This window comes from Lissotriton helveticus, chromosome 2_2 (assembly GCF_964261635.1).
Source record: "Lissotriton helveticus chromosome 2_2, aLisHel1.1, whole genome shotgun sequence".
Classification (NCBI taxonomy): Eukaryota; Metazoa; Chordata; class Amphibia; order Caudata; family Salamandridae; genus Lissotriton; species Lissotriton helveticus.
The window spans coordinates 10,577,327-10,721,505 of record NC_136060.1 but is presented as its reverse complement, the minus strand read 5'-3'; positions in this window follow the sequence as shown (position 1 = coordinate 10,721,505).

Sequence of the window (144,179 nt, the reverse complement as noted above, 5' to 3'; positions counted from 1 at the left end):
ACACTGTTATTTTTCTGATGTGATTTATAGGCCCCACGCAAATTATATAAATGGCCCTTAAAATATATAAAAAACATTTTTACCTGTACAGTCCCTGTCACCACCTTGTGACCACTGTACTGAGTTAATAGTGTTCCTCCCCTCCCCTCTACTACTTTGTTTTCCCGTACTCCTTTGAAGTCCATCACAAAATGGCTGACAACAGTGAACCGTTCCCACCCAATAAAGAGCAAACTTGTACTTGGAACACTTTAGTCAATAAAATGTCATTTCAACAAAAGCGTGCTTTCTGGACCAAGACCTTTTCTCCCTATCAAATTTGGCGTAATTCCATTCAGCAATTTGACCTGTAGGCTTGTCTAAAGTTTCCTATGGAAATTGCATGAAGAAAATACATGTGGGGTCCCCCCTTTTTTTCTCGGCCCCCCCTTGACCAATCACCCCCAAAGTTAGGAGCTTATCTAAAAAGAGAAACTTTTTGGAAAATGTCTTAAAGATTCATCAAACAACGCCAAAGTTATAAGCACATCAAAAAATGCTTTTCCTATGGAAGCGTGGTTCTAACTATAACTACCTACTGGCGACCGGCAGTAGGTGATGTATATATATGTATATATATATATATATATATATATACATATATATATATATATATATATATAGCCAATGGAAAAAACATAGGTTTCAGGGACGTTATAGTTAGAATTTAGCATTTAAAAAACCTTAGAAATTCACGGACAAAACCACAGGTTTCAGGGACGTTATAGTTAGTTGGACATTTTACTCAAACAAAACCAGAGAAATTCGGGCTTTATAATTAGTTTAACTAACTATAACTCATGCCTCATGTCATTTGAGATATCATCAGTGATGTCATCAGTAATGTCACTGACCATGTCATGAGTGATGTAATATGTGATGTCATCAGCAGTGCATTGCGGGGGTGCAAGTTATAGTTAGCTGAACTAACTATAACAGCAGAAGGTGGACAGTGAGTCGCACAGTCCTTGCGAGGGTGTGATATCGTTGGTGTTAGCGCTGGGGTTGGAGAGTTCCTTCTTGATCCTGAAGAGCTCTTTGCAATCGTGCGCGTTGTTGTCCAGGCGGGCTTTGAAGGAGGATCTCTTGGTTGTTCTGATGAGTTGATGATGTGTGCGAATGGCGTTCTTGTGGGCTGTGTGGTTGTCTGATGTGCGGTCTTGGAGCCATTTCTTCTCTAGCATCCGGCATGTGTGTTTGGAGGTCTGGAGTTCTTTGGTGAACCAGGTGGCTTTCTTGCTGGAGTGGTTGATGGAGGGCTTCTTTAGCGGGGCGAGAGTGTTGGTGCAGTTTTCGATCCACTGTCTGAGGTTCTGGGCGGCGGTGTCTGGGCTGGTGGGGTCGGTTGGAGGGTTCAGGGCGAGGTCCTCGGTGATTTTGCCCCAGCAGCGGCGAGGCAGGTGTTGGGTGCGTTGGTGCGTGGTTGCTTTCTTGAATGTGAAGTGGATGCAGCGGTGGTCGGTCCAGTGGAGATCGGTGGTGTGGTTGAAGGAGACGTGGTTGCTTGTGGAGAAGATGGGGTCGAGCGTGTGGCTGGCGGCATGGGTGGGTTCGGCGACGAGTTGTCGGAAGCCTAGGTTGGCGAGGTTGGCGATCAGGGTGGCGGAGTTGGTGTCGTTGTTGTTCTCAAGGTGGTAGTTCAGGTCCCCGAGGAGGATGTAGTCCATGGAGGCGAATGCGTGGGTGCTGGCGAGGTCAGCGATGGAGTTGCTGAACAGGGCCGGGGGTCTGGGAGGTCTGTAGACGAGTGTTCTTCCGAGGGTGGTGTTGGGGTCGGTGTGGATCCAGAAGTGAAGGTATTTGGCGGGGTTGAGAGAGTCGCCTGTGAGGGTGTGGACCTGGAGTGAGGACTTGTGGACGATGGCTATTCCTCCTCCGATTCCGTAGGTGCGGTCTCTGCGGGATATCTTGCATCCGTCTGGGATGGCTATGGCGATGTCCGGTGCCGAGGAGTCGTTCCACCAGGTCTCGGTCAGGAATGCCACGTCTGGGGCTGTTGTGTCGAGTAGGTCCCAAAGCTCGACGGCGTGTTTGCGTGCAGAGCGGGTGTTGTGGAGTATGCAGTGGAGTTGGTTGGGTCCGGTCCTTGGAGGCTTGGTGGTTCTGTCACAAGAGAATCTGCAGGACTGGCAGTAGAAAGGTCCGTGGGTGCGTTTCGGGGCAGCCTGGAAGCAGCAGTTGTCCCGGCCAGTGTTGAGAGCGAGGAGGGTGTTGACTTCGTATCGGAGTCTGGTGTTGCGGTGGGCGCGGGGTCCAGGGGTTTTGGTGCTTGGCGTGGTCCAGGCGCGAACGGGCACAGACGGGCTTGCCTTTGTCGCACCTTCGGCGCACCCACGGTGCACCCGCTGCGCACATCCGCTGCGCTTCTGCGCGGCATCCTCCATAAAAGGCGAAGTGGGAGGGAGGAGCAGCTGGGAGGCGGGAGCGGGGCAGCCAATGGTCGTCGTCGAGGGACAGGACACGGACGGCAAAAGGGGGCGGGGCCGCAGGGGGGCAGCGGCAGGAAGCAGGGAGCATGGAGGTACAGAGAGCAACGGGTGCTTAAGCCAAAACAGAATACAAACCAGAAAATAATTAATAAAGCAACTGTCGATAAACCACAATGCAGTCAGCCTAGGAGCACACCAGCGGCGAACTCACAGCAGCGGCGGTAGCGGGGCAAGAGTCACGGGCGCACAGGAGGAGCCGTGCGGCGTGGGGAGCGACCTGACCTACGAGCAGGGTCAAGGGTCACACTCACTGCCGCGCGGCATCCTCCATAAAAGGCCAAGTGGGAGGGGGGAGCAGCTGGGAGGCGGTAGCGGGGCGGCCAAAGGGCGTCGTCGATGGACGGGACACAGAAGGCAAAAGGGGGCGGGCCGCAGGGGGGGCAGCGGCGGGGAGTGGGGGGGTACAGAGAGCAAGGTGTGATTAAGCCAAAACAGAATACAAACCAGAAAACAATGAATAAAGCAACTGTCGATAAACCACAATGCAGTCAGCACAAGAGCACACCAGCAGCGAACTCACGGCAGCGACGGCAGCAGGGCAAGAGTCACGGTCGCACAGGAGGAGCCGGGCGTCGTGGGGAGCGACTGTCGCGCTCCCCCTTACAGGAAACACACGGAGCCGGGAAGGTGAGTCTACACGTCTTTATTCACTCGTGTACACCTTCTAACTGACTAACTTCTCTTTCTCTCTCCTCCTCCCCACGCCCCTTCCTGTCCCGCCTGTCCTGTCGCAATCAGGGGTCAGGCAGTCACGTCACGACATCTCCCCCGTTTGTATAAAGTCTTACTGAGTCTTAGATCACTTCGATGAGACGTTCTGGCCGTCGAGTTTGTCGTCTGGGTCGATCAGCTCGTTCGGGTGTTCTGATCCGGGGATCCGTAGGGTGATCTCGTCTTGTCGGGCTGGATTGACTGTGGTCACTGCTCCTGGTTTGGCTTTCTGAGTCAGTGGACGATTCCCAGTGTCGACTGTCGTGTCTTCCTGGAGAGTTGCACTTCTTAAAGTGTGAGATGTTTCGGGTAATTGCGCCGTGATCATGGTTCCCTTTCGGCGACTGACTTTCAAGGGATGTGTGAGATAGCGGCTGTCTGCTTTCGTTCTTCTGTCACGCCGAACCATCACCTAATCACCTTCTTGAATATCTGTGGGTTTCGCATGCCTGCGTTGGTCGGCGTATATCTTCATTTTCAGTTTCTTCTCATGGTCAATGTCGACTAGTGTTTCATGATCAACGTTTGGAGCTCGGGCTTGGATCTTGTCGTCCAGAGCGGGTAGTCGAGTGCGCGGGATTCTTCCTAGCATCAGGGTGGCTGGACATTGATTGGTAGTGTTGTGAGGCGTGGTGCGATAGGCCCTCAGCACTTCATTTAAAGCCTGTTGGTTATCTCGGTGGGCTAATTCCGCTTGCTGCACTGCTTTCTTCAGGGTCCCCATGAATCGTTCCACCATGCCATTGGCTTGGGGCCATAGTGGTGTGATCTTTTGGTATTTGAAGTCAAGGTGTTTGGCGAAGTCTGCAAATTCATGGCCATTAAATGGGGGCCCGTTGTCTGACTTGACTCTCAGCGGGATACCCCATGCTGCGAATGTTTCATCGAGTATTGGGATTACCGCGGTGGCCTTGGTAGACGATATTAGGTGTGCAAATGGGAAGCGAGAGTATTCATCCATGATGACGATGATGTATTGGCTTGACTTCAGGGGTCCGAAAAAGTCGATGGCAACTTGTTGCCACACGCCTTCCGGTAGTTCCGGCATTTGTAGTGGAGCTGGTGGTTCGTCACAGCTTACTAGTTGGCACGAGATACAGTCTTTGAGAGTGGATTCGACCATCTGGTCTAGTGTCGGAAACCAGACACGTTCTCTGAGAGCTTTCTTGGTGGCACTTATCCCTCGGTGGCCTTCATGAGCGAGGTTGATCACTCCTTGTCTCAGTCTTTGGGGAATGACAATTCTCCCCCCTCTCAGAATGAGGCCGTCCTTGCTGATGGACAGTTCGTCATGAATGTGCTTGAATGCCATGATCTCCGTGGACTGCGGGTTGGAATCATCTTTCACGTGTCGCCAGGAATTGTTGCGAATGCGTTCTGCGACATCCTGGAGGACTTGATCTTGGATGGATGCTTCTTGAATAGCTTCAAGAGGAACGGTGGGAGGGCACGCCGTGTCAATAACAAAATGTATGTAATCCTCAGCCACAGAGTGTAAGTCCTTGGTGGAAACCTTTGGGTGTCGCGACATGTAGTCTGCTGGGTTTTCTGACTTCCCTGGTTTGTGGACAATGGTGTAAATGTAGTCCTGGAGGCGTAGACCCCAGCGCTCAATACGTGGAGGCATTTTGGCTTTGGGGTTGCCAAAAATGGTGATGAGCGCTTGGTGGTCGGTGATGATAGTGAAATGTTTCCCATAAACGAACAGATGGAAATGTTCGCAGGTCCAGACCACTGCCAGGCTCTCTTTCTCAGGTTGTGAATACCGTGTCTCCGTATCGGTGAGGCTGCGGCTGGCGTAAGCGATGATGTGGCGCTGGTCCTAGTCTTCTTGATATTGGGCCAAGATGGCGCCAAGGCCCACGGGGCTGGCGTCCACAGTGATTTCAGTTCGCTTTTTAGCGTCAAAGTAGGACAGGTTGATGGCGGAACTGACAGCATGCTTGATTTTGTGGAAGGACCGGCCGCATGCTTCTGTCCATGCAAAAGGTTGACCTTGACGAGTGAGCTCTCGAAGAGGATGGCTGATGGTGGCAAAGTCTGGAATGTAGCGAGCACAGTAGCTCGCCATGCCAAGAAAAGAGCGGAGGTCACTCACATCTTTCGGTGTTGGCGTGTCTGCAAGGGCCGAGACCTTATCGGGGTCAGGAGTCATGCCATCCTTCGAGAAAATGTGGCCGTAGAATTTCAAGGTCGATCTGTGAAACTCGCATTTGGCTGCGTTCAGAGTCAAGTTAGCGTTTAGTAAGGCATGACATACTCTGTCGAGGGCTGTGTCATGCTCAGTTTGATCTTTCCCAAACACCAGCAGGTCATCGCTATAGTTGAATGCATTCGGGATTCCTTGGATCACTCGTCTGATAGCTTCCTGAAAGATTTCGGCTGCAGATGATATGCCGAAATTTAGGCGCTTGAACCTAAAAAGTCCCTGGTGAGTCATGAAGGTGGTAATGTACCGGGATTTTTCATGGAGCTCTAGCTGGTGGTAGCCCTTGTTGAGGTCGAGTTTTGAGAAAACTGTGGCACCGTTGAGACGAGCGATCATGTCACTGATGTGTGGTCCGGGGTGGCGTTCTCTTTCAATCGCTACGTTGGGGGCGCGCATATCAACTCATAAGCGCACCTTGATGTTTTGCCCCTTTTTTTGGTACGACCACCACAGGCGATACCCACGGAGTTGGGCCGGACGTGCGCTCAATGATATCAGTTTTGAGCAACTCCTGGAGTTCATCATCTACGGCTTGCTGTAGATGAAACGGTACCTTTCTGTGATGTTGCGCCACTGGTGTTTCGCGCTTGTCGATGTGCAGCTTGACTTTGAAGTGGTTTAGCTTTCCTAGTCCCTTGAAGAGATTCGGGAATTTTGCAATGATGTCTGGAGCATCTTCAGTCATGTACAGAAGCTCCACGAGTCTCAGTCTTTCAGCTGTCGGCAGGCTGAGCAAACAATCAGCCACGTCCGGGCCCTCCACAACATGAATGTACGCTGGGATGTGACGGTCTTTGTAGGACAGCGTCGTACTGAAACGGCCTAGGCACGGCAGTGGCTTGCTGGACATCCACGTAAATATTCGCACAGCAGCTGGCTCCAATTTGGGACTTGGTTTCATGCTTTGGTATTCTAGCTCGCAGATGTAGTTCAGTGACGCTCCTGAATCCAAAACAAACTTCGCCGGATGGTCCCCTATCCGAATGTCTGGCTTTGGATATTTCTTTAAGCGATCTGGATCTGAGACCATACAGATGTATTCGTCACTGTCTTGTGACACCGGTGTGCGTGACGGGGATTCACTGGATGTTAATTTTTGTGATCGATGTGAACTGAAGGACCGGACACTTGACCAGGAAGAACTGGATGAGTGTCTTTCGCGCCCTGTCACTGCACGGGCGTGGTGCTGCTTGGAGTATCGGGATTTTGATGATCTTCGTCCTGAACGTTGGGTTTGGCAGACGGTTTCAAAATGGTTTCCCCTGCCACAGCGGTGGCATCGTTGTCCGATGGTGGGGCATTGCCCTGAGTGGGGATAGTCCTGGCCGCACCTGTAGCAAGCGGGCGCCGCTTTGTTGTGCTTGGTGTGTCGCGATTCACGCGATTCATACCGCGTAGTTGGCTTCCAAGAGGATGTGGAATGCGTCGACTTGCTGGATCTGTGGCGATCGGTCTGATGCTTCCTCTCTTTGTGTACTTGCATTCTGAAAGCTTGTTCTTTTCTATCAGTTTTGTTGATTTCCATTTTCTTTGCGTGGTCTTCTGCTTGGTCGTTTATGCGCGTCATTTCCTCAATCTCTTCGAGGGTATAATGCTTCTTCAGCAGCCGTCGACGTAGTGACTCAGAGTGGCACCCTTCAATTATGCGGAGCCGTAGCGCATCCTCTGTGTTAAAGTCATCGAAGTTGCAGTGACGGGCTAGTCGTTTGATGCGCACAATTAAATCACACATTCGCTCATCCTTCTCTTGAGTGGCTAAGTTGAACGTGTAGTGCTCGTAGTCTAGATTGTACTTGTGTAAAAATCTCCGATCGAGAGCTCCCTTCACGTCGTCGTACGAGGCGGTGGCCGCGTCGGGCAGTTCCTTAATGATCTGTGCACAATCTTTTCCCACCAGATTTCGTAGGGCTATTAGCTTCTGTTTGGGGTCTTGCACTTGCAACCCAGTCATGTAGTCTTCGAAATCTTCGGACCAGCTTTTCCACTTTGGTCCCATGCTGCTACCTGACGTCAGTTCCAGGGGTTCTGGGGGTCTCAAATATGGCACTCCCATGACTGTGGGGTGTGGTAGGGCAGCCACTGGTGGGTTGCCTGGAGCTGCTTGCGTTGCGGGTGCTCCTCCCGTCCCACTGGATGAGCTGGTAACTGACATTGTGCTTATTTGATTTATTCTGAGATGAATGTGCGTGAAAACTGCACCTTTGTCCAAATGCCTGACTTCAAAATGGCCGACACGAAATTATTATGGGAGGTCTATGGGCGATGCCTGACTTTAAAATGACCACCGTTCGGGACACGTGGCTCCTATAGAAGTCCGTGTTCTGCAATGCTTTTCTTTCTTTTACAACTGCTGCCGAGTGGCTGGCAATGTTTTGGAATATCGGCCGAGTGAGCAGGTTATTTCCTGGTTCTCGGGACTCACCCCTTCACTTTAGGTCGTTGTGGCCGACCGCCGGGTGCTCCTCAACTTTTGCGCCGTTTCTGCTTTTCCTTCCGCCGCACTTGGCAGTCTCCTGCTGGGCTTGTCTTTCCTCAGGCATGGGGCTGGTAATCGCCGGATGTTGTGTGGCAGCAGACGGGGCCCGAGCGCTTACTGTTTTCCACGCTCCCGCGCTCTGTCCCGGTATGTGCTGCAGGCTCTTCGTTTCTGGCCGCTTACAGGCGGCAGGGTTTTGAGCGGTGTAGGAAAGGGATTCACGATCCCACCCTCGTCGCCAGTGTCGCGCTCCCCCTTACAGGAAACACACGGAGCCGGGAAGGTGAGTCTACACGTCTTTATTCACTCGTGTACACCTTCTAACTGACTAACTTCCCTTTCTCTCTCCTCCTCCCCACGCCCCTTCCTGTCCTGCCTGTCCTGTCGCAGACAGAGGTCAGGCAGTCACGTCACAACAGCGACCTGACTTGCGAGCAGGGTCCCTGGCCTAGGCGTGGGCCAATCAAATGCACCCTTAATTGACTCAATAAATTGTGATGGAGTGTTTCTAGTACTAGACTCAAGTCAATTCACATCCTTCAAAGGAGATATCTGTCTTTCATCCCAGCAAACCCCAATGGACAAGTCACAACCTAGACTTCCATGTTTAAACTCTATACTTGAGTTGTTAGGTGGGCAGCTTCTGGCATCTAGTGCTACCAAATTGTCTCCAGTCCTCCCATTGCCTCAAGGACAGTTCTATAACATTGTAAAATGGGTTGGCCGCAGGACATCTCCGTGCAACAAGTACATCATCTCGAATGACAGAGCGACATCCACTGACGTGCCTGATCCAATGCATTACTTTGTTAATAAGTGAATCTTCCAATTCATACTTCCTATGAGAGGTGTGGTCTTTCAGAACACTTACTATATAAATTCTTTTCAGAGCTGAGTCATGTGCTTGTAGATTCTTTCTATTTAGGTTTAAACTTGACTTCTGCTCCACACCCCTACACCCCAACAGGTCACCATGGGCGCCCTATCATAAGAAGAATAGAGTAATGGCACGGCGAAACCTGGTTCAATGGAAATGGTGTAAGCAAACACCCAACAACAATAAGGCGACTAGGACCACTCTCACAACGTTTACGACCTGCAAGCACAGTATTGGGAGGGGATTGGTGATTGTGAACCGCAGGTTTACTAGCCGGGGGTAAGGATAATGATGGTGGTGGTACTAGCATCTGTCCAATGATCTGCACGAAAGTTACCCCTGGATTGACATGTTCAGACTACTAAAGTTCTCTAACTGTTTTTATCAACTATCTAATAATAGTTCACCCACCTCCATCTTAAGTTCCAATATCAATGAAATACAATCAGAAGAAGAAGTGACAATGGGGATAAGAGCAGGTGTTGGACTAGCAGCAGGAGGGATAAAAATAACTGTTGAACTAATGGATGGACTCCTAGTGTTAGGATTCTGTGAAGATACATTATCAGTTAATTCAAGTTGAGGTAGAAACTGTTTTTTACATGGAAAAACAAACATCACCAGATGGTACCTTTAACAAGGAATTAAGTCCTAAATCATCCATATTTGATTGTGCACCGCGGGAGAATTTTTAGATTTCAAAATCATAGTTGGAATTCGGGGGTTGACATCGATATACTCCACTGTATAGGAGATTCTCTTGTGGGTTCATCTACAGGGGGCTCAGTAGTAACACAATTCAGCAGCTGTTCACAGTCCCCCAAGAGGTCATCAATCCGATCTATAACACACTTTCCCTCCCACCTATTTTAGCTCATTTCTTTTGGCCTTCTTCATTTTTCCAGGGCCATTTGCACCCTCCCCAGCCTTCCTTTTACCCATGAAGCGGCCTTTGTATGTCATCCTGTTAACTCGCTGAATCCAATAGGTGCAGTTTAATGAAAATGTTGTGAAGTTTTGTCAAGCGGTGCCAAAGTTACATGATTTGTCACATGAATTTGGCCTCCAGGACCCATAACGGTGATCGTGTCACATAAAGTTACCTATATTGACAATGTAAGAAAAAAATGTTGAAAAAATAAAGAGCACCTAACAAATTTATTCTGTGAGAAACAATAAAACAACTATAATGTTTACGCTCTCTTATGCCGAGTGAAGAATTCAATCATGATAAGAATACGAGGACTTCCAGAGTAGAATTGGAAATTACTGCAGCACTATGGGAAATATATTTTTGAATATATTGTCACGTGATGTTGGATTTAAATAAGGCACACATGAGTGCACTTTGCAATCTCACTGTCCTTCTGTTAGCAAGGCAAAAGGCCGAAACGTTAGATAAAGGGAAAAGCATGCTGTGTGGTTTGGATGCCAAATAAATACTTCACTACCAGCAATGAGCCTCAAGTGTTGTGGTGTATGATGGATGGGCTGCTCCGTGCCCATTGTTATTGAGGCTGCTCTGAAGGGTCGGAGGATCCGGAACAGGAGAAATGCTTTTGGAATAGATATATATATACATATATATATATATATATCTATATATATATATATATATATATATATATATATATATATATATATATATATAGATATATATATATATATATCCATACTAATATTATAAAGAGAGAGTCCAAACCTTCGAGGCAGGTAATCTCAGTAACCACAACACCAATCACAACACCCGATACAGCGTTGGAAAGGGCAGTTGCAGCAGAAGGACATAGGCTTAGCAGACGGCCACCATATACATTTAAAAGGTAAAAGAACCGTGCCAGCAAAGTAGTCCCTTGTCGGCGTGTCTGCGTTCTGCTGTGGGCGTGTGCTGGGGGCGTGACAAACGCTTGGGCGTGTGGTACGTTCCGCCCTTCATGCCATGTGAGTCGTAATTGCACCGCATCAAGGGGCATGCTGGGGGCGTGACACACTGGGGCCATGACAAACGCTGTGGGCGTGTGTCTGCGCTGTGGGCGTGTGTCCGCCCTTCATGCCATGTGAAGCGCCAATTACGCAATTGCGCCGCATCAAGGGACACGCTGGGGGAGTGACAAACGCTGGGGGCATGTGCTACGTTCCGCACTTCATGCCATCTGGGTCGTACATTAATCAGATCATCTGCTGTGCCCGTGTGCTGGGGGCGTCACAAAGGCGTTCACCTTCGAAGCATGGTAAATAACCATTCGCAATTCTCCCTTGGGGGACTGCCCGTTGTCTCACACATACTGGGGGTGCCGAATTCAGTGTGTGCCTTGGCCTGGGTGCGTCTGAAAGGGGCGAAGGCAGTGTGTGGCTTGGCCTGGGTGCGTCTAAAATGCACTCGGGCCGAAGAGCGTCGCTGTGGGTCATAAAAAAATAAGAACAGCGGGAAACAATCATTCAAGACTCACACAATTCAAATTGTTAGACGGTCGCCGCTGGCCCTCAAGCGGTGGCACATGCGACTGAGCTTGTCTGCGCGGAAAACTACTGCGATACAGCGTTGGAAAGGGCAGTTGCAGCAGAAGGACATAGGCTTAGCAGACGGCCACCATATACATTTAAAAGGTAAAAGAACCGTGCCAGCAAAGTAGTCCCTTGTCGGCGTGTCTGCGTTCTGCTGTGGGCGTGTGCTGGGGGCGTGACAAACGCTTGGGCGTGTGGTACGTTCCGCCCTTCATGCCATGTGAGTCGTAATTGCACCGCATCAAGGGGCATGCTGGGGGCGTGACACACTGGGGCCATGACAAACGCTGTGGGCGTGTGTCTGCGCTGTGGGCGTGTGTCCGCCCTTCATGCCATGTGAAGCGCCAATTACGCAATTGCGCCGCATCAAGGGACACGCTGGGGGAGTGACAAACGCTGGGGGCATGTGCTACGTTCCGCACTTCATGCCATCTGGGTCGTACATTAATCAGATCGTCTGCTGTGCCCGTGTGCTGGGGGCGTCACAAAGGCGTTCACCTTCGAAGCATGGTAAATAACCATTCGCAATTCTCCCTTGGGGGACTGCCCGTTGTCTCACACATACTGGGGGTGCCGAATTCAGTGTGTGCCTTGGCCTGGGTGCGTCTGAAAGGGGCGAAGGCAGTGTGTGGCTTGGCCTGGGTGCGTCTAAAATGCACTCGGGCCGAAGAGCGTCGCTGTGGGTCATAAAAAAATAAGAACAGCGGGAAACAATCATTCAAGACTCACACAATTCAAATTGTTAGACGGTCGCCGCTGGCCCTCAAGCGGTGGCACATGCGACTGAGCTTGTCTGCGCGGAAAACTACTGCGGCCTCTCATGGGCGCTGTTACTGAACTATCACAATAAACCAAATTACACGCGCCTGCTAACATCAGCCAGGGTTGTAGCCGGGCTCAGGCGGTGGATCACTACACTAATTACATGCGCCGCCTAACATGAACCAGGGCTGCAGCTGGGCCTCAAGCGGGAGGACACGTGCCTGCTAACATCAACCAGGGCTGTACCTGGGCCTCAAGCGGGGGAACACGCGAATGATCGTATCTGAATACACACATTCTATTTCATACCCGGACAACGTCGGGACGGGCTGCTAGTATATATATGTGAACAAGGCTCCATTGAGCTGAAACGTCTTTGACTTTTCTCTGCAAATAAAATGAACAGCACCTAACTGGTCCGTGTCCGTGTACTGCTTGCCGGCTGGTGAGACTCCTGGGTGCATCGGGAAACGGAGTAAGGAATATATATATATATATATATATATATATATATATATATATATATATATATATATATATATATATATATATATTCACTGAAAAAACCATAGGTTATAGACCATATATAGTTAGGAATTAGCATTTAAAAAACCTTATTTTACTCACACAAAACCATTGAAATTCCATATATAGTTAGTTGCACTAACTATATATCGCGCACCCGCAATCCACTGCTGATCATGTCACATATTACATCATTCATGACATGGTCAGTGACATCACTGATGACATCACTGATGACATCTCAAATGACATCACTGATGACATCACTGATGACAACATCCAGTGACTGTATGTTTCTGTAAAGTTAAAATATGTCTTATATATTGAAGAATGAGTGGATGTATAAGTGTCTGGATGAAGGATTTAGTAGGTGCGTGACTGACTGTATGAGTGAGTGATTAAATGTGTCTCACTGAATGCATGGGTTAGTGACTAAACTGTCTTAATTTGTGCATCATTATGTCTGTTGTGATGTAAACTGCTGCATGTGTTGATCATTAGCTATACGAGAGGCTATATGTGTTATTAATTGGTTGCCCAAGTATTTCTATGGGAGATTGAGTTTGTGTGGGGGTGGCTGGAAGGTGTGTGACTCTGTGCATAGATGTGTGAGCAGTTTATTCACTATGTGTATGAGTTCAAGAGTGCATGTGGAAACAGCTACATGGGCAGTTGACTGTGTGCATGAGTGTATTGATGAGTGAATGGATATCTCAATGCTACATGTCATAGTAAGTACATATGTAAAACACAGTACATGTGAGAGTTGGCATATATAAATAACTGTGCATGAGAGCCACTGAATGAGTGAGTGGTTGTATCGATCATTGTGAACTTGTATCAGGGATTGTATAAGAGAGTAAATATGTGTTAGTATATGTTTCAATAAGTAAGGTGTGTATAACTGTATAGTTGAAGAAATGGAGGTGAGATTGTTTCTTTGCATGACTGACTGGGTGTGTGAGTAACTCCATGGATGAGTGGCAGTGTGTGAGTGTCTGTATACACTGAGTGTATCTAAGGTTATATTAGAGTCTGAAGAGGTTTATCGTATTAGCACAAGAATGATGTCAAATGAGACGTCATCAGTGATGTCATCAGTGATGTCATTTGAGATGTCATCAGTGATGTCATCAGTGATGTCACTGACCATGTCATGAATGATGTAATATGTGACATGATCAGCAGTGGATTGCGGGTGCGCGATATATAGTTAGTGCAACGAACTATATATGGAATTTCAATGGTTTTGTGTGAGTAAAATAAGGTTTTTTAAATGCTAATTCCTAACTATATATGGTCTATAACCTATGGTTTTTTCAGTGAATTTTCAAGGTTTTGTAAATGCTAATTCCTAACTATATATGGTCTATAACCTATGGTTTTTTCAGTGAATTTCAATGGTTTTTTAATAGCAAATATCATAAGCTGTCGAATGTCAAGTACGTGGTAAGTAAAAACATTTTCGTGTTTATGCACACTGATCTGCTTTGAATGCTGCCCCCCACCCCTCATTTCTATTAGGAGTACTCTCTCTTTGCAGATAGTGAAGGGTAGTTAACGCAGGCCTTTGCCCCCGTTGTAATCCGTCGTGCCTGCTTCTCTCTCCATTTGATTGATTGTTCTCTTTGGTTCATTCTCTATTTACAAACAAGCACAGAGTCGCAATACTCTGTTTAGTCTTTGCAGATAGCGAAAAATCGTGTAAAAAAACAAAAGGAATCGAGCAAAATCAGTAGGCCACTAATGGGATCTCTTTTTGACCTCCCTAAAATAGAAACATTAGGAACAACCTGTTGATAATACCAATGTGTATGTACATAAGCGGCGTTCATTTGTGTTCACAGTACCCCTTGTTGATTGTTTGAATCGAGCATTGAATTGTTCGAAGTTGGTTCTCTTAAGAATCTTCTCTGCCTGCAAACGAGGAAGAATAGGAATATTCTCTCTCCCTTTGCAGATAGTGAAGGGTAGGTAACGCAAACCTTTAACACGTCGTGCCTATTTCGTTCCTCATTGATTGATTGTTTCCCCAAACATTGACTGTTTGGGAATTGGTTCTTTTTGGAGGTATTCCCTGTTTGCAAATATACGTAGGAAAATCTTTGCAAATAGTGAAAGGGTACGTAATGCGGACCTTTCTCCCCCGTTGTAATCTGTCATGCCTATCTACTCCCCACTGATTGATGCACCTGTTTCACCCGGACTATTTACTAGAGATACGTCATCTGGCCCGACCAGAGAGCACCCCTAGTGAAAAGGACATATGCAATAATAACGAAGTGATCACTGTATCCTGTTAACAGAAACTTTAGCATGAAACAACCTGGAAAGAAAAGAATAGGAAAACGAAAATCAGTAGGCCACTGATGAACATGAACTTTTATTAAACAACGAACAAAGAAACGATAACATAACGTAATGATAAAACCTATTAATGTCCTAGAAACAAGAAAACGTTAGAAATATGCCAGTGGTGAGAGACCAGAAAAACAGTAAGAGAAACCAAATCACCCCTCGCTGTCCCACCGCCTGCCATGCCAAAAAAATCGATAGACTAGGGAAAATGCAAGTCAGTAGAACATCCGCCCCCACTCTGGAAACTTCCAAGGTGGGGCAGGGTTGCGGCTACGCCCAGCCGGGAGCAGCCCATATAAGGCGGGTCCTGCTGCCACGCCTCGGCCAGGAGATCCTAACATAGGGTGTAGCCGGAGGAGAGGCCGAGGCCAGCGGGACCCGGCCAGGGGATTGCCTTTACAACGCTGAAGAGTTGCAGGGGGGGGAATGTCTCCTCGACCCTCCCCTCTCTCTCCCAGTCCGGCCGCGGTGGCCCTTGAGAGTTTCAGGTAGTCCCGCCACATGCTCTTCCGGTCCGGCCACCAGCGGTCGGGGGGCCGAGGCCGACGGGATCCGGCTGCAGCCGATAAACCAAGGAACCCGTTCATGGGTCCAGAGTCAGGGACGTCCGGCCGACATCCACCGGAAGCCCGGCCCAAAGACGGACGGGACATTTTTTCTTTTCTCCTTCGTAATAGCAGCGGCAACACGCCAGGCACCACTTCTTTCTTCAAAAATGGCTTTGACAACACTGGGGGGGATGTCTTGCACATGCCTCCGACCCCCCCCCGTCCTCATCGCCACCGGCCATAACAAATGTCAAGCGGGGCGCCGTGGGGTGCACTGGGAGGGAGAGACGGTGCGAACAGGCCTCTCCCGCCTCCTCAGGTGAAGGCTTCCCAGCTGCACCCTCAGCGCTCCAGGCGCCCCGAAAAGGGTTCGTCCACTGTGGCGATGCTGCAACGTCTCGCCCGGCAGGGTGGAGCCCGTCCGCTCATGTGACCCCGCGATCGCCGGTAGCTGCCGAACTCTCAAAATGGCGATCGACCTGGCAAGAGCGGGCCCAGCATGAAGAAATGGCCCGGTCACTGGTTGACTCCACCACCGTAGTCCTCCACGACCTTGAAGATTCTAGAGGAGCCGCGGGAGTCTCCGACCCCCGATGGGGAATGACTGCCATGATCGCCCGTGGAGTGACGAAACTGTATCCGCGGGACGTCGGCGCTCCCATGCTGGCGCCAGCCTCACTTTGAATTACTAGAATCCTGCAGACCTCAGTTCCGGTGAAAGCACAGTGTGACCCGGTAGGAAAAATTGTTGGACCCCCTCCCCTTTTTGAGTGATAGTTCAAACCACCGATCCTTTCCTTTGCCCTTTTAACGGAACTTTGGACTGCCTCCCCCTCTTTTACATTTTCTAGAGAAAACAAAACATTAACCACTACATTACCATAGCAGTTGACACCAGAACTGTTTTCAAATTGAAAACCAACAACATCTTCAACAGAATCCTTTTTGTTTCTGCTGTGACCCTGCTACAGCACAGGCATTGTCCCCAGCAGTAATTCTGCAATGCCGGTAAGAATAGCTGTGGTGCCTACTGGACTCACTCACCCCCGCGGCGCCCCACGCCGTTATTTGCTGGGCGGCAACTTACTAGACATCACTTTCGTGCCATCTAGATTTCAGCGCGTTCTGCTGCCTTGGAACTATTCGCACAACAGACTGCTACTGACGACCCACCCCCAGGCAACATCTTCTGAATTTTCATAATTTGAAAGAACTAGTAACATCTCCTCATCAGGAATTCAAAAGAAATTGCCACGGTCTCTTCGTTGTTTAAATGTTTTTACTGTTTTTGTGTTGTTGTATATATTTATATGTTATTAAAGTTTTATATTCCTACTACTTTGTTGGAGTGCTATATATTTTTAATGTGACACATAATTGTAAAAACTTTGATGTACAAAGAGTCATTCCTAGAATCTTCCGCTTCAGGCTCGGTCCCCTCCCCAATCACAATACAGGATGGTTTTCAGATAGTAGGAACACGTGTGGTGTGACGGATCTCATCGGGTGTGGGCCTTGATCTACTATAACTCCTTTGAAGAGGGGTGATTCTTTACAGCTGGAGCCATAAACTACATCTGCAGGGCTAGCTGATAGCCTGGACAATCGGACACAGAGGAAGAGGAGTGTCAGAGGGTGCGGTAGTGAATAGGGAGAAAGGGAGGTGTCGGGCGGGCACAGAGTGTGATTCTCAGGGAAGAGCAGCGCAGATGGGGGGAGGTTTATTGCCCATGCATAAGACAGAGAGCGGGGGTGACCAGTGCCTGGGGAAGATGCTTGCGAGGGTGGGAAGCCATGCTACGAATCGACAGCGTGCAGAGAGTGGGTCTGGTCAAGGCATCTAAAATGGCTGCCGTGCACGACAAAAGTGTGGCATTTCAAAAAAGGCAAGATGGCGCAAACAATGTTTTTCAACACTTCCTCATTTCCTTCGAATCGAACGTTAACAGACGTTGGTGCATATTACCAAAGTTAAGCGATATTTATCGCTAACGATGCTTACCAACAAATTTTTTACCGCTAAGCATCGTCAGAAATTATCGAAGATAAACCTTGCTATTATCAAGGTTTATCGCAAATGCGATAAAAAACGGCCGCAATGCATGAATATCGCTAAAAAGTCAGCGATATTCATGCATTACCGAGCTAATGCTCTTAGCCATGTTATCCACCTCCCATTGGATAACATGGCTAAGAACTGCTCAGGGCAGGTGTTACTTTTTGGAGATATTCGCGCTTAGCGCGAATATCTCCAAAAGTTGGTAATAGGAGATATATATCTTGCATGTTGTAATGCAAATTATTGTGGTATATGGAACTCATATCATAATCTCTCAGGAAAGCAGAAACTGATCCTTTTGGGACCGCCTGAGAAGGCCTAGGGGGTGAGGGGTACTCTACTTTGCCCCCTTTTCACGTTCCGAACTATTTTATTTTACTCTCTTCTGTAATTACACAAAATAGCAGCGATAAGATGCATCAGAGACACACAGTGAGAGAAAGGAGGCCGGAGATGAAGAAGAGATGTCAAATACACATTGGAGATAATATAGTGGGAGAAGGGAAGTAAATATGAGTAAACTTACCATGTAACATAAAAATGTTGCACTCTATACTATAAGTCTCATTTTATACTACAATCACTTCGCTACAACCTCATAAATTAAAAATAAAAATGAATAATGTCTCAAACAATTTTTGATTTCTAAATATAAATTTATTCTTCAGAATTTTCTAAATTTGAAAGAACTAGTAACATGTCCTCATCAGCAATTTCCTCTTCAATCATCTCATCTGGAATCTCCTCATTAAAAGTCTGCAATGATGATTCTTGTAACTCTATGGTCTCCAAACATTCGATAAATTCGCCATCAACAGATTGATCAAAAAAATCATTCAAGTCATCTCCTCCTTGTGACAATATTTCATTATTGGTGCTGTCAATTTCAATCAATGTAGTGGAATCATTCAAGTCATCTCCTCCTTGTGACAATATTTCATTATTGGTGCTGTCAAATTCAATCAATGTAGTGGAATCATTCAAGTCATCTCCTCGTGACAATATTTCATTATTGGTGCTCTCAATTTCAATCAATGTAGTGGAATCATTCAAGTCATCTCCTCCTTGTGACAATATTTCATTATTGGTGCTGTCAATTTCAATCAATCTAATGAAATCATACAAGTCATCTCCTCCTTGTGACAATATTTCATTATTGGTGCTCTCAATTTCAATCAATGTAGTGGACAATGCAAAAGAAATTGCCACGGTCTCTTCATTGTGAGCCATTTTATTTTGAAATTGCTTGCTGTAAATTGCAGAAAAAAATAATCACTTTCATTTATCGTTTTTAGTAATACATAATATAAAACTAACTTTATCAAGTATTTAGTATAACAGAAGGACTGCAAATAAATAACAGAAAACATTTTTCAAATTATCTTCAAGTGTACAACATAGTTCCCCTTACAAATTAACAACTCACCTTTTTAAAAGTAGGAGAAGTGTTAGTACTGTGTAAATCAAACACCAGAAATTCACCACCAAAAATTCCTCACAAATGTACCTCAGACAGTAGTATCACAAAATGGCTGTGGTTTCCTCTCATTTGAGATATATACATAACCAATTAACTTTCATCACACACAAATACAAAACCAAAGTAACATTTTAATTGGTTCTAAATTTCAACACTTTCAAATGTGTTTTCCCCATGCAATTTTCCATAGGACATTTACATACGTCTACAGCCTGAATGGCTGAACGGAATTACACCAAACTTGGCAAAATGGTACATCAAACCTAAGAGGTCAGGAAGGATCTACTATGCCCCCTTATGGTCATTTGCCCCTTCGCTTTGGCCTCCTCTTGTCTCTCGATCCTACCGAGAGACAAGATGGCGGCCGCTACGGACTGTTTGTAATGTTGACAGACGCCGGAGAACCAATCAGCTTCGCAAAGCTCCGTAACGCGAAAAGTACGCGAAGCGGAGCGCTGTTACAGATATATATCTTTTTTTGAACGTTAATTTCTCAAAATCCACTGGAGCACATATATTGAGACCTAGCAAAGGCACATCGGGCTACCAGTTCCTAATATTTTGCCAAGTTTCGTGCAAATCCATTCAGCCGTTCGATTATTGACATTTAGATACGTCTACAGCCTGAATGGCTGAACGGAATTACACCAAACTTGGCAAAATGGTACATCAAACCTAAGAGGTCAGGGAGGATCTACTATGCCCCCTTATGGTCATTTGCCCCTTCGCTTTGGCCTCCTCTTGTCTCTTGATCCTACCGAGAGACAAGATGGCGGCCGCTACGGACTGTTTGGAATGTTTACAGACGCCGGAGAACCAATCAGCTTCGCTTCACAAAGCTCCGTTGCGCGAAAAGTACGCGAACTGGAGCGCTGCCCGGTCCGCTGTTACAGATATATATCTTTTTTTAAACGTTAATTTCTCAAAATCCACTGGAGCACATATATTGAGACCTACAAAAGGCACATCGGGCTACCAGTCCCTACAATTTTGCCAAGTTTCGTGCAAATCCATTCAGCCGTTCGGGCTAAAAGTGAGGCCAACCGCCCTATGGAAAACTCAATGTTAAAAACACGTTTTGGGACCCCCTTTTTTCTCGACCCCCCCTGGACGAACCCCCCCCCAATTTTCAGGGGCTGCTCAGAAACAAAATGTGCCATTTTCCTGAAAATTTCAGCCAATTCCGTCCACAAACGCCAAAGTTATTAGACATAGAATTTTCAAAAATCCCATAGAGAAAAAATCCTAACTATATATACCTACTGGCGACCGCCAGTAGGTAATATATATATATATATATATGCCACATTTCCCTTCCGCAAGAAAAGAGACGTATCCCAGAAGAGAGACTTTTCAGGAGCACTTTATTACACCATGGGCTCAGGCGGATGCATTTCGGCTATTACTGCCTTCCTCAGCGCCCCTCTCCAACTGCTCCTGGTGCTGCGAGGCGTCGTCCCATCACGCTGCTGTAGACAATCATCTGGCTTATCCCACTGGGTGTGGATCAGCTCTCAGGTGTAGTCCCGTGTGGTGGAACTACAACTCCCACAAGGCTAGTGTGATGCCTAGTGTGGACGTGAAAGTGCTGTGGGGAAATCACTATGGAGCCGGTATTCGTGATGGACGCAGCCTTCAGAGTTCATTGGGAGGTGAGGCCAAAGTGCAGTTCAGAGCCCCCTCGCGTCCCCCTTCTTGACCGCTGCAACCTCTCCGCCTGGTTACCTTTACGGGGGTTGGCACAGGAATCCCGGTCACCCATAAGAGGATAAAATACCCTCTGACCGCGTTGTGTCACCAAGCGTCCTGGTGGGTGCTGGACTCCATTGCTGACGCAATGCAAACAAAATTGCTCCGACGAGCTGGCCAGTAAGTCCAAACCACTTGTGCAGCGGGGGATCACGTACGTAGCGCTCTGGCAAGGCGCTCATTGTCTGCCACATGCCCCTTCCGCAAGAAAAGAGACGTATCCCAGAAGAGAGACTTTTCAGGAGCACTTTATTACACCATGGGCTCAGGCGGATGCATTTCGGCTATTACTGCCTTCCTCAGCGTCCCTCTCCAACTGCTCCTGGTGCTGCGAGGCGTCGTCCCATCACGCTGCTGTAGACAATCACCTGGCTCCTCCCACTGGGTGTGGATCAGCTCTCAGGTGTAGTCCCGTGTGGTGGAACTACAACTCCCACAAGGCTAGTGTGATGCCTCGTGTGGACGTGAAAGTGCTGTGGGGAAATCACTATGGAGCCGGTATTCGTGATGGACGCAGCCTTCAGAGTTCATTGGGAGGTGAGGCCAAAGTGCAGTTTACAGCCCCCTCGAGTCCCCCTTCTTGACCGCTGCAACCTCTCCGCCTGGTTACCTTTACGGGGGTTGGCACAGGAATCCCGGTCACCCATAAGAGGATAAAATACTCTCTGACCGCGTTGTGTCACCAAGCGTCCTGGTGGGTGCTGGACTCCATTGCTGACGCAATGCAAACAAAATTGCTCCGACGAGCTGGCCAGTAAGTCCAAACCACTTGTGCAGCGGGGGATCACGTACGTAGCGCTCTGGCAAGGCGCTCAATGTCTGCCACATTCCCCTTCCGCAAGAAAAGAGACGTATCCCAGAAGAGAGACTTTTCAGGAGCACTTTATTACACCATGGGCTCAGGCGGATGCATTTCGGCTATTACTGCCTTCCTCAGCGCCCCTCTCCAACTGCTCCTGGTGCTGCGAGGCGTCGTCCCATCACGCTGCTGTAGACAATCACCTGGCTCCTCCCACTGGGTGTGGATCAGCTCTCAGGTGTAGTCCCGTGTGGTGGAACTACAACTCCCACAAGGCTAGTGTGATGCCTCGTGTGGACGTGAAAGTGCTGTGGGGAAATCACTATGGAGCCGGTATTCGTGATGGACGCAGCCTTCAGAGTTCCTTGGGAGGTGAGGCCAAAGTGCAGTTCAGAGCCCCCTCGAGTCCCCCTTCTTGACCGCTGCAACCTCTCCGCCTGGTTACCTTTACGGGGGTTGGCACAGGAATCCCGGTCACCCATAAGAGGATAAAATACCCTCTGACCGCGTTGTGTCACCAAGCGTCCTGGTGGGTGCTGGACTCCATTGCTGACGCAATGCAAACAAAATTGCTCCAACGAGCTGGCCAGTAAGTCCAAACCACTTGTGCAGCGGGGGATCACGTACGTAGCGCTCTGGCAAGGCGCTCAATGTCTGCCACATTCCCCTTCCGCAAGAAAAGAGACGTATCCCAGAAGAGAGACTTTTCAGGAGCACTTTATTACACCATGGGCTCAGGCGGATGCATTTCGGCTATTACTGCCTTCCTCAGCGCCCCTCTCCAACTGCTCCTGGTGCTGCGAGGCGTCGTCCCATCACGCTGCTGTAGACAATACCTGGCTCCTCCCACTGGGTGTGGATCAGCTCTCAGGTGTAGTCCCGTGTGGTGGAACTACAACTCCCACAAGGCTAGTGTGATGCCTCGTGTGGACATGAAAGTGCTGTGGGGAAATCACTATGGAGCCGGTATTCGTGATGGACGCAGCCTTCAGAGTTCATTGGGAGGTGAGGCCAAAGTGCAGTTCAGAGCCCCCTCGAGTCCCCCTTCTTGACCGCTGCAACCTCTCCGCCTGGTTACCTTTACGGGGGTTGGCACAGGAATCCCGGTCACCCATAAGAGGATAAAATACCCTCTGACCGCGTTGTGTCACCAAGCGTCCTATTGGGTGCTGGACTCCATTGCTGACGCAATGCAAACAAAATTGCTCCGACGAGCTGGCCAGTAAGTCCAAACCACTTGTGCAGCGGGGGATCACGTACGTAGCGCTCTGGCAAGGCGCTCAATGTCTGCCACATTCCCCTTCCGCAAGAAAAGAGACGTATCCCTGAAGAGAGACTTTTCAGGAGCACTTTATTACACCATGGGCTCAGGCGGATGCATTTCGGCTATTACTGCCTTCCTCAGCGCCCCTCTCCAACTGCTCCTGGTGCTGCGAGGCGTCGTCCCATCACGCTGCTGTAGACAATCACCTGGCTCCTCCCACTGGGTGTGGATCAGCTCTCAGGTGTAGTCCCGTGTGGTGGAACTACAACTCCCACAAGGCTAGTGTGATGCCTCGTGTGGACGTGAAAGTGCTGTGGGGAAATCACTATATGTATATATACACTGAACTTGAGTTATTTTAACTCATTTTAACATAATAGTTGCCTGAGAGTGGAGATTATGTTAATTGTGGGTCTATTGCAATAGGAGGATTTCCTATTTATTGGATATCAGTTCCTCATTAAAACGTTGTTTTTCAACCTAATTTCCTAGCCGTTTTGCTGCTGCCTTATCTCTTCTTTCTGTCCCTTTTATCACCATACAGTCTTCCACTTTAAGTCCTTGTTAAGAATATTCCATTCATAAAGGCAACAATCACAATTAAAAAGCATATGCCCTCATGAAAAAGAAAAGAATACTTGAGTTTACATTCTCAATCCAGATAAGCTTGTTTTTTTTTTAAAATCCAATTTGATTTGCTTTTTGTTTTCATAATAGACTCTTAGAAGATTCAACAATCAAGGCAAAGCAGCCCTTCATTTGTTGCACTTACTGTAGCTAGAAATTTGGTACAGATAAATTATAATGACTGCTTTATTTATTGCTATCTCGTCTTCTTCAAAGTACACTTATTGGGTAAACATCATTGAAACATTGGCCGGGAAGCTAATAGGCTGGTGCCTTCTCGGATGCTTTTAGGGCTAAGGCGCCACCGCTGAAAGGCGAACGGTTCATCCTCTTCGCCTCCCCCTCGATTTTTCATTGTTCCGAAGCTGGGCCATGGAAATCTTCCCAGAATCCATAAATAACTCACAGTCTATTTGCGTCAGTTTGGGGTCTGTGCAAACTTTTCAAATGAACCTCGTCCTACAAGTCTGCAGAGAGGCTGCATCTGCCCCGCCCCCTTCTTGGAACGGACCCGCAGTGTTCGAAGCAGTGCGGCGTGCGCTACCCACAAGGTGGCACGAAGTTCATTTAGCTGCACTGTCATTGCATTCTAAGCACACGTAAAAGATCCCCACTTATCACTTTACTTAAGTCATTATACTGTCATTTTCCAGAAAAAAAGCTCTGAAATTGAGCATGGGAGCAGTAGTAAAAAGCAACTGGCTGTCAGCGGTGCGGTTTGTTATTGTTCGGAAGACAAAAGGCAGACTGTCACAATAAACAGCATTTATTTGTCGCAGATTTGTGGCTTGGGGCTGCAAAAGGGGAGGTGTCATTGGTGGTAATTGTAGAACACATAAATAATAACGGAAGCTTTCAAATCATAGATCAAAGGAAACACTACGAGCTGGCAGTGATGAAGGGAAGAAAATGGATGTTGCCTGCACAACCCAATTTAATGCCATTTTTAAAAATGTTTTTCTTCATAATGTTGAAAGGAGAGATTTCACATTGCCTTTTGTGTTCCAGGAATAGGAAGGGTACATGTCTAAATCAAACGCTCTGCCCAATAAATCATATGCAGTGTTTTGCTTTGATTCTTTATGACTGCGATTAATCTTGGCATTCAACTTGGTTTTATTAATTTTTATGACCTTCTTTTATGACTTAATTAGTTAATTCAAGTTGTGAGTAATTTAACATGAATGTTCATGGTACTCGCCACTGCTGTTTTTGGTGGAAGTCGAAAACCTTTGAAGTAGATAATTACAGAAAGATTTCACCAATGAGTGTCTTATGGGAGGCTTTCTTATATTAAGGAGGGGATTTGCATACATTTTTATAAGTAACCGGGCCTCATTAATGGGCTGCTGACAAGATGATTATCGTAAGAAAAGGAAACCGAGACGGTGGTCTGCCCCACTGCTCGTGCATGAATCGAGGATGAAACCAAGCGACAATTAATTTATGAAAACTGAGATGTCGGGGCATGGGTGACTTGGAGTTTCATAAGTAAAAACATTTTAATATTGTGCGAGAGCAGAATGCTACGCTTGGCTTAATTGCATTTTTGTATCACATTTGAGAATTATAAGTTTTACCTCTTGAAGGCTGGCTGGCTAGCTTCTGTGTTAGTTGGTAAATTTAGAGCAGTACTCCAATTCCCTCAGAAAGTATGGCTCATACCTTCAGCGTCATTCCTCTCATTCCTAAGTATTACGGAGGCATCTACATCATAAACACCGCAGAATATTTAAGATGGAACATCACACACACATCACACAAAGTTCACAAATATCAAAGTGTCCCTTCGCCAGAAAAACTTCATAGCCAAAAATACTACAAAATAATATCTGAAACTACTAGGAAATGGACATCCTATTGATTGCAGATATTCATAAACAAATGGTGGGGCATATTATCAAGGGGGTTTATCTCCGCTTTTTTGGCTTTAAAAGCCAAGAAAGCGGAGATAAAATTATCTCCCTATTACCTAGCTGTCGCTAACACCAGTTAGCGACAGCTAGTAGAAGATAGCGACCATCTTGGGCCCCACTTTGCATGTCAGTGATATTTATCACTAATGACATGCAAAGTGGGCGTGCCAAGATGTTAGCGACTGGAAACAGACGCTAACATCGCTATCTCCTATTACAAACTTTTGGAGATATTCGCGCTAAGCGTGAATATCTCCAAAAGCTAACACCTGCCCTGAGCAGTTCTTAGCCATGTTATCCAATGGGAGGTGGATAACATGGCTAAGAGCATTAGCTCGGTAATGCATGAATATCGCTGACTTCTCAGCGATATTCATGCATTGCGGCCGTTTTTTATCGCATTTGCGATAAACCTTGGTAATACCAAGGTTTATCTGCGATAAAAATCGCCGCAGCTCAGCGGTAAAATTTTGTCTCTAACCAAGCAATAGCGATATTTATCGCTATTGCTTGGTAATATGCCCCGGTAATCTTCAAACGCCATAAAAAAGCCAGTGCCCATTGCCTCCCAACCATCCAACATGACCACTTAGTCACCTTATGTTCTTGTACCCAATCTACAAATCACAACATAGACACTTCATAATCTTAAGGGGACCAGAACTGAATGCCATGAACACGTCATCATAAGGCATAAGGACTCTGGTCTGCAAAATCCTGGAGCAGATTGACCATCGCATTCCAAGCAGTTCATGAGTTACAAGGCTGTGGCATTGACAGATATTTGTTATACAAATGTTGGTAACACTCTATAACAGCCTGTGGCAACCTTAAATACAGCACCTATAATGACCATTTAAGGCTGCCACATTATGATTCTACTCTGTCATGCAACTGCTGGTCTACCAAGCCGTAGTGTTTCTTCAGTAGTGACTTTGCAAGGACCTGAGACAGTAAAGATCCATAAACTAAACAAACAGTAGCATAGACCAGCCGCGGCCGGCAATGGGAGTATCTGCAGGGCGGTGACGTGGTGAGGGGGAGGGGCAGGGTGGGGGGTAGTAATGTATGGATTACGGAGCTTCTCAGGTAAGTAAACATTTAAATAAATAAAACGAATTTCGTTGAGTGCACTGCATCCCCAATTGCGATACAGTGCGCGCAACAACATTTGTTTTATTTATTTCAATGTTTACTTACCTGTAAAACTCCGTAATCCATACATTACTACCCCCCACCCTGCCCCTCCCCCTCCCCAAGTCACCGCCCTGCAGGTACTCCCACTGCCGGCCGTGGCTGGCATAGACATGCAAAATGATGGTTTGGGTATTTTAGGAAAGGATTTAATATGCCTGCCATTGTGTTCCTCGGATTCTGGGGCATATTATCAAGCACAGCGTTAACATTATCGCCGCTTTAGCGGTAGAAAACTGCTGCTAAAGCGGCAGAAAACTGCAGCTAAAGCGGCGATTATGGGCTTGATAATACTCCGTAAAGAATTCCCATAGAAGCCCATGTTCACACCAGAACATGGCTTCTATGGGAATTCACAAGGGCATATTATAAAGCCCATTATCACCGCTTTAGCGGCAGTTTTCTGCCACTAAAGTGGCAATAATGTTAACGCCGTTTCTCGATAATAGGCTCCTTTATTCTTTGAGTCAAGGTTTATCTCCACTGCCCTGATTATTTGCCATAACATCAGGGTGAAGCCACAATGGCTACTCTCTTGAATAAGATAAGGGTCTTCCTTGGTTGCCCCCTTAGGACTTTTAGGAGGCAAAATACAGGGAAACTTATCTATCCACATTTCGTGAAGCATAAGAACTGCACAATGCATTGGCATGAACAGTCACATACTCTTACTTTAAAAAAATCAAAATGAAAGTTGAAAAAGAGAGCCGTAAAGATAGGAGAGAAGAAGTATTTCAATCTAAGGGTTCCAGCAGTACTTCAAGTAGAAGTGTTGGTCAGGGCAGGAAGAACAATGGGTCACTGGTTTACTATCATTACTCCTGTTTGGTAGAGGGGGACGTTTGAGTACTACTTCATTATAGTCTTTGACTAACAGCCAATGAAGTGATAATTGCACAGCATTGGCTCTTGGAAATAAATATTGCACTGTTCTGCTGACACCTGTTGTGATGTCAATGTTGCACAATGTGATTGAATAAAATAAATCTATATGCTGGCTGGTTACTGTTTGTTGGGTTGACTCCCATATAATGCTACTGTAGACATGGTCACTCCAACAATAGATTCAGCAGTTGCTGCTTTTTCGGTTCACAATTAAAAAAGAAAAGAAAAAGTAAACATGCAGCAGAGCTGAGCAAAAAATTCATAATGTTAGAATGCTCAAAGAAATTTTGTGATGAGGAAGAGAAATTTGAACTATCTCATGGGCTTAAAATAAAAAGCGGAGCTATATGCATAGCTATCTGTAGTGTCATGTGAGTTAGCAATGATGGAACCCTTTTGACTCCTGATGGACTCCATAGAACTGTGATGTAGGTGTTAGAGAATAGTGAAGTGAATGCAGGTTTAGAATGCTGAGTTGGCAGTTACACAAATGAATAAAGATGTGTAATACTAAGCTTTGTGTGTGGCATAGTCATTGGTGGGTACTCAGGGTGGGGAGGATGCTACAATTTGAGATGATATAGGGGATAATTAGCCCAAAGATCAACACTGCTCTCCCAGAACGTTTGTCGTAGTCCAGCAAACTGCTTGTTCGTGTGACGTGTGTCTCAGTTAAAATGCAGATTCGAAGTTTGGCATACCTGGAGTCAAAGCGCAACTCCAGCAAGAGTGAAGCATTTGAAGATAATGAAAGCTACACTGAGTAGTCTGCACATTGTTGGCCAAAAACCTGCTTGTAAGTCCGTAAAGAGAGGTACCACACTACTATGTAATCATTCAATTGATATGCAAATTCCACTTTGGAATTAAAGGTATTTCCAAAGTAGTAATCTACCTTATTTTTACATATAGGTCACCCTTAAGGTCTGCCCTAGGTGCTCTAAGTGTAGGGTGCAATGTTTAAATAAGCAGGGACATTATACAATATGTTTTATTTGCCCTGGTGAGGGGAAACTGCCAATTTCGTGTTTCTCCATTGTAGGACATTGACTCCGTAGGCTAACATGGGAATACTTTAATAAAGTATACCTACCGATAGGAGTAAGCTAAAACTATAATACAAAGTCTTTGACTGTCATCAGTCAGGTCACTTCAAGGGTGAACCCGTCTGTTCCAAGAAGGTGGTTAGAACAGGGCTATCCAGTGTAGCCATAGAAGAGGACTCCTCAGATGAAGAGGTCCTCATCGAATTGTGCTAGGAGACAGGCCATATGGTAAGCTGATGATCCCTGAGGGTGGGAGTAGGCACTTCCACTCCATTCAGGTGAATGGGATCCCTGTCATTGGCCTGTCAGACATATGTGCCAATCATACCTGAATGAGTGACTGGTTGGTGTCCACAAACCTGTATGTACCATGAGAGACAAAAAGAGCAAGGGTAGCCACAAGTGAGTTTACAACCAAGACAAAGGGCATAACATAACGTGTATTTTTAAAGTGCACGATTACCCGAGGGCATATTGCCGCTGAATAGCAGATGTTTATTGTTACCCAAATCAATAGTACTCATTTTATCTACCTTATGAGGATAAAAATCTGAGTGAACTCACTGGGATTTGAAACTGTGACCATGAGGTCAAATATAGGCCTCTACTGTGGACACATTAGTCCACTAAGACACCAGACCCGACATATGATGGGAGGAGCTCTGCAGTGGCGGAGTAAAAGGCAGGATGGGAATGGGGTAGCTAGACTGCTCTTCAAAGAAGGAATGACAGGACTGGACACAGGTTCACCCCATATCCTACACACCCAGCCAGATAGGAGCCCCACTAATTGAATTAGCACAGGGTCTGGAAGGGGTGTGTTAGGGACACGTAGTCACGCAAGTGGGTTGGCTTAGCCAGATCTTATCCTCCAGGAGAGAGTTTTTTCATTTTGTATTTTAAAGGAATAGTGCTTTCTGGTATAAAAACATGCCATACTTTGGAGGAAGTTGTCATACTTGATGGTTTCACCCTGCCCTCATTGGTCAGGGGTGCCTTCCTGCTTGTCACCCAAGACCACTGGATAAATATGGGAGAGTTGCCCAGCAACTCAGATCTGTGCCTTCAAACTACAAGAAGAAGAAAGACTGCCCTGCTAGACCCCTGGACTTCACAAGAGAGGACTGAATTCATAAGGATTGTTCCTGCTGCACACTTTGGTGTTCAGCCCAAAAAGGACTTTGCCTTGCTCTGATAGTTGAAGGAGTGAAAGCTCTGAGAGCCACAGGTTAAAAAAGCCCCACCTGCATCATGTCTACCGCAAAGAACTCAGCTGGATAGCGTTTGGTGGATTTTAAAGGGTTTGGCCAGGTGCATCATGGGCTTCGTAGTTCCAACTTCCCAAGGAGCAACTCAGAGGTTCTGGAAACTTGGATTGGTGGTGTAGACCCTCAAAGAACCAAAAGAAACATCTGAAGAAGAAGGACAGCCTGGCTGGACTATTGGACTGTACTCATAAAGAGTGCACCTGCTGCACTCACAAAGCTTAACAAAAAATCAACTTTGCCTGTCTTAAACGATAAGGCTTAGACACCCTGATCAGAAACAGGTAGAAAAGTGACAGAAGGGCTACCTGCAACATCAACAATGAGGACAACTCCAGCTGGCAAGCTTCACCTGGATTTTACTTGGTTTGACTAGGTGTATTGCGAGAGTGAAAGTTCCAGACCCATAGAGGCAAACCAGAGCTTCTGAACCCTTGGCTGGTGCTGTGGACCACTTTCTTGCATCAAGAAATACTTCTGAAAGTAAGTCTAAAAGAGTGTTTTCTGAACTCTTGACTTTGTCTCAGTACAGAGCAACCTTTTTTTAACCCTTTGAGCGCTATTTGCTTCTAAGCGCTAGTTTTTCACTTAAACTTTATTAATTCATAGCTCTGGTTCCCTAAATTCATTTTTTTTAACTTGGTGTCATTTATGTCATAAAAATATTTCCTATATGTATAAATTGATGTTAGATTTGGATTGTGTGCTGTGTCATACTTATTTAATGTATTATTGTTTTTAAATGTTTAACACACCTATCTCCTAAGTTAAGTTTGCCTGCTCGTAGCCAACTACCAAGGGTTGAGCAAGGGAATACTTTATTGAGACCCTGACTGGACCTTATATTGTGGTTGTGGCCTTATTACTAGTGGCAGTTTCATATTTACCCTGACTAATAAGCCACCTTCCAACAGTAACAATGCCGCCTTCTTTGTGAAACAACCATCACCATTTGATACCATCAAAAGCAAAATACTGGTGACAGATGGACTGCTTGGATAGAGACATTTGATGATTTCATTTGTGCGTTAGTTGAAACATATAAACACATAACAAGAAGATTATCAAATATCTTAAGAATCTTGCTGGTGAAGGTGTAAAAGAATTCATAAAGAAAATGCTGCAAGGTGACAAAATTGTGTACAGTCAAATAAAAGCAGATTTGAATCTCAATTTCAGTCAATGCTAAATGTGGATTACAAAGGTACATTTTCAGTCAAGATTGGCAAAAAGTTGGGGAAACCATTGATGAATGTGTTGAGAGATTGGGCACGCTCAAACACTGTAAGTTCAATGAAAATAATGAGTTATTAATGGTGTTAAAGTAGAAAATTTGCCTAAAAATGAATTTACGAGGGGTGTGGCCAAGATGGCGGCGGGATAGGACGTGTTTTACACAGCTCCTGTCCGCCGCCTCCCAGAACAGCACAGCATTGGCCTTTCGGGGCGCCTACCTGCTCGAGGGGGGGTTGGAATCCTCCACTGAATGACCCAAACTTGGTTTGGACCTGGCGGCTGATCAATGAAGGGCGCCTACCTGCACCAGACGGAGGACAGGCCAGTAGATGGCCCCGGCATCCCCGAAGCGGGAGGCCCCAATATTGCTGTGGTTCGCGGTGCGGACCACCGAGGCCTGCACCCAGTCTCCCGGCTTCCCTGAAGTGACCGGATTACCCGACAGCTTTCCGGCACTGGCGGTTGCCTGAGGGGTAGGTCCTCGGGCCGGGACCGCAGCCGGAGTTGGGTGCATCCCCTGAGTGATCCCCGGGATGGTGGCCGGTGGGAGGCCGCGAAGGGCCCCTGTGCACTTGTGAGGCTGCTACAGACTCCTTCCCGACGCTGCTACTGCTGTCAGGCGTGGGTCGAGTGCTGTTGCAGCCCGGTCCCCATGCCACCGGGCTGGGCCTTGCAGATCCCCGGCCAGCGGTGAAATAGGAGCCCGCTACGGAGACGAGCAACACGCCCCTGCCCAAGGCGAGTCCGCAGTGGGGAGGGGTGCGTCGATGGCCTGCAGCCACGTCTTTGTGCTGCCTCGCCGGACCCCCTACCCCTGCGCTGCCTCTGGACTATAGCCGGAGATAGAGGAAGCTGCTGTATGGCGTTGAGGTGGGGCCTTGCGGACCCGAGGCAGCGGGAGAGGGACAGCGGCGGGCCCACGTGGGGGGCCTACAGGTACTGTGGCAGTTGATGTGCTGTGGTGCGGGGAGCGCAGACTGGGTCACCAATTGCGGCCCTCCCCAGGCAAGCACACTAAAGGGGCTATTCGGACTGGTGACCGGCTGCGTTGACCCAGGCGGGGCAACTTCAATAGGTCGTAGCGGGACCTAGCCTGGGGCCTTCCATCATCCTCCATGAGCCGCCATCTTGGGCCTAGATGGGATCCGGGGACGTGCTCAGTGGTGAGCCGTGTGGAGGGGGTCCCGAGCGGTGGAAGGAGGAGGCTGACCCGAGGTGCCCCCGACACACTGGATGCTGGGAGTGTGGTGGTTGACACACCCGCAGGAGGTTCCCCGTGAGCCGTCCACAGATATTTGCCAGCCCAGGAGCACAGGGATTTGACTGCTCGGCGGACCGGAGGATCAAAGGCATAGCACTGGCGCCTGGGGGCTTATCATGAGGATCAGCGATGCCAACTTGGTGCCCGCATCCCGCCGGACCGGGGGTCCCCTGTTGTTGGGGTGAAGACCGGGTGTGGCAGTGGTGGGTTGGACAGGGGCTCGTCCTGCCCCCTCGGAACGGGGCGCTCTCGCCCCCTACAATCAGAGTTGTTTGGCGGCCGGGGGCCGTTGCACCCTTAGCACGTGGAGGCTGACGGGCCAGAGAGGGAGGATTTAACACCTCCATTCTGTTGCCACATTCGCGCTGCAGTTGACGGTGGGGATGCTCGTGTGATCAACTGCTCCTTAACGCTTCACGGCTGGATCGCTTCTCAACGTGTGGCTGGGGCGTGGGGTCTGCTTCCCTGACTAATGGAGGGTACATCTTGGCCCACCCGAGGGGGACGGGGGAGCATGTCCAGATCTAGAGGCACGAAACCGAAGAATCTCAAAGACATTTTTGGCCGGGCGCAGTCGACCCCCAATATAGCAGCCACAGCACTGACCGCCGAGCCGAAGGGACCCTCGGTGGCTCGAGGAGATGAGCCCATCACCAAAGCATTTTTGGAATCACTTTTTCTCACCCTCAGGGAAGATATTCAGTGGGTGAAAAACAAATTCACCGCTGAACTCAAAGAGATCCGGGTAGATGTCGACAATGTCGAGGAGCGGGTGGCCACGCAGATTGAAAAGAGCGAAGCCACGGTCTTGGACCTGACAACTCTCCAGCAGGAGGGAATTAGGCTACAAGACCAGAATATAGACATGCAGCTCCACCTGGAGGACATTGAGAATCGCTCTCACAGACACAACATTAGAATCCGGGGGGGGTCAAGGCTTCAGACGATACCCGGGACCTGTTTGCCTTTGCCGCCGGTCTTTTCCGACACATACTCGGCGAATCAGCGGGATCAGACATTATACTGGACAGGGCGCACAGGGTGGACCCACCCCGCGGCACCAACGCTCCGCCGGCGGACATACTGGGGTGTGTTCAGGACTTTAAAACCAAAGAAGCTATTCTTGCGAAGGCGAGGGCTGCCCACCCTATCTCATTCCAAGGTCACTCCCCTGTGCTGTTTCAGGACCTGGCTTTCACCACACTGCAACGGCGCCGGCAGTTCCGGCCTGTGACGGAGCATCTTTGAGGGATGGGAATCTCTAACTCCTGGGGCCATCCCTTCCGCCTGATATTCCACCACGGCAGCAAATCGCACCAAATCTGCTCATTGCAAGATGCCTGCAGACTGTTGGGACTGGCGCCACCCGGCGAGGAGGATGACTCTGGCGGCTCGGGCTTGGGGCCTGAGATCTCACCATCGGGTTGGCAGCAACAGCGCAGGAGACGGGGCTCGTGGAGGCTGGCGGCCTCGGACATAGCTCGTGGTCAGCAAGAGGCTCTGGCTGTCATGGCAGAGGCACTATCAGGGGAGGATTCCACCATCAAGTGATGGCTTTACGAGGAGGTTCTGTTTTCTCTTCCTCTTTAAGCATCCTTGCCACACCCGCCACTGGGGGATGGAGGGGGTGAGAATGTCCTAGTTGAATGTACCACGGACCCCCGATTGACAGTGTTACCAGTTGTCCTGGGATGGCGGACTTTCTTCTTAGACTACTTATTGTTCAAATGTTCTTGGGGTGTTTTGTGTTTGGGTTCCATCATCCACCTTCCCTGGTTTCCCCTTGGAGACATCGCCTTCAGTGACCTAAAAGCCTGGGCCCTTCCCTCTTGTTGCACACGTCAGCTAATTGCGCATCTTCTGCTACATTCCAATATCAACCCTTTGATGCAATGTGACCCCATCCAGGTTCTCACGATCAATGTAAGGGGCCTAAACAATCCAATTAAGCATAGGGCCGTTCTCCACTTTCTGGAGCATTCCAAGGCAGACATCTGTCTCCTACAGGAGACTCACCTTCTTGCGAAGGACCACCACCGACTGAGGTCCAGGGCGTTCCCCACACAGCTATTCTCTTCTAACGCCACAAAGTCAGCAGGGGTGGCCATATTAATATCTCGTACCTTCCCCGGTAGGGTCTTGAAGAAAGAGGCAGAGATCAAGGGACGTCTACTCACCTACCGACTTTTGCTTGGGAATTTAAACTTTGTGGTGGCTTCCATATATGCTCCTAACGAAGGGCAAAACAAGTTTCTCCTCAAGGCCCTCAGTGAAGCTGCCGCAACATCGGACAGGCACTTATAGTTGGGGGGACCTTAATATTGTCTTTGACAATGTAGTGGACCGCTCCTGCCAAAGAACGACACAGGTAGGTGTGCTGACACCCACGGGGCGGGTTCACCTTCGCGATCTGGGCTCTTGGATTTGTGGCACCACTTGCACCCACACTCAAGCAGTTACACTTTCTACTCAGGTGCCCATAGACACACGCATGCCTGGAATATTTCCTCTGCTCCACAGCACTGCAGAGATTCTAACGGCTTCTCTCTCTGATAATTGCCCTCTCCTAGCCACCTTTCAGCTGCCCCGCTCCCCGCGCCCTCTCAGACATTGGCGCCTACGCGACACTCTGCTGCACCAACCCATCGGAGGTCGACCAAATTCGGAAGGCCATTACTAATTTTGCTGCCCTGAATGCTAACACCGACACTTCCTTAGCGCCACAATGGACAGCATTGAAGGCAGTCCTTCGTGGTGAGTTTATAGCTATATCCCCCGCTCAAAACCGGGAGCAGAGCCGCAAGCGAGCGGAGATCACTCAGAGAGTGGCGGAGCTTGAACATCTGCACCAACGAACGGGTGCCTCCAGGGCCTGGCGACAGCTCTGCGGGAAGCGAAAGCAGTTGGCGGCCCTGAACCAGGACAGGGCAGAGTATGCAGCACTCAGGCTTCAGCATTCTTATACACCAGAAGGGACAGGTTTGGCCGCCTACTTGCGAACACGCTGAGGGAGGCCCGACTACGCCAGGGGGTCCAGAGTATCCGGTCTCCTGAGGGTGAATCCTTATCTGAGGATGCGTAGATAGCAGAAACGTTCCGCGAATTCCATGCCGTTCTCTATACTGGGGATACACTGGATAACCACCACAGCGAGAGCTACATCGCTGCAGCGCGCATGCCTTCCCTGTCCCAGGCGCAGGCGGACTACTCAAACAGAGCGATCCAGATGGAAGAAGTGATCTCAGCGATCTCCCGCCTTAAGCTAGACAAATCACCCAGCCTTGACGGCTACACCGCTGTCATTTACAAATCATTTTGCTCTCAATTAGCTCCCATCCTGACAGCCCTTTTCAATACATTTGAGCAGTCTGGTGCTATCCCAGGGGAAATGCTTGAGGCGCCAATAGTTGTTATCCCAAAGCCGGGGAAAGATAGGATTGAGTGCAGCACTTATAGGCCCATATCGCTCCTAAACGTGACATTAAGTTGTACACTAGCATTTTGGCGGCCCGTTTGGCACCATACATGACCCAACTGGTGGAGCCTGATCAGGCTGGTTTCATCCCACAGAGGCAGACCAACGACAACACCAAACGCATCTTGCACTTCATAGAGAAGGCGTCCCGCACCCAGGGCGAGTACATGCTTCTGGCCCTCGATGCAGAGAAGGCCTTCGATCGGGTGGACTGGCCCAATCTGGGGATGGTCTTGATGTCTACTGGTCTCGGTGAGAAATTCCGTAACCGGATTCTGAATTGCTATCGCTCTCTCATGGCTACAGCTCGGGTCAATGGCCACACCTCTTCCCGCTTTCCTATCGGAAGGGGTACCCGGCAAGGATGCCCCCTATCACCCCTACTCTTTGCGCTTCATATGGAGCCCTTGGCACTCAGGGTACGACAGCAGCCTCTCATAACCGGGATTAAGTTTGGGGGACACACGCACACCATCAGCCTCTATGCCGACGATATTCTCCTCTCCCTATCGTATCCGGTCACATCTATGTGCTCCCTCTTTATAGAACTAGACAGCTTTGCGCGGGGCTCGGGCTTCAAAATCAATATGGGTAAATCCATGGTTCTTAACGTCTCCCTCTCCCCACAGACCCTTGCTTCCCTTCAAGAGGAACACCCGGTTCAATGGACCGCCTCCGCAATTCCCTACCTAGGTATTCAGCTAGCTTCCACTATTCAGGCTACTGTTGATGTCAATTATGCCACCATCCGCACTCGCGTTCGCTCAGAATTGAATAGGTGGAAACATGGCACGAGTTCTTGGTTGGGTAGAATTGCAGCTACCAAGATGACCATCCTCCCCCAGATTCTCTATCTCTTTCAGACAATTCCCCTTAAGCCTCCGTTGGGCTGGATTCAACAGACTCAAAGCGACTTATCGCTCTTTATCTGGCACGGTCGCAAGCCCCGCTTCCGACACCAGGTACCAATTCTTCCACCTGAAAAGGGAGGAGTTGGGGTGCCAGACCTCCAATTATACTTCCACGCTGCCCAGCTTAGATACCTTGTGGAGGGGCAGCGGCTGGAATCAGAGAAACATTGGCTGTTCCAGGATCAGGCGGTGGCAGGCAGACCACTACAGGGCGTTCCCTTTCTGCGCAAACACCACCGCCCGTCCAATCTATACGCCTCATTCATAACAAGCACTGTTATGGACTCTTGGGACAGTACTAATGTTGCCGCCCAACTGACCACTTTCCTGTCACCCCTTACACCTATTTTCGATAATCCAGATTTTCAGCCCGGCACTGACATTTCAGGCCTGGCGCGCTTCACCCTGTCGGTCCCTGGGCCATCTCTTTGACCTGGATGGCTGGACGGTATCATTGCTTTCCCAGACCTCAGGGAACATTATGGTCTCTCAGAAAGGGAACGTCTACCATATCTCCAGATCCAGCACTGGGCTCTACACCCACAAATCAAGCCGCACGCACAGCGCTTACTGACCCCATACAAGAAATGGCTAGTGACACACACTTCCGACAAGAAAATCATTTTCGATCTCTATAAATTGCTACTGGCCAATACCACATTTACATATATTGTGGGCCGCACACGGTAGGAGCGGGACCTGGGGAGGTCGTTGAGCCACAAGGAATGGGAAGGCATATACCACAGGGCCAGACACTCAGCCTATCATATGGGACTCACGGAGACCTTGACCAAGGTTGCCCCGTACTGGTATACCCCGGAGCGATTGCACCGGTTTGCCCCCCGGTGCCGCGATCTCTGTTGGCGGGAGTGCGGTGAGGTGGGCAGCCTGGAACACATACTCAGGAGCTAGCCCTGTCTTCAACCATACTGGTCCCAATTCCTTGACGAAATAGATCTACACCTCGAGACACAGCTCCCGCGCTTCCCTTCCTACATCCTACTGGGGTTACCCAACCTATTGACGTATCCACTTAAATCCAGGAGGGGTCGGCTGATTGCGATTGCTCTAGGGGCTGCTATACAGAACGTCTTGATCCACTGGCGAACGACTCAGCTCCCTAACCATACTGGCTGGCTCCAGAGACTTTGGCTGGTGTTAGGCATGGAGAAGCTCACTCTTACACTGGCAGGCAGAGGGTCAGAGTTTCCTGAACTGTGGCAATCCTTCCTTACGCTACTGGTGTCTGAATTCCGGGAGTTGACGTGTCCCCGATACCTACGTCTGCTCTGCCTTCCAGACACACAGATTCCAGACGGCGACTCCACAAAAACCCATAAGCGGAGAATTCGAATGCCGGGCCATTCCCCTTCCCCCACTTCCCTTTTTTCTCCCTTTCCTTCCCCTTCTTCCTTTTGGTTTCTTTTTCCCTGTTAGTTCACGGTGGAGGAGGGGAGGGTGGGTGCGGGGTATGGAAAGGGGGTTGGTGGGGTGGGGGGTCTTTCATATTGTTCCTTTTTTGATTCTCGTATCAGCCCACTCCATGCTGCTTACCCTTGGTAATGTTAAGTAACGCAACTTCATTGTCTCATGTGCATAGTTCTCCGGGAACCGAGGGTCTTGTTTTTCTGTATGTTCATGAAAACATTCAATTAAAAGTTTAAACCATAAAAATGAATTAACAACAATGATAACTTGCCTTAGGTATAACTTTCATTTTTTTACTGCATTTTTGAATGACACATAGTAAAAATTTGCAAAATGCACCAGGCATTCATTGTCACTGGTAGGCATCAGCTAGACTTCTCCTTTAATAAATAGATCCTTTTTTAAGAAATGCTCAACCATGCACAAATGTATTTGATAACTTGACCTTAATGGGCCTTGCATAGATTTTGTCAAATCAGCAGAATGTGCTGAGTTTATCAAATGTATTCCTTTCTTAAGCTACATATTCTTGATAGTAAGCAGGAACTTCCTATTTATCTCATGTTCACATAATAATGAATCACACTTTTAACAATAACATATACTTATAAGAAATAGCAATGCCATTACATAACTAGAAATCTGCATGTACATATTCCTGCCTTTAGTGTAGTTCACTGTTTCTCATTGAAACATTGAAATAATGATGGTATAGACACTGCAATAGACCCACCTGGGAACCACAGGTAGACGTTTCCAGTTATACAAATGTTTAATAATACCTGCTACATGTGTGATAGTGAACTGTGAACTCCGTGTGTTTGCCGTGGAAAAGGAAGAACAAAGCTTCTCACAATTGAAACATGTCTTTCCATTGGACCAGAGTGACCAGACCCGCAAACATTGTTAGTAGCATGTTTTCATGTCTTTCATATATGTGTGTGTTTCTAGTTAGCTAGCGTCCTTAGTTCCTACACTTTGACGTTTCTGCTTCTTCATGGAGAACCTTGCTTGCCCTTATGTCCAGAGCTATTTGCTGTAAGCTACTGCAACTGGTGATTGCTGTTGCCTGACACTTTGTAGGTGATAATGTATTCATCCTTTTACCCTGATCGGCATAGCTACTGCTGCATCTATTTCCCTGGTTCCTGATTAAGATTTATATTGGTTCAGTTTGCTACTGCTGCTGAGTTTCATGAACTACGCTTTACTCCGCCTTACATTTTTCCAGAACTCTTCATTAGTACATAAAAAAACACCATTCATCCAATTATAAATTAATCAATTAATAAAAATTAATTAGCAATGAAAAATGAATGAACAATACATTAATAATCAATAACAATAAATGAAAAAATATTAATTAATTAATTTAATTTAATTACTTCCCACCCTATTCCCCTATAAACCCAGAACCTGATACACATTAAAAAATCACATAATTAATGTAATTATCAATTAATTAATTAATACAAAGTAATTACCAATTAATAATTAATTAACAATACATCAATTCAGCGACCAGGCAAGATGGCCGCAGAGTAACTGAGCTCCGTGTCAGACGGGGCCTTCCCACATAAATCCGATCACTTATCCTGCATAAAATCCAGTGTTGTCCCAAGGTAATTACATAAGGAACCTCCCGACGCCGACTGAGCTGATCCGAGCCCCCGGAGCTCACAGGAACATGAAGATCTGCGGCGAAGGATGTTGCGGCCTAGACACACGTTGCCGCCGGGACCTCAATTAGATGCCCACCCCGGAACGAGGTAGGCGGCGCTGACTGTGGCGATACCGGGCGCAGAGGTTTTGGAGTAGCGCCGTTTCGCCGCGCTGTGCCACACTTCATTTAAGCAATGCACTGGCACCTAGGGGCACAGACAGAGGAGCGCGACCCAGGTGGGCAGGATCTGGCGGTGGACGCTGAGGACTCGTCGGTGCAACCGCAGTGGCCTCAACGCAAATGGGCAGAACCGAAGGCAGCGAGATATGTGCGGCGTGGTCCGGCCTGCACCCCCCCTGAGTCAACAGCTTTTGTAAGGTACCACTAAGGGGTCCGAGGCCTAGGCCGTTTTGAAGCCGGGGCCTTGAGTAAGGACTGGCCCCGATCTCGGAAGGAGTTGGGCAGAACGGAGGAGGAGGCCATCAGCGAGGGCAGTTCTGGATGCAAGAATTGAGAGATGTAGCCCCGCCACGCAATATCAGGACACAATCCGTCACCAGGGCCGGACTGGCTACCGGGCAGTTTGGAATGCTGCCGAGCTGCTGCCTGATTTTACTGCAGTGGGGCCTGATTTCGTCCATGGAGACTTGCGTGCGCTTCGAAATACTGAAAGCAAAACGAATTTCGTTTAGCTCACGCAGGTCTCCATTAACGAAATCAGCCTCCAGCTCAGCAGCATTCCTAACTGCCCGGTAGCCAGTCCGGCCCTGTCCGTCACAGACCCCTCAGCCAGTGGTAACAAACAACGGGGCACACATTGGCAAGGGCAACAGCAAGAAGTTACTTGGACTCGGTGCGGTGGGAGACATGTTCCACCGATCCGACTAACCCTGCATTTATTCGGTAAGGAGAACAAGACACTGTGGTAGACAGCCAGCGCTAGCGCAGAAGCATACCGTTCACAGCACAGCAACAGGAGCACCAATAGTGTCCAGGAGTTTTCAGCTCTAATCTGGAAGTGGGAGCCTGAGAGGCCAGACGGTGGGGTGCACTGGGCACGCCATCACAACACGGCGCCGGGAGAGGCGAGGTAACGTGTAGATACAGATACCGGACCCATAATCCTCGGCTGGGATACACCTGAAGACACTGGGTGGTAAACCTACAAAAGTCGCAAATCGACCGCAGGGATGATTGGAAGAGGACCAAAGGTACAGCAGACCCCCAGACTGGATAAATATGCCTACATAAAAGACTCCTCTGGAGCGCAGACCAGTACCCGACCTCCAGACACGCCAGAGGCCGCAGAGGAGGTGACCCTCCAGGATGTGATGGCGGCTCTGCGAACAATGCAGTCCTCGATGGGCACGATCTCCACGGATATAGCTATAATCATTTTAGCAGACTTTGCTAAAATGACGGACCGACTGGTGGAGGTTGAGAAGACAACTGCGAGGCTCTCGACGGACACGGCGGCACTACAACAACAAATGCTGAGATTAGAGGAAGACAACAAAATGATGAAAGCTAAACTGGATGACCAAGAAGGGCGCCCATGGAGAAATAATGTACGCCTTGTAGGCGTGCCCGAAACCGCAGGGAGATCAGCCCTAGATCTTTTCGTGGAAGATCTGATTCAGAACCAACTACAGCCGCAGGGGCTCTCCAAATTCTTTTCTGTGGAACGAGCGCACCATGTGCCAGGAGGCAAACCACGTCCGGGAGCACCAGCACAGCCAATATTGGCGCGGATTTTTAACTTTAGAGATAGCGACGCGATCCTGCAGGCAGCACTCATCGCGCCGCCAATAAAGATAGAAAATTCGGAAATCACCTTTTACCCTGACTATACAGAGGCCGTCACACAACAACGACAAAGCTACACGGAGGTTAAGAAAGAATTGCGTGCCAGGGAATTGAAGTATTCCATGCTCTTTCCAGCGAAGCTCTGGGTTGAATCGGTAGGAAAAACATTGTTCTTTGAAACGCCAGAAGCGGCACAAGACTGGTTAGAGGGATGGAGGAAGGCCCGAGGGAATAGGACCAGGGAGAACGCGCCCGCTGGCTGCTGAGACACACCAGGACAGATTTCGAAGAGAAGATACACCCCGAGGAGTTGGGACCAGGGGACCCCATATGACAAACGCAAGGAAGACAGCATCAGCTAAGGAACTACTGTGAATCATTTATTTTTCGGGAAAGGACCCTTGGCTTAAAAATGCTACATGAGATGTAAAGTCCTTAATGAATGAACTGGGGCATGGACATTCGATTCATGGACCCTGAACATGGGGTGGGACCCCACAGGTAGGATCTAGCAATTTGAGGGCAACACTGAATAGATAGTTAATACAGGGATGGTTTTCGTTCTCGGCACGGAAGACTCACCCCCACGAATGTGGTGGTTTGTTAGGAATTCAAAGCACTCTGCTCAGTTGGGTTGGGGGGGCAGTTTTAGAACCACCCGGCAGGGAGGCAGAGAGGAGGGTTCGGGTTAAGGGACTTAGGGGACCAATTTGGACCTGTTATGTTTTCCTTGTTAACGTAGCTCTCCAGAAGACATTGTTGATAACGATACGATACGCTCACACACATGGCGTACACCCACGCTTTGACACTACCAAGCGGAACATCAGCTCTGGATACCCATATCACACACACTATGCCGAGGGGGGTAGATTTGAACGTTAGCTCTCAGCCGCCACAATCACTAGGCCGTCCCCTGTCTGTAATATCGTGGAACGTGAATGGACTGGGACATAAAATTAAAAGGGTACTGGTTCTGCAATATCTAAAACGGAAGAGCCCTACGGTAGCATTACTCCAAGAGACACACTTGGTGGGTACAACCTGTAAAGCACTGGACCATTGGGGATTCAAAATGGTTGCAGACGCAGAGTTCACATCTGGATCTAGGGGGGTGGGTATACTGGTACATAGGAACTCACCCTTGGTGGTAAAGGAGACTCGGACTGATGACCGGGGTTGATTCGCAGCATTGTCCTGTCAGTGGAAGGGTCGGATGTACAACATGGTGTCGGTATATGGTCCCCCCACGCTTCATCGGGCGACATTTCAGGATCTTGGGAAGTTCCTACTGGACCTTCCTGATGGTGAACTGATCATTGGCGGGGACTTCAATGCAGTAGTAGACGCAACCAAAGATAGAAATTTGCCCAGAGAAGCAGAAAGAACCAATCAGGCCCTGATAGAATTTATGGAGGCAGTGTGATTGATGGATATCTGGACAGTCACACACCCCACAGAACACCAGTAAACGTTTCACTCCGGAGTACACAACAGTCTTTCTTGAATAGATTATATACTGACTCTAGCAATAACCCCGGAAAGGGTGAGCGAAGTGCAACATTTACCAAGGGGCATTTCAAATCACTCGCCTATACAACTCATATACACCGCACAGATCTCTGGGAAGAAAATATTTTTTCCACTCTACCCGGGTTACTTGAAGGATCCTAAGATTGCCAAAGCCCTCATGAAATACACCAATCTGTACTTTACGGAGAATACGCAATCGGTGGAATCGCCAGGCATTCTATGGGAGGCATACAAGTCAGTGATAAGAGGTCAAGCGATATCGGTCATTGCCAAACACAAGCGAGACCACAGACAGAACTTTGATACTTTGGAAGAGGCAGTACAGGGGGCGGAGGTAGCTCATGCCGCAAATCCCACAGATGCCACAGCACAAACCCTCACACTAGCGACTCAAGAACTTAGGGCCTATACGTGGGAAACTGCGAAAAACAAACACTCAGATACCCTACACAGGATATATGAACTAGGTGATAAGACAGGGAGAATGCTTGCATGGTTAGAAAAGAGGGAAAAGGCGAATGGATGGATTGCCCAACTGACGCAAGAAGATGGCCACACAACAACTGATCCCCAGCGCATAGTAGAGGAGCTGGCAGCATACTATGAAAAGATTTACACACGCTGAAACCACAATGGAGGAACACGTACAGCTCCTCCAAAACATAGAAATGCCTACACTTACACCAGAGGCCATGCAAGACTTGGAACCGGACTTCACAGCGAAGGAACTAGGGGTGGCACTGGCAGCGCTACACACGGGGAAGGTAATGGGACCTAATGGTTTACCGGTAGAACTATACAAAACGGTGTCAGGCAAGATAACGCCCCATTTACTCAAGATTTACAATGACTGCCTGGAGCAGGGATTGTTGCCCCGAGACCAAAGATTGACCACAATTGTAGCAATACACAAACCAGGTAAACCCACCACATCAGTCTCTTCCTATCGCCCAATATCTCTAATAAACACAGAGGCTCAGATACTGGCCAAAGCATTGGCACTCCGACTGCAGCCGCACCTTAAGACGCTAGTGCACCCAGACCAGTCGGGCTTTATGCCGGGGCGCAGCACCTCCTTAAATTTACGACGCCTACATGGAGTGCTGGCCCGGACACAAATGATCCAAGAAGACGCGGCCATCCTCTCATTAGACGCCACAATGGCGTTTGACCTTGTAGAATGGCCATTTCTGTTCGCAGTCCTCAGAAATTTGGGGTTTGGTCCAAAGTTCTGCGAGTGGATCAAATTACTATACACAGCACCCCTGGCACAAGTGGTAGCGAATGGACGTATATCTCGAGAGTTCGCACTGGGGAGGGGGACAAGGCAGGGCTACCCGCTGTCTCCGCTCCTCTTCGCCCTAGTACTAGAACCACTTGCAGCATGGATAAGGCAGGATTCATCAATCCATGGACTAAAATGGGGGGCGGACTGGGAAGACCGGATCTCGCTTTACGCAGACGATGTTTTAATTTATTTAACATCCCCGGCAAGATCCATGGTGTTCCTGCTGAATATTTTTACGGCATATGGAAAGGTATCAGGGTACACTATTAATTGAATGAAATCACTGCTCTATGTACTACATGGTCCTATTCCCACACTCCCTCGAGGCTGTGAGTTGCAAATTGTTACCAGAGGCTTTAAATATTTAGGGATATATGTTACCCCATGGGAAACGTCTTTTATGGAGGAAAACCTGATTAAGCCGCTGGCACGACTCCAGTCAGATGTTAAACACTGGAGGTCCCTCCCTTGACGCTGCTGGGGAGGGCAGCATTTTTTTAAATGCTGGCGTTGCCAAGGTTCCTCTACGCCCTAAAAATACCCCATTTCTAGTCCCCCCCTCTTATTTTAAAGAGATTGAAGCCGAAGTAACCACACTGCTGTGGGACGGTAACCTACCCGCATAGCTCAACACAAATTAGTGCGTAGCTGGTACGATGGGGGAATTGCCTTACCAAATGTCAAATTATACTACTGGGCCTCACAACTAACAGTGATAAATCAATGGCTGCACGTCCCATAGGACGAACCAGCATTCTGGATAGACAGATGCCTGTTACCTACAGAACATCTGATGAACCCCCTGTACAACACCAAGAGGCGAAACACACTCGCAGGACCGACAGCACACACGATCAAAGTGTGGCACACTGCACAGAGAGCGCTGGGCTGGGCTGGAGTACTGACATTAGCCACCCCCCTCTGGGAGACAAAAAGTTTAGGCACCCTAGCTAATACCAAGGGGTTTCGACAATGGGACCTTATCGGTATTACTAAAATAGGTGATCTCTGGGTGAAGGGGGAGGTCATTCCCTTTGCTACACTGCGGGAAAAGTATGGGATGGCGGAAACAGAACTTTACCGATATACCCAAATTAGACACGCGCTCCGTGATGCCATTCCCCCAGATACCCAACTAGCGGACTCATCGCCCTTAGAAGACAGACTCCTCACAGAATACATGGACAAAAAGCCCACCTCACAGACATACCGCAAGCTAGTCAATAACCAACCAGACCCTATGATAACTCTGAAGGAAAGGTGGCAGGCAGACTTGGGGGACGTGGAGGAATCGGATTGGATGGACGCATTGGCGTCGGCCCGGGAGGCAGCGATCCCCTCTAGGCTGAAACGCATACAACTCAAGGTCCTATACCGTATCTACTATTCACGCACTACACTCCACAAACTCGGGCACACCCCTGACCCACTCTGCCTCAGAGGCTGCGGACACACTGGAACATTTTATCATATAATATGGGACTGTACGAATATACAATCTTATTGGGACCGGGTGATGACTGACATCTCGGAGGTGGGAAGGACTGAGGTACCGCGTGATCCCAGATGCTGCCTCTTAAATATTTGCCAACCCACTGATCTAAATTTAGCATTACAGAATTGGGCAACGCTTGGAACAACAATGGCAAAGCAGAATATAGCCAAGAATTGGGGCTCTGGTATGGTACCTACGCTTCAGCAGTGGGAAAGGGACATGGATGTCGCGATGGTGGCCGAGAGAGCAGTGTATACCCATAGGGGATGTCCCAAAAAATGGTCCAGAATCTGGGGTAAATGGACGAATCCCGGGGGAATATATGTGAGCCCCCAAGGACAGCCTCGACCCCTGAAGGTAGCCCATGATTAAAGCAAAAGGGCCAAATAGGCGGAACTAGAGCTATAATTACTTGACGTTGGATATGGGAGGGGTGCTAAAAAAGTAGTGTCACCTTTTATACTGTATATTACAGGCAGAGAATTATTTGTTATGTACGCCATGGACATGTGATGTACAACTCAGCTCAAGATGGAGATGTTTACTGTTTATTGTTTTATGAACATGTCAAGATGTATGAAAACGAAATGATAATAATATAAAGTCAAGATGGCCGCCAAGGAGGAGCTCTAGCAAAGAGCTCCTGGGTTTGGGAATTACCAAAGTGGTAAAAATTCCTAGAAAAACCCTGCCATCCACCCACCAGCAACCAAACACACGACACACGTCGGAAAGTACAAAAAGGTACAAACATTGCAAGAGAAGAGCTTACCCGGGAAAACTGAAGACTGCTCGGCGCAACATCACTGGCACTCATCCGGCGAGATTCCGAAGTCGTGAGCTGGCGCTGTGAGTATACACCGGGAGACGGCTGGGACATGAGGCCAGAGGGCTGCAGGCTGACTGCTGGCTCGACCCCCCCGCTGAACAGAGGACATCGGGAGACTGCTGACTTGTGACGGAGGTCAGGATGGGGAGATCGGGGCACCCGGGGATGTATGCCCTCTAGCCGCTATGATGAAATCACACAGGGACTCCAGAAGAGTGAAGAAAGCGGAGGCTCGGTCCGGGAAATAGGAGCGAGAAAACGCGCCGATCCTGCGCCAGGGAGCCCGAGTTATGGTGCATGAGGGCACGAGACAAAGCGGTTCCGGCTCAGGAGCTCATATCGTCGACCCCCCACTGATTGCGCCGATCCTGCGCCAGGAAGCCCGGTATAGGATGCAGATGGGCCGGAGGTGAGAGGACAAAAACAGGACGGGAGGACTGCAGTGAAAACGACTGATAAAAGCAGAGAGGGAGTCTAGGGAGTCGGGGCACTCAGATAGCAGCAAATGAAAAAGGACAAGTTTAGAAACTGAGGAGAGAATCCAGGCCTCAGATAGCCTAGCATCTAAAACGGCGGCCATCTTGGAATGTCTATCTACAAAGAAAGTAATGAAAGAAACAGCACTGATCCAACACTAATAACAGATCTGGAGTAGTGTACAGGCTATATGAGAAGTACTCTCAAAGCAGGGGTTTAAGAAGAGAACTAGATCTAATTCAATAACAGACAGACTCCTACATCAAGCGGGCATATGGTAACTAGCAAATAAGAAGGAAACATTAGTATTGGAACTATTAGCAGTCAAACAGAGAAGAGTCACAACAAGACCTACATCAAACATGGACGAAAGCTACTTAGAGCCAGTTGGAATGAATGCTCAGATCATAAAATATCCAACCAATTTATCCAAAATTGTAGCCAAGAAATTCAAACATAATATCTTGAGAAAAAACCCGGACACGCTGATCTCTGTCCCCTACTTTAGCATAGATAAAGGCACTATAGTGAATGACTTGATATTCTTCACAAGCAAAATGGCTAAATGGTGCAATGCCATCACAAGAATGCTTAACACAAAAGCTATAAAAAATATCCCACATGGCACAAAAATGATGATCACACTGTCAACAAAATGCAGAGCGGAATTAAGCATTACCATTTATAAAAATGGAATAGTTCTGATACAAGCAGCCAATTGTGAATTAGATAAATTTGACAATGTTTTCCCCACTTTAAAAGAGTCAGTAGAGGGCTCAAGATATCAACTACACCAGACCCCACAAGAAGACACTCCAGACAACTACAATACTACTACCAGAGACGTCAAATGAACTGGAGGCCATCAGGATGAATCCATAAAATCAGGAGACAAAATTGAAATAAGAATGACAATATCTGAGAATGAGACGGAAAGTACAGAGATGTCTAAACGACATGCGAACAATGAACAGGAGCAGCTCCAAAGGGAAGAGTCGACATCGCTCCGAAATGAAGAGACATCACACTCAGCGCAGACATCTTATTCGAGTGAGCCACTCAATGATAATCTTGAAATAAATAAGGTAGAAGATATCAACCATTCCTTACCTCTCTCTAGTACAACACAAGCGACATCTAGAACTTTACCCACAAATGCATTCCTAATATCACAAAACATAGATAACACATCCCACACCGCAAATAGAAACGGAACAGACAACCAAACTGATGACAAAAAGAAAAGGATCTCGGCAAAAAGAACAGATCAAAAACATTGAAAAGCAAAACGCAAATCCCGAAAAGATAGGTTAATCATTCCTAAGAGGTCACTCCAAAATCAGAAAGATATCAAAGAGCTTCAGAAACTAATTGGCAACATGGCACAAGACACACTTAGTACTCTACAAGTGATGGAAAAGATACTTGAAATGACGGTAAGCACTCACTCCAAGGTCGCGCATATCCAAAATCTTGTACAGTCCTCTCAAAGAAAGAACAACGAGACGGCCATGCCATTATCAAGTAGACACAACCGACCAGATAGGACGAATGATTACTTGTCGGAGGAGGAAACCCTTGCCTTAATCCGAACATATGAACCATCGGACCGCAAGAGATGGGAGGAAATCAAAACAGTACCGATTGACCCTAATAGAACATCCAGACAGAATGAAAGAAAATCCAACCTTAACAATTTACAACAAGTCCAGCTAATAACCGAACCGAAAAATCCAAACCTTAGTAACTCAGGGAAACCTCTGATATACCTTCTACTCAACTGTCGATCTGCAACCAAACATGCATCAGACATAGCGAACCTCATCATCAACAAGGAAATTGACTTGACAATACTTACAGAAACGTGGCTATCGGAGTCATTGTCTCCAATCATGGATCTCTTAGTACCACCTGAGTATAACATTGTGAGACTAGATAGACTAAAAAAGACAGGAGGAGGTATAGCCTGCATTCACTGATCGGATATAGAGGTCAACCAAATACAATCCGACCCACTAGAATCCTGTGAATACCTAGGTCTCAATATAAGATCAGCAGACAATCAAAGATGCAACCTGCATGCGCTTTACCACCCACCAGGAGATAACGCCACGTTCATCGATCAGTTAATGGAAATCATAACGGCCAACTCTAACACCAATGCCAATAACATATTCCTAGGTGATTTTAATTTACACTGGGATGACTGCAATGACAAACAGGTCAACGCTCTCAAAGACTTCCTAGTGGAGTTAAACTTCACACAAGCATGCACGCAACCTACACACTCGAAAGGAGCTACGTTAGACTGGATAATATCAAGAAACGAAGATACATCAATCCTCTCAATAGCTCTGTGTGACTGGTCAGATCATCATGCCATAACATTCTTGATACCCACAATGAAAAAGAGCAAGACCACGCAACCCATCAAGCTCAAAAAATGGATTCGAGATACAAAAGAGTTCAATATTGAGCTGCTAGTAGAAAGATGTGAGAGAGACCTAAAGCCACCTAACAACCTGCAGAATGTAAATGATTTGACATATCACTACACAACATCAGTTGCGAATATTGTCATCAACACCATGCCACTAAAACTGAAAAGAGTCATAGAGAAGATAAAAAATCCATGGTTCAATGGGTCACTGAACGAAGAAAGGCAAAAACTGAGAATGGCTGAAAGAAAATGGAGACAACACCCATCATCCCCCGAACTGAAATCCCTCAGAAAAATCAGAAACGAATATAATAAAAAAGATCCTCAACTCCAAAAAGGAATTTATAAGATCAGAACTGGATAATGCCAAAAACAGACCACGGAAACTATTTGAAATCCTAAAGCAGCAATCAAATAAACTAGCCAAATCTGCCCAAGAGACTACAAAAACACAACTAAGCTGCAAAGAATTCTCGACATTTTTCACGGAGAAGGCCAACACGCCTGAAAAAGAGCTCAAAAGCGCAGTGGATAACCTACCCAACCAACCATTGTCAACGATCGATACCAGTTCGATAACGGACTATAATAATGCAATAAACAAGGCACAATGGGATACCTTCAAATTATATGACCAGAATACCATCGCCAAAACGCTCTCGGATATCAAACCTAACAATCACTATAACGATCCTCTACCCGCGAAATGCCTAAAAGAAATCAGCCATATTGTGATTCCAATCTGGACCAAAATAATAAATGCCTCGCTATCACAAGGGATCCTCCCAGATTGCCTCAAAACAGGCCAAGTTGTCCCCATCATCAAAAACCTACAGCGGACGCTGCAGATCCGAATAACTTTCGCCCAGTGACCAACATCCCTTTACTTGCCAAACTAAATGAGAAATGTGTGCAAGGCCAACTGAGCCAACACATCACCAACTTCGCCCTCCTAGACGACTGCCAATCAGGATTCAGATCAGGGCATAGCACGGAAACAGCGATCCTTCATATTGTGGATGACGCGCTACAGGCCCTAGACCAAAATCGAACATGCCTACTGATCCTCCTGGACCTGTCATCTGCATTTGACACAGTAAATCACGAAGCATTATTGACCAGGCTGCAGGACAGGAAAATGCGCTGACATGGTTTGAATCATTCCTGCGGAACAGAACACAAAGATTCTTGGTCAACCAATCACTTTCACCATCCTGCCCTAACTCAATTGGAGTCCCTCAAGGATCTACATTGTCCCCATCTCTGTTTAACTTGTATGTCGAACCTCTTACAGAAATCCTCCGAAACTCAAAGATATCCTATCACATGTACGCGGATGACACGCAAATATATTTAAAGATCGCGTCCCTGGAAGACATTAAGCTAATGAATGAGATATTAAAAATGATGCTGCAATGGCTAACAACCAATCATCTGAAGCTAAATGCTCACAAAACAGAGTTCCTACTAATTTCACCACCAAGGAGCCATATGGAAGTGAAGGAATGGACCAAGCTGGTGACAGCACTAAAATGCACCCCTACCCTAGTCAACTCAGCGAAATCGCTAGGAATCACATTAGAGGAGAACCTAGACATGAAAGCCCACAATAAATCAATGGCAAAAAGTGCCCGCTTCCATTTGAACTACATAGGAAAAATGAAACCATTCATCTCAAAGGCGGATCTCAAACTGGCAATCCAATCCTTAGTTATCTCGAGGATTGAATACGGTTTAACCACCTTAGCCGGTCTACCAAAAATGTCCACAGCACCACTAAAAGCATGCCTCAATGCAGCGGCAAGACTCATCACTGGATCGAGGAAATTCGACCATATCTCTCCTCACCTGAAAGCATTAAATTGGCTACCCTATGAAGCCAGAATTCAGCTAAAACTAGCTTGTATCACCCATAAAGCGCTCCACTACAACACACCAAGATACCTAGCCAGGAAAATTGAATTATCAGGAGGAAGCAGACCAGCAAGGAGTGCCAAGGAGTTGCTGTTGAGACCATCCATTTTCCGGAAGAAAAAAACTTATGACCGAGCGTTCTCAGGAGCAGCCCCCAGAATCTGGAATTCACTCCCTCCAAACATTAGAAAAATTCAAAATACAGCAACATTTAAGAGGGAAGTGAAGAACCTCCTGATGGGTAGATTCCTTACCTAGGGAAGATTACTGATCACTGATCGGATCTATAGATGCCTTAATACAGAACATCTACGTTAGTAGAAGGGAAATTCTCCAACGTGAATAGAGATATCGGCTGAACGATGATTCTGGACTGGGGCTACACCTTGAGACCAAGCTGTATCCTTATTTTCTACCTCATGCTAATGTGAATATATTTATATACTCATCTCGTTAAAGCCATATAATCTTCTACCTCATTTATGTGTTTTTAAAATGTTTTATCATATATGTTAATATTTAACGTACCTCTTAATGTAAAGCGCTCTGATACCTACGGGTCTTGTTCGTGTTATACAAAACTCTATAATAAATAAATAAATAAATAAAATGTTTAAAAAAACAAACAAAAAAAAACAATACATCAATTAACAATAACAATAAATAAAAATGTATAAAAAAATATTATAATTAATATAATTATAAATTAGCCAATTAATAATTAATTGAAAATACATTAATAATCAATAACAATAAATAAAAACATATTGATTAATTAATTATAATTAAATTAGTTTCCACCCTATTCCCCTATAATCCCACAACCCGCTTCGATACTAAAATGCAAAATTTACTTTTTAAAAATGACTAATTTTTCAAACATTTAACACATATATATAAAAATATCGAAAATACATTAAAAATAATGTTAAACATACATATAAAATACATAGTAAAATACATAACACAAAAAAACGATATTATTGACAATGATATTTTTGCTAACGATATTACTTACTTCGATATTTAAAAAACGTTATTCTAGTCAACGATAGTCTTGACTTCGATATTCTATCCCTACGATAATAAAAAGTCGTTATTAAGGTAGGTCGATATTAAAAAAAAGTTTTTTTGACTGCGCACCACCCCTTCCAAGATGGCTGAAGCCTACATAAACTTCATTGTGAAATCAAACACACCAGCTGCCATTTCGTTGAAACAAACTGGCACTGCCACAAGTCAAGATAGTGACATGTTATTACTAAAAGACATTATTACACATCAGTCTTGGAATCAGCACCCTCAACCTCTTACCAGTGTCAATTAACTACCAGAAGTTTATAAATGTCAAAGATAAACTGTACATTAATCACAAAGGCATTATCTTAGAGGCTCGAGAATTGTTATTCCAGAGAGCCTGTGACAACAGATAATTGAAGTGGCTCATGAAGGATAACATGGAATTATTGCTAGAAAACAAGCTCTTTGAGACCGAGTCTGGTTTCCTCACCTTGATGAGAGAGTTGAATGAGAATTAAAGGAGCAACTGCCTTTCATCAAAAGCCACTGAGCACACCTTAAAAATGTCAGAGTTGCCAAAGCATGTATGGCAAAGAATTGCCATTGACTTCTTCGGTCCTCTTGACACCAAGATGGTGATTGTTGATGAGTACTCTATTGATAGAAGATCTCTCATCACTCAAAAAAGAATCATCAAGAGATTAGATGGCATCTTCATGACATGGGGTGTTCCTGCAATTTTAAAATCTAACAACGGCCCACTTTTCAACAGTCTGGAGTTCAGAGTCTAACCCCTCCCAGGTGGGCAATTCCCTTGAGCTCCCCGGACCACGCATTCACCCATACACCCACTTTCGCTTGTGCTCACGCAAATCGGTGATGGTGCAAAAGGCTGCAGCTTTTATTACATATTGTCATACAAAACATGCAATCTATTTTCAAACCAGTCAGTCATCCCTCCTCGCTTGGAGTTCCAGTCCAATCCTTAAACCTTAACAGTGCAGCTCTTTTGACAGAGCCCTGAGCCAATACCCCTTTTCAGCAGGTCCAGCACTTCTCTTGCGCCCTTTGGCTACACCTTGCTGCCAAGTATTTTGGGTGGCCCTTATGCTTGGCCCAGGCTGCAAGTGCTGTGTCTGCCTTCTGCTGACCACTTGCTGACCCTTAGCCTGCTCTCTGTGCCCCTGCCGTAAGGCATCCCAGGTTTGAGCAGCTCCTCTTTGGCTATTACACTCTGTCTGCTGTCCCTCTGTGCTGCCCCCACCTTGCCTGAGCCCATCCGCTGCCTGCAGCTGCGACAACCGCATTACAGGTGAGGGTGGGTGGGTCAACAGTGAAGGCACATGTCCTCGGTGGGGGGCTCCACATGCCCTTAAATACTGGTATGCACCCCAGGTTTCCCTGCCTATTGGGCCATATAAACAACGCTGCCAAATCAGCCCCATGCGATTTCCAGGGCTTATTGGCAGCCCTCTCATTGTCCCAAACCACGGTCCGGCTTCACCTCCCTGGCCAGCATTCTTTCTCAGCCATCTTAATGTGAAGCATCAGAAGAGCATAACTTTTTGGCCACAGCCCAAAGGCCATGTTGAATATTTCATTAGTACTCTTAAGAAAGCTGTTCATCGTGCTTTATTGGATAAGCTCAGCCTTGAAACTGTTTTGAATTTTACTCTTCAAGCTTATCGTAAAACCTTTCACTCGTCCACAGGTGAAAGCCCTGCAACCTTGATGTTAGGGAGATCCATGAAGTCCAAGTAGCCTCAATGGACCAACAGGAGATCACAAACTGAGGAAGACACCTATATAAAAGGCTTGGATCATAAAAGGAAAATGAAGGCCTATGTAGACAAGCACCAACATGCAAAGGATGTTACTTTCACTAGAGGAGATATAGGTCTTGCCAGTCAATGTAGTAAACGAAAATCTGATGCTCCCTTTAATGCGAGCCTTTTCATAGTGTGACCATCAAAGGACACATGGTGACTGTCCAATGTACTGGCAAGTCCAATACTCGAGATTCCTCGTATTTCTGACATGTGGCTCATCGCTAATCAGGCGTTGATGTCAACATTGAGACTGGGTCTGAAAGGACAATTGAAAACTCCTTGACTGCTGTTGTTCCTACATCACCAAAACAGATCATGGGCACTTCTACTGCCTGTCCCCAGTTTCCAATGACACTATCAGATCGAGTGATCAGAGCACAATGAAGAATCGTTGAAGAGCTATGATTGCATATATGTTTGTAAAATATTTTAATTTTTTAGGTCTCGGCCTGATCCAGCGCATGCGCTGGTCTCTGCGCTGAGACCTTTAGTGGGGCTCTGAGAAATGCTACTTTGCGGCGATCAGCTTGCTAGAACGCGCACAAGAGCGCACGCGCATGCGCGTTATTGCAAACTGATCGCCGCAAAGTAGAATTTGGGGTGACGCGCGTGCACATCACGCGCATCACCACTCGCGTTTTTTTTTAAATTTCATTTTGCGTTAGCGTACCTCGCACCTTCCCTGTTGCACTCCTTATGTGGTGGTAGGATATTATAAATATTCTGTTACTTAAACTAGACTTTTATGGAACGTTTCAGTTTATTTGAGTCCGCAATGTAGATGACACGGCTTTCTGCCTCCAACCAGAGGCGCTTCGGTTTCAAACCTTCCCTACCCGTTCACTGCCACTGCCACTGCCACATATATTTTTTCCTAGTATACATCCCTAACTCGGGCATCTTCACTAAGCCCTTTTTAATTCTTGCGTTCATGCTGCCTAGAACGGTGCCCCGTTTCATATATTTTCTTAAAATCTTGCGTTTGCCTTCTGCTTGAACTTCAAAGTAAATTGAACACATTGAATGAATGGCCAATGTCAAATCATCTAAATTACTCCGAACTTGCGGCGCACCTGCACTGTGGGGGGCGCCGTCACATTCCTCCACCTACCGCCCCCTGACTCACTCCTGCACTAGCCGGAAGTGTCTCAACACCCACCTCCTCCCCGTCTCCAGTCCTGCAATGCCTCTCTGTCACTCTTCACTGCCCCTATCCTTTCCTGGCCTCTCTTTGCCAGTTCAGCACGCTTCTCCATGCACCACAGGTCAGGGCTGCGCGCGCATGAACTCCCCCACCCCTCCCACTTGTTTACTTTACCCCGGGCTGTTTTATTTATTTTTTTGTTAAAAAATTTGTAATATCAATACATCTAAGTCACGTAAATACAACACATATTGCATTACAAATGCTATAGGTGTCACATTTGCGAAAGTTACAACTATTGTCATTGTAAATGACAAAGCTATTAAGTTCGCTATTTTCAAAACCAACACATAAATAAAAAATGTGTCATTTACAATACCAATGGCTCAAACTTTCCTAATGCGAGACCTATTGCATTGCAAATGCTTGTTTATTTAACAGAGGGGGAGATTTAGTGTCGTGTGAGTTAGCAATGACGGAACCCTTTTGGCTCCTGATGAACTCGGTAGAACTGTGACGTAGGTGTACGAGCGTGATGAAGAGAATGCAGGTTTAGAATGTTTATTTTAGCCGTTCCACACAGATAAATAAAGATGTGTAATGCTTAGTTCTGTGTGTGGTGCAGTTTTTGGCAGGTACCCAGTCTGTGGAGGTAGCTACACTATACAACTACATTAAAAACTGAAGTAAATGCAAAACCATCTTCTCCCCACTTCAAAGCATCAGTCTCCATTTTTTCGAACTCGAAAGGATGAATGGCTGAGTCGACCCTGCCACAAATCAAACATGTGACCCCAGGTTGCACTCTAATCACTTCTGCTGCAGCAAAAGTCAGTAAGTGGTAGTGCTATTGTCATAAAATGTGTCACTTTTCTTCTTCTGCAGTTTAGCAACGTAACCCAAAGAATCGCAGACCTGTTCCTGTTATATTCAATATTTCTGTGTTTAGTTTGAAAAGATTTTTCCCGCTGCGAGGCGGAATGAGGGTAGCAGCTGTAAAAACAAGGCCCCTTCTGATTTACTATATTGGTAAAGCACCCTGGGACTCAAGAATGCATGCAAGGCGCTAAACTACATTCCTTCTTAATCTGGGTTAAGGTACGTTGCAGTGGTAAGGGCTGATGTAATGGCTGGTTCCTGCTGGCTCTTACATAGCTTTTCATGACAGCCTGCAAGTGTGTGTCCAAAAATAACAAGGCCTTCTAACAATTTCCAGGCAGGGTAGACTGCAGCTGGTTCGTGCGGTATATTGATACCATTAGGCACCGCTCTAAAGTGTAACAGAAGAAAACGCCTCAGCAAAATTGCTTCTCTTTTCTTCTGAGGACACTGCGGGAATAAGCTTGGCCTCGTTGGGAAATTTTTAATGGCTCATATATCTAACGTGTCGTTTTAAAACAACAGTTTTGACAGAAGTACCACTCACAGCAAACTGCCATAGTGGTTTGTTCTGCTCCATTGCCGCTTGACTGTCACATCCTGTCGTGCGGGAAGAAGGCACCGACTAACCCCCTCTGACAGGGTTTAATGATTCCCATTACTCCTGGCGGTGGTTTACGCACCTTAAAAGATAAATAATGTACAATTGTGGCACACAAACTGCTCTGTTTTTTTCTGTAATTAAATTATCGAACATGACACATTTTCTCTTTGACAGTAGCTCCGGAAGAAGAGAGCGTTTCCGTCTGCAGTCAATTTGGGGAGGGCGGGGCAGCGGAGAGCATTTATCAGCTTCAGCTGTGGGAAAGCAAAGGAGGCTGAGCAGCACGTGGGGGCAAAGATGGCGTCCAATCACGCCAAAGCAGCGCAGCACAAGAGGATAGCAGTAGTTGCGTGATCAGCCAAAGTATGGACCTCCTGGTGCAGCACCGAGACAGGGCAGAAAGAATTATATTCTAACATAACAAATATTATTTCAAGTAAAAGCAGAGTTTGCCCATGTGGGGTCTGCAGTCTTTATGTTTTTGTAAGTGTATTTGTAGCCTTTCATGACAAAGATGTTGATCAGGGCCGGACTGGCTACCGGGTAGTTGTGTGTGCTGCCGAGCTAGGGGCTCATTTCTCTGTGGTGGGGGCTTATTTCATTGATGGGAACCTGCATGCGATTTGAAATAAAAAATGCAAAACGAATTTCGTTTTGCACACGCAGGTCCCCATCAACGCAATTAGCCCCTAGCACGGCAGCACACACAACTGCCCGGTAGCCAGTATTATTTAAATAAATCAAACAAATTTCGTTGCACGCACTGCATTGCATTTGGGGATGCAGTGCGCGCAAGGAAATTCGTTTGATTTATTTAAATGTTTACTTACCTGCAAACCTCCATTATCCATACATTACTAACCCCCACCCTGCCCCTCCCCCTTCCCACGTCACCGCCCCGGCAGGTACTCCCCTACCGACCACGGCTGATTGGACCACTGGAATGTTGGGAGCTAAATTGAAAAGATTTTCAGAACAAAAAAACGGGACAACCATTGACATAGAAATAGGACTAAATGTTGGCACTGGTTATATATAGCCAGCCATATGGAACACACCACAGCACAGCAGAGGACGTCTTTAATTTTGTGCACACACCTCTGTAACATGAAAATTAAGGACTTCCTCTGCCATGCTGGGGTGTATTGCAACGGGAGCTTGGTGATTCTGGCTCAGGTGATGTGCTCTGCAGGGGTTGATTCGCCCTCCATTAAATCCTGATGTGCTGCCTGAATTAAGTTAATTACTCCTATCCAAACCAAGTAAGAACCTTACAGTCAACGAAAAGAAATGGGAAGCAGAACTCCAGATCTATCGAGTTTACCTGGGAACACATACACATGACTCCCTTTATGAACAAAATCTTTCCCATACTCTCGCAAACTAAGTACATGATCATAAATAGAGCTTACTGGACTCGAGCCAAACTGCACAAACTCAACCTCATTCAATCGCCCTTATGCTGGAACTGTGAATCCCACACAGGAGACCTCCCACATATGTTTTTTTTATTGCCCGATCTTACAACTATTCTGGGATAAGATTTATGAATACATAACAGACGCTCTACACATCATACCAAACAGAGAATTTGGCTTAATGCTCACCTTAGCATGCAAAATAATAATGGGCAACTGGAAGAAATTCAAACAAGTCAAATTTAAGATGTGGCAAGAATGGCTAATTTTCCTAAGAGGTGCCGATAACACTGTCCTACAGCTCTCCACACAGCGTTCAAACTACAGAAAAATGTGGAATGCCATGGACGCTTCCTCCTTCATTTATAAGCCTACATGATGCCCCTCGAAAATCTACCTTCACAAGGACACACACTGCCCAATAAAACACACACACCTTGAATATATACCACAGATGTCTCTCTTAACGCACCCATAAAACCATACAGTGAGCCATTGGTTTTATTTTACTTTAATTAACCATTTTGTTATTGATGTATAGCAGTCCTTTCATTAAGCAGGGATGTCTGAGACACTCCCATCCTAAAGGCGAACTACTGTGTTGAAATTCATACTATTCAATGTATCATTGTCTTTATCACTGTCTTTATTGTATAAGGAATGCTTAATACACATTTTGATATCATATTACTACAGAACGACTAAGGATGTCAACAATACCTGTCTGCCTCTCTTACAAACTATTTTAATTACTTTCTGTTTGTTTTTTGTGTTACTTATGTTCATTGTTTTTGCTTTTTGTGTCACGTTTCACAAAATGCTCAATAAAATCTTTTTGAAATCTAAAATAAAATTTGTAGAGCACTCTAATACCCAGAGGTGTCTAGGAACTAATGTTCAGAGTAGGAGCTACCCTCAGGATATGAACAAAGAGACCTGGCAGAAGACCTAGTGATTAAAAAGCTAAATTTTTAAAGCTTTTCTAAATGTAAGTAAATCAGCCTTTAGCTTCAGATCCAGTGGCATGTAAATCCACAGTTTGGTTTGGAAGTGTAGGTTACAAAGCTCCGGGCACCCCATTTGGATCTTTTGGATTTTGGGACAGCTAGACTGGAAGCAGAAGATAAGTGCAACAGTCTAGTCGGAGAGTAAAGCTGAAAGCATTGTCTGAGGAATTCAGTACCTGAGTCTTGCAATGCTTTAAAGGAAATTCAGATAGCTTTTAAAGTCAATGAGCTTCTTGACATAGAGCCAGTGAAAATAGCCCAAAGCCTGTGTAGCTGACTTATGTTTAGGAATACCTAAGAACAGGCAAGCCACCACATTTTGTACAATTTGTAATGTGTTTAGTAATCTTTTCTGCATATTAGTAAATAGCTCATTGGAGTCGTCCATTTTTCAGATGATAAGGGTAGAGACCACCAACTACTGCAAGTCCTTAGGAATTAAAGAAAGAACTTTCATTAACAGTTTCATCATAAAAAAGGAGGACATGATGGAAGAAATGTGACCTTATAAAGACAACTTGCTGTCAAAAAGTACCCCCCCAATTTCTCACCTTTGTAACTGGAGTGGGGGGTGTGCCAAGTTTGTGGGGCCACCATGATGTGGACCAGAAGGAAGTATTTCCGCCAAATAGTAGGACCTCAATTTTATAGACGTTCAAATTTAAACAGATGTCATTCATTCTCCTCCCGATTTGAGAGTTTCTTTATGGTTTCAAACAGTTCCTTGAGAGAATTCTTTGAGGATTTAATTTTAGCCGTAAAATAACAGACATTTATTTTATAAATCATTTCTATGTAGAGTTGAATGCTACGTTTGTACATTTTCTTTTTCCTTAGGACCAAAGTTATTCTCCACTTTCTTTTTTAATGTCTACAGCCCTTCTGTTTTTGAAGGCTAAGCTGTTCCATAAACCAGGGTTCAGAGGGGTTCACTCTGTGACTGTGGCATACTTTAATAGAGGACCATTGGTTGAAAGTAGAGTCGAACCGAAGATGATAGTCACTGGCCGCTGAGTCCAAATCGCTGGACATTACAGGTAAATTCTGGGCTAGAGAGGGTTTTTAGCAAATAGGCACTTAGCTTGGGCCAAAGTCAGCAGGTTCTATTAACTTGAGGCCTACTGATGATTAAATCTCTCAATGGCCAGGTAAGCTCAAACATGACCATTAAGTGGTCTGACCAACCAAGAGGAAGGGAGGGCGGAGTATGGAGGTGGGGGTTTTCTGAAAGAATACCATTGAGAAGATGGCTGGCTGTGTTAGTAGGTCCTATAACCAGTTGAGATAGCCCCATACGGGCTATTAAATCAATAAGGTGAGCCGATGTCTTGTCTGGGATTGGTAGGTTTCCCGAAATGGCCGCCAAACCCGGTACCTAAAACGCAGCTGACCCCTTGCAAAACCAGGTTGTTTTGTAATTGGTTGGAGGAATCTGCATTTTTTGGTTCTGGAGTTGGTGGCCATCTTGGGAAACCTACCAAACCCACACATTTCTGAAAAATAGACACCCAGGGGAGTCCAGGAAGGTGTGACTTGTGTGCCCTCCCCAAAGATTTCCTATTCAAAAACCCTTGCATACCTCAAATTTAGCTGAAAAAAACACACTTTTCTCAAATGTGATTTTTTTTAGCTAAATTTGATGCTTGCAGGGGATTTTGGGTAGGAAAATATTGGGGGATCCACACAAGCTACACATCCCTGGACACCCCCCGGGTGTCTAGTTTTCAGAAAGGTGTGGGTTTGGTAGGTTTCCCTAGATGGTCGCTGAGCCCAGGACCAAAAATGCAGGTGCCCCCCTAGCAAAACCAGGTTGTTTTGTGATAGAAAATGTTGATGTCTCCACAATAGGTTTTAGGCCCTTCCCTGCAATGGGTAGTTTGCCCACCCACACAAGTGAGATACCATTTTTGTCAAAAGACCTGGGGAAATGCTGGTGGTAGGAAATATGTGTCAGACCTGTGATCCTACAACTAAAATTCTGATTTTGTTGAGCTAATTGTGAGATTTGCTGAGCATTTTGGGTAGGAAAACATTGGGGGATCCATACGAGTCACATTTCTCTGGACTCCTCCGGGTGTCTAGATTTCTGAAATGTCTGGGATTGGTAGGTCTCCCTAAGTGGCCGCCGAGCCCGGGATCAAAAACGCAGATGACTTGCTCACAAAACAAGGTATTTTTGTAATAGAAAATGTTGAAGTCTTCACAGTACGTTTTGGGCCAATCTCTGTTACGTGAACTTGGCCTAGCCACGCAGACACACACACAGACACACACACACACACACAGACACACAGATACACACACACAGTCACACACACACACAGTCACACACACACACAGTCACACACACACACAGTCACACACACACAAGTCTCACACACACACACAGTCACACACAAACACACAGTCCACACACAGTCACACACACACAGACCACACACACAGTCACACATGGAAACAGAACCCCACACACACGCAAACAGAGGCCCACACACACGCAAACAGAGCCCCACACACACGCAAACAGAGCCACACACACACACACAGAGCCACACACACACACAGAGCCCCCCCACACACACAGAGCCCCACACACTCACACAGAGCCCCACACAAGTTAACATGTAGTCAATCTGGATCCTCAAAATGTTCTCATTATTACGACTTTACGTTGATATTAATCACTGCCCTCACTCGACACTGCGTTATGGACATTAAGCAATGTCCGTTTCTGTTCATGTTCAGTGCATGCCTATGCACGGGGATGGCGAGTCGCAGCTGGGGTGTGGACCCGGTAGAACACCCTACACAGCCATCGGCCCAACAGAGGCCGGCTCGCACACATGCACCCCCGCGTGCCCCTGCCCGAAAATGTCCGGCCTACCTCACGCACATGCAACACACTGAGGGGACAAGCCTCCCACCTTAAAACACAATCCCCGAGCAGCCACAGCAGGTACCGGCGGCACCAGCATGCTGTACGTGTGTCCACATAACACTCCACACTGTCAGGCCATGTCCTGTGGATTCTGCCAGCCTTGCATGAAGAGAGCATCGAGGCCTGCAAGCCATGTGGCTTCTAGGCAGCAGGCGCCCGTAAAGGGGGGATAGCATCGGAGCACTGTACCTACTGCAGCTAGTGCAGGAGAGCGCAAATTTACCTCAGGGACCACTCGATGCGAGTGAAACACGTCCCCTATATGTCAGAGCACAGCTGACGCAAACTACCGCCAGCCCTCAGAGGCACTCACTCATGCTGCCGAGCCCGCCTGCACTCAGTGCTACCTAGAGAATAACCAGCACTCTCTTGTTAAACCTATTACAGCAGTGCGGGTCATTTCAATTACAAATTAAAGAATTGCAGGCGCTAATAATTTTCTGCCATCAGACACACTCCGCCATAGTCTAAGTCATACGCTAACACACAGCTGTGACCTGGCATCGATCGCCCTGTTGAATGCAGCCGCATCAGCACTGAGCTACTTGTCTACTTCCCAAATTATACCGGGTCGGCAGCTGTCACCACGGATGGACTACCCGCTGGGAACATCCATGCGCCTTCATCACCCTGATCGGCTGACCCCATGTGGTGCCTTGTAGCTGGGTCCACTACCTCGCGAGTGAGGTGGTCGAATGACCTCCGCATATGAGGCTGTGAGAGTCATCCCCATAACTGATGCAATGGAGCCATAAATCACGACGGTGTTGCTACAGGGTGGGGGTTATGCGCCACATGCTTGCCGCCCGGAACAACAGCCCGGCACAGAGGAGGGAGCACGCCTGTACCGCTGCCACCCCTACCCCGGCAACCCACCTTCCCGCGGCCAGCGAACGCATCCTCTGTGAAAACTGCAGTAACGGAGAGGCCCCTGAGGACCTCCACTCCCCACCATTATCCGCGGGACTGGGGCTTGCTGCCTGGATGCAGCGCAGTCAACCTGTGGTACCACCCACCTCTTAAACGTGCGGGTGGCTACCTAAAAATCACACATGCCGCCATCTTGGGTGAAGGGGAGTGGGGGGTGGATAGGTGTTCAGCCTCGCCACATTCTGACGACCAAGGAGCCCCCTCCTCCTACCGCCAAAACTCTGCGCACAAGGGGATAGGCCCACACAATGGAGCTACCCCCAAATACGTGGCACCGAGGAGATACAGAGTGCACTAGTTGTCTCCCCCACAATGAGACCCGGACAAGTTAAACTAATAATCCTGTAAAATATCCAGGCCCAGAGCGCACTGCCCCTGTATCCCAGGCCCAGCACCGGGTGTCGTGTCTGCTTCCACCACCGACCGGAGAGGAGAAGCGCCCTTAACGTGCAGGACATGTGGACCCACAAAGCCAGTTATGTACCCAGGAACCCCCAGACCGGCGCCCCCACCGACCGGGGGCAGCCCGGAGACATACCGTTAGTGCACGATGGGAGCTGCTCCATCTCCCCACCCGGCAGCCTCCAGCCCTGGCCGGGCCACCATGCCCATGATGCAACCAATGGGAGCTCGGGCAAAAGGGGGGGCGGGCTTGGAGCGAGGATGCACTCACCATGCAAAGTATGCAGCAGCTCCCACGGACACGAAAAAAACGGCGTCAGGGTTCGTGAAAATGTGCATAAGTGGGTACGTTGTTAGGATAGGGGAGCTCTGTCCTACATCAGGTGGGGTGCAGGCCTCACCCAACTCAAGCGAGATGACAAAGCTCACATTCCCAGGCATTGGGTTAAAAGTGCCTTTTAATAAACGCCAGCGCACAGCCGCTCGCACCGGATGCCTCGGGGATAACGGTGCCCACGAGCTATGCTTCACCCAGGTGCCATAAATCATACATGTCAGCCTTCTCGTAAACACCAACTGCAGAGCTCACGTTTCTAGGCAGGAGACATTCCTACACGAAGTGCAACAGAATCCCGATATGTAACAGGGCACACACGGAAAGTCCTATTCTTCTTTCTCAATTCCCGCGTAGGATCATTTGGTAGATGTGATTTACTTGTATTAAGGAACACGATTTCTTGTATTCAGGAACACGATTTCTTGCAATAGCCCCAGCCCGGCCCCCCGGTTCTGCACTCACCTCCTCAGGCAGGGCAACAGGCCACAGAGCAGCAGCATACCCCTCAAAGGCAGGCAACCCCCCCATCCTCCTCCCGGCCACAAGTCCAACAGCTGGCCCGGTTCAGCCGATGCACTGCCAAGCTCCTCCTTCGATGATGACAGCCCCAGAGCCACCAAGTAACAACAACAAGGCGTTCTTTCCCAAAGCCCTCATTCCCAGAAACGACCTCACACACAGCACAACAAGAAAAGTGAGCACTCACCGGCTGGGCGGAGGACTTGGACGTTCTCTCTTGCTTCTCCCACGGTGGGGGCAGGCACCGGCAATGTGCCTCCGCTGTCGGGCTGCACCAAGGGCGTCTGCGGGGCTCTCCCTTAACCACAGGAGCCCCGCACCGGCATCTTCTCTACTTCTTCCGGCGGCGGTCAAGCAGAAATGACTCTCAGAAAAGCCCCCTCATTTTCTGACTATGGGGTGTGTTTTTCTTTCTCTCCTCTTCCCATTTGCTGGAATGTAAAATTCGTTTGATTTATTTAAATGTTTACTTACCTGCAAACCTCCATTATCCATACATTACTAACCCCCACCCTGCCCCTCCCCCTTCCCACGTCACCGCCCCGGCAGGTACTCCCCTACCGACCACGGCTGATTGGACCACTGGAATGTTGGGAGCTAAATTGAAAAGATTTTCAGAACAAAAAAACGGGACAACCATTGACATAGAAATAGGACTAAATGTTGGCACTGGTTATATATAGCCAGCCATATGGAACACACCACAGCACAGCAGAGGACGTCTTTAATTTTGTGCACACACCTCTGTAACATGAAAATTAATGACTTCCTCTGCCATGCTGGGGTGTATTGCAACGGGAGCTTGGTGATTCTGGCTCAGGTGATGTGCTCTGCAGGGGTTGATTCGCCCTCCATTAAATCCTGATGTGCTGTCTGAATTAAGTTAATTACTCCTATCCAAACCAAGTAAGAACCTTACAGTTAACGAAAAGAAATGGGAAGCAGAACTCCAGATCTATCGAGTTTACCTGGGAACACATACACATGACTCCCTTTATGAACAAAATCTTTCCCATACTCTCGCAAACTAAGTACATGATCATAAATAGAGCTTACTGGACTCGAGCCAAACTGCACAAACTCAACCTCATTCAATCGCCCTTATGCTGGAACTGTGAATCCCACACAGGAGACCTCCCACATATGTTTTTTTTATTGCCCGATCTTACAACTATTCTGGGATAAGATTTATGAATACATAACAGACGATCTACACATCATACCAAACAGAGAATTTGGCTTAATGCTCACCTTAGCATGCAAAATAATAATGGGCAACTGGAAGAAATTCAAACAAGTCAAATTTAAGATGTGGCAAGAATGGCTAATTTTCCTAAGAGGTGCCGATAACACTGTCCTACAGCTCTCCACACAGCGTTCAAACTACAGAAAAATGTGGAATGCCATGGACGCTTCCTCCTTCATTTATAAGCCTACATGATGCCCCTCGAAAATCTACCTTCACAAGGACACACACTGCCCAATAAAACACACACACCTTGAATATATACCACAGATGTCTCTCTTAACGCACCCATAAAACCATACAGTGAGCCATTGGTTTTATTTTACTTTAATTAACCATTTTGTTATTGATGTATAGCAGTCCTTTCATTAAGCAGGGATGTCTGAGACACTCCCATCCTAAAGGCGAACTACTGTGTTGAAATTCATACTATTCAATGTATCATTGTCTTTATCACTGTCTTTATTGTATAAGGAATGCTTAATACACATTTTGATATCATATTACTACAGAACGACTAAGGATGTCAACAATACCTGTCTGCCTCTCTTACAAACTATTTTAATTACTTTCTGTTTGTTTTTTGTGTTACTTATGTTCATTGTTTTTGCTTTTTGTGTCACGTTTCACAAAATGCTCAATAAAATCTTTTTGAAATCTAAAATAAAATTTGTAGAGCACTCTAATACCCAGAGGTGTCTAGGAACTAATGTTCAGAGTAGGAGCTACCCTCAGGATATGAACAAAGAGACCTGGCAGAAGACCTAGTGATTAAAAAGCTAAATTTTTAAAGCTTTTCTAAATGTAAGTAAATCAGCCTTTAGCTTCAGATCCAGTGGCATGTAAATCCACAGTTTGGTTTGGAAGTGTAGGTTACAAAGCTCCGGGCACCCCATTTGGATCTTTTGGATTTTGGGACAGCTAGACTGGAAGCAGAAGATAAGTGCAACAGTCTAGTCGGAGAGTAAAGCTGAAAGCATTGTCTGAGGAATTCAGTACCTGAGTCTTGCAATGCTTTAAAGGAAATTCAGATAGCTTTTAAAGTCAATGAGCTTCTTGACATAGAGCCAGTGAAAATAGCCCAAAGCCTGTGCAGCTGACTTATGTTTAGGAATACCTAAGAACAGGCAAGCCACCACATTTTGTACAATTTGTAATGTGTTTAGTAATCTTTTCTGCATATTAGTAAATAGCTCATTGGAGTCGTCCATTTTTCAGATGATAAGGGTAGAGACCACCAACTACTGCAAGTCCTTAGGAATTAAAGAAAGAACTTTCATTAACAGTTTCATCATAAAAAAGGAGGACATGATGGAAGAAATGTGACCTTATAAAGACAACTTGCTGTCAAAAAGTACCCCCCCAATTTCTCACCTTTGTAACTGGAGTGGGGGGTGTGCCAAGTTTGTGGGGCCACCATGATGTGGACCAGAAGGAAGTATTTCCGCCAAATAGTAGGACCTCAATTTTATAGACGTTCAAATTTAAACAGATGTCATTCATTCTCCTCCCGATTTGAGAGTTTCTTTATGGTTTCAAACAGTTCCTTGAGAGAATTCTTTGAGGATTTAATTTTAGCCGTAAAATAACAGACATTTATTTTATAAATCATTTCTATGTAGAGTTGAATGCTACGTTTGTACATTTTCTTTTTCCTTAGGACCAAAGTTATTCTCCACTTTCTTTTTTAATGTCTACAGGCCTTCTGTTTTTGAAGGCTAAGCTGTTCCATAAACCAGGGTTCAGAGGGGTTCACTCTGTGACTGTGGCATACTTTAATAGAGGACCATTGGTTGAAAGTAGAGTCGAACCGAAGATGATAGTCACTGGCCGCTGAGTCCAAATCGCTGGACATTACAGGTAAATTCTGGGCTAGAGAGGGTTTTTAGCAAATAGGCACTTAGCTTGGGCCAAAGTCAGCAGGTTCTATTAACTTGAGGCCTACTGATGAATAAATCTCTCAATGGCCAGGTAAGCTCAAACATGACCATTAAGTGGTCTGACCAACCAAGAGGAAGGGAGGGCGGAGTATGGAGGTGGGGGTTTTCTGAAAGAATACCATTGAGAAGATGGCTGGCTGTGTTAGTAGGTCCTATAACCAGTTGAGATAGCCCCATACGGGCTATTAAATCAATAAGGTGAGCCGATGTCTTGTCTGGGATTGGTAGGTTTCCCGAAATGGCCGCCAAACCCGGTACCTAAAACGCAGCTGACCCCTTGCAAAACCAGGTTGTTTTGTAATTGGTTGGAGGAATCTGCATTTTTTGGTTCTGGAGTTGGTGGCCATCTTGGGAAACCTACCAAACCCACACATTTCTGAAAAATAGACACCCAGGGGAGTCCAGGAAGGTGTGACTTGTGTGCCCTCCCCAAAGATTTCCTATTCAAAAACCCTTGCATACCTCAAATTTAGCTGAAAAAAACACACTTTTCTCAAATGTGATTTTTTTTAGCTAAATTTGATGCTTGCAGGGGATTTTGGGTAGGAAAATATTGGGGGATCCACACAAGCTACACATCCCTGGACACCCCCGGGTGTCTAGTTTTCAGAAAGGTGTGGGTTTGGTAGGTTTCCCTAGATGGTCGCTGAGCCCAGGACCAAAAATGCAGGTGCCCCCCTAGCAAAACCAGGTTGTTTTGTGATAGAAAATGTTGATGTCTCCACAATAGGTTTTAGGCCCTTCCCTGCAATGGGTGGTTTGCCCACCCACACAAGTGAGATACCATTTTTGTCAAAAGACCTGGGGAAATGCTGGTGGTAGGAAATATGTGTCAGACCTGTGATCCTACAACTAAAATTCTGATTTTGTTGAGCTAATTGTGAGATTTGCTGAGCATTTTGGGTAGGAAAACATTGGGGGATCCATACGAGTCACATTTCTCTGGACTCCTCCGGGTGTCTAGATTTCTGAAATGTCTGGGATTGGTAGGTCTCCCTAAGTGGCCGCCGAGCCCGGGATCAAAAACGCAGATGACTTGCTCACAAAACAAGGTATTTTTGTAATAGAAAATGTTGAAGTCTTCACAGTACGTTTTGGGCCAATCTCTGTTACGTGAACTTGGCCTAGCCACGCAGACACACACACAGACACACACACACACACACAGACACACAGATACACACACACAGTCACACACACACACAGTCACACACACACACAGTCACACACACACACAGTCACACACACACAAGTCTCACACACACACACAGTCACACACAAACACACAGTCCACACACAGTCACACACACACAGACCACACACACAGTCACACATGGAAACAGAACCCCACACACACGCAAACAGAGGCCCACACACACGCAAACAGAGCCCCACACACACGCAAACAGAGCCACACACACACACACACAGAGCCACACACACACACAGAGCCCCCCCACACACACAGAGCCCCACACACTCACACAGAGCCCCACACAAGTTAACATGTAGTCAATCTGGATCCTCAAAATGTTCTCATTATTACGACTTTACGTTGATATTAATCACTGCCCTCACTCGACACTGCGTTATGGACGTTAAGCAATGTCCGTTTCTGTTCATGTTCAGTGCATGCCTATGCACGGGGATGGCGAGTCGCAGCTGGGGTGTGGACCCGGTAGAACACCCTACACAGCCATCGGCCCAACAGAGGCCGGCTCGCACACATGCACCCCCGCGTGCCCCTGCCCGAAAATGTCCGGCCTACCTCACGCACATGCAACACACTGAGGGGACAAGCCTCCCACCTTAAAACACAATCCCCGAGCAGCCACAGCAGGTACCGGCGGCACCAGCATGCTGTACGTGTGTCCACATAACACTCCACACTGTCAGGCCATGTCCTGTGGATTCTGCCAGCCTTGCATGAAGAGAGCATCGAGGCCTGCAAGCCATGTGGCTTCTAGGCAGCAGGCGCCCGTAAAGGGGGGATAGCATCGGAGCACTGTACCTACTGCAGCTAGTGCAGGAGAGCGCAAATTTACCTCAGGGACCACTCGATGCGAGTGAAACACGTCCCCTATATGTCAGAGCACAGCTGACGCAAACTACCGCCAGCCCTCAGAGGCACTCACTCATGCTGCCGAGCCCGCCTGCACTCAGTGCTACCTAGAGAATAACCAGCACTCTCTTGTTAAACCTATTACAGCAGTGCGGGTCATTTCAATTACAAATTAAAGAATTGCAGGCGCTAATAATTTTCTGCCATCAGACACACTCCGCCATAGTCTAAGTCATACGCTAACACACAGCTGTGACCTGGCATCGATCGCCCTGTTGAATGCAGCCGCATCAGCACTGAGCTACTTGTCTACTTCCCAAATTATACCGGGTCGGCAGCTGTCACCACGGATGGACTACCCGCTGGGAACATCCATGCGCCTTCATCACCCTGATCGGCTGACCCCATGTGGTGCCTTGTAGCTGGGTCCACTACCTCGCGAGTGAGGTGGTCGAATGACCTCCGCATATGAGGCTGTGAGAGTCATCCCCATGACTGATGCAATGGAGCCATAAATCACGACGGTGTTGCTACAGGGTGGGGGTTATGCGCCACATGCTTGCCGCCCGGAACAACAGCCCGGCACAGAGGAGGGAGCACGCCTGTACCGCTGCCACCCCTACCCCGGCAACCCACCTTCCCGCGGCCAGCGAACGCATCCTCTGTGAAAACTGCAGTAACGGAGAGGCCCCTGAGGACCTCCACTCCCCACCATGATCCGCGGGACTGGGGCTTGCTGCCTGGATGCAGCGCAGTCAACCTGTGGTACCACCCACCTCTTAAACGTGCGGGTGGCTACCTAAAAATCACACATGCCGCCATCTTGGGTGAAGGGGAGTGGGGGGTGGATAGGTGTTCAGCCTCGCCACATTCCGACGACCAAGGAGCCCCCTCCTCCTACCGCCAAAACTCTGCGCACAAGGGGATAGGCCCACACAATGGAGCTACCCCCAAATACGTGGCACAGAGGAGATACAGAGTGCACTAGTTGTCTCCCCCACAATGAGACCCGGACAATGAAATGAATACCTTCTTCTATAGCGCATGGCTACTCTTGAGCATCCCAGCGCTGTAAGACCAAGGGAACAGGAAGACACTATTGAAACAAGTGTATCTTTAAACGCTTCCTGAACGCGAGATGATTAGACTCATGCCTGATGTTATCTGGGAGTGCGTTCCATTCTTTAGCTGCATGCACAGAGAGCCGGCGGCCACCCATCCGGACAAGTTAAACTAATAATCCTGTAAAATATCCAGGCCCAGAGCGCACTGCCCCTGTATCCCAGGCCCAGCACCGGGTGTCGTGTCTGCTTCCACCACCGACCGGAGAGGAGAAGCGCCCTTAACGTGCAGGACATGTGGACCCACAAAGCCAGTTATGTACCCAGGAACCCCCAGACCGGCGCCCCCACCGACCGGGGGCAGCCCGGAGACATACCGTTAGTGCACGATGGGAGCTGCTCCATCTCCCCACCCGGCAGCCTCCAGCCCTGGCCGGGCCACCATGCCCATGATGCAACCAATGGGAGCTCGGGCAAAAGGGGGGGCGGGCTTGGAGCGAGGATGCACTCACCATGCAAAGTATGCAGCAGCTCCCACGGACACGAAAAAAACGGCGTCAGGGTTCGTGAAAATGTGCATAAGTGGGTACGTTGTTAGGATAGGGGAGCTCTGTCCTACATCAGGTGGGGTGCAGGCCTCACCCAACTCAAGCGAGATGACAAAGCTCACATTCCCAGGCATTGGGTTAAAAGTGCCTTTTAATAAACGCCAGCGCACAGCCGCTCGCACCGGATGCCTCGGGGATAACGGTGCCCACGAGCTATGCTTCACCCAGGTGCCATAAATCATACATGTCAGCCTTCTCGTAAACACCAACTGCAGAGCTCACGTTTCTAGGCAGGAGACATTCCTACACGAAGTGCAACAGAATCCCGATATGTAACAGGGCACACACGGAAAGTCCTATTCTTCTTTCTCAATTCCCGCGTAGGATCATTTGGTAGATGTGATTTACTTGTATTAAGGAACACGATTTCTTGTATTCAGGAACACGATTTCTTGCAATAGCCCCAGCCCGGCCCCCCGGTTCTGCACTCACCTCCTCAGGCAGGGCAACAGGCCACAGAGCAGCAGCATACCCCTCAAAGGCAGGCAACCCCCCCATCCTCCTCCCGGCCACAAGTCCAACAGCTGGCCCGGTTCAGCCGATGCACTGCCAAGCTCCTCCTTCGATGATGACAGCCCCAGAGCCACCAAGTAACAACAACAAGGCGTTCTTTCCCAAAGCCCTCATTCCCAGAAACGACCTCACACACAGCACAACAAGAAAAGTGAGCACTCAACGGCTGGGCGGAGGACTTGGACGTTCTCTCTTGCTTCTCCCACGGTGGGGGCAGGCACCGGCAATGTGCCTCCGCTGTCGGGCTGCACCAAGGGCGTCTGCGGGGCTCTCCCTTAACCACAGGAGCCCCGCACCGGCATCTTCTCTACTTCTTCCGGCGGCGGTCAAGCAGAAATGACTCTCAGAAAAGCCCCCTCATTTTCTGACTATGGGGTGTGTTTTTCTTTCTCTCCTCTTCCCATTTGCTGGAATGTAAAATTCGTTTGATTTATTTAAATGTTTACTTACCTGCAAACCTCCATTATCCATACATTACTAACCCCCACCCTGCCCCTCCCCCTTCCCACGTCACCGCCCCGGCAGGTACTCCCCTACCGACCACGGCTGATTGGACCACTGGAATGTTGGGAGCTAAATTGAAAAGATTTTCAGAACAAAAAAACGGGACAACCATTGACATAGAAATAGGACTAAATGTTGGCACTGGTTATATATAGCCAGCCATATGGAACACACCACAGCACAGCAGAGGACGTCTTTAATTTTGTGCACACACCTCTGTAACATGAAAATTAAGGACTTCCTCTGCCATGCTGGGGTGTATTGCAACGGGAGCTTGGTGATTCTGGCTCAGGTGATGTGCTCTGCAGGGGTTGATTCGCCCTCCATTAAATCCTGATGTGCTGCCTGAATTAAGTTAATTACTCCTATCCAAACCAAGTAAGAACCTTACAGTCAACGAAAAGAAATGGGAAGCAGAACTCCAGATCTATCGAGTTTACCTGGGAACACATACACATGACTCCCTTTATGAACAAAATCTTTCCCATACTCTCGCAAACTAAGTACATGATCATAAATAGAGCTTACTGGACTCGAGCCAAACTGCACAAACTCAACCTCATTCAATCGCCCTTATGCTGGAACTGTGAATCCCACACAGGAGACCTCCCACATATGTTTTTTTTATTGCCCAATCTTACAACTATTCTGGGATAAGATTTATGAATACATAACAGACGCTCTACACATCATACCAAACAGAGAATTTGGCTTAATGCTCACCTTAGCATGCAAAATAATAATGGGCAACTGGAAGAAATTCAAACAAGTCAAATTTAAGATGTGGCAAGAATGGCTAATTTTCCTAAGAGGTGCCGATAACACTGTCCTACAGCTCTCCACACAGCGTTCAAACTACAGAAAAATGTGGAATGCCATGGACGCTTCCTCCTTCATTTATAAGCCTACATGATGCCCCTCGAAAATCTACCTTCACAAGGACACACACTGCCCAATAAAACACACACACCTTGAATATATACCACAGATGTCTCTCTTAACGCACCCATAAAACCATACAGTGAGCCATTGGTTTTATTTTACTTTAATTAACCATTTTGTTATTGATGTATAGCAGTCCTTTCATTAAGCAGGGATGTCTGAGACACTCCCATCCTAAAGGCGAACTACTGTGTTGAAATTCATACTATTCAATGTATCATTGTCTTTATCACTGTCTTTATTGTATAAGGAATGCTTAATACACATTTTGATATCATATTACTACAGAACGACTAAGGATGTCAACAATACCTGTCTGCCTCTCTTACAAACTATTTTAATTACTTTCTGTTTGTTTTTTGTGTTACTTATGTTCATTGTTTTTGCTTTTTGTGTCACGTTTCACAAAATGCTCAATAAAATCTTTTTGAAATCTAAAATAAAATTTGTAGAGCACTCTAATACCCAGAGGTGTCTAGGAACTAATGTTCAGAGTAGGAGCTACCCTCAGGATATGAACAAAGAGACCTGGCAGAAGACCTAGTGATTAAAAAGCTAAATTTTTAAAGCTTTTCTAAATGTAAGTAAATCAGCCTTTAGCTTCAGATCCAGTGGCATGTAAATCCACAGTTTGGTTTGTGTCAGGGCCTTGGTTTCTTAGCCCCCTCCTTGAGTTTCTCAGGAGCCTCACCCTAAAGCCTGCTAGTACTAAATACTGGGATTTCCCGTTTTCCTTGGCGTAAGTATTAACACATTCTATAGAAGGAAAAAACAAGAGTAGCTTTCCACCATGTATTCTTTATATTCAGAAGTAAAGTGGCATAAGTTGGCTCAGGCAGTAAACAACTACATACATAACATGTTACTCTCCAAGATACACTAAGGTTTCAACATCAGCATCAAAGTAACAGTTCCAAAGCACAACATGTATTTTACGTTCTCAAGAACACTGTTCGATTCACAGCATTAGCTTAGATACAATACTGAGGAGCAAATAAGAAATCCAAAGGTAGTTTGAGACTAAAGCCTTCCTCTGAGAACAACGTTTAAAAGCCTTTAAACGGAATCAGAGGCTAAAAACAATTTGACAATTCCACTACTAAAAGTAAGGGTCCAGTAATCAAAGTTCGGTAACTCAAGTTCAGAAAATTACAGAGGAAACGCCCTTCGCGTTTCCCCCTACGAGCCTCTTGAAAGTGTCACCAGCCGGTAAACAGAATTGGATAAATCCTACCTGCGTTTTCAGCAAGCGGATTTTCGCGGTAGATTACTACCATTTAAACAGGAACCTGAAGAGCTTGGAAGATCAACGAAGTCCTCCGTTGTTGGGAATGCAGGCCGGACTGAAGCAGGAAACCTCCGATCTCAGGAACCAGGAATGGATAATCCGCGCGGTGTTTTGGGCGTGGCCGCTTTTATAGTTCAGGGCTGAGTATGAAGGCTGCAGAGGGAAGAAAGACCTCGGCAGCAAAACTCGAAATAGGAACTCTGAGGCAGGATATGCGTAAACAAGCATTGGCAAAACCGATGCAAAAACGAGCACTGGCAAAAGGACTTCAGCAACAAGCATTGGCAAAGGGGCATTTCAGCAACAAGCATTGGCAAAGGGGCATTGGCAAAGGGGTTTGACACATCGGTGACAACAAGAAGCAGCAGCATTGGCAGGCATTGGCACATTGATATGAAAATAACAGGCATTGGCACACCAAACATTGGTACAATGGGACACGACAATCTAGTGAGCCTGAACAGAGTGTAATAACAGGCATTGGCACACCAAACATTGGTACAATGGGACACGACAATCTAGTGAGCCTGAACAGAGTGTAAGAATCCTGACAGTGCCCCCCAACAAAAAGAGAGACACCCCCCCCTCAGGACCTCAAAACAGAGAGATTGGGTGCCGGGCATGAAAAGATCGCACCAAACGGGGAGCATGAACATTGGTCTCGGAGACCCAAGAGTCCTCCTCAGGGCCATAGCCTTTCCAGGAAAGCAGATACCACAGCTTCCCCCTAATACGCTTACAATCCTTAACACAACGCACCTCGTACTCATCCTGACCTTTCACAAGAAGCGCAGGAGGGCGAGGCCGCCGTTTGACAACTGCTTTCTTCAGCAGAGACACATGGAACACAGGGTAAATCTTCATACCTTTAGGAAGGAGCAGCTTGTAAGTCACTGGGTTCACACACTGAACAATTTTATATGGACCAATGAATTTAGGATGGAACTTGTAGCGTTTCCTGAACTGAAAGTTTCTGGTGGAAAGCCAAACCACATCTCCTACATGAAGATCTGGCCCCTTTTGACGCTTCCTGTCCGCAAACTTTTTGTACGTGGCTTTGGCTTTCAATACATTAGTTCGTAAAGCTTTAGTGATGCGTTCCATTTCTCTGAAATGCGAATCCAAGGAAGGTATGTGAGTCTTGTGATGAGCCAGTAGCAAGGGCGAGAAATGGGGATGTCGACCATAGACGGCAAAAAAGGGCGACAAACCCGTGGAGGCATTCTGCAGGTTATTGTAAGCAAACTCAGCTTCCCATAAGAGAGTTAACCAGGAACCCTGTTTCTTGAACAGGAAACATCTCAGATACTGTTTCAGGACTTGGTTAACTCGTTCAGTTTGCCCGTCCGACTCCGGATGGAAGCTCGTGGAGGTGTTACAGGTGATGTGTAGAGCTTTACACCAGGCCTTCCAGAATTGCGAGATAAACTGTGAACCACGATCTGAAGTAATGGATCTGGGAAGCCCGTGTAGTCGAACCACATGTTCCAGGAGTAATTGGACCAAATGAGAAGAAGTAGGAAGCTTAGAGCAAGGGATAAAGTGGGCCATCTTTGATAAACGATCCACCACCACAAGGATAGTGTTCAGACCTTTCTCTTCCGGTAAATCAGTTATAAAGTCCATAGCAATGTCCTCCCAAACCTGTGTTGGGGTGGGAAGCGGAAGAAGAAGACCTTTCTTTCGACCATGTTCCGTTTTAGCTTGGGCACAAACATCACAGTTTTGTATGAAAGATAGAACATCCTTCTTCCAGGTTGGCCACCAGAAATTTCTCTGTAACAGTTCTTTGGTTTTTGTGATTCCAGGATGACCAGCCAATTGACTAACATGACACCACTGTAAAACTTGTGTTTGTAGTTTCTTCGTTGGAACAAATAAGAGACTGGAGAAGAAGGGTAGATTCTGATGAATGGTTCTATTAGGTCCATCCTGGACCCAGGAAAGTAGCTTAGGTATAGGCATTGCTTGTCTAATTTGTTGAAAGAAAACATCGGACATAGTGGCTCCTATGATTTGTTTTTCGGAGAGCATACTAGTAGGTCTAGGATTTGAAAGGATATCATCTGGTTTATGATCATATCGTGACAGAGAATCTGCTTTGTTATTCTTGATTCCAGGTCTAAAAGTTATGATGAAGTCAAACTCCGCAAAGAACAATGTCCAACGGAGTTGTCTGGGAGTTAAAGCTTTTGCACATCTTAGGAATTGCAGATTCCGATGGTCTGTGTATACGGTTACTGTGTGTCTTGCTCCAAGTAGATAGTGACGCCATTCTTTGAAGGCATAACGAATGGCCAGGAGTTCTTTCTCTGCAATGGTGTAATTGGTTTCCGCAGGCAAAAATTTTCTGGACAAAAAGGCAATAGGATGTAGTTCATTGGTTTCTTGGTCTTTTTGTGAAAGAATTGCTCCTACTGCGAAGTCAGAAGCATCCGCTTCTACAATAAAAGGTAAGTCCGAGTCAGGATGTCGCAAAACAGGCGCTTGAGTAAAGGTTCTTTTAAGGGTTTGAAAGGAGGAGTCAGTGTCAGAGGACCAAGCGAATTTAACTTTCTTCCTTAACAGCTGGGTTAAGGGCGTGGCCAAAGTTGAAAAATCTTTGATGAAACGGCGGTAGAAATTCGCAAATCCAAGAAAACGTTGGATATCTTTCACTGAAGTTGGGGTAGGCCAATCAAGGATGGCTTGGATTTTTCTTGGGGCCATAGTAATTCCAGATGGAGAAAGAATAAAGCCAAGAAATTCGACTTTGGTGGTATGGAACTCACACTTAGACAGCTTACAGAACAAACCATGAGATCTTAAGGTGTTTAAGATAATCTTCACATGTCGAATGTGTTCTTCCGTTGAAGATGAAAAAATTAAGAGGTCGTCGATATAGGCTATGACGAACCTATCTAAGAAGTCCCGTAGGACGTCATTAATAAAAAATTGGAAGGCAGCCGGAGCGTTGCATAAGCCAAAGGGAATTACACGATACTCAAATAAGCCAAAGCGAGTTCGGAAAGCGGTTTTCCACTCATCACCTGGTCTAATACGGACCAAGTGGTAAGCGCCTCGCAAGTCAAGCTTAGTAAAAATTGTGGCTGAGCGCACTTGATCCAGAAGCACCGGAATTAAAGGTAGTGGATATCTATTCTTGATAGTGATGTTATTAAGTGCTCTGTAATCGATACAGGTGCGCAATTCTCCATTGCTTTTAGGTATGAAAAAGAGCAGAGAAGCTGCGGGTGATTTGGAAGGTCGGATGAAGCCATTATTCAAGAACTTATCAAGATATTCCCGAAGGTGATTGTTTTCTAGATCAGTCAAGGCGTAGATTCTACTACAGGGTATCTTGGCCCCAGGCACTAGATCTATGGCACAATCATAGTCTCTGTGTGGTGGTAGGGATTCTGCCTTGTGTTCACAGAACACGTCTGTATATTCTTCATAGATGGGAGGAAGAACTATGTCTTGCTCAGCGGCTGTGGAGACATAAAGGGCAGATACTGTGTGTAGAAAGGAACTTGGGGAGTCCTTGGAATCTTTTACCGATCCCCCACAGCATTCCTGTTTACACCAAGAGGAAGTAAAATCAATTGTTCGTTCGGTCCAATTGATGGTGGGATTATGCATCGTTAACCAGGGGATGCCCAAGATAACTCCAAATTGGGGTGCGTCAATTACATCGAAAGATATTGTTTCTTGGTGTTGTCTGGAACCCATATGACAAACCATTGCTATGGGAGAGGTACAGTGAGTGATCATTCCAGAAGTTAATTGGGTTCCGTCGACTGCGTAGACTAATTCAGGTTTCTCTTTCACAATAATAGGTATAGTCGTTTTTGCAATGAACTTGGAATCTATGAAATTTCCGGTGGCACCAGAGTCAATCATAGCTGCCACCAAGATCTGGTTTAGGTTAGGTAGTCTGAAAGAAACATTCAAAGTGAGATGAGGCACTGTTAGCTGCAAGGTGTTTGCGATGGTTTGTTCAGGAGGAGATTGCCAACTCGAAAAAGTCTCCTGATCCAATTTCGAGTTCTCTAGTTTTCCGACTTAGTTTCCTTTCTATCTTGAGACCAAGGATTCTTAGGTCTGAGTGAACAGTCTCTAACGAAATGTCCCTTCTTTCCACAATAGAGACATAGACCGTTCTTACGCCGGGTTTCTTTTTCTTCTGAAGTTAAGGGTTTCCTCAAACTTCCTATTTCCATAGGTTCTGCAGATTCCTGGGCACTGGGAAGTGACCTATCCTTAGCTCTAAAAAAGATTCTGACATCTGTTCTTTTTTTATCTCCTTTGCGGTCAGCAACTCGGTGGTCCAGACGTAGACTGAGTGCAATAAGATCTGCACATGTTCGAGGTTGGGGATCGATTGGTGCAATAAGGTCTTTCAGCTCATCTCGTAGCCCTTGGTAATAAAGAGCTCCCCTCTTGGCCTCTGGCCAGTCAGTCTCTGCAATAAGACGGTTAAATTGGGTTAAGTAATGTACTAGTTCCTTGTTTCCCTGTCTTAATTCCAACAGTTCTCTATCGGCTGATCCAGTTATGGTTCGTCTATCAAAAATCCTCTCAAACTCTCGTTTAAACTGCACCCAGTTAGATAACATTGGATCATCAGATTGAACCAGGGGAACCGCCCACATGGCTGCGTCACCACTCAAGAAGGAAATCAGAAAGGCAACTCGCGACTGAGAGTTCGGGAATGAAGCTGGTTTAACCATGAAATGCAACTGCACCTGCGTTAGAAAGGTTTGGAACTTGTTCGGTTCCCCACTAAATCTCTCAGGCTGGGCCAGTGGTACAGTAGAAGGAACAGTAACTGAAACAGTGGGCGATGAACCTGACACATTAGTTTGATGTTGACCTGCAGATGGTGCAGAGTCCAAACGTGATTGCAAATGAACAACTTTATTGGCTAAGGCTGCTGTTTCAGTTCTACTAACAGTTAATTCAGTTTGTAAACTGCCAATCATTGCACACAGATCTTCCATGGTGACATCCATTTGGTTAGCTCGGGAGAAACAAAATTCGTGGGCGGATTATTCTGTCAGGGCCTTGGTTTCTTAGCCCCCTCCTTGAGTTTCTCAGGAGCCTCACCCTAAAGCCTGCTAGTACTAAATACTGGGATTTCCCGTTTTCCTTGGCGTAAGTATTAACACATTCTATAGAAGGAAAAAACAAGAGTAGCTTTCCACCATGTATTCTTTATATTCAGAAATAAAGTGGCATAAGTTGGCTCAGGCAGTAAACAACTACATACATGACATGTTACTCTCCAAGATACACTAAGGTTTCAACATCAGCATCAAAGTAACAGTTCCAAAGCACAACATGTATTTTACGTTCTCAAGAACACTGTTCGATTCACAGCATTAGCTTAGATACAATACTGAGGAGCAAATAAGAAATCCAAAGGTAGTTTGAGACTAAAGCCTTCCTCTGAGAACAACGTTTAAAAGCCTTTAAACGGAATCAGAGGCTAAAAACAATTTGACAATTCCACTACTAAAAGTAAGGGTCCAGTAATCAAAGTTCGGTAACTCAAGTTCAGAAAATTACAGAGGAAACGCCCTTCGCGTTTCCCCCTACGAGCCTCTTGAAAGTGTCACCAGCCGGTAAACAGAATTGGATAAATCCTACCTGCGTTTTCAGCAAGCGGATTTTCGCGGTAGATTACTACCATTTAAACAGGAACCTGAAGAGCTTGGAAGATCAACGAAGTCCTCCGTTGTTGGGAATGCAGGCCGGACTGAAGCAGGAAACCTCCGATCTCAGGAACCAGGAATGGATAATCCGCGCGGTGTTTTGGGCGTGGCCGCTTTTATAGTTCAGGGCTGAGTACGAAGGCTGCAGAGGGAAGAAAGACCTCGGCAGCAAAACTCGAAATAGGAACTCTGAGGCAGGATATGCGTAAACAAGCATTGGCAAAACCGATGCAAAAACGAGCACTGGCAAAAGGACTTCAGCAACAAGCATTGGCAAAGGGGCATTTCAGCAACAAGCATTGGCAAAGGGGCATTGGCAAAGGGGTTTGACACATCGGTGACAACAAGAAGCAGCAGCATTGGCAGGCATTGGCACATTGATATGAAAATAACAGGCATTGGCACACCAAACATTGGTACAATGGGACACGACAATCTAGTGAGCCTGAACAGAGTGTAATAACAGGCATTGGCACACCAAACATTGGTACAATGGGACACGACAATCTAGTGAGCCTGAACAGAGTGTAAGAATCCTGACAGTTTGGAAGTGTAGGTTACAAAGCTCCGGGCACCCCATTTGGATCTTTTGGATTTTGGGACAGCTAGACTGGAAGCAGAAGATAAGTGCAACAGTCTAGTCGGAGAGTAAAGCTGAAAGCATTGTCTGAGGAATTCAGTACCTGAGTCTTGCAATGCTTTAAAGGAAATTCAGATAGCTTTTAAAGTCAATGAGCTTCTTGACATAGAGCCAGTGAAAATAGCCCAAAGCCTGTGCAGCTGACTTATGTTTAGGAATACCTAAGAACAGGCAAGCCACCACATTTTGTACAATTTGTAATGTGTTTAGTAATCTTTTCTGCATATTAGTAAATAGCTCATTGGAGTCGTCCATTTTTCAGATGATAAGGGTAGAGACCACCAACTACTGCAAGTCCTTAGGAATTAAAGAAAGAACTTTCATTAACAGTTTCATCATAAAAAAGGAGGACATGATGGAAGAAATGTGACCTTATAAAGACAACTTGCTGTCAAAAAGTACCCCCCCAATTTCTCACCTTTGTAACTGGAGTGGGGGGTGTGCCAAGTTTGTGGGGCCACCATGATGTGGACCAGAAGGAAGTATTTCCGCCAAATAGTAGGACCTCAATTTTATAGACGTTCAAATTTAAACAGATGTCATTCATTCTCCTCCCGATTTGAGAGTTTCTTTATGGTTTCAAACAGTTCCTTGAGAGAATTCTTTGAGGATTTAATTTTAGCCGTAAAATAACAGACATTTATTTTATAAATCATTTCTATGTAGAGTTGAATGCTACGTTTGTACATTTTCTTTTTCCTTAGGACCAAAGTTATTCTCCACTTTCTTTTTTAATGTCTACAGCCCTTCTGTTTTTGAAGGCTAAGCTGTTCCATAAACCAGGGTTCAGAGGGGTTCACTCTGTGACTGTGGCATACTTTAATAGAGGACCATTGGTTGATAGTAGAGTCGAACCGAAGATGATAGTCACTGGCCGCTGAGTCCAAATCGCTGGACATTACAGGTAAATTCTGGGCTAGAGAGGGTTTTTAGCAAATAGGCACTTAGCTTGGGCCAAAGTCAGCAGGTTCTATTAACTTGAGGCCTACTGATGATTAAATCTCTCAATGGCCAGGTAAGCTCAAACATGACCATTAAGTGGTCTGACCAACCAAGAGGAAGGGAGGGCGGAGTATGGAGGTGGGGGTTTTCTGAAAGAATACCATTGAGAAGATGGCTGGCTGTGTTAGTAGGTCCTATAACCAGTTGAGATAGCCCCATACGGGCTATTAAATCAATAAGGTGAGCCGATGTCTTGTCTGGGATTGGTAGGTTTCCCGAAATGGCCGCCAAACCCGGTACCTAAAACGCAGCTGACCCCTTGCAAAACCAGGTTGTTTTGTAATTGGTTGGAGGAATCTGCATTTTTTGGTTCTGGAGTTGGTGGCCATCTTGGGAAACCTACCAAACCCACACATTTCTGAAAAATAGACACCCAGGGGAGTCCAGGAAGGTGTGACTTGTGTGCCCTCCCCAAAGATTTCCTATTCAAAAACCCTTGCATACCTCAAATTTAGCTGAAAAAAACACACTTTTCTCAAATGTGATTTTTTTTAGCTAAATTTGATGCTTGCAGGGGATTTTGGGTAGGAAAATATTGGGGGATCCACACAAGCTACACATCCCTGGACACCCCCGGGTGTCTAGTTTTCAGAAAGGTGTGGGTTTGGTAGGTTTCCCTAGATGGTCGCTGAGCCCAGGACCAAAAATGCAGGTGCCCCCCTAGCAAAACCAGGTTGTTTTGTGATAGAAAATGTTGATGTCTCCACAATAGGTTTTAGGCCCTTCCCTGCAATGGGTAGTTTGCCCACCCACACAAGTGAGATACCATTTTTGTCAAAAGACCTGGGGAAATGCTGGTGGTAGGAAATATGTGTCAGACCTGTGATCCTACAACTAAAATTCTGATTTTGTTGAGCTAATTGTGAGATTTGCTGAGCATTTTGGGTAGGAAAACATTGGGGGATCCATACGAGTCACATTTCTCTGGACTCCTCCGGGTGTCTAGATTTCTGAAATGTCTGGGATTGGTAGGTCTCCCTAAGTGGCCGCCGAGCCCGGGATCAAAAACGCAGATGACTTGCTCACAAAACAAGGTATTTTTGTAATAGAAAATGTTGAAGTCTTCACAGTACGTTTTGGGCCAATCTCTGTTACGTGAACTTGGCCTAGCCATGCAGACACACACACAGACACACACACACACACACAGACACACAGATACACACACACAGTCACACACACACACAGTCACACACACACACAGTCACACACACACACAGTCACACACACACAAGTCTCACACACACACACAGTCACACACAAACACACAGTCCACACACAGTCACACACACACAGACCACACACACAGTCACACATGGAAACAGAACCCCACACACACGCAAACAGAGGCCCACACACACGCAAACAGAGCCCCACACACACGCAAACAGAGCCACACACACACACACAGAGCCACACACACACACAGAGCCCCCCCACACACACAGAGCCCCACACACTCACACAGAGCCCCACACAAGTTAACATGTAGTCAATCTGGATCCTCAAAATGTTCTCATTATTACGACTTTACGTTGATATTAATCACTGCCCTCACTCGACACTGCGTTATGGACGTTAAGCAATGTCCGTTTCTGTTCATGTTCAGTGCATGCCTATGCACGGGGATGGCGAGTCGCAGCTGGGGTGTGGACCCGGTAGAACACCCTACACAGCCATCGGCCCAACAGAGGCCGGCTCGCACACATGCACCCCCGCGTGCCCCTGCCCGAAAATGTCCGGCCTACCTCACGCACATGCAACACACTGAGGGGACAAGCCTCCCACCTTAAAACACAATCCCCGAGCAGCCACAGCAGGTACCGGCGGCACCAGCATGCTGTACGTGTGTCCACATAACACTCCACACTGTCAGGCCATGTCCTGTGGATTCTGCCAGCCTTGCATGAAGAGAGCATCGAGGCCTGCAAGCCATGTGGCTTCTAGGCAGCAGGCGCCCGTAAAGGGGGGATAGCATCGGAGCACTGTACCTACTGCAGCTAGTGCAGGAGAGCGCAAATTTACCTCAGGGACCACTCGATGCGAGTGAAACACGTCCCCTATATGTCAGAGCACAGCTGACGCAAACTACCGCCAGCCCTCAGAGGCACTCACTCATGCTGCCGAGCCCGCCTGCACTCAGTGCTACCTAGAGAATAACCAGCACTCTCTTGTTAAACCTATTACAGCAGTGCGGGTCATTTCAATTACAAATTAAAGAATTGCAGGCGCTAATAATTTTCTGCCATCAGACACACTCCGCCATAGTCTAAGTCATACGCTAACACACAGCTGTGACCTGGCATCGATCGCCCTGTTGAATGCAGCCGCATCAGCACTGAGCTACTTGTCTACTTCCCAAATTATACCGGGTCGGCAGCTGTCACCACGGATGGACTACCCGCTGGGAACATCCATGCGCCTTCATTACCCTGATCGGCTGACCCCATGTGGTGCCTTGTAGCTGGGTCCACTACCTCGCGAGTGAGGTGGTCGAATGACCTCCGCATATGAGGCTGTGAGAGTCATCCCCATGACTGATGCAATGGAGCCATAAATCACGACGGTGTTGCTACAGGGTGGGGGTTATGCGCCACATGCTTGCCGCCCGGAACAACAGCCCGGCACAGAGGAGGGAGCACGCCTGTACCGCTGCCACCCCTACCCCGGCAACCCACCTTCCCACGGCCAGCGAACGCATCCTCTGTGAAAACTGCAGTAACGGAGAGGCCCCTGAGGACCTCCACTCCCCACCATGATCCGCGGGACTGGGGCTTGCTGCCTGGATGCAGCGCAGTCAACCTGTGGTACCACCCACCTCTTAAACGTGCGGGTGGCTACCTAAAAATCACACATGCCGCCATCTTGGGTGAAGGGGAGTGGGGGGTGGATAGGTGTTCAGCCTCGCCACATTCCGACGACCAAGGAGCCCCCTCCTCCTACCGCCAAAACTCTGCGCACAAGGGGATAGGCCCACACAATGGAGCTACCCCCAAATACGTGGCACCGAGGAGATACAGAGTGCACTAGTTGTCTCCCCCACAATGAGACCCGGACAAGTTAAACTAATAATCCTGTAAAATATCCAGGCCCAGAGCGCACTGCCCCTGTATCCCAGGCCCAGCACCGGGTGTCGTGTCTGCTTCCACCACCGACCGGAGAGGAGAAGCGCCCTTAACGTGCAGGACATGTGGACCCACAAAGCCAGTTATGTACCCAGGAACCCCCAGACCGGCGCCCCCACCGACCGGGGGCAGCCCGGAGACATACCGTTAGTGCACGATGGGAGCTGCTCCATCTCCCCACCCGGCAGCCTCCAGCCCTGGCCGGGCCACCATGCCCATGATGCAACCAATGGGAGCTCGGGCAAAAGGGGGGGCGGGCTTGGAGCGAGGATGCACTCACCATGCAAAGTATGCAGCAGCTCCCACGGACACGAAAAAAACGGCGTCAGGGTTCGTGAAAATGTGCATAAGTGGGTACGTTGTTAGGATAGGGGAGCTCTGTCCTACATCAGGTGGGGTGCAGGCCTCACCCAACTCAAGCGAGATGACAAAGCTCACATTCCCAGGCATTGGGTTAAAAGTGCCTTTTAATAAACGCCAGCGCACAGCCGCTCGCACCGGATGCCTCGGGGATAACGGTGCCCACGAGCTATGCTTCACCCAGGTGCCATAAATCATACATGTCAGCCTTCTCGTAAACACCAACTGCAGAGCTCACGTTTCTAGGCAGGAGACATTCCTACACGAAGTGCAACAGAATCCCGATATGTAACAGGGCACACACGGAAAGTCCTATTCTTCTTTCTCAATTCCCGCGTAGGATCATTTGGTAGATGTGATTTACTTGTATTAAGGAACATGATTTCTTGTATTCAGGAACACGATTTCTTGCAATAGCCCCAGCCCGGCCCCCCGGTTCTGCACTCACCTCCTCAGGCAGGGCAACAGGCCACAGAGCAGCAGCATACCCCTCAAAGGCAGGCAACCCCCCCATCCTCCTCCCGGCCACAAGTCCAACAGCTGGCCCGGTTCAGCCGATGCACTGCCAAGCTCCTCCTTCGATGATGACAGCCCCAGAGCCACCAAGTAACAACAACAAGGCGTTCTTTCCCAAAGCCCTCATTCCCAGAAACGACCTCACACACAGCACAACAAGAAAAGTGAGCACTCACCGGCTGGGCGGAGGACTTGGACGTTCTCTCTTGCTTCTCCCACGGTGGGGGCAGGCACCGGCAATGTGCCTCCGCTGTCGGGCTGCACCAAGGGCGTCTGCGGGGCTCTCCCTTAACCACAGGAGCACCGCACCGGCATCTTCTCTACTTCTTCCGGCGGCGGTCAAGCAGAAATGACTCTCAGAAAAGCCCCCTCATTTTCTGACTATGGGGTGTGTTTTTCTTTCTCTCCTCTTCCCATTTGCTGGAATGTAAAATTCCAGCCAATGGGAAGAGGAGAGAAAGAACCTAAAAAACACGCCCCTCAATCTGAAAAAGACGGGGCTTAAATGAAAGGACAATTCAATGGCTGGCCAGCATTTAGGAGGCCAGCCAATGGAGAAGAGGGGCCGGTTCAAGCCCCACTCTGGAAAACATAAGATCTCGCCAGCGAGACTGTGCAAGCGCAGCCTACGCAGGCCGAGACCTAAAGAGGATCAGTTTTCACAGGAAGAATGTGATGTGTTCATGTTGCGTTTTGTGCCATTACTGTTGTGAGTACTAGGCCTACCACACAAGTGAGGTACCACCTTTATCAAGAAACTTCGGTGAATGATGAGTGAGTGGAAGTTTATGCCTCCTCGCAGATTGCTAAAGAAGGGTCAGCTTTTACTGCAAAAATGTGATGTGTCCACGTTGTCTGTTGCAGGCACTACGCCTACCCACACAAGAGAGGTAGCATTTTTATCGGGAGACTATGGGGAACACAGAATAGTAGACCAAGTGTTATTACCAATTGACTTTCTTTGCATTTCTGCCTTCAAAATGTAGGACAATTTGTAAAAGAGAAGTAATTTTGAAAAATTACCTCTAATTCACAGGCTTGTATGGGTACCCACCCTATATATTTTACCAAACGAATTGCTATACTCTCGGTACACAATGAAAAACCATTGCAAGACGCAGCTCAGTTATTGGCTCTGGGTTACTCTGGTTCTTGGTGATCCTACAAGTCCAATATATCCCCACACCCAGAAGGGCCTAGCAGATGTAGCAGTATTTTGTTTTAAAATCTGTCATAGAAGAAGTTACAGGTAAAAACGTTGGCACAAATGGCAGTTTTTTTGAACTCAATTTCAATATTTTTGATTTTAAACAGTTAGCTTCTATGAAAAAACCTTGCAGGATCTACACAAATGACCCCTAGCTCAATTCAGAATGTTGTCTAGTTGTCAGAAATGTGTAGCTTTCTGGGATCCATTATTGCTGTCACACCATTTTCTACCGCTAACTGGAAGGAGGTTGAAAGGACAAAAAATAGCAAAAATAGGCTATGTCCTATTAAAATGCCAAAAGTGTGTAAAAAACGTTGGTTTTCTGACAAAAGTCTGCCTTTCCCTGAAAGATGAGAAGATGGTGATTTCAGCGCCACAAACCCTTTGTTGATACCATTTGCAGGAAATAAAAACAGACGCTTTCTTCTGCAGCACTTGTTTTCCTTTAAAAAAAAAAAAAACTTTTGCTGTATTTTCGTTCATTTCTTGGTCCACTCCAGGGGATTCAGTTGCTGGAAGAAAAGGATTCAAAATTGGCATGGATACCTTATACGGACAAACAGTTACAGGGCCTAAGCGTGAACTACCCCAAAAAGCCAAAAAAATGCTTATCATGGGAGGGAATGCCTAGCAGCAAAGTGGTTAAAAGCTTTATTTCTCATAAAGAGATTAGTTAGTATTCTTGTTTATTTTATTCAAGTTTGTCAAATAAGTCTATTTACAGATATAATTTAAAAAAATGGTTAGAGACAGCATATAAAAGAACAGAATGTGCCGTAATGGCATTAGTCCCTATCTTACGCTAAAGGACCTAACCTATCCTAGCAAGAACTCATAAAGAGTTATTTTGGAAAAGAGCAAAAAAGATTGGCGCAATAATCTAATAGCTATAGAAATCTCAAACTCCCCATAAAGAGTAGTTCTGGTAATTCAGCCGACCTCCCTAACTGCTGCGTTAGCAATTATCAATCCCATATAAGGAAATAATAACAGCAGTAGCTATGATCAGCATAAAGAGAGAACGTCTCCTCACAAAGGTAAGGAAAACATAAATGATCACTGTCAGCAGTGGGTTACAATATACTGGGCAATACATAGCACAGTCAAGTGCTAAAGGGCATGGAAGCAGTTCGCAGAATGCATTAACTCTCTAGCTAGGAACACCTACTATATAGAAAGCACAATACATGTTGCAAAAACAGGTGGTTATGTCACCTATATCCAATAAGGAAGGATCTTCCGATGGTCCATCATCTTCTCCCTCGATTCCCACGGTAAATGTCCATGCCGACATACTGTTAATCGAATGTGGCTACGACGTATTACAAAAAGATACATCTAGTAAAGTTCTCATGAGAACCTTTTGCAAGCCTACTCTGTTAGCTGTTCAGTGTCCTATTGTGTAACAATGGTCTGCTCTATGAAAGCATTAATATCTAGCATGTCCTGGTTAGATCATGAAATTTAAACTATAGCAAGCATTTTCTTTATTTGTCCATTGTAAGCACCTGGCAGAGAAAAATACCTGAATATGATGAAATCATACGGTGTGAGGTGGAAAGAAATCAATTTTGCAGCAAGCAGCATATTTCATAAAGATGTCAAGTTTGGCAGTTGAAAAATAATGTTCTTAGCATTTACAAAAAAAAAATAATTTTATATAAGGGATAGTAAAGAAAAAGAATATTTTGAGACTTAGGCGTGAAAGAACAATAGAAATGGGAGCTTTCTGCAGAAATAAGCAGCATTTTCTTTTGGCATGTTTAAAGCTAAAGGCACATTTTCCATAACCACTAGATTGACATGCATTTTCCATGTTAACGTTAAAGCACATTTCTATATTATTATGAGGTTAAAATTTATGTAAACATTTTTAACTTCCACAATTCCCTCTCTGATGATTTTATTAATCATCACATATCATTACAGTGTGTACTTTCATCGTCGGTTGAGTCTCGAGTTTTTCTTTTCCATCCCCTAAATTTCAAAGAGTTGATGTAATCATCAGTCATTATGCCCCTCAAACCCATATCCTCCTCATACAATTTATTTTACAACATTTGCTTTCTCTAGCGAAGTATGTATCTACAGCTCAAAAATAGTGCATTAGGAAATATTAGACAAAGTCCCACTATCACTATTGGCATTAGACTAGCATACAATATACCCCTTCCTGCTGTTGAAAACCAATTCCCAATTGTGGCAACTCCCTTTCCAAACGTTTCAGATAAACTTAGTGTTTCCAAGTCACATAATTCACGTTCTAAACCTCAGATGTCCTTTACAAAGCCTTCTATTTTCCTACTCATGTCAGGTATGTATGTATAGCGATGAGTTAATTTAAGTATTTTGCAGATTCCGCCCTTTTCTGCTAGGAAGATGTCTGAGGCAAGTTGGTTTTGTAAAACCAATAGCTGTATAGCAATTCGTTCTGTATTAATTACAAGCAAAGCTCCAGAGGTGCTTGATGGCATTTTGTCGACAACTGTTGAAAATGTTCTAACCTTTTCACCATTTAAAACAATGCCTGCAGGTAGAATGACAGTTCCAAAAATATCTCCTACTAGTCCTGTTCCTGTTTTGTATTGCATTTCTGTCTGTGAGTGGTTGTTAGTGTTAATGCACCTAAGCTCTTCACATGGTACATCTTTCAAATTAGAATGCCTAAATAATAGATTTCCTCCTAGTCAACTGGCAGTAAGAAATAAGCGTTCTGTCCACAAATGCCTTCAAAAAGGATTCTCAGCTCCCTGTAAAATTTGAATGTGCGTTCAAAGCTACTAATTCCTACATGTCTAATCCTTTTGGGTGTGTGTCTTCATTCTATCAACTTATTATCAGCCCTTCTTTCTTCCAGTGGCTGGACTGACACTGGTGCTGTTGGCCTGTCTCAATTGGCAGTGCAACCACAAAAGCTCTTCGTTCATGATCATCAACCAAATGCACTTCTGGATTGCTCACTCTCTTGGTGTGCAAGGCATGAATCCAACTCGGGACTCCAGCACACTTAGCAGTAAGTGCAGAGAGGATCACATGAAAGGGGCTTTTCCATCTGGTTCAAGGCACATCTTCCGAATATGCTTTATGATTATGACCCAATCACCAGGATTGAGGTTGTGGGTTTGTTTTTGAGGCCGGTCTTGTGTGGCAGCTGAGATCTGATGAGAGACAGAATGAACCACATCAGACAATCCTTTGCAATAACGTGATATAATATCGTCAGTGGTATTCAAGATAATCTTGCGGCTCTGCCCATCAGTATTTCATATGGTAGATAACCTGTATTCCTGTTAGGGGTACTTCAGGTACTCATCACCACTAAAGGAAAAGCTTCTGGCCATTTTAGAAAGTTTGATGCACAGACCTTGGCTAATCTTGACTTTATGGTACCAGTCATCTGCTTTTGGTCTGTAACTGCAATGAAATATTTGTTCAGTCTGTAAGACTGTGCAGATCATCTTCATCACTTCATTGTTGAAGTCTGTTCCTCTATCTGACTCAAGAGAAATCGGCATGCTGATGCTGGATATTAAGTCACATAATAACAGCTTAGCTACAGTAAGACTGTCACTTCTTCTAGTTTGGTAGGCTTCCACCCACCTTGAGAAGATGCACACTATCACTAGAAAATATCTCAGCCTGTTATGCACAGGTATGTCAATAAAATCCATTTGCATACTGTTGAATGGACCACCTGGTCTCCATAGGGGTGTTAGAGTGACATGTGTTTGTTTCTCTACATTTAACTATTGGCAAGATAAACACCAATGGCAAATCTCTTCTGCCAACATTCTGACTATGGGGTTGTACCAACTCTGCCTGAAAAGTCTCACCATTGCATCGCTCCTTAAATGTGTGTACCCATGGTAGTATCCTATCACTGGATACAAGCTGTCTTGAAAGACTAATCTCTCATCTGCTGACATCCGGATGTCATTTGCATTTTTCTCAAATCCTGCTTTTACCTAACCATTTTCTTCTGACACATTGTCCTGCACCCATGTCAATTCATTCCACCTGTTGGTGCGAGTGATGGCCTATTCAGTCCCACCTAAGCTCTCCACTGTATGTGGCTGTCTAAGAGGACTACACAAAGCCCAACTTTCAGCTACACCCAGTCATGCAACCCAAAGACAAATTGCAGGCACTAGACGTCTAAAGAGAGGAAAAGCCAACTTTCTAAAAGTGTCATTTTCAGAGTAAAATTTAAAATCCGACTTTACCATAAGTTTGGATTTAAATTGTGAATTCAGAGACATGAAACATGAGCTGGTTATCTCTTCCCATTTGGAAATTGCACTTATAAAATGTAATAAGCCAACTTCAATGTTATAGGCCTTGCAGAAGTGAAAAGCTAATTTAAGCATTTGTCCCTACCAGTACTCGTTAAACTTAAAGGTTCATGTCCTACTTTTTAAATACATTACACCCTACCCTCTGAGCTGCTCATGGCCTACCCTAAGGGTGAATTATATGTATCAAAAAGGAAGGTTTGGGCCTGGCAAAAGGTTTATTTTGCCAGGTCGAAATGGCTGTTATTAACTGCACCCACAAGCACGGCAATAGTATGCCTGAGACATGTTTAAGGGCTACTTAAGTGGGTGGCACAATCGTTGCTGCAGGCCCACTAGTAGCATTGTATTTATAGACCCATGGGGATTTACCAGGAATTTATCAGTAAATTAAATATACCAATTGGGTAGAAGACAATATTACCATGTTTAAAGAAGAGATCACAATCACCTTAGCACTGTTAAGTAATGGTAAGGTGCACTGAGTCTTAAGGTTAACAAAAACAAAATTCAGCAAAAAATAGGCAAAAAATGGCAAAACATTTGGGAATGACACTGCAGAAAGGGCTAAGTTGAACTATTATTATTATTATTATTATTATTATTATTATTATTATTATTATTATTATTATTATTATGAGTTTATTATTATTATTACTTCTACTAATACTATATTATTGTTGTTTGGTATTATTATTATACTTTATCATTATTATTATTTTTACAGAGTGTAATATTATTTAAAATATTTTTATTACTACTACTACTTCTAATAATAATATAACACAAAAATAAACGTTATGTTAGCATTGCTATTGTGGTTTGGTTCTTATTTTTTATTATTACTTGTTTTCATGTTTTAATTTCATTTATTGAGTAGGCAATCTGGAGATTTCAAAAGGCTGTTGAGAATTCCACTACAAGAAGTCACTGTGATTCACAAAGTAACATAAATTTCACATGCTAAAGCATCCTTTCTTCGTAGTATATTCTCCTAATTCCTGAAATATGCAATTATTGTGCCCTCATGAGTTAACTGACACTAGCCAATTGTCACTGCCAGTAAATACCTAGATAGGCAGGAAAACGTAACAAGTCAGAGGAACATGGGTAGAAAGATGTACGTATTCTCAAGAACCAGCATTTTAATTCAGTTATGAAACTTTATTTGCTTTTTGCAATAAAACCATAAAAGTCATGCAAACATCAATAAAACATCACATATAGACAAAAAAGCACATGAAGACAAAAAGAACCCACCATACATTCAATATGACCTATTTACAGACTAAAAAAGTATCAAACTTGACCTAAGCCTAATGGTGGCTCTCAAAAAACTAAGCATGCTCAATACAGTGTCATTAGAACGAAATAGTAAAAAGATAAAAGTGGGTCTCACCCTCCTAAAACATGCCTTTTTTAAGAATTGGGATAATAAAATTCTTTCTGGGAACCTCATGAAAGCTACAAAACAATAAAAAGTGCATCATGTCCCGAGGAGACTGACCGTCGCAGCCACAATGCTTAAGACACTATCCTCTATAAACACCTCGTGGTTGGGCTATAAGATAATGAAAAAGATCGAGCCGAAATCTGGTCAATAAGAAGCGATAATGAATGTTTCTGATCCCTAAGAGATATGGTTTAATAGTTGGTTCTGTTTTGAGTGAGATGTACCTACGCATGTTGGGCTTGCGCAGCTCAGTTTCTTCTCTATCACCAAAGAGCCGTCTGAAAAAACACTCTTTAGCCCAGGTATGATCCCTCTTACAGTTTCCTTCTGGGTAATCAAATAGATCCACCCTTCCCTGACTACAGAGGTCTACTTTTACATGCTTTAGTCATCGGATAAGATTAGCGTGGTCAAGAGAAAGACAGTCCTTTAGAAGGTCCTTGCTGAGGGTATGGTCTTTCTTAGCCTAGATCTTTGAACATAATGCTAAAGGGCGGAAAGCCAGCATGTCTGAGAGCTTTTCATGCACGACATAAGATGGGATACTTTATAGTAATGAAAGAACCCGTCTCAGGAAGGTGTTTTTCTGCAAATTGCATAGCCTCCAACCCATCATGAACCAGCAATTAGGATTTGGACACTATATTGATGGATAGCGTGAATTATTTTTTTAATATCCTAAATGAAGAGCACAGTGAAGAAGACATTCTTTAAACATATCACATGGTAGACCTTGACATAGTATGTAGATAATTATGAAAGAGGAATGATCATGTACTTCTCCCCGCAACTATCTGTGTTGATGTTCTGTCTTTACTAGGGTGCTTGAGAATTCCATGTGACATTCAAGATATACATTTAGCAATATAATTGCTCACCTTCACTTAAAGAAGGGACCTGGGGCTGGTGGTAATATCAAAAATGTGGGAATCACAAATATTAAGGAACAAAGTGCACATTGTTTGGAAAGATGGGTTGTGATGTACAAATATTCCTAATAAGAAATCATAAATTGCATCAATTAATGACTACAAAAAGTGATTTGGTACAATTGGGTGCAATTTGCACAACAATTTCGACCGAATGCATTGGTAGTTTTTGTACCAACCTAATATTTAATAGGTTTGATCAAACAATGCTAATACGTAGTGGGTCGCAATTCAACCTACCTCATTAATATGCATGAGCTAGGTAGCAAATTGAGGCCCACTATAATTGGTTAGATTCACAGGCAGGGTGGCCTGCTGGGGTTCGTAGACAACCATATATGTGATTGCTTTTGAATTAAGATTTTTTTTAATGCATCCCATTCCCCTAATAGGAAAACTGGATGAGTTTAATAAAGAAAATAAATCATTTTACAAACATTTTTAGGAGCAGGCTGTGGTTCCATGGATCACTGCATGCTCCTAAAATTAAAATGTTTATGTCAACATTGACAAAGGGGTCCATAAGAGATCCCTTCCTATTCGCGAATTTTGATTTAGTGGTAAAATATTCATGTTTTGAGACCATATTTTGGTTACAACTCATTAATAGAAAGTAAAGAAAGTGATATTTGGAAAGGATGCTCTTTACACACTCCTTCCAAATGCCAATGTAGTGTGAAACTTAAATTCGGTAAAGTGTTACCAAATCGCTAATTGTGCTTTGAACATTTAAAGATGCCATTTTGTGGTCACAAAGGCACCAATTTAATCTTTGTAACCATAAAATCCCTTTGTACATCAGGCCCTAGACTCTTCATTGGTTCACTTGGGGAAATGCTCTTGTTCTCCTTAATATCTAGCACAGTGCCTATTTACTCCTGTCTCAGTTCATCACTTCATTCAGCTCTTGGCTCCCTGCTCTAGGTACAAATGTAATCCCAGCACCCTACTATAGGTGCCATAATTCAGTGTAGTGCAGTATTTGATAGGACCCATAAAGAGGTTACTAGAACCAGTTCTTCAAAATTAAATCAATATCTCAAGTTGTGCTTATGCTGGGGCTGCATGTTTCCAGTATAAGAAGAATACTTTATTGTATGATTGCCTAAAATCATTTACAAATACAATGCATGTTACTTTCATAATTAAAACAATAGATTAGTAAAAAGACATTTGTAATTAGGTTATTAAAAAAAAACAGCTAGGGGCTTATACATCTGTTGATCAGTTGGTGCCCTGATATTGGTACATCTTAACTGTTGGGCTTAATGCAAGATCACTAATGGCCATAGCGTGCAGTTTTATTAATGCTCAGCGACAGTAGCATTGATCTTAACCGTTAGACTTAATGCAGTGATATTAATGCTCAGCGACGGTCGGCATAGAGATTGTTATGTTGCTGTTATTTTTTGTTCATTGTGTTTGACATAAAGTCTTTTCAGCAACGGAAAAGAACTTCCCGGCACATGCTAGCTCCATTGGTACTGTCTTAGTATATATTTACGTTAAAGCCTCCTTGCATGTTCTTACTTTGTTTAGTTGGAACATTGTCCCTAGGTATTTACGCCTGGGACTTACCAAGGCTGGACAGCAATAGATGACATGCTCTGCAGATTCGGTGTGATTTTGACATAAGCGACATCCTCTGTTTCCAGCTGGTGTGGTTTTCCAATGTCCCCCATAGTCCTTTATTGGTAGAGTTAGAAGCCTGGTCTTCAGTATGTTTTGAAGAGCTTGTCTGCCCAGACAGGCTTTCAGGTATGGTTGGCATAGAGTGACTTCATGTGAGTAGGCAAGGCCCTCTGCGCCACGGGTGGCTCTGATCCTTACTATTTCCTGGTACCTTGAGATGATCTTTCCCTGTTTTTTAACAGGTTTTTTAAGCTAGCCGTTGGCAGTTCAATGACCGTTGTATGATCAGCTGGCAGGCACAGTGTGGTATTCGCTGAAACAAGGTACCTAACCCATCGACTAGTTTTGTCCGTGAAGACTATTTGAAGTGCTTCCCTCAAGGTGCCCGGGCTTGCTTTGGTCACATGATGATACAGCTTCACTATATCTTTTTTACACTCTATATCCATTGCTGTTAGATTAAACTCAAGTCGGATCAGTGTGCGACTTGTTGAGAGTGCCAGCCTAAAGACCTTTCTGAAAGCCATGACATACAAATGCTCCAAATTATCGGACAATAGGCCCGGGAAAGCCAGATGGCCATAGCTTATTGTTGGAAATAGCGTGGCTTGTATTACTCTTCGGATACCCTTCTTTGAATGGCTCACAAGCTTCTAAGCATGTTTCCAGTAAACAATTAATTTCAATGCCGCAGCACGAATGAGCTCAGTCAGAAATTACCTTTTTGTGTAAATGTATATCCTAAATGGTTTGCGCTACCCTTCAAGCATCTGTAGTTGACAATAGCTTTCAATGTGAACTCTTTTTTATTAAACAACCTTATATCATGATAGCCATGATATCTGAGGGTTTCAACATCACAAAAGAGATTAATTATTGTTCTTATTCTATTCACTCTGAAGGACATAGTTACTTCCTTTGTTGGTTATGCCCGATGGTTTGTGGAGTCTTTTAATACAACATGAGACCCATGCTAGATTAGCTGCCACCAAAACCGAATAGTGTTCCCTTCAGCTTGTCATAATGGCAAACCTCCCAAGAACATACACCCACATGCATCATCCTGGCCGTTTGCGAATTCCAAATTGCGAAAAATAGCGAATCGCAATTTGGAATTCGCATAACGGGATGCATGAATATTTTCTAATAATATTAGCGAATCGGTAAAAATCGCATTTTTTACCAATTCGCAAATATTATGCGAATTCTAATTTGCTAATTCGCATTTCCCATTGATTCCTATGGGCCAAAAGGCCCATAGGAATCAATGGAAATTGCGAATTTGCAAATTAGAATTCGTATAATGTTCATGCATTCCATGGGTGCAGGGGGGGGTCCAAAGGACCCCCCCTGCACCCCTGAAATTTATTTGTAAGTGGATGTTTCACACACACATGTCCTAAGGACATGTGTGTCTGTAACATGCAAGTATAAAAAATGCATTTTTTTTTTTTTTTTTTTTTCGCAAATTAACACGAGGGTCAACCTCGTGTTAATTTGCACTTCCAATTTCCAAATTCGCAATTTTAAAAAAAATGATGCATTGCATTTAAGGAATCGCACAAATGCGATTCCTTAAATGCATTCGCATTTTTTAGAAATGCAAAAAAAAGCGAATTGTGCAAAAAAGTTTGATGCATCCCAAAAAAAGATTTTGCATTCGCAAACGGCCGATTTTTCCGATTCGCACCGTTTGCGAATGCAAAAAACGTTGATGCATGTGGGCGATAATCTTTAGATTTGATCTGGGAAATTGTTTGTGGAGGGAACTTGTACTTTCGACTTGAAGAAAGTATTCGGTCTTAACTATGGTAGCATTTTTAGTCTGTGAGGTACTTGCCCTACTTGAAGGCTTCAAGTCTCTTAAACATTCAGGGTCATTCACTCGAATAGTTGATCTGCTCAGCCAGATTAGTCGCCTATGAGGAATCATGCCAGTGTCACCAATGACCACATTGTGCTCATTTGGGATCGTGGAGCATACTCAGACTCTAAAGATATACATTTTTCCCTCTAACCCAGCTTAGATGTCATAATGGAAAGAGTTTCTTTATGCATGGACAATTGACTAAAGTTCCAGGGATGGTAATTCCCCATTAACCTGCAAAAGAGGTCCCCAGGAAATTGTGCTAGGAGACTACTGGGGACCAGCAGTGGAGTTACATAATAACATCTTTGCCTGGTTTCTGGCAGAAACAAGGTTCTCTGTCCTGTTTCAGCAGCTTAGTTGTATATGCTCTGATACCTCATATCAAAAGCTTCACACACACTCACAGTATACAAATTGCCCTGGTCAGATAGCTAAGTGGTCACAATGCATTCCCACAGCAAACAAAATTGCAACTTCTTTCACTTTCAAAATCACTCAACTGAATTGGGCCAATCAGTGGTAAAAACATATGTAAATAAAAAAATGTAAAAACGCTATCAGCCTGAACGTCTCCTAGGTAGCTTGATTATTCAGGATAAATAATGATACTGTAAGGAATGTTTATTGTCACTAGATGCATTTGCATACGCCATCTACTATTATTATTGTCTTTATACACGAACAGTTGTAAATGTGCCTCTTTTGTTATGGAGCCAGAATGTACCCCGTGTTCAACCTACCTCTCAGTGCTAGGTCCAGGCTACCTAAGCCCCTATCTAAAAAAATAAATAATCAAACTATGATTTTTAATTTGCTTTAATGTATATAAAGTTATGGGCTAAAATGAAAGCTTGGGGAGTTCCTGCACAATTATTGGAAGCAATTATCAACTTGTACTCACAAACCTGGGCCCATATAAAAAAAAAGGGGATGGGCGAAGTTTAACCAAGTAAATCACGACCATAAACTGATTAAAACAGGGTTGTGTCTTGGCACACACCTATTCAACATCTACACACCCAATATAGACAAAAATCTTTGTCTAACACAAGGTGACCCTCCTAAGCTGGCTAACGTCCCAATCGTAAGTCTGCAATATGCGGATGACATTGTCCTGCTCTCCTAAACACCCTGTGGCGTGCAACTAGCACAATATACCACCTCAGTCCAACTAACAATCAACCTCCAAAAGTCTAAGGTCCTGTGCTTCTCCAGCACCCGCAACATTTTTCCTAAATTTCTTTGGAGGTTAAATACCAGCATCTTGTCGCAGATAGATGTATACAAATTTTTGGGGGATCATTTAGATCGCCAACTCAATTACAAGCAACACCAAGAGCTCGGGCAAGCAAAGGCAAAACAACTGCTATTCACTTTTAAAATTCTACAGAAAAAAATAAGCAGAAGTTCAACAAATCATTTACTAAAAGTCATAGCAGTAAAACTTCTGCCATTCATCTCGTATGGCTCGGAAATGCTAAACACCAAGGGGCAGATTTATGATGGGAATGCGCCACGTTTGCGTCACGCAACTGCGGCGTAAACGTGGCGCATCCCTACGACCCATTTACAACGTGACGCATCTAGGCAGATGCGTCACGTTGTAAAGCCCTGCGCCACTTGTGGGCGTTCCGGCGCAGGGTGGGCGTTCCGGGGCAGGTGCGCCTCGCAAAAGTGGCTGAGTGAAATCTATAAGATTTCACCCAGTCACTTTCAGGCCAATGCTGCGTCAAAACCCTGTGCCGGCTTGAAGCAGGCGTAGGTCTTGACGCAGCATTGTATAGATGGGGCACCCCCGAGCCTTGCTGGAGCTGTGTCGCGCTTGCGACGCAACTCCAGCAATGCGCCACCTTTACGGCACAGATGCGTCACGCATCTGTGCCGTTTTTGCCCCATGGTGCGCCGCATTGTAAATGCGGCGCACCATGGGTGGCGGAGCAGCGGCGCAAAATAACTGGCGCATCCCTGGGGATGCGCCAGTTATCATAAATCTGCCCCCAAGGACTCAACAACTTTAAATACAGCTCAATCTAGTCTTTTTAAGAAACTGTTTTCAATCCCACGCCACATTTCTCAAGCCTAGATACGACTGGAATACGGTTTAAAAAAACAGATACCGGCAAGACAAGGAGCAATGGTCACATATTATTGGAGAATGAGGGCAGCAGAAGAAAACACATTAGCCCATTATTCCTGGCAGGAGGTTGAAAAACAATCCAGGCAGAGCAAGTCAACATTTCGAATCTTAAAGGAATCTCTTTCAGCCCTAAAACTAGAGGATGCCTGACTTACATTACGGCATATTCTGCATTTAAACAAATCACCAATAAAGCAATTAAAAATAACCAGTGCAAATTGACAAAGCCTTCTTGGCCCACAAAACACATGCGTGGATGGTGATGCCAACTTAAAAACAACTGAAACCTCAACCATACTTGCAAGACCACTTTACAGACTATCATAAGTGGAACCTTACCCTTTTGAGCTTGGGTCCTTTCCGACGAAAAATCTCAGCCCAAAATTAGCACAGCATTTAACTCCATGCTAGAGGAACAAACATACTTATGAATATTTTAAAGAACACTGTTTGAAGTTTGTTTTATCACAAAAATGTAGGACATTATAATTAATGAAATCAACTCTGGCTCCCCGTTCATAGAAAAGTTTTTATTGTAATTTTAATTCAGATTAATCATTCGATATTGTATGTATTGTGGTGTTTCTTTCCACCCTTTTATGATTTTATGTAAAAATAAGTTATTTTGTTTGTTCCTGCAGATCAAATCTTGGCACCATTTACTTCGACAAGTTACCCGAGAACCAAACACAGTCCATGAACTTGGACGAACCATTTAATTTAATCTACTAAATTATTTCCAAATATTGTAATTTCTATTTTAGTGTGTTTTAAAGAGTGAAAACTAGGTCACAGAGTACTCACGAGGACTGTAAAAGAGGGACTGGTGACCAATCATATTATTAAAAGTATGCATAGATACATGTCAGTGCTGCCACCATTGTTACACTGCCCCATTATTTCGAATTGCCCTTTCCTGACCATTACCTCAACTCTATCTCGGTGTCATCCGTTGGGCATCTTATAATTCTAATCTAATCATGCAATCAAAGGTGCTGATTTTCCTCTACATACCTTCTGTCGCTATTCACATGATTCCAACACCCTATCCTAAAGTGCACCTCAACTCCTTTACTTTTCATTTAATACAATGTAAATCTCCTATGAGTGAGTAAAGAGAGTTCCATGTACCCAGTAGTAACCCTTACTACTTCACTTTTATTTTTTCACCTTCTCATTGACTTTAGCAGCGGTGATGTGGGAGTTCCCACCAAAAGAAAAGAAAAGAATGAGGGCACGGTGTAAAACAAAAGGAAAAGGAAGTAGGAATTTAAAAAGTGCAATAGTGTGTATAAATGAATCACAAACATTTGCATCTCCCTAAAAACAAAACTAAGGGTGCTGCAATTTGGAAAATGACAGTGGAACTCATTAAGGTCCATTCTCAATCCAGAGTGCAACATTGCACACAGCAAACACATGTTGGTTTGCTGTGTGCAACATTTTGACATACGTGAATCTTGTAAAATGTATAAGGCTTATATGGACGTTGGTGATAGGGCAACCCTCTGTGTCAAACTCTACAAAAAGTTAAGTGGGGAGAAGTAAAACTAATAGTAGGTTATAGTTACTAAAATGGAAGTATATTTCTTAGCTCATCAAGAGATGTTACCAGACTCATTCACCTAAAGTTTATGGGATGGCCCCTTCTAAATGAAACTGGTCCTAGGATGCTTGTTTTCAGTCCAGGAAGGACCTGGCATGGCAGTTCGGGCTGGACTGTTCCCATTGGGTGCTGGAATGGCCTGGGGAGCAAAAAAACAATGGATTTAGGCCCAGATCTTTGTACTGGGGTGAATGTATGACATTGTTGTGCATTCTGTCTATCAATAATTCTCTTTGCATTTGTCACCATTCCAAATGATAGCCGAAAGCCTGCTAGGGATGCTGTACTGGAGTTAGGCATGTGAGGCTGCAATATGTTATGTTAAGTGAAAACGGCAACATCGCCATAATATGTGCACAGGTTTGCGCAACCTACACTCTTAGTGTACCACACCTCTTATGTGTTTTATTATTTTGTTTGTTTGTGTTCCTGCCATGCACAATATTGGCATCAATAATGTAATCTCAGATTTTGCAGAGACGTTATCAACGATGTCATGGAACATGCCATGGGATACATTGAGAGGAATGGGTGCCCCGGAAGATATTATTGGTTTCCTATCTCTGATCTAAGCTCAGCTGTCCGCAAAGATACGCAATGGAATATATGGGGAATGCACGAAGCACTTTAAAATCACCCGTGGAGTAAGACAGGGCTGTACTCTTGCCCCCCTCCTGTTTTCACTTTATATAAATGGCGTTGACATTTTATTACAGAACAGTGGGGTAGATGTCCCAATGATTGGCAAGCGGGCCACACCCCTATTACTGTATGCCGATGATGCTGTCCTGATCTCTAGGACAGCTAATGTCCTACAGACTCTGATGGATAATTTTACAAGTTTTATGACGGAGAAACATTTGAAAATTAACCTGAGTAAGACGTTGGTCATGTCCTGTGGTAAAAGGAACATCAAAACAAAATCTCATTTTATCAACGGGACACTAATAGAGAGAACATTTACATTTTCTTACTAAGGGATTCTTTTTAATAGAAAGGGTAACTGGAATACACACGTAACCCTATGTAAGTTGAAATTCGTGCGAATAGTGGAGGCCTTTTCTAGATTCTCCCAAAAAAATAGTAATAAACCGGTTCGGGAGATTCTTAAACTGTATGGAGCGAAGTGTATTACAGGGAGTTGTTACGGGGGGGGCCCTATGGGGTCAGATTGATACCTTGTCATTACATATTCTTGAAAACAACTTTTTAAGACGCCTGTTAGCTGTCCCTGTTGCTACACCCTCAATTATCTTGCACAGGGAAACTGGAACTCCGTATATTCAGGATTTAATTAGCAGGGCTGCTTTAAACTTGTGGCACCGTGTTTGGGTTAGGGAAGAAACTCACTTTTCGAGGGATATTATTTTAGATTGTTTGTCCCAAGATGTTTGTAAAAAAATTCCCTGGTTAAGCTATATTGCCAGTCTTCCCGAAGAATGCAGTTTAACTGTGAATGGTTTTCAATCATTAGATGTACAACACCTCAGTAAGGTTGAACTAAAAAGGAGTTTTTGGAGTGTAAGGGCGGCCCGTAGAGATGAGGCCTCAAACCCCAAGAAAACTGTTATGTCTTATCTTGAGGGTCCTTTGGGTATGGGTTTACAACCATACCTCATTTTTGTAACCAATGTACAACATAGATTCTACCTAACCAGATTAAGATTGAGCACTTTACATTTCGTATTTGCATTTCCTAAAAGGGGTATGTGGTGTTCCACCATGCCAAACTGTCCATGTGACGGCAGGTCAAAACAAAGTACCCTTCACTTTTTATTGTTTTGTAATTTTTATACAGAAATTAGGAAAACGTATCTCCGTCCAATTTTTAAAATTAACAGCCTGTTTTCCTATAAAACTGCTTTTAATTATTTACGAAACTTGGAAAAAATGTCAGTATGTAACACAGTAATTTGTTATATAATGATGGCAATGAAACAAAGGAATGAACTTGCTCACCTAGAAAGACTGAATTATGAAGTTATGTAGGCACACCTGTTCAGCGTTTGTGCTTATTTAATCTATGTGATGAAGCTGTGCCTCTTGATGTTTTTTAATTTAGATGTGTCTTTCTTTTTAACTATAAATGGATTTTAGTATTTTTGTATAGTATGCTTTTGCGGACATTTTGTATGATCCGAATAAAGCATGTTTGAATTGAATTGCCATGAGTAATGTTATATGTGAGGTAATTAGCAGTGAAAAGCGAGGGTGCAAGCTTAGATTCTTTAAAGCATGACTTACAGTCACTTGAGATAAGTATAAGTGGTGGATTTCAGTGGTTTTGTTGATTTAGAATGCTATATTTTAACAGACATGTTCACCTAACTGTAACGTCTCTTTAACCTTCGTTATTTTTTTAGTAAAATTTTTAAATCTAAAGTAAGATATTACAATTACTAACTATAACATCGTTTTAACCTTTGTGTTTTTTTCACTAAATTTAAATTTTTATTAACATAAAGTAAAATGGCCATTACCGTGTGCAGTGTGGGGTTGGGCACAGCAGACTATGCCATGTAAAAATATAATGGGTGTCGTTTTAAGTAAGGCAGACTATTAGAAATGGGGATCTCTAGTTGGCAATGGTTTGCAGGGCTGTCCAAGTAGGGACCCTTCTTCCTAGTCAGGGTAAGGTGGATAACCCCGGCTCTCCCCCTTGGTAGCTTGGCACAAGCATACAGGCTTATATCAGAGGCAGTGTGTAAAGCATTTGTGAAAACATACAGTAATACAGTGTAAATGCTACAAAAAAGACACCACACTAGTTTAGAAAAAGAAGTTATCTTTAGCTAAACCAAAACAAGACCAAAGCAAGAACAATCCACAATACAGTATTACAAATATGATTATTCAAAGGTAGAAATAGTTCTGTTCCAAGAAAATGTGGGATGCAACACTTTTACACAAAATACCTTGGATGCATCGAAAAAGGCAAGCAAAAAGGGTCACAGGCAAGGTGATGCATTAGTTCCTAACACTTCAGGGAAGGTGATGCGTCGGTTCCTTGCTCCGGGGGAGGTGATATGTTGGTTCCTTACTGCTGCGCAGGGGAGATGAATGATTGGTTCTTTGCCAGAGAGGAGGTGATGCTTCGGTTTCTTACTGAGTCCCCCAACAATGCAACAGACTTGATGCTTCGATGCAATGTGTAGCGATCCGGTACAATGTCATTCATAAAGTTGTGGTATGTGCTGTGATGATTTCAGCCATGTCCCTTCGATGCGTCGGTTCTTCTCCAACAGGGCCTGCCGCAGAATCGGAAGTTGGTGCACAGGATTTGTCACACGGCAGACACTTCAACGCGAGCAGGCGCTGCGTCAATTCTTTGGCAGCAGCAATTCATCGAAAAATTCTTCTTGCACCTCTGCGTTGCATCAGAAACAGGCGATGCATTAATTTTTCACAGTTCTTGCAGTTTATAGTCCCAAACAACCCCCAGAGGTCCAGAACACTGTTAGGCGCCTCTCAGCAAGTCTGAACTCCCAGCAAAGGAGTTCAGGGGGGACTGGGGGTGAAGCCTTTGTGTATCTGAGACTTCAGAACAGGAGGCAAGCTCTATTTAAAGCCCTTGGAGATCTTCCACAAGCAGGGGACACAGCACACAGCAAAGTCCTTGTACTTTCCTTGGCAGAAACAGCCACAGCAGGCCAACCCGAAACAGCCAAATGGCAGTACTTCTCCTCAGTCTCTCCAGCTTTTCTCCTTGGCAAAGGTTCCCCTTGATTCCCAGAAGTGATCTTTGAAGTATTTTCTATTCATGAAACTTCAAACAGAAGGCAAGCTCTACTTCAAACCCCGGGAAAAACTCAGAATGATGAAAGTACAGTCCAGCCTTTTTCCTGCCTAAGACAAAAGTAACCACTGCAGGCCAACCCCAACAGCACACAGCACAGGGGCAGCACTCCTCCTCCAGCTTTACCGGTTCTTCTTCCTGGTGGGATCCTTAGATCTGAAGTAATTTAATGTTGAAGGGTCTGGGCCCCACTTTTTATAACACAAATTCTTTTGCTCTCTGGTGCCCAGTCAAAACAAGTTCTGTCCTCTCTGGTGCAGCTGCCCGGTAGGAGATGGAGACAGCATTGTCCCAGGCAGACCAGGCCCACTCAGGTGTTAAACAAATCTCCTTTCCCTACTCTAAATGCAGCCTAAGTCTATTCACCCCAGCCCTGACTCATCCAGGAAAGGAAGGACACACATCAACCCCTCCCGGTGGCCATCTGAGAGAATACACATCCCCAGGCCCTGTCATTCAAATGCCAGGCAGTCAATCCACAAACAAGCAGAGGCACACAGAATGGCATAACAAGAAAATACCCACTTTCTAAAAGTGGTATTTTCAAACACATAATATAAAAATCATCTTTACTAAAAGTTGCATTTTTATATTCTGAGTTCAGGCATACTAAACTCCATCTTTCTTTCTTGTCCCAGTGAGAATGTATATGTATTAGATGTTATAAATAAACTCCCATTCTATCCTGTGGGACAGATAGCCTTTCAATAGTGAAAAAACATAATTGGCAGTATTTCACTATCAGGACATGCCACATACATCAGGGCATGCCCTTCCGTTCACATACACTGCACCCTGCCCAGAGGGGTTCCTTGGGCCTACCTTAGGGTGACTCATATGTAAGAAAAGGAAAGGTCAGAGCCTGGCAAGTGGCTGCACTTGCCAGGTTGACATGGCAGTACCAAACTGAGCACGGACACTGCGGTGGCAGGTCTGAGATACATTTACAGGCTGCTCATGTGGGCGGGAGAGTCAGTGCTGCAGGCCCACTATCAGCATTTGATTTACAGGCCCTGGGCACACACAGTGCACTGTACTAGGGACTTGCCAGTAAATCAAATATGCCAATCACAGAATCACCAATCCATCATAACAATTTACAGGGAGAGCAAATGCACTTTAGCACTGATCTGCAGTGGTAAAGTGCCCGGTGTCATAAAACCAACAAAAACAGGGTTCAAAACAGGAGGCCAAACGTCTGGAGATAAACCCACATGAAATACCAGGTCTAAAGCAGACCTAGGGGCATATTCTCAAGGACTTAACGCTGAGTTAGCAGCACTTTATTGCAGCCATAGTGGTGATAATTTTATCGCCCCATTCACAGGCTGGTGCTAACAGCCGATATCACCAGTTTACCTGCGATAGCAGCCGCAAATAACATTGCCACAGATGACCCCAGCAACTAATGCTAATTATATGCCGAGTAGGCATTCCTGTGCAAAAAGCAGCAAAAACACCACTGCGCAACATTCTCTGTGGCGATAAGATCCCAAAACAGACGATAAGGCAAGTTAGCAGCAGGAATTTAACACCTGCTCCTACATGGTGTAAAGTCAGACGACAACCTGCACCATAAAAGGGAGCCCAGCCCGGAGCCACACCAGAAGAACAACAGATGACATGGAGCTACTGACCATGCAGCTCGGAGCCCCAAGAGGGCCTCAACACCCACCACCACTGTAGAACATAGAAACCTTCTCATGGGGTCCCACTGATCCTTGGTCCTTTTAAACCAACAAAGAAGAAATTGGCACAGAAGCTGAAATATATAAGTAACATCTTTATTAACCTCAAATGAGGGAGACTACGTCACACAGAAGCCTTAGCAACTGAATGAGGCAGTCGAAAGTGTGCAGAAAACAGGGGCCTTATATATGCTTGGGGTTACATAATCAGCATAAGACCAAGGGGCAGTCCTGGCTCATGTAAGCATGCAAAATGCCTAAAATGGGCATGCAAGATCTGCTTGCTCAACAAAGTGGGAGGAGAGTTATTTCTCCATACAGCAGCAAAAATAGCCTGACAGTTCTACAAGATGAGCAGGTGCATTCTACTAGCTAGGTCCTTCTGAGCATGTGCGAAGGTGGAAGATGCTAAATATAGTTTGTTTCTAGGCAGATTACAAGAGCAGTCAACACTGAGGGAGGACAGAGCACATGGGGATCATGTGGCAGCACATGGCAAACAAGATGGCTGCCAGAAATACAAAATGGCTTTCAGCTCATGCTAACAAATCCCTGCAATATTTAACACCACCACCCCCAGGCCTGCCCCCGGAACCCCCACACTCCCCCAGATTACCACAAAGGCAGCGTAGACAAAGACAGCAGAGTTTCAGAAAATGCACCAGCCTCACAGACCTAACACCAGAGGATGTCATTGCTCACTACAGGCTCAAAAGTACAACCATCCTCCGCATCCTGAATATCATTGCCCACAGGCTGACGGTACCAACACAGCGGAAAACCAACATCCCTCTGCAGACAAAGCTGATGGCTGTGCTGCATCTGTTGGTCTCTGGTACTTTCCGACCAACAACTGCCAGAGTCGGAGAAGTCTCACAGCCTGCCTCTGTGGAGAAGTGTGGCTCACTGGTTAGAGGCGGCAGACCCGTAAGCAGAGAACGGCCCGGGACCAGGGTTCGATTCCCGACGCGGCAGGGTCGTGGACCAGGGTCAGCGGACTCGATAATTCTCACCTCCGTGCCTACTCTAGTCAGAAACCACACTCGGCAACTCTGGGCATCAGCTTGCCTCATCTTCACAACGGACCCCCCAGACCGCCGGGGATGCTTGGTCGCACCTTAGAGATACCCATCAGGGACCATCTCTCAGGGTGAGCCAGGACGGGTTCCCCAGCGGTCGAAGCATGGAGATACTCCTCCGGGAGTCGATTCCTAGCGCTATATAAACCCGCAATTAAATTAAATTAAATTAAATTAAATTTCAAAGTTCCTCACAACTGTCTTGGATGCCATCATCAGCTTGGTACCCCAGCACCTTCACTTCCCCCACACTGCGCAGGAACAGCTGGAGACCAAGCAGGGATTCTACACCATAGTGGGCTTCCCACACGTGTTGGGGGCAATTGACTGCACACATGTCCTACTTGTGCCCCCTGCCAACACTGCACACAATTACCGCAACAGAAAGCACATGCATTCCATCTATGGGCAGGCAATAGTGGACCACCGGGGACTCTTCACCAATGTCGTCACAAACCACCCAGGCAGTGTGCATGATTCCTACATCTTCCGACTGTCCATCATCAACCGACGCTTCCAGGAGGGCACCTACGGAAATGCTCTGCTCGTTGGTAAGTACCAAAAGAAATACCACACACCCCAACTCCACAATCATGCAACTCACAACTCTGGTAATGCACATGTTACAAACCCACAAACAACATGCCAAACAACATGCCCACCGACCAGCCATGACAGCACAACTTACTGTGGTAACCTGGGCTAGCCATGTACATGAGCCATCAATGGCATGGCACCTCAGCCACACAATAGCAGATTGTGGGGAGAGGTGAGAACCAGGCATGTGCGAAGGAGGCAAGTGACCCATGAATGAGAATGTGCACAATGCCAAGTGTGGCGTGAATGTGCTGGCCAGACTACAGTATGCAGACCACAGACATATCCATGTCAACATACACTGCTGGTGTTTGGAGTGTAGTGGACAGTGGACGCAACCATGTTACCTCAGCTACTGGGGAAGATTGCGGAAATGTAGCTTGTTACGTCCCCCTGTAAGCGTGAGTGGAGTGGGCTGGCCCATCGTAAGCCAGGCCAGCGTAGGGGTGTGAATAAAAAGCACGTAGCTCTGGGCGTAGTTCTCTTCGGAATGGCCAACGTGTCTGCCAGGGTGGCGCCTCTCACCCGGCCACAAGGCCGATGCCATGAGCGGCGGTGCCTGCAATCCTGTGCACCTGCTGCACCCATGGCCGCTGGTCCCCAAACCCGCCTTGCCTGTCCCTGCACACCCAGGGCTCACTGCTCACCTGCCAACTCTGTCGTGTGTCAAAGAGGGCCCACCACGTGCCGGTGCTTGCTCCAAGCCAGAGGCCCGTGTCCTTGGCAGCCTCCTCAGACCAAAGCTGCCCTCCGTGACACAGGCCCCCAGCACCCCTTACACATACTCCACCGCTGCCTCCGGCCTACACTACGGTCATGTAGGTCACACATTTGGAACTGAGTCTTGATATCCTGATGGCTAAGTTCATATGTTAATGAGACGTTTGACATCACTGTACTCCCTTCGATGTTGTGGCACCAACTCTGTGCATAGTATTCCAACCACACGTGTCTGTGGTCCCTTGCTGACTACTGCCTTAGGCCCACACTGCGGTCCTGTAGGTCACACATTTGGAACTGAGTCTTGATTTCTCAATGGCAGAGTTCATATCATTGTACGCAAGGAGAGGAGTAAGAGGAAGACACGTTTCTGGCCGGAGGAAAATAGTATCATTGTTACAGAGGTGATCAAACACTACCAACAACTCCTCTCGTGTCACTAACTCTGTGCATCGCAAGCCAACGACACGTGGCTGTGTGCCTCTGCTGTCCGCTGCCTCTGACCTACACTGTGGTCAAGTAGGTTACACATTTGGAATTGAGTTGATTTATTCATGGAGTTTATATTATTGTACAGATCTCATCACAGACTGCATCCCCTTTAAGCTCCGGTGCCACTAAGTCTGTGACCCAACATTCATGGAGACTCACTGGTTGAAATTTGGTGGCGCCTGAGTATATGGCCTGGGCGTTGTCTTCATCATCATGTAGCTGATACTGATTTGGTGGGAAAAATGTGTCTGTAGCATTCATCTCCTCCATATTGCCTGTTTCTGCTTGGTTCTGCCCTCTGCATCATGCCCTGGAAGAACACCGTCCACTGTCAACCGCAACCCTGTGCGACATTCACCTTGGACATTGACGAGGACCCACTCAGCTCGCATGGCCCTACCTCAGTGCACCGCAAGTCACCGTCCCATGGTGGTGTGCCTGTTCCTGCCGCAGTGCATCCAGGGCAACTAACTCTGTGCAGCTCAAGTAATGGAACCTTGCTTTTTGGACTTTGAACTTCTGATGGTCTGATCACTGTTTTAGTTGTTGCCAGCACCAACCAGCCCCTGAGGGGTGGCTTACACTCACGCCACACCCATCCAGCAAAGGCATCACAGGACATGTGATCCTGGCAATAAAGGGGGGCGGGTGCATGTGCCCATAGCCAGTCCCACAAACTATCTAAGTGCGTCCATGTGGTCAGTATGTATGCAGGAGGGCCCCGGGTCCCACCACATTACATTGTGCTGTGTACAGCGGACACAAACATGTCACCTCAGGCAGTGGGGTGTTCCTGGGCCATGTAGCTATGTCGTACCCCCCTGTGAGCATAAGCGGAGTGGACTTGCGTACGACAGTCCAGCATAGGGGTGTGGTTTATCAACCCGGGTCTCTGGGTGTGATTAAATTTTGGCCTTGTAAAGGAAGTAACTAATGCGTGTGTCTCTATTGTAGTGTCGTCCCCACCCATCCCGCAATAGACAATGTTGCAATGTAGCATGCCCCCGGAGTGCGGGCTCGGCCGAAGGGGTAAATGAGGGAGCACAAGCCCGCTCGGGTCAGGGATCATACAAGCCGCCAACTGTTGTGTATGTTGGTATTACCGCAGCATAAGCCAAAGGTCTACCCTCAACCGCATGGCAAGTTCAGCCAGCCATGAACTCTACATCTGTGTCCGCCCTATCCTTACCATAAGCCTACACACACGTGGCCGCCCACCTTCAGTGCACAACATCACTGTGTCAGTGTCAGGCTTGTGAACATGTGCAGACAGGCATGACAATTGTGTGCCGTAGAAGTGCAAGTGATGCAATCAAGCTACGCACACCGGTAAATAGGCCAGTGGGGATGGAGGAGCAGCAATGAGGCTACGTAATACACATTGACGCCGCTCATTTGCTACAAGCAGTACATGTCAAACAGGAATCACTAAGTCACACATATCACACACCAATGTACCAGTGAGCCTGCCAACACTTCATGCAGAACAAACTATTGACTCACGTCTCTCTGCACTGTCACAGGTGATCAAGGATATGCACTCTGCGCTTGGATGATGACACCCCTCCGAGCCCCGAACACACAGGGCCAGAGGCAGTACAATATGGCCCACAAATGCACCAGGGGCATCGTGGAAAGCACATTTGGCATGTTGAAGTCACGTTTCAGGTGCCTGGACATCACAGGTGGAAGGCTCCTGTACAGCCCAGACATCATGTGCAAGATGATCGTTGCCTGTTGTGTGTTGCACAAGATATGTGTACGCACCAATGCCCCTTGAATACAAGTGCCAGATGCACCTGAGGAAGATGAGGCAGGTGGACCACACCCCACTGCAGCCGCAGCAGGAATAGCCTGTAGGAACATAATCCGTGACAATTTCTTCACATGAGCACGTCACATTTTGACAATCCTGACCAATCGTGGGACAGTACAAAATGACCACAGGCACAGCATGTGCAAATAAATGCATTCCAAGACACATTCCCCGAGTGCATGTCACTCATCTGTACAAGCACATCACTCAGACAAGTGTAAGGGCAACATGTAGTGCTAACAATTTCATAATTTGATAATGGATGGGTGTGACACCTCTGTACAGAGAGGCTGTTTAGTGTGTCACGTATTCGAAATGCCAGTTCTGTGTGTCACAGATTGTATGGAATACCACTCTTCGGCGTTTCACATGTGTCCCAAATCATTACATATAGGCTGTCATTTGTGATCTACAAGTGACAACAGGGCTTGTTTTGGGGTCAAATATGTACCACGATGATGCAGGGATGCACCCTGTGACTCAAGTCCCACAACATGAGCAACATGTACGTAATGGGGAGTCACTGCCCCTACATTTGTCCATGCTTTCATACTTGATTGATCATAGACATAACATGTCTGTGTGCAGGAGGTATTGATTGTCCCTCTGCAATGTGAAGGGTTGATGCGGTTTCATAGTGTGTTCCATGTACATTGTGACTGTGAGGAGATGCCTATTTAATGCGAGACAATGGACATTTGTTCTACATCACGGATGTGAGGTTGTTCTCGTACATTGTCATCTCACCATTTTTTTTCTCTGCTTTTATTGTGCATTATCCCGTGTTACGCATGGGAATTGCAGGCCTGTCGCTGGTTATTGCTGATTTTTGTATTGCGGTTTGGGAGATTACACCTTTTTTCACGTTTATGTTTCGCATTTTCACGGTGTCGCGTTGATTTTAACGCGGTCATTTGACGCGGTATCGTGAGACTATTGCATGGTACCGCTGTGTTGAGAATACAACGTTAACATGGCGTTATTTTCCCGTGATTGACTGCGATGTGAAGAGTTGCGTTAAGCTAATTTTGCGATAATTATCACACGTTCTTGAGAATATCCCCCATACTGTTTTGTCAAATGGTCAGAACACCAATATATAAAAGTCAGCACATGATCATATATAAAGAAGACCTACAGCCTTTGTCAAAAAGTCACCAATCCCTATAATCAAATATATATTTTAGAAATAGACACATTACAATGTTTAATAATAGTGATTGTCACAAATTATTTTGAATAAAGAATTTTTTTTTAAAACTTGTCTTTGAGTCTTTTTTATAATATTTTCCAGGCAAAAAAGCTCAATCATAAAGCCAACCACTAAGGGGAACCTGCACTTCAGATGAAGAGCATATAACTCATAGTGCTTTGAAAACAATGGTAATCTCTTGTGAGGTAATCGATTCAATGACCCAGAAGACTTTTTAAACTGTTGTAAAGGGAGGCTGCTGTGGTCCCTTTTGTCCCCTGCATCATTAGAAAAATCTTGGTTGTGCACCTGCCCCTTCTAGGGGCACCACAAGCGTAAAACAATATTTACAGAAAAGCCTTTGCAGGGTGTTATGAAGTTCTTCCCAGCTGGTTCAGTAAATGTCAAATAAGTGGCTCCTCTGCTCATTTCACATTCATAGTTTTATTTAGAGTTTTCTATGTGTAAAAAGGTGCGGTTACCCTCTCCGTGTCATGCCCTGTGGAGCCCATCGCTAGGGGCTGATCACTTTTTAAAGGGCAAGGGTGCATTTTGCCCCCTTTCTTTGAGACCTTTCAAGGCACAGTGATCCGTCCTTTTTTTTATGGCACCGTAGAGCCAAATAAAATACACTTTTGAATTTCTAGCGCCCCCCAACAAGGGCATTAGGGGCAGGCTATTCCTACCCTGTCCCCTGTATGTTTTTTAAATCTTTTGCACAAACCGAGCCTCCGGGTCCTAAAGTGGCTGCCACTTCTAGATCCCCCTTCACGCTTGTCCAACTATAGCTTTCAAGCACAAACGTAGTGCAAGATAACATTAAACATGTTTTGCAGAAATCACTCTTCAAAAACATCTGTTTTCCCATAAAATCTTACACCAAGTTTTGTTTTCCAGTCTGTGGTGCAAAAACTAAATTCATTCTAAATATCTAAATATATTTATAAAACTACACATTTAAAGTAAACCAATAAATAGATATATATTGGTTTACTTTAAATGTGCAGTTTTTTATAAATAAAGTAGATCGCACACATATTGGGCCTTTTGGCGGGTTTGGGCCTTTTGCGACCGTAAAAATGCTTTTTCAAGTGTACACAATCTTAAATGTTGGTTGGAAGTGGTGTGTTTTGGGTGCCCCTTCCAAATACAAAATTGGTATGGTATGTATTACTGTTTTGCAACCAAATTCTGATCGCAAAGCAGTAATGCTTTACCACCATTTTAATAGTGGTGGTAATCCATTTGCAAAGAGACCCCTTCCACTTTAAGAATGTTGAAAAATGTGTTTTCAAAAGCACGCAGTGGTCCAGAGCACTGCCTACTCTTAAAAAATTAAACTCCAATGTTTTCTTTTTTTCTTTTTACACGCATGCCATTTTCCTTAAAGGAACAAAGGCTTCATTTTAATAAAAAAGATTGCTTAATTAAAAAGCAATCACAGACATGGTGGTCTGCTGACCTCAGCAGGCAACCATCCCTATGATGGCGGCCATTCCTAATGGGTCGCAAATTGCAACCTTCCACAATAATATTCATGAGGTAGTTCAATTTGCAACCCACTAGGAATCTCAAATTAGGAAATACATTTTTTATAATTTTAAAATACTGATTACCAAATAGCGAACTGAAAACAAATCACTATTTGGGAATCATTGGAGCATTGACAATAAACAGTAGAGATAGTGAACTCTTATAAAACATGGGGTGTTCTTCATGGATAGATTACATGTGCGTACATTTTGATGAATGAGGAATAGAGTTGGAATGCTTTATTGGGGCCATGCCAATTTGATTGTCAATATGGAGTCTTTCCTGTCCAAAAGTGGGTAGTATAATAACTTATGAGCTTCCCGGGCTTGTTCTACAAATATGGTTAGGTTTTAGGAAATTTGAAAGTTGGTAAACGTTAAATATACCAGTAGGCCCAAGCATTGACGAAATGCATATGGAACTAGAACTGTGCTCTCTAAAGTACCAGACCACAAAACATGAAAGCATCTAATTCATAACTGAGGAGGTTTCTGGTGCTATCAGAGTTGCACTCAGAAAGTGACAAGGGTCAAGCTATTATAATTCCAAAAACTGCACTGGTAGCCAGACCATTGGCGGGGTTCACTCCACCGCAATTATAGTTGTCTTACACTATCCACCAGGAAACCAAGAGACACTTTTTTCATGCTTGCTTGCATTTTAGCCAAAGGCTCCCATGCTTTGCCACTGGCAGGACACTAATATACCTCAAATGACTTTCTGGGGTTGAATTTACGATCCACCGTAGCGAGGTTTGTACCTAAACCAAAGTGTGAGTGCAAATCTTACTTCTCTGTTTCATCTTGCAATCTGGAGTTTTAAAAGATGCGTCTTACCTATAGCTAGATTACTTCCTGTTTCTTTATTACGGAGCGGATGCCGAGCCACTCAGAGGCGGAATATATGTAAACCGATAAGCAGGCAAGGTTGCTAAAGGTTGCTAAACAACAGTACGCGACCCTGCTGTAACTGTATGAAATCATCAATAAAATCAAGTAATTTTAGCCGTTATCTGGCACCTGCATTTACTGTGTACATCTTAGGAAGTGAAGAAAGGTTTTTGAATCGCGAATGTAATAGCACGATTTTGACACGAGGTGCTGGGTTTCACCTGCAGACATCCAGAAATAGATATGAATGGATTGAGTGGCATCAGCAACCGGTTTTCAAACCCTCTTTGGCATATGTAATATCCTTTCAAGTACAACCAAATATTTCTTACGTTCTGTTTCCAATTCTTCTATGTGTTCTCTACTTTGCAATTTGATATGGCATCATTAATCAAGCGCAAAGCCTCCGGTTTGTAAACATTTAACAGCCACTAATGGCACTTTTCTAACCTTTTCTCATGGATAACCTTGACTGGCGCGGTGGTTTATTTATCTCAAGTGGTCAGGAGCTGATATTTGAGACGGGATAAATCCATTCCACGCAGCGAGCTCCTCCGTGTACAGCTTCGATGCATTAAGGATCATTTCCAGAGCTCTCTCTCATGATGATACCGTTGCCTTATTTCGCTTCTCTGTTCATGCTGCTAACTTTAAGAATTTCCTGTCGGAAGCAGGGTGGACTAGGTGAGGCAAGGTGGTAGAGGGCATCTGCATTTGGGCCTTGTACATAAAAGATGCAATAGTGAAACATTGGGATGTATGTGATTGTTAAACCTGGCATCCTTGGTGTGGTTTCCCCCTAATGTTTTAACTTTAGACCTCCTGCGTTTGCTGACTTTGTTTTTGCTGGCCTTAGTACTTTGCACACTTTACCACTACTAACCAGTGCTGGTGCTTTCTGCTGAAAACATGGTAACATTGGTTTATACCCTATAGGCATATTTAATTTACTTATCAATCCCTAGTAAAGTGCTTTACATGTGCCCAGGGCATGTAAATTAAATACTACTAGTAGATCTGCAGTACTGATTATGCCATTCACTTAAGTAGCCCTTTAACGATGTCTCAGGTCAGCCATTGCAGAACCTGTGTGAGCAGTGTTAACCTGCCAAGTCGACCTGGCAAAATAAACATTTTGTGCAATGCATATAAGCCATCCTTAAGATAGGCCCTAGATAGCCCCATGGTCAGGGTGCAGTGTATTTAAAAAATTGGGCACGTACTTTTACGTTTGAAATGTCCTGGTAATGAAAAACTCCTACATTTACTTTTGACTACTACAAGGCCTATCTCATCTACCGGATAACATTGGAGTTGCCTTATTGCATTTTATAAGTGTAATTTACAAATGGGAAGAGAGCACCGGTTCGTGTTTGTCGTCTCTTGAATCCCAATTTAACATCTTAACTTATGGTGCAGTCGGATTATAAATAACTATTCTGAAAAATGCTACTTTTTCTCTTGCCTTCACCACTTGGTGTCTGTCTCTGGTCACATGACTGGGTGTAGTTGGCAGCTGGGCTTTGTGTACTCCTCCTAGACAGCTACACACAATGAAAGCAAAGCCAACGCATCTCCATTGCTAGGTGGATTGGACCTGTTGCAAAGACTTGCATCGCTGCTGCAGCCCACATCACCTTTGGAGCCGCCACTGTGCAATGCACCCTCAGTGCAGGCCCTCACATCTTTCATCACTGGCAGCGTCCACGACTATGCCAGACTTCAAATCACAGCTTCACAGTTTACAATTGCTGCCAGGAAAATGGTCTGAGTTTAAGGGGAGTAGTAAATCTCATTCAAGAGTGGGATAGTGAAGAAAATACTTCAAAACTGTTGTGGGCACAGAGGTAGTGTTTTGTCCATAGGCAAAAATATTCCTGAGGAGAAAAAAAATGCAGTTGCATAATTCTGATGGCACTTGTACACTATCCTCCAGATTCATCATGCTCCTCTTTTGCGAGTCCTTAATAGCGATTATTAAGGAATCGCTATTAAAGACTCGCAAAACGGGATGCATGTAGAAATCACAAAATTTATAGCGATTTCTACATCTTCCTTATTTGCGATTCGCTAATTGCTAATCCCAAATAAAGGAATGACAAATTAGCGAATCGCAAATAAGGAAGCGATTTCAAGGGTGCCAGGGTGTCCAAAGGACACCCTGTAGCACCCCTGAAATGGTGATTTACACTGGTGTTGCGCACACACATGTCCAAAGGACATGTGTGTGTGTAACATCCAACTTCGAAAAATGCACTAAAGTGCATTTTTCTAAGTTTTCGCTATTTACCACGAAGTCAGACTTTGCGGTAAATAGCGGCCAAAAATTGCGAATTCGCAATTCTAAAATGGTTCCTGCAATTGCACTTAAGGAATCTCAAATAGAGATTCCTTAAATGCAATTCTTCGCAATTTAGCGATTTTAAAATTTGCGATTTTTGCATTTGGGATGATGAATCCCAAATGCAAAAAAGGCACTCACAAAGGGCCAGATTCGCAGAATCTGGCCCTTTGCGAGCCGATTTTTCCTTCATGAATCTGGCTGTATGTAAACTGACACATGAAAATCCCTTTTCATGATCATAGTACGTGTTCACAAAGGTATTCCACCGCTTCCTTAAATTTCTAAATTTGCACCCAGGTAATGATGGAATACACAGATCTGCAAATAGCTATGCAAATTTGGCCAAATATGTTTTGATAAAAATGGGAGGAGACACAAAGGTATAGTGTACATAAATATGTCACATATGGTCTATTAGTACTTATGTAAAAAATAAATATTGTGAGTGGCGCACTCCGTGACTTTCTTGTTCAGTTCAAAGTTCAAGGGAGGATTTTTATAGATTTGTCGTGCAACACTGGACTGGGGAGCTGCCAGTTGGTGAAGTCAATTGGTTCTCTCTTTATGTTGCAGGTTTTTGTGAAATATTAATGTAGCTTTGATTATTGGGTTTATTTTGGTTGTAGAGTCACCTGAGGAAGGGACCATTGTCCCAAAATGCATAGGCCGATATAAGAACATTATGGAGTCCATGAATGAAAAATCACTGCATTTGATTAACAGATGTTATGTGATGTGGTGATAATAATTCTATGTTACAAATTGAAGCAGCATGTGCTTGAACATTGTGTATTGAACCATAGATCATGTTAGATTTCAAACAATGTCAATTAGTGTTTGGAGAAATTTGTGTACGTTCGTTTTTGTATTGTATTTAAGAAATTAAATGTTAAATACTTACTGCATTGCTCACATGCATTCAAATACATTATTACTTGATACACATTTTCCTAAATGTACATATGCCACATTCGTTCTCATTGTCAGAAAGATTTGTAGAAACATGAGGAGGGAATTTTTAGTATGACGGGCAGCTTAACAGCACCAAGTTAGTGGATGCCCAGGCCTGTTTTCTCCTAGCACAGGACTGCCCAACGCATGAGACCCTACTTGCCTGGTAGGGATCTCTCGACTTTCAGCGCAGCTGCCATTAAGGTCGATTCACTGTTGGCACAGGTAAATGCTAAGCGGGCAACATTTGTTTCCACCCTCACTGCATTTTTTTCTGTATTACATAAACTCAAAAGCAGGAGTTGGCATGTTAAGCAAAACAATCAATGGCCCTGGTAGTATTTTCTATGCATTTGGATGTTTTGTGAGACTTACCTGGAGCAAAAGCTGGGCTCAGGTAAGTAAATCAAGTGATGGGGTTCATGTATGCCAGCATTGCATGGCAATCCAGTGACATACAGTCAGGTCAAATATTTCCAACAGCAAAGCCAGCTCAGGCTCCACATCTGTGATCTCTGCAGTTTCCCAAACTTAAATGAGGACGGGGACTGTTAGATTACATGGGTGGAAGGACTGGCTATTTATGACGGTGTTGCAGATGACAAGTGTGCCTGGAAAGCAAGGCCTGGCACAGGTCTCCAGGTGTACTACTAAACAGGTGACTTTCTTAAGGATGCTTATTCTCTTGTGAAAAGTTTTCACTTCCAACAAACGTGGGGGGTTACCTGCTCCTCTTTCCATGTTAATAAATACATTACTCTAGCCCTTAGATGAAGTAACTTTCTAACCATTTCTAGGGTGAGAAAGGGTGGATCTCAGTTTGTGATGCCCAGAAATGTATAGGTTTTGGGGTGTCACAAAATTAAAGGGCAAACCAAAATCTGTAATATGCACTTTCAAGAACTGCATGGAATATACCTCTCCTGACTTTTCCGCACTTACGGGGGAGAAGTACACAGTGGAAAATATACCTTTCCCAGCCAGAGATAATTTTGGAAATTTTTGGCCTGGGCAAATGCGGTCTTTTTCAGCCATAAACATATCTACAACTGGGCCCTTTAGGGTGGTCTTACCCCAAACCTTTGCCCATTCATCTCCTGTTACTGAAATTGATTTTGTTGACTTTAGGACTCATGATATACCCCTAGCAGGACATCTGAGACAGGGCAAGACCTTTGCCCGGCTTGTCACCCACTTTTATTGAAACCAGATGAAGACAGCGCAGAAGCATTCTTTAGGTCATTTCCCACCAGCCAGGCCAATGGGAAGGCAGGGAAAAAGCTAAAACCTCTCCTGATTCCCTTAGCTTTCATTGCCACCCTCTTTGAAAGGGTGGGCATCAACATTATTGGGCCCCTGGACCCCAAAACTGCCTTGGGCAACATGTTTATCCTGGCTTTGTGGACCATGCTACTAGGTACCCAGAGGCCATTCCTTGGAGGACTGTAACTGCAACTGCAGTGGCTAGGACCTTGGTGGGGATTTGTACCCGGGTAGGGTTCCCCAAAGAAGTAGTTTCTGACAGGGGCACAAACTTTATGTCTGCTTACATAAAGTCAGTCTGGGATGTGTGTATGATGACTTATAAGCTCTCCACAACCCATTACCCTCATAACAGTGGGCTTGTTCAAATGTTCAATAAGACCCTTAAGACATTATTATGGGTCTACCTGATCCCATGAGGCTGAAGTGGGACGTTCTTTTACCATGCTTGCTTTTTGCCCACAGGTGCCACAGAAGGTAGCTGACTTTTGTCCATTTGAGCTCTCTACCGCCATGCTGTTAGAGGATCAGTTTGGTTAAGGAAGGTTTGGAGCAAGCTTCCAGGAAGCCCGCCCTGGCTGTAGTTAGCTACATGCTAGCTTTCAGAAATCAGACACAACCCTTTTGGAAGAAGGCTTCTGAGAATCTACGAGACAGATAGGAGGTAATGAAACTCTGGAATGACGAGAAGACCACTCTGGTCGAGCTTCAGCCTGGACAGAAAGTTTGGGTTATAGAGGCAGTTGAACTCAGGGCCCTATAAGACTGTTGGTCATGGCCATATCAGGTGAAGGAGAAAAAGGGTGTGGACACCTACTTGGTGGACCTCAAGACTCCCAGAACCCCTTGAGGGTACTCCAGGTAAATCTCATTAAACCATACTATCAGAGGTCTGAAGTAATAATTCTACTGGTGAGAGATGCTGGAGTTGAAGTAGAGAGTGAACCTCTCCACAACCTCCTATTTACGAAGGAACAGGATGGGTCATTGGAGGGTTTAAATATCTGTCTTTGTCTGACCCCAGAGCAGCAGAGGGACTGTAGCCAATTCCTAGAGCAGTTTGCCTCTCTGTTCTCCCTCACCCCTAGACTCATGTATTTGTGTACCCATGAGATTGACACAAATAACAGTATACCTGTAAAGAACAACATTTGTAGGCGATCTGATAAGTTGAAGACTAGCATCAAGGAGGAAGTGCGCAAGATGCTTGCATTGGGGGTGATTGAGTACTACAATAGTCCCTGGTCCAGCTGGTAACCAAAGCGGCTCCTCCAGGTTCCACTCGAGAACTCAGGTCTGTGTGGATTACAGGGGTCTCAACTCATTTACCAAAATTGATGCGAACCCCATCTCCTGAGCTGATTAGCTCTTCAACAGACTAAGAGCTACCAAGTGCCTAAAAACCTTTGCTTTGATATCAGGGTACTGGAAGATTTCCCTGACTGAGAAAGGTCTGCAATCTCTACCCCAGAAGGCCACTACCACTTTAAGGTGATGCCTTTCGGGTTGAAGAATGACCTTGCTAACCTTTTGTCACAACATGCTCCTTGGGGCATAGGCAAGGTGGAAGTAAATTCAAGTACCATCATTGGGGGAAAAAATCTAGAAGTTTCTTCTACTTAAAACCTGGCAGCAGGTATAAATATTGGACACTAAGACCAATCCTTTAGTTCACTCCTGGACCTGCAGAGGACCCCCAGAAGAATTGCCTTGTGCTCTGGAGGACTTCCCTATTGCTTGAGGCCTGCTTTGCACTTAATAGGACTGGCCTGCTGCCAGAGTCCTGCCCTGCTGCTTGAAGCTTGCCATGGACCTTCAGAGGACTGCCCTGCTGCTTGAGGCTTGCCTTGCTACTTGATCGCAGGACTACGAGAGTGACTCCAAGGGACAGGTGACTGACCTTCTATTCTGAGCAACAGGGACACAGCAAGCTCAAGAGGCCTTCCTGCAATTGCACGCTGATATCCTGCATTGGCCCTGTTTGACCCTGCAACTGGACCTGCCTGAGACATGCTGGCCTCTGCTGGAGTGAGTTCCTGATCCCCAAGAGGTGCCTTCCCACACCTAGGAACCTTAGCTGGCATCAGTTGAGCATCTCCTGTGAAGAAAGGAAGAAATACTGACCTTTTGGGTTCTTTGTAACCATGAAAAGGCCCATTTGAGACAAGATCTTGCTGCCTGCAATGACCGTCAACGCAAAGCTCCAGTAAATCCAACTTCTCACGCCACAGCAACTGCTAGCGATGACCAGCAATGCTAGATCTGCACTTCGCGCTATAGCAATGACAGCCCACAGTAACCTCCGAAGAGGAGCTCCATCAATGACAATCTGTGACGCCCAAAATGATCTTCGTACTACAGGGACGACTATCACCGGCACCCAGCCAGCTAGTCGCGCTACAGCAACAATCATCCATTATGCTTTCCTTGCGTCCTCCCCCACTCTGAACTGAACCTTCCAAGTGGACTTTGAGAAGGGACTAACCTGGTCCCTGTATCCAGCAGGTGCTCCATCGTGAAAGGCCTAAACTAGTGACTTTCCCTAAGGTCTAGCCAGATGACCACGAGTGGTGCTTTGTGCTTTCAGGTGCAACAATTACCTCAAATTAAAAAATTGTCTAACTAAACTTATACTAATTGGATTTTTGTCATTTCAGGCACAAATTATTTAATAACTTTCACTCTATTTTATATAATTGGTTTGGGATGTTTCTTTTGATGTGTTTTCACTTTATTACTGGTTGGGTGCAGCATACATATTTTACACATTGCCTCTAAGTTAAGCCTGACTGATTCTGTGCTGAGCAACTAGAGGGTTAAGCAAAGGTTAATTTAGTGACTTTTTGTGGTTCACCGTGACAGGGATTGTGGGTGTTGCTTGAGAAGGGTCTTCAACCTCCTCAATAAAAAAACAATTTCCTACAGGCCATACAAATGGAAATGTGTTTTTGTATGTCACCTGCTCATTCAATAAAGCTCTCGAAATCATCGGAATCCTAAATCATAAGGTAAAATGATGTAGTGCATGATAAGTTACAGCAGAGACCACCTTGTCATTTTTTGATTTCCAGAAAAAATGTGAAATAACATGATGTAATGTATATTTGGTTTTTAGCAATAGCAATTGTTTTTTGCACAGGTCATCTGGTTTCTTTCCCATCACTGAGGCAGTAAAACCACATCATGCATACCTTCAGAAAAGCTAAAATCCTACTGTACAGAATGTGAAAAGATGAAATGTTCATGTGTTGCTACACATTACTTCTATCAATCCAAGTTATAACAGCATTCTAAAAGAGCATGTCAGATAGCAGCTTAATGAAGATTATCCACAATCAAGTAGTTATTGCTCCTTTCAGAATATTCATTTCAGCTGAAATATGATTTTATCAAAGCATAAAAGGAGACATGAAAATGCAGGATCTCTTAAGTTCTAGGAGTACCGTAATCCATTTCCTACAAGAATAAGGACAACATTTCATCAACTGCGTACATTTCTGTTTTATTAGGGTACAGTAATTGACTTGGAGGATTCCACTACAGTGGAGGAGGATCCTTCAATAAGCAGTGCCTTTGTGTGAACAAGGAAATGGAGGGGATTTTCAACAGTCAGGACATGAATGTCAGAAGAGAACTTTATAGTTGACCTTGTATTAAGAAGTGCCACAGTGGGAGCTTTAGCTGCCGGCGATCAAGGGGGATGTAATCACTGGTACATTGAGTTGCTAGGGCTGTGCTGGATAGAGCTGACCATATGATTTAATAGGCTGAGACAATCGTGTACCTATCAGGCACAAGAAGTTAGTCTTGTGTTACAGGGGGAGATTTTGTTACAGTCAATGTTGATCATGGAATCCTGGGATCATTGGAGCATGAGATCAGCCTGAATGTTTGATACAGTGGGTGGTTATATATGTTTCAAGTGTAGTATGGTGATAGTTGAAAGGCCCTTTTTTTAATTTTAAAGTGACAAAGTATTTTAAGAAGTTGTGATGGGCTGTATCATGAGCTGTATCATGAGCTTTCTTTTGTTGGAGATGATTATGGTGAAGGAAGAATGAGTATTGGCTTTTCTATTTGCAAGTCATTGATTTCTCCTAGATGAGAAAGAATTGGTAAAATGTTGTTACCCAACTGATGACATTCAGGGCCTGATTCATAAAGGTAAACTTACAGGTCTATGTAAGTTCACAGTTTAGGGGTTTATGCATGTTATAGGAGGTCACACCTATAAATGTCTATGGATGTTTCATAAGCATATTTGGAATTAAAAAAAATGTCCTCTAGTTTGTTGAGATGATGAATTTGGGCAGAAAAATAAATGAGATTGCAATGCAAACCCAAGATACAGGTGTGATTGTTGTGAGAAGGGATATATAGAAAGTCAAATCCATATAGAAGTGAAACTTGTCAAGTACGTTTCATGAGTGTTCTGTTAAGGGATAGACAGTCTGTATGAGGTTTATTTTTGGTGTTGTCCCATTTTTTGTACTGACAACTGTAGTCAGTTTATTTTGTACCCTAAATTGTGCGCATTTTGAGTGTTTTCTTTCCCATCTGGTTTTGACGGTGAGAGCTTAAACACCCTCATGTTTTACTGTGTAGACTTAAGAATCTTGCACTATAAATATATCCAGTGCTAGCTCTAGGGCAGTGCTACCCGTGTCAATGCTCCGGGTGCTGACTTCAGGGGGTGCCATGTTTGCAAATTTATTTTGGCTTTAAAAGCATCTGCTGCCGCGTTCCCTGACTCCAACATTTTCCAGGCAACAATAAAAATGTAAAGATAACTCCGGTGATTAATGTTCTTCCTGGCGAGGGATCAGAGTTTTGTCTAGTTGAGGCTATGACTGATCATAAAAAAGCACAGAGGATTAATATGCCTGCTGCAAAGAATTTAGACCACTCAGATCACAAAGTGCATATAAATAAATAGGTCAGTGGGTTACTGCTTTTCTAGGAAACATACTTTTGATACTTGCATTTTATAAGTTGAATTCCTAATATAGAACAGTGAATTATCAACTGTCACCAAAGAACGGCATGCACACTGCAAATTATAGATTAGAGCATAGATTACTGTTGCAAGACAGGTTCATTTGAGGAGAAATCCATTCTTATTATTAAAGAGAACCACCAACTATGGTGTTCTGTTTTCAATTCTGAGTTTGGACTTCTCCAGACCAAGAATGCTTAAACTATACTGCCTACTCGTACAGAAGACATGTCACTCCTTGTCTTGTAGTACTCTGGCTTATGTAAAATTTCCTATAAGCTGATTTACATATTAATTATTGATTATGTAAAGTGTGTGTGATGCAAAGTGCTCTGACACCCTAAACTGGTATGAGTGGTGCTATATAACTAAATAAATGCATCTGAGTGGTTATGATGGGCACTGTTAAAAGGTGGTGGTGAGGGAATCCGTGGTAGAGGTGTTCATCACCTTCATCATAGATGCGGGGGGAGCCAACAAACATTGTTGCACCGGGCATCACCAGCGCTAAAGCCGACCCTGAATATATCTATGCTCTGGTGTCTACTAAACTGTTGTGGTACAGTTTAATCCGTCTTCTGATAATTGGTAAAAGCACCTGAATTAAATATGCCACTGCTTTGTGTACATCATGTGAAATTTAAATGCTAGTTTGAGAAAATGGTCCTTTTATGGTGTCCAGCAATTAGAAGTGTATTTATCCTTCAACAGTATTCAATGTTCACGATGAGAAGCTGTCACAATTCTGAGTTTTATTAGTGGAGGTTCATGATATAAAATTGGCTACCTTTTACAGCCTTGTGTTCAAGAGGACAGACATTTTATGCCATTCGCTATGTGCAAAGTTCACTGGGTTGAATAACAGGGCCTTCAGGATCCTTGTCATGCCTACATAGAAATATCGAACTATTCCTTCCACAAACGGATTTCAAGCAGGTGGTCCAAGCGCTTGTTTTGCCAAGACTAGACTATGGCAGTGCTACACTCTGTGGCCTCTCCAAATATACCTTGGCTCCACTAAGGCCATCACTGAACGCTGCGGCCAGATTGGTTACGTGTACCAAAAGAAATGCACACATATCTCCAGTCCTAAAGTCCCTTAAGTGGTTGCCCTATGGAGCACAAATTCATCTCAAGATTGCTTGTCTGTTGCACAAAGCCCTCCATTTCAAAACCCACACCTAGTGCAAAAGCTTGAATTATCCGTTGGTGGTAGACCCTCAAAAAGTGCAAACACTTTCTTCTTGAAACCACATATCTTTAGCAAAAAGAGAACCTGCCACCGAGCCTTATCCACAATCAAGTAGTCATTGCTCCTTTTAGAATATTCATTATATATGGCTGCATGTCTTTTATCACATCCCATGTTGCTCCACAATTGTTTGCTAATTAATGTTTTTCATGGGATATAGATCTGTGCGGCTGATAGCACAATGTCTAATGTAATTTGTTCTGCAGATGCTATTGCTCTACTATGACAATTTGACATGTTGTTTGTATTGACTACCTTTTCCATGGCTTATTCTTCTATTGTAAAGCGCTCTGATACCCTCGTGGGTCACGTTTGCGCTATATAAGACTTTATAAATAAATAAATAAAATAAATAAATTCCAGCTGAAATCTCATTTTATTAAAGCATAAAAGGAGACATGAAAATGCAGGATCTCTGAAGTTCTAGGAGTACCTTAATCCATTTCCTACAAGAATAAGGACAACATATCATCAAATACGTACATTTTTGTTTTATTAGGGTACAGTAATTGACTTGGAGGATTCCACTACAGTGGAGGAGGATCCTTCAATAAGCAGTGCCTTTGTGTGAACAAGGAAATGGAGGGAAGATCTGGAACTCTCTTCCACTGGAAGTTCTCAGAATCTCCTTCATGGTTGCCTTCAAATTGGATCCAAAATATTCCTAATGAACAAGTTCTTATCTTAAATGGGTTAGGATCACCTGCTCTAAGTCACTGATCCTACAACCATTAGACCTTCACTGGATGCTATTCTTCTTTACCTTATCGTTTGCTCCCCTCTTAGCCTGCTATGTACCAGTTATTGTATTATTATCCTCTGGCCCATTTTTCCTGTAATTACTCTTGTTTGTTATTCTTATTTTATGGCAATATTGCATTTATTACCTTCCTTCCAACCTTTTGCAAAGCGCTCTGATATCCTTCGGAATCTTGTACGCACTATATAAAAGTTTTTAAATAAAGAATTAAATACATGGTTGGGGCTATTGGCACAATGCAGGTGATGGGTCTTTGATTCAGAAGTGCACTGTGAAAAAGAACTGGCCTGTCCACAATGAGTGCCAAAGTTACTTTATGTGTTTTGCTAGGCTACAATATGTAGGAGGTGAAAGTAGAGGCTGGTGCAGCTCAACCGACATGGATGTCAGTTGAGTCTTGCCAGTGATTTTGACTGAGAAGCCAATAAATAATGTGATGCATCTCATGAAGGAGATCTGGCCACTCACCCTAAGGAGAGACTTTCTAGAGTGAGCAAGAGCACCCAGGCATTGTATGAGTCAATGACGGCGTGACAACATATAACGGATCATGGGTCATGGAGAAAGTGTCCCTTGTCAGCTCCTCACTGTTCAGAATCATTTCCAAACTGACTGCCACTGAACACCGTATCTCAACATGCAGTGTGGCAATTGTCACTCACCACATCTGCATATTGTCAATCAAGCTAGTAAGATGCCATTCTAGTTCCTTTTCAGATCCTGCAACTATTATTGGCACTAAGATCAGAGCTTAGCACACAATCAGATCTGCAACCTTGGGTGGGTTTGGCAATGCCCCTCAAATATGTTATGTTATGTTAATAAAGCATTTAAAGTGCACTTTTACCAAAGGGTGTCCTGGTGCTGAGCACTGCCTAACTGGTTTTCGGAAGAGAAGATGGCAATTCAGAAATCAGCCAGATTTTCAGCACCTTCCTGAAGGAGAGGAGCTCGGTAGAATTCCTAAGAAGCACTGGTAGGCTGTTCCAAGCTTTTGCTTCAAGCCTCATTCCTGTCATAATATGCAGAGCTCATAACTGGCACTTTCTTGTCAAATCATGACACTCACATTCATTCTCACCATAGGTGTTCCACTAATCCTGAGGACACTTGACAAAGAAAATCTTAATTTCGTTAAAACTGATCCTGACAACACTAAATAGCTGCATTCAATTAGGAGCTCACATCGTCTGAGATTATAAGGTGAAGCTTTTGCTAAAGGAGTTGGCGGCATTCGCTTCTACACCAAAAGCACAACATCGAGTGAGATTAAAGGCTGATATCAAAAGCAATTGCTGTCTTTTCCACTGTTGCATACAAATGATAGCATGGGTGCCGTCTGCGTGATAATATGAGTAAGCACACTATTATGGTATGCTGTACAGAAATGGCGATTCTTAACTATTGTTCAATCAATGTTTGAGTGTGTGTGGCATTTTGTGCCTGTGTGTGCCACTGTGTGAGTGTTCACACAGTGGCATAGGGTTAATTTGATTATTTGAGAGATCATTTGCGGTCATAAAATGTAGATGCAAACATTCAGGAATTTGTAATTTGTATGGTCATACAGGGGATAGGAGGATCCCCCAAAGCCATGTGGGGATTTATTTAAAGCATTGTCAGATAGGGCACATCTTCAAACCACAGTGCAGGTTTTATTTAAAGGAGCCTGAATGAAGGCAGACAGTGCAGGGCTATACAAGCTGCTCCTTTCTTGTTAAGAGTGCTGAATAAGATGGCAGAAGGTTAACCTTACCCCATACTTAGATACACCAGACATACTAGCATGTCTATAGTGGGCACCTACTTATTGTCATAATTGTCTGCCTATAATATCTATAAATGGCGAAGTCTGGGACAGATGACAGCTGAATCTCAGCAATAGTCCCAATAATTTGTCTCTTATACCTGTATTCATGGACGAGAGCCCTTGAATATCTGCCAAGTCTCCCCTTCATGGACGAAGTAAATAGACAATTATTTCAGTACCAGGTTTCATGGTACAGACATAGTAGTCTTCCTATTATGCCTTTGAGTTGGGAGGGGAGTTGCTGTCCTGGTCTGCAGGGTCCTGGCCTGACCTGAAGAGCCTAAAAAAATAGATCCTCAACAATCTTGCAGTGATCGTTTCGCTCCCATAGACTTTAAAAATGTTTGATGACCCTATGGAGAGAGGGTTCACCATTCACCATTTGCACTTACTTGCAGGGCCTTTATAAACTTTTAAAAAGCACATATTGCCATATAGTACCTTCCGCCCACCATTGAGGTCCTTTTTTTAACCCTGTTACTAGTTAGGTTTTTCTTCACCTGGTTAGATGGCTAGATTCTTTTGGCTGGTAACTTTTTTTGGACTGGTAGAACTGGGCAAGTAAATTGCATGGGACTTTGGCTCATTACAATTTTTTTGTAACAGGGAAAAGAGCACATTACTTCCACATGTTAGAAAACAACTTCAATTCCCTGTCCCACCCCTGCTCCCTGAATCCCTATCCATCATGCCTCACTCCACGCACATACATATACTACCTACTTAGAGCAGGAGATGAATGTATGTAGGCCAAATCACCAGTAGTGGCTCGTGGAGGGAGTGCCGTGGGGCAGTGGGACGGGGGAGGGGAGGGATAGCCGGTAGTAAACTCAGCTCACAGCCGACCAGAGTAATGTAAGTAAATAAATCATTAAAACGAATTTCATTACACACGCTGAAACGCCAAATGCCCCACCGCCCCGGGGCACTCCCTCCATGAGCCACTACTGCAAAACACCCCACAGAATGGTGAAATGTTTGTGGTTTTACTGCTGGAAAAAGTGGCCCCACACATTAACTTCATATTCTATAAGTATGAACTCGTAATTTCACGGTACTGAGTGGATTTTCTACAAGGTGACAGTAGATTTGGAGGCTGGTTTACTGTGTGGTGAATCTGCCTCAGTACTCTGCAACTCGTAGTTGTAGCCTATAGCCTATGTGTTTAAAATTCTACAAATGATCTGAACTGCCCTGTGCGGACTTGACTACCTAGCACGACTTGCCTTCCTCTTGGTGTATGGAATAACTGGTTAACTTTACACACGGAATTTAGGAAAACATTGACTGGTCTCGAGTCCTCAGAATAACCTAAAGTTCGGCTTTAGTGAGCATGTTCAACAGTGCCTTGAGTTGCACATTTTTGTATGTGACTATATACATGTACACATAACATTGTTTATGCAACAACGATTACAATGCATATACTTTTCTACTCATTGGCAATTACTGCTTCTCCCTTGGAGGAAAGCAAATCCTAGTTCAGCCCACCATAATTTGAACATGCAATCTGGTTTTCAGGTATACACTTATCCTACTCGCTGTCTTTCTGCTGTGTTAAATATGTGCCTCCATATGAGCTTGTGCATTTGTGTGAGCGTATCTGCATGTGTATGCCTGTATATTTGCCTCATTGTTGGTGTACAAGTAACTATGCCGCATTCTAGGGTTTTACTTTTTTAAAGTTTGTCAGAGTAAATCTTATGCATCAAAAATCCGTTTAAAATATATTTGTATAATTCACAATTTTATGGCGAATTTAATACATTTGGGTGAATTTTCCTATTCGGATTGCAATGTCCATATCTATAATGTTCATTTAACGTATACTCCTTTTAAGTTCATAAACTTAGTATTGGTTTCATCAATTTTTACTTTTATAAGTCTGGCGTTAGCCAAGACCTTTTGATAATATACCTACTTAGATTGCTGACTTTATGCTGTCCTCTTTATCCATTGGTCTGTTGCTGTGTCATTCGCAATTTTCTGCTACTGCAGCATACAGCAGAGCGCAATAGGTCAGCAGACTTAAGCCATTGACTGACTACACAGTGATTGATGACATTCTGCTCTTACACAAGGAGCAGATCTGCACACAAAGACCTCGATTACAAGTCTAGTAGTGCACAGACCACCAGACTCATGAGGCACGGTGGTGGCGGTCTCCTGACAGCTCAATTACGATATGGGCGGTAAGACCACCACAACCCCGCCCCAGCTGTCAAGAAATCACCACTCCCTGGTGGTGCTGCAGCGATCAGGAGGCAGTAATATGCTTTGCAAGACTGCCTCGGTCCCGCCAAGCATATTACAAGTTTCCTCTCCGCCATACTTTTCATGGTGGTTCCACCGCCAGGAAAACCCAGGCAGGGAGGTACAGTGCATTATGCCCTGAGGATGCACCCAGGGGGGCATATGCATGCATACCACTTCCTGCACAGCATAGACTTTTCAGTCCATGCTATACAGGAATTGTTTTTGGCGTTCCCATTGCGGTGCCCGTTTTCAGGGCACCGCCGTGTGAACCTCAAAAACCAGTCTGCCAGACAAGAGGAAACTCTCAATCTGGTGGGCAGCCTGACCACAGTTTTGGCGTTACAGCGGTGGGGCGGATCCGGAGCCGAGCCACCAAAGTCGTAATCGGGCCGAAAATAGCTTCCTCCAGCATGATGGTCTCCTATAGCAATATATATTTTTTTAGACCAAAAATTGTTTTGCTTTTAGCCAATGGTTTCCTTTTAGTGGTGAAGGGTTGGCAGCTCATCAAACAATAACATTTTACAAAAGCATGACATAAGAAAACAAGAATTCACAAAGCTAATGGGCCTGCAGCCAATGCCAGAATTATTGGCTTTCCTAAAGCTTGTTTGAAAAAAGTACAAACTCTTGAAATGTGATGAACATTGCTAAATCGATTACAGTAATCAAACATATTCCTCTTTTTCTCTTTTCCAAATGAAAATAGTTCCAGTTTTGTTCGGTAGCTGCAACATATTGTCGGTTTTTTCAACACTAATATAGCAATATATTTGTTTTATTCTTAACTTTCAGAGCGCCGCAATTTGACATTTGAATAAACCCTTCAACACATTGCACCTTTTTTCTAGATTTTAAGAGCAGCTTCTGTATTATGTTTTTCCCCAGCGGGGAATTCAGTTATGAGGGAGAATTTCCTAATATGGCATGTATTATCCAAGCTCAAACCAGAATTTTCTCCCAGAGGGCTTAAGCATGGACAGAAGGCATATTTTGATTATTCTTTCAGCACATAGGCAATGGAGGATGAAAACAGATAAGCCTGTGAATAAATACCGTGGCTGGAAATTGTAATCAATGGTACTATTGCTACCGGATCAGCATAGTTCAATGCCTTGAGTGAACCACATGGGGGTGGTAGTTTAGGAGCCTCAGGTAAACATTTAAGAGCGATTCATGGGCTCGATCAATGTTTATTGGCTCTTTACTGAGTAAGGACCCAAAGGAACACCCACGCGCTGTTTTTCTCATGTCTCCAATTCCAAAATGCATTTAATATATCAGTGTGTACAATAATTGCAGTTTCTTGAAATATGATTCATTTTATGATTTTGCATGTATTCATTCGAGCATTTTTTTGTGACCTGTGCCGATTAGAAAAATGTAAATGCTGTCATGTAGCCTTTACAATGACACTGTTTTACTGTACAATCTTAGTTTATTCTCGATTGTGCTGCTCACTGCTTTTGCAGGATCTCAATAATTAATAATTATTTTCAAGTTTGTTTTGTTCCATGTTACATGAAAAAAATATATGCAGAATAATATTTCTTTCCCCAGGTAGACTAAAAGTAAACAGTGCGCTCAATGTGTGTTTCATTTCAGGAAAATCTTTAAATCATCAAACACGACTTCTTGGCAACACTCAGAGAAGCTAGTTTATTCTATACATTTTTTACTTATTATGCAGTTTTTGAGAGTGAGAGGTTTTGGTAAAGTATGTGAGATCCAGTTATAATTTAGTGTCATCCTTATAGTGGTATGTACACCACACCCCTCCATATTGACTCTTTGGGTCTCTGAAGGCAACATCAGGGGCATTTGCTATCTCACCTGGGCACACGCTGGTCTGCTGCTGCTGTTGGTCTCCGGCCGCCGCTTGCTCCACCACGCGGCCGCTGTAAGGGAGATTACAGCCCCCAGCATCCTTGGAGGTGACACGTTCACCGGTCCTCGCGCACGGAGGCGCTCATAAGGCAGAGGTCCCTGCGGTCGAGCGGGGGTCTCTGAAGGCAACATCGGGGGCATTTGCTGTCTCACCTGGGCACACGCTGGTCTGCCGCTGCTGTTGGTCTGCGGCCGCCGCTTGCTCCACCATGCGGCCGCTGTAAGGGAGACTACAGCCCCCAGCATCCTTGGCGGTGACACGCCCACCGGTCCTCGCGCACGGAGGCACTCATAAGGCAGAGGTCCTTCCCGCCTCGTGGGACGCGCGCGGGCGGCGCCGGGCTAAGCCCCGGCAAAGGGCGGGCCGTCTGTGGCAGTGCGGGGCCAGAGGAGGCCGGGCTGGGCCACCCCCCTTGACTCTTGACTCTTGGCTCTCCTCAAAAGGTACTTTAAATCGATTCCTTTGTTGCGGGAGGATAACATGAAGCTCACATATTGCTGAAATACCTGATCAGAACAATACAAATACCAGATTATTGTGTACTGGTGGGAAGGGAAGGAACCAATCACCTTTATACTGTGACACCTAATAGTGAGAACGTACTGAATTGTTTTGCAGAGGAAGGCCAGTACCAGGTGATAGTGTAAGCTCTAGCATTCTACTTAAAGTCTAACTATGTCTAAACCCCCCAAAACGCGCTCGGCTACAAGTAAAGCACACTTATCCTGTACACCAAACCCTTTAAGTTTAGAGCCAAATGTAGCACTGTCCCATAAAACAAAACCTACCGCGATTGATCTGATGTTGAGGAAAGTCACCGGGGAGATTGAGCGCATGGAGAGGAGTTTGTCCACTTCTCCAATACCCATCCTAGTTACCCCCACACAATCTATGGAGGTAAATATATCTGTAATTTCCCATAAGGAGATACTGGGTAATTCAACCGAGGATATCCCCTGTGCACAGCTGGTAGTACAGACAGGGCCAGACGTCACCAGGGATAGTAATGTAATTACATGTAAAAGACCTAAACAACGGGGGTGCAGGACGGGCCAATTGAGGAAAAATAAACCCAACACAATGGTGCATCGATCAAAAGACAGTGAAGAGGTATTATTATAGCAGAAGCAGTGCCATACTACTCAGGTCCACCAGGATGGATGGAGGGGGTAATTGGAGACCTAAAAAAACATTTGGAACTCTTTATCACTAGTCAATTAAAACCGATTGTTAGTAGGCTAGACAAAATAGCAAATGAACTATCTAAACAGGGAAAGACCAAGGGCCCCACAAGCAGTAACCTTACTCTAGATCCCAACCAAATATCCAATACGACAATTGGCCAAATTGCGGGCCAAAACAATTGTGTTAGTAACATGCAATGTACGATTGCACAGGTACATGACTCACCCAAACCTTCAGTAAACCAAGAGAGGGGAAACATCCAGAAGGAGGGAACTAAGAACACAGGCAAGGTTCAACAGCAAATATGTACGCAAATGGGGCAAACAGGGAATCCCACAATTCATGGACCAACTAATTCAAATCAAATAGGTCACCAGTCGAATGATAGACTAGAAAATTCACCTCCGCACTTTAACTTGCCTCCTGAAGCATCCCCTTATGTCATTGTCTTTGCTGGGGTACCTGAACTCAGGGCTGTTGAAAAAGAATCACACCTAGAACTAAAAAATAAGATAACTAAATGGTTGAATATTCATAGGCCCCTGAACGCTGGGGAATGCGGTGAGATTCTCCACGTAAGACGAGTTAATTGGTTAGGTGGCAGAAGGAAAGACATCACAGGGGACTGTATTGTGGCGAACTTTAGAGACATCAACCTAGTGGAATATATACTAGGTAAACCAAACAGAAACCAGACTAGTACCATTAGCACCTTACCATTGGGATATTTTTACCCGAGGAGACGGAGTACTTACACTCCGACCTATCCCAACTGGAGCACAGGAAGGGCCCCACCTAGACAATGGGATAGCATGCGTAATCAACCAGGTCAGCTTATACCATCTCGAGATTACCCACAGTGGGCAAATAGATTCAGTCCCCTACAGTCCCTTGATGAAAATGACTGACTACCCTCAGCAGGGAATAGGATAGAAAAGATGACCACAAGGGCGGGAACTGAACATATTAGAAAGGGGGCTAGGGAAAGCCAAGAAGTAAAAAGGACAGAAGAATCCCTAACACACGGTGGAGTGGGCGACCATGGGGTAGAGTTGCCCAAGATGGTTGAGTACACTCCTAATGATCAGGATCTAAAGGGAGGAGAAGCAACTAGGGCAGGGCTTGCTCTACTATTTTGGAATATAGTGGGCTTGGAGGGGAAATTTGAAGACGAGGACTGGAGGGAGTACATCTGTGGCTCCCAGATAATAGCACTTCAGGAGACTTGGGGAGTTGATTCCTCTCCCTACCAGTTAGATGGTTACAAATGCTTTTTCGTGCCAGCACAAGAAGGCAGATCGGGCAGGGCAAAGGGAGGGCTAGCCCTGTATGTTGATCTTGATTTAAATGGCACATGGACACAACCTCTCTGGGCATCACATACTCTCTCATGGAGTCGGTGCAAGCGCTGGCGTCGGGAATGTCGATAACTGCAGGTGTTGGCAGGTATCGAAGGGCATTGGATCTGCGGTACAGACCGGACGGTGCGGTGCCCCTCACCTCCGTGCAGGTCACGGTGGTGGCGCTGATTGCGTCAGAGATTGATTTTCTTGCTTATCTTAGGTTTCTTCCAGCTCCCCACAGCAGGAAAAACCTCCAGAGGCCCAAAACTAAAACAATCACCTCCTGGCGGGTCAGTACTCGCAGCAATAGAGCTCAAGGGAGCTGGAGGTGAAGTCTTTGTCTCCCTGAGACTTCAGAACAGGAGGCCAGCACACACAACCCTTGGAGATTCTTCTTCAAGCAGATCTCTCTGTAAAGTTCCAGCCTTTGTCCTTTCATTGGCAGAAGCAGCAACTGCAGGCTAACCCCACATAGCACACAACAAAGGGGCAGTACTCCTCCTCACAGCTCTCCAGCTCCTCTCCTTGGCAAAGGTTTCTCTTCAGTCCAGTAGTGATCTAAAGTTCTGGGGTTTAAGGTCCACTATTTATACCCCATTTTGTCTTTGTTCTTCCTTGTGCAAGGGTTTCCGAGTTCAGTCCAAATCAGTTCTGTCCTCATGGTGGAATATTACCACAGGGGATGGATACATCATTGTGCAAGGGAGACAGGCCCTATTCAGGTCCAAGGAAAACTCCTCCTACTACTCTAAATGCAGCCAAGGCCTCTTCAGGTCAGCTCTGAGTCATCCAGGAAAGGCCAGGCCCACCTCAACCCCCTTCCCCCATGGCTGTCTACAATGAAGGCACATCCCCAGCCCCTGTCACTCGAAAACCAGAAAGTCAATCCACACACAGGCAGAGGCACACAGAAAGGTTAAAGATGAACATTCCTATTTTCTAAAAGTGGCTTTTTCAAACACACAATTTAAAAAACATCTTTACTAAAAGAGGTGTTTTTAAATTTTGAGTTCAAAAAGCCTATACTTTATTCCTCTACCTTGTCCCAAAGAGAAGTTATACATGTAAGATATTACAGAGTATCTCCAATACTATGATATAGGACAAATAGCTTTACAATAGTGAAAAATGAAATTAGCAGTATTTCACTATCAGGAAATGTCACACACACCAGTAGATGTTCTACCTTTCACATACACGACAACCTGCCCATGAGGGTACCATGGGCCTACCAGTGGGGTACCTTACATGTGAGAAAAGGCATGGTTAGCGCCTGGGATTAATAGGCTGCTTGCAAGTATTTTTCATTTTCTATGAACACTGAGAGTTGTAAAAAGGTGCATTTTTTCAGGAACTTTCTCAAGCCATTAGATTTTTTTTTTTAATATTTGTATTGATTTTTTAACCCCTTTTGTTCCCCTCCCCCCTTTTTTGGTACAGGGCATATCACAATCTACATTTGGTGTTTCTATTACATTTCTTCAAAAATGAACAAAGTAGACATAGTAAACAAAGAAACAATGGTCAAGAGAAAGAGAAAGTGAGAGAGCAGGATGATTCAGAAAGCGGGGATAAAAAACAATATCCATAACAATAACCATTAGTACCTAAAGCAATAAGAGGAAGAAAAAAAAACAATATACAAAAATTACAAAGCAATAAATATATCTCACCCTATACTACCCTCTTCTCCTCGAATTAATCAGCTTCCTCTTCCCTCCATCTTTTTACTGGGCCCCAAACCTGAAGTCCTACCTTCTTCCCTCTTCTCCCTCTTCTTGCATAAATCGCTTTTCCTAAATTATAAGCTGACAACAACCTTCCCAACCAGTCATGTTGTGTAGGTGGGATTTTTTCAAGCCAAGCTGATGCAATCATTAATCGATAAATTGCCATTGCCAAAAAAATAAAGTTAGCGTATTCCAAATGAGCTTGACGCTCCCCTGCTCCAAAAATGTTTATTGATGGGGTTATTTCGATTTCTATCCCCAATGATCTTTTTAAGAACAGCTCTATTCCTTCCTTCGTTGTTTGGAGGTGAGTGCATGTTGCGAACATATGTATTATATCCGCCTGATCTGCAGAGCATCTTGGGCATGTAACACCACTATTGCCTCCCCATTGCGCAATCCTAGCCGGAGTATAATATAACGAATATAGAGTTTTGTAGTGTTGCGACTGAAGTGATGCTGAGCATAGAATTTCTTGTCCCTTTTTTAATGACCAATAAAATATTTCTTTGTCTATGCCCAATTTGGTAACCCATTCACGCTCCTGCTTTTCTAGGTCATCAGGTTTCGCATTAATCAATTCTGCATAGAATTTTTTAATCGTACATCCTACACCTCTCTCAATCACATCCAAAATTGAATTTGTATTGAATCCCGCTGGTCCACCTTTTTTGCTGACATATAACTTCTAATTTGTAGAAACTTAAAAAAATCCATGTGTTCCAAATTATATTTTTCCCGAATTTCAGAAAATTGCAGCATTCCCTGTATTCCCATTATATCTCCTAATTATTGGATTCCTTGCCTGCCCCATTTTACAAATATTGAGTCTGAGAAGATCTCAGAAGGTAGCATATTATTATGTAGTAGCCTAGTGTATCTATTAAATTTGCCTAAACCATATTTTTTCGGGAAGGCCTCCAGATATTATGGGCGGCTGCTACCGTCTTAAATTTCGTCCTTTTAAAATAGGAAGAATCAGTACACTTCAAAAATAGATTTTCTGCTTCTATTCCTAATACCAGTGCGTAGATATCAACTGTCCCAATGTTGTCTTGACATTCTGTTTCAGCTCCTCCTATCAAACCAGACATATACTGGAAGGCGGCTGCCCAATAATATAATTTAAAATCCGGTAAAGCCCACCTTCCTCTCTCCCTTGGTAGCGTCATGAATCTCATCGCCCTCCTTGTCTTTCCCTTTGCCCAAATGAATCTATTTGTTATGTGTTCTAGAATTGTAAACCATGTTGTTTCAAATAATAACGGTATTGCCCGAAATATATATAAAAGTTTCGGTAAGAAAATCATTTTAATAATATTCGAACGCCCAACTATAGAGAGGTGCAGATTATCAAGCCTATCCAGATCTTTTTTCATCTTGACTATTATTGGGGCTATGTTCAATTCAACTAATTTATCTAAATCTGCTGTGATATTTACCCCTAAGTATGTCCCTGACTGTACTACCCGTGAATCATTACATGCCAGATTCCTATTCTGAATGATTTGAGTCTTAGTAACGTTTATGGCATATCCAGATATTTTGCCAAAACATATAGCCTCCCTTTCCACCTCGCTTATGGCCACTGTGGGATCCGATGTAATTATCACCACGTCATCCGCATAAGGCAGTATTTTACAGCCCCCCCAAACAGGTCTTGATCGGGGAAATACTGTTGTTTGCCTCGATTTTGCGTATATATGGGTCCATATACAAGGCAAACAATAGTGGTGAGCAGGGACACCCCTGCCGCGTTCCTCTACTGATTTCTAATGGAGAGGTAAAACCTGCATTCACTCGTACACGAGCTGTCGGGGATGTAAATAGTGCTTTAATTGCCTTAAGAAACCCTGGACCAAACCCAGCTCTTTCCAGAATAAACCAAAGATAGTCCCAGGAGACCCGCTGCCATCGGGTCTCCTGAAACTTCTGTGGCATCAAACAGCGTTACAACCTTCCTTGTATGATGGGTAGTTCCCCTTCCAGGTACAAAGCCATGCTGGTTGATGCTTAATAAAGTCTCAATAGTATTTGCAAATCTAAAGGCCAAAGTTTTAGAAAACACCTTCGTGTCAGCGTTCATGAGAGTTATTGGCCTATATGACCCTGGCATATGAGATGGCTTATCTTTTTTTAATATAACCACGATGTCAGCCCCGGCCCAGGACGCTGGTATAGAAATTCCTAGCTGAGCCTGCTTCATTGTAATACATAGATCCTGTTTGAGTACTTCCCAGAAAGCTTTATAAAATTCTGCAGGTAGTTGGTCTGGGCCTGCTGCTTTACCTATGGGTAGGCTCATCAGAGCTGACTCTATCTCATCCTGTTCAAAAGGAATCTCTAAATTCTGCTTTTCCTCTTCCGATAAACTCGTTATCGGAATCTCCTGTAAATATTCAGCTATTTTATCCGGATCCTTAGGGTGCCCCTCACTGTATATTACAGCATAGTACTGCCTAAAGACCTCACGTATCCCCTCTGAATCTGTAAAAGTATTCCCCGCCACATCCTTGATTTCTCTAATCTCACCAGAGGCTGCCTTCTGTCTTGCCCTAGCTGCCAATGTGCGCCCTACTGTCTCGCTACACTCATAGCATTTTTCCCTGTTTATAAGATATGTTTTTGCAGCCTTCTCTGCTATGTTCTCCTGTGTTTCCATTTTAGCCTTAGCCACCTTGATAATTGCTTGATCCAGTGTGCCACCTAAAGTGGCTGCTCTAGCTAGGGCCTCTTCTGCTTCCTCTACCGCCAGAAACAGTTTAGCAATTTTGGCCTTCTCCTGTTTTTGAAAAAAAATACTATAGCTCAAAGTTTCACCGCGGGCCGCAGCCTTGAAAGCATCCCAGACGGTGCCCGTATTAGCACTTCCTCTGTTAATCTCAAAGAATGTTTTGATCCAATGCTTCATATGCTGAATATATTGATCATCTTTCAAAAGCCCCCTTTCAAACGTCCACATCCTCTCTGTCTTCCCCCCACTAGCCATGTTTCCTGTTAATACCAACGGGTTGTGGTCAGATAGTGTCCTGGGCAATCTTTGAATCTTTACTCCCGACATTAGAAAGTTTGAAATAAAGCAGTAATCTAATCTGACACACACCTTATGTGGAGCCGAGTAGTAGGTAAATCGTGGGTCTTTATACTTTAAAGATCCCCAAACATCGATCAAAGCATTGTTATTTACAAGATTGGTCAGTGCCCAGTATAATCTCTGTTTCCTCCCCTGATATGGATTCCTTCCCTTAGCCCAAAGCCCACCTGCCCCATTTATATTAAAGTCCCCAGCAAGGATAATTCGAGAGGGCCAAGTCGCTAGTTCCACGTCCAGAAATTACAACACCTCTGGGTCATCCTCTGTTGATCCATACAGTGTAGCCAAGGTGACCCACTCCTGTCCAATCATACATTCTACCAGGGCCCATCTCCCCCACTGATCTTCAAGCTTCCTTTTTATTATGACTCTTTTATTCCTGGATAAAATGGCTACACCTCATTTCGTAGACCCTTGTTTGGAGTGAGCTAACAGATTAAACCCCAACTGATCTAGCAGCCCTGCTTTAGAGCCCTCTATATGAGTCTCCTGAAGAAAAATAAAATCGGGTCTCATGGTTTTTAATACTGTTCCAACCCGCTGCCTCTTTTGCCTATCGTTTAATCCGCAGACGTTCCAAGTGACTACTCTAGTTTCCATTCACTTTTTTTATCATTTATCCAAATATCACAACTGTACTGTTTATACATTTCGTCCATATTACTTTTTTTTCCCCTGATCATTCTTTTTACCCCATGTTTTATCCTTGATCCATGTCCTGCACCAAAACACCTCCCCTGACCTCCCTTCCTACCCCCCATACAGGCAATTAGGTCAAACCTGACCTATATGTGACTGCTCCTAACCCCCAATGCCCTCCCCCCCCCACCCCGGTGCATTGTCGACTATACCTACACTTATCATCTAATCTTAAACAAACAATCCATCAGGTGCTCTCAGATTACTGCTTGCTTCTATTAGTTCTCGTTGTCTATTTATCATTTAACAATCAGCAATTACAATATATTTACAAGTTGGAACCAGTATATCCTCTTTTTTTTTTTCATCTCTTATATTGCTTCGAGGCTCCTTGTCGCACTGCCAGCACCATGTTGTTTTGCCCTCCCTTCCCATTGTCCTTTAGCTCTGCCAGGTACTCCTGGGCCTTAATCTCTGAAAGGAAAAATCTAGCAGAACCCTTCATGACAACCTTCAATTTACATGGAAACAGCAGATACGCTTCTGCACCAATACTTTGAAAAGGAGTTATTAATTGTCTCATTCGCCATCTCCTCTCCACGGTAGCGTGGCAGAGATCTGGTCTGGCGAAAAAAGTTACTCCTTCACCTGTGCGCCTTGCCTCTGGTTTAGCCTTTTCGAAAACCTCTTGTCTTGCCAGATAGTTCCCCACATATATCAAAATAGCTCTAGGCTTGTCGGTTTCTTGCGCTCTTTTCTGAGTAAACGGAATGCGGTGTGCGCGCTGTATCTCCACCTCCCAGTTCCAGGTCTTGTTTTCCGGGAAGGCGTTTTTAAACAAATTAAGCACAAAAGTGCGAGGATCTTGCCCCTCCAATCCCTCAGCTATTCCAAGGAGTCTTATTTTATTTCTCCTCTGGCGATTCTCAAAATCCTCGAGCTTCCATTTCACATCTGTAGCCATCTCCTCCTGTTCCTGCTTAAATTTTTGCCATGCATTTACTTCATCTTCTAAATTGCCTGTTCTTTCCTCTACCTCAGTAACCCTTGTTGCCATGTCCGCATAAAGTTTATTCACTTTTCTCATAGAGCCTTGAATTTTCTTATTAGCCTGCTTGGCCCTCTGACTTTAGGCTCTGGCTTCAGTTTGTATCTGTTTCAACATATTGTACAGCAGAACCATAGTAGTGCCAGGTTGATTTGAGTTACCTGTTTGGGTCAAGGGATGAGGGTATGGGTGTGAGGGATTGTTTGTCTCACCCTCCAAATAGATCTGTGAGGTAGCGGAGTAGTCCCAATCCAGTTTTTTGGACACCAGCATTGGGCTTCCCGGTCTTCTTGAATTAGCTAATAACCTACTATTAATTGTTCGTGAGTTCCGAGAAGGAGTCCCCCTATATGATGTTTTTCCTTCTGCCCCATCTGTGGACTCTAATTCAGATAGATCAGAGCTGCTTCCCTCTGGAGTTGATGTCAAGCCTGACACATCTTCACCACTTTCAGCGTCATTCAGCGAGAAAAAACATTTGTCACTAGGAGAACCTGGGGGCGGATTAGTAAGAATTATTGGCGGTGCCTGTGTTTTAGGTGTATTTTTCCCCCCTCTTCTCTTTACTCGTGCATCAATCTCAGGATAGTTTTTTGGGCGTACAACTGGCTGTACCTGTTTTGCATTTGCCTCGAGGCTAGAGCTCCCTTCATTCTGTTTTCCAGGATTGAGCAAGTGAGTCTCGGGGAGTGTATTAACCCCGTTGCCATTACCCTTGGTCCCAGATAACTCCATAACTTGCAAATCCTCGGAATCACCCCCTTCATTTAAATTAAGTGCCCCGACTTCGCTAAGTGTCAAATCAGAAAAACCAAGTACCTCGATTTCCTCGATGAGAGGAACGCCATTCTGGTCTCCTTGCGGTTGCAATTGCGGCTGCCGAAGCTCCGAGGTCTGATTCACTGTCTCAGGTAGAGACTCCAGCTGATCGCCGAGCTCTGTTCCTTCCGTCACGTCATCCCGTGGCTCGGGGCCGATAGCGCTGCCTGCGGCATCTCGACATCCTGCCGTTCACCTCTTTGCAAATCCAATGCCGGTGTGAGCACTTGTATGTCCGGTGCTAAGCCTACAGCAGCAGCAGCGGTTACAGAGTTCGACGCGTTTACAGCAGAAAATGCTTCTACCAAGGTAGGCTGACGAAGGCAAACCTCTTCGTTATCCCGAATTTTGAGTACTTTCTTCCCCAGATTTCCTCGCTCCTTTCTTTCCTTTAGGGGCGCCTCTTTAGCTTAAAAACAATCTCCTGAGGCGGAAGCCGGGAGGAACGCTAGTTTTTTTAACAAAATTGAAAATCAAATTGTTTGTTTTTACCTGTTGTTGCACATTTTCCTGGCCGCTCCCCCTCCTTAATACTTGCTCAAGTTCTCCCCGCGCTGCCGATCTAAACGCTGCCGCGGGTCTGAGAACTAATTTGCCGCCATTACCCGGGAAGCCAGGCCACGCCCACTGCCCTGAGACCACGCCCCCTCTGATCGCTATATAAGCCGCGCTGGAAACAAAGCCCGCATTAGGTTGAAAACAATCTCCTGAGGCGGAAGCCGGGAGGAACGCTCGTTTTTTTAACAAAATTGAAAACCAAATTATTTGTTTTTACCTGTTGTTGCACATTTTCCTGGCCACTCCCCCTCCTTAATACTTGCTCAAGTTCTCCCCGCACAGCCGATCTAAACGCTGCCGCGGGTCTGAGAACTAATTTGCCGCCATTACCCGGGAAGCCAGGCCACGCCCACTGCCCTGAGGCCACGCCCCCTCCCCTTAAAACAATGTGCCTCGGCCGGACGCGCCGTCAGCACGTCGAAGGCGCGCCAAAGGTAAGCCCGTCTGCGCCAGGATGGGCCATGGGCCCAGTCCCCCTGCACCCCCCAGCTCGACACCCCTCAGCTACTCTGCAGGCACACTCCGGCAACTTATGATTAGTACCCCTGACCTCTGCCTCCATTCAATCTCACCCGAGGAGCGTCATAACAAATGCAACCATTGCTCATACAGACTCACCCCTTACTCCACCCCCAAAATTAGCACAATCAAAATGGCCCTGCTCAACTGCAGATCCCTCCCCAAACACAGCACCGAGATCAACCTTCTCATACTGGACAACGATATCGAAGTGCTGTTCCTTACCGAAACCTGGATCAACTCAGCATCAGACCCAGATATAGTCCTCGCTTTACCCCCGGGTTACCGAATCAAACACCTAGACAGACCTCTAGGGCCAGGAGGTGGCATAGCAATTATTACCAAAGCCCACCTTTCCTGCCAACTCAAGGACAGCCCAATCCTCGACTGCGAAAACATCCACTTCTCCATACACCTTTCCCCGGAGAAAACTCTGTCGGGACTGTTGATCTACCGACCCCCGGGCCCACTTGGACAGTTCCCTAACTCACGGGTGGACACAGCTACCTCTCTAGCCTGTCTCTCCTCCAACTTCACAGTATTAGGAGATCTTAACATTCACTTCGATGACCCAGGGAACAAAATAGCTGTAGACCTCAAAGAAGATCTAGCCGCACTCAGCCTCTCCTTGAAAAATCTCCACCCTACCCACAATATGGGCCATCTCTTGGACCCTATCTTTTCTAACATCCCGGAACTCACCACATCAATACCCCTCCCCAT